Raw genomic sequence first — 144,179 nt, 5'->3', positions numbered from 1 at the left:
TTTAATTCTGTTCTCTTTAACATCCTCTTTTTTTTTAATTTCAAAAAAGACTTTTAATCTCAGATTTTTTTTTAAAAAAAGAGTTCTATATTGAGAACTCTATGTGACTTGACAGATTATGATAGGATTATTCTTGATAATAATAAGATGACCTATTCATCCCAGTTTGCCTGGTACTTTTCTGTTTTTAGCACTGAAGTCCTACATCCTAAGAAATCCCTCAGGTCTGGGCAAATGGGGTAGTTGATCAAGCTGACATAAATTGAGAATGTGGCTGAATAGGATTTTAGTTGGGTGTATATTTTCATAATCCCTATATTTAAATATTCTGAAATCTTAAACTTCAACCTAATGATCACAGCTAAAATGGGCAGAGATATCTCTGTTGCTCAAGCTGCCTCTTCATTAAATTATTTCTATAGTGAGCTGTCAAAAACACACAGCTTACTCATGTCACTGCATTGCATAACAAGGCTCCCCATTTACTGTAGGAAAAATTCAAGCTCTTGAAAGTGACTCATCTGACCTTGTTTGATTTAGTCCAGTGGTTCTCAAACTTTACTCCGGTAAAAACCACCTAGAAAATTTGTTAAAAACGTACATTCTTATGCCTATGATTCAAAAAGAATCAATCTGGAGAGTAGCTAAAATCATTAAAACACAAATAAACAAACAGTTATAGTGAGTGATTCTCTTTCAGGTGCTCCTTGGACCATGTTTTGAGGAAAACCCAACTAGTTCCTGTTTTCTTTTCTAGAATTATCTCTTGCATTCTCCCTTTATACCTTACTTTCTGGGGTTACTAATATTCATTTAAACTTTTCAGTGTTCCAGGCCTTCAGATAAATGCTGGGTTTTCTACCTGAAGCCCTCTCCTGCATCTTTGTTTGCCAGTCAGATGTCTACCTGTACATCCTCTTCCCCAGGAAGCCTCTTCTGAAGCTGTGTCAGGGTTGGTGTCTCTCTCATTGCCCTCCATTAGGACCCTGCCTCCTCCAGCCAAGTGCATATAGCATGAAATGTTGTAATTTGTCTCTTCCTTGTGGTTATCTCTCTTTAGTTCAAGCCCACAGGCACCTCTCATTTATCTTATTTATGATTGTGTCCTCAGTTTCTAACTCATTATTGAGCACATGTTAAGGACTCAAGTTTATTCCATGCAGTTTTGGTTGGGCCAGAAATGAGACTTAGAAGATAACATCTGGTATCGGGTTTTCCTCTTCCCCAGCCCTACTGGTACCTGTTGATACATTTGGGAGCTTTTGTTTGTTGGCTCCAGGAGTACTGAGATTTGGTTATGGGGAGGGTTGCATGGCCACCTGAAAGACAGTCAAGGGAATGAGAACTTATGGGTCAGAGAAACATCAGTGCCTTCTTCCCCAGCTGGGCCTGAGGGACTGGTCTAGAGTATGAGTAAAGAAAGGGGTAGAGGCAGTTTCATTCAAGTCTCAGAGGGTCAAAGAGCAGATGTAATGCTGCTAGGGGTCTTTGTGAGCAAGGAGATATATACATTCCCTGATACTGCAACACACACACACACACACACAAGCTTTCCCCAGTACCACCACCAATTACACAGCTTTGCCCCCTGAGGCCTCTAGGCTGCTGTCATCAAGGACTGGAAGTGCCTTCTCACAGGGAAACAGCAGTACAACCATTCTGAGTACTAGGGAGCCCCTGATCTCCCTGGAAATTCTATAAAAAATCTGAAAGAAATTTAGCACTGATGTTGAAGGGAAGATTATGAGTTGAGATCTTGCATTGAGAAATGGGGGCTGAGTGCTATTGTAATTTGGACTTAATTTGTGAAAATTGGACATTTGAATGAGAATAAATGAAATCCAGCATTTAGACAAGGCCCATCAGGAAACTTCAGCCTCAGATCGCCAAAACAAGACTTCCTCATCCGACTGGATTGAGAGATCTATGAAAAGAGCTAGTGGAATTTTAATGTTTTGTTGCTTTACAGACTTACAAGTCATTCAACACAAGAGGCACCACCATTCTTGACAACTGGTGTCACTGTGGGGTGCTCTTCCAGCCCTTGAGAAACTTTCACTGAGCCAGTGTACACCTGGTCTTATACCAAATCTGTTTTTGAACAACTAGAATTGACCTTTCTGGTTGTTATACTAGGGAAATACTGCTAAATTAGATGGAGCTGAGGCGCTCTTAGCAGCTTGGGAAATGGGGAGGTGTGAGCACAAAGCTGATCTCTGCCTGGCAGAGTTTCACAGTTGTGTGGATGATGGCTGGACAGAGATTCAGTATGAACACTACACATCTACACATTTACTTAAAGTGGTATTGATGTCCCCAGTGAATGGTCTGATTATGCTGTGTGGCAATACCCAGATGTACTCCCTGAGCAGTTCCTTGACTTAAGTGCCTCATTCTGTACTGGTAACAAGGAGAATTTAGTATTTCTGCGGTGGTGTCTTGAAATATGACTGAAGTCTAGAATAATGAAAATAAACTTATAAATAAGTAACCACAGTAGGCACGTGTAATGAAATAACAACTAGGAGTCTGAAATTTCTTTTCCTGTTAATGGATATTAGGTCAATTTATATACTTTTATAGCGAAGTTACATAATTGTAAATTGTTATTTTTATCCCTATTCAAAATACAAGAGCATTATTCTTGAGGGGGAATCAATGTAATTAGAAAGGTGGAATGGTCAACTGGTAACAAAGTAACACACACATTTATTTCAGAAACCACACATTTAAACTTTTTTTACAAAAACAGAAAGACAGAGGAGCATGTTAATGTAAATTTACTGCAATTTCATTGTTTTAACACCAATTAAATCGAATATTTGAAAGACATCAGAATTCCCATAAATATATATGTCTAGGAAAAGCTTTATGTTTGACTTTCATTGGGAAGCAGAAAAGGATACCAAGGGGGATGAATGGAGACTCCAGAAAACACAGAGAATTACATGGCTTCGAATGCTGGTTAGAAACTGGAGGAAGGATAACGGCTGGCCTGCCCTCTAGCAGAAAGGGCAAAAGAAAACAAAGTAGGTCCCAAGAGCACAGAGTAGGTGAGTTATAGGAGCAAGCTTGCTAAGATATCTGGGAGTGAGTGGTTTTAGGTAAGTCAGTCAGTGAAATGGATAATTCAAAGCTTCTGAGGTGGGTCAATTGGCTAATTTCTGCCTCTAAAGCTACCATTATGTAATCCAGTCTGATGGAAGAAAATATTTCCAAGCTCAAGCCCAAAACAGCATGTATGCAAGATTTGGAGGCAAAAATGGAGTACTTTATTAAGATCTGAATATAGGGAAATAACTCTGGCAATTGGATTGTAAACATATTTAATGATCACATCAGAATTATGTGAAATTACCTTAAACTGTAACTCTTAAAATGGTGGTGGTAGTGGCCTTACCTATTTACCACAACCATAATGTAATTATCTTGTTTTTTGTTTTTTCAAAATCACCTCTGCCTCTTCCCTTTCTACATTTATTACTATCATTTAGCCACAGTTAATGGTGAAAATGAGTCACTCCTCTCAGGTGTGCTAGGATGGAAAAAAACGTGAATCTCCCTGTCTTCAAGTGACTGAATGGCTGGAGAATTGTCAATACTATGAGGAAAGGTAACAGATGTAAAGAAAGAAATTAACGGAAGATGATCAGCCTTGGAAATATTGAAAATGTTGAGGGACAGAGGCGAGCTCTGGAGGTCTTCATCCAAGCACTGTTCAGGGCGACCTGAGCTAGGACTGAGCTGCTTGCCAGTGTAGCAGTTCTGTTTCTGAAAAGCATGCAGCACTGAGATCTTGATAACAGTCCAGCTAAATGCCCTTGCTGTACTTGATTTCAGGCTCAACAAATAATATCATTTCTTCTAGGAATACTTTTATTTCTCATGAAGATATGTCTACGGGGTGGACAACATGCAGCACATATAGTCTGTTACAGTTTGGGTTCTCACTTGAAATAAACAAATTGGCGTGTGGTTTTCTACACATTAGTCTTTGGGAGCTTGGATAATGTAAATGCACCCCTGTCTTGGTCCATTTGGGCTGCTATAACAGAACACCACTGACTGGGCTACTTATGAACAACAGAAACTTATTTCTCATAGTTCTGGGGGCTGGGAAGTCCAAGATCAAGGTGCTGACAGATTCTGTGTCTGATGACCCACTTCCTCGTTCACAGACAGATGTCTGTGTCTTCAAATGGCGGAAGGGGTAAGTGAGCTATCTAGGGTCTGTTTTATAAGGCACTAATCCCATTTATAAGGGCTTCACCCTTATGACCCAATGACCTCCTAAAAGCTCTACTTCTAAATACCAGCGCTTTGGGATTAAATTTCAACATATGAATTTTGGTGGAAGAACACAAGCATTCAATCTACAGCAACTCTTGAAATGTGAATTATTTTTTAATAGGCTGGCAAATTTAATATCTGTACCTGAAGGGCTAATGGTCAGCTCCCAGACTCTGCTGAATCCCCAAGTTGATGCCAACCTTTTGGCTCCTGGCTGAGTGACCAGTCTAGCCTATGACATACAGGTTTGTAGCCAGCCTCTCTTCAATCTGCTTCAGTATGGTTATGGGCAAAAAGTTCCTTTCCAGATACAAGGTTCCTAGGAGTTGTATATAGAAATTTGATTTTCTAATAGGTCTATTTATAAAATATAAATGTACAGTTAAAATTCAATTTAGGGCAAAGGCTTACTAAATTTTTTCTTTTGGGAAGGGATATGTGGTAAGCCAGCTTCCAGTGGTCATCAGTATTCATGCCTTTCTATAGTCCCTGCCAGGTAGATGAGGGCTGGCCTGTGTGACAAATAAAATATGGTGGAAATAACCATGTGTGATTTTCAAGACAGACTCATAAAATGCATGGTGGCTTCTATCATGCTGTCTTGGGTCACTCAGTCTGGTGAAAGCCAGCCCCAATATTGTGATACCCAAGCAGCCCTGGGCAGGAACCCAAGAGTCCACATGGAGAAGAATTAACTTGACAGCCATGTGACTAAACCACCTTAGAAACAGATCCTCTAGTTCTCTTCAAGCTTTCAGGTGTCTGTAACTCCAGCCAACATTAGACTGTAACCTTATGAGTGCCTCTGAGTTAGAAATGCTCAGTCAAGCTGCCCTGAAATCCATGGTCTAAGGAAACCATGAGAGAGAATAAATGATTACTGCTGTTTTAAGCCACTGATGTTTGAGATGATTTATTATGCAGCAATAAATAACTAATACAGAATCTGGTATCTTAAAATAGGGTGATGCTATAAAAACGACAACAAAAAATAACTGAGAACCCCAAGAAAGGAGCCAGCAACCATCAGAAACCCTTCCCAGGAAAAGTAGATTGAGCCCTAGTCAAGTCGGCACATATGCCCTGCTCTATGTCAGAACTGCTACGGATCACTGACTCCTGTGTGCCTTGTGTTCTAACCCCTTTGAAAAAGTGTGTCTACAGTGGCTACCTATATGGTATGTGTGGTGTGTTTGAGACAGATAATGTGTCTCTTTAGTTCACAGGTCTTTGGATCAAGAGGAACCCTGCAAGAGGGACTTTATTGAAAGAATCACACCTGAGGATCCTTAACTGTACCAGGACTTCATCTAGATAATGAGATTGTGGGCCTTGAGCCTTGGCTGATGCTGTGATGGGATGAGAATTTTAGTGTCCTTGGGATGGGATAAGTGAACTGTGTGTGTGTGTGTGTGGTGTGTGTGTGTGTGTGTGTGTGTTTGTGTAAATCACTGAGAGTCAGAGAGTAGACTAGGATAGCTTGCCTATGGACTATGATAGGGACCCCTAATGATATTCATCTCCTGATGTCCCCATACTTCTACAGTCCCCTCTGTCTTAGTTCATTTGAGATTCTATAACAGATTGTGTGGCTTATAAACAACAGCAATACATTTCTCATAGTTCAGGAGGCTGGGAAGTCCAAGATCAAGGTACCAGCAGATTCAGTGTCTGTTAAGAGCCTGCTTCTTATCCACAGACAGATGTCTTTTAACAGTCCTCAATGGTGGAAAGGGAAAGGGTGGTCTTTAGGGCCTTTTCCATAAAGGGGTTAATCCCACTCATAAGGGCTCCATCTCATGACCTAATCACCCTCAAAGATCCCACCTCCAAATACCATCACATTGGAAATTAGGTTTCAACATGTGAGTTTTGCAGGGACACAAGCATTTAGTCTACATGCCCTCCTATGCTAAATGAGGGTTGGCCTGTGTGGTCAATAAATTATGGCAGAAGTGGCAGTGTCCATCTTCTGAGATTAGATCTTAAAAGGCATTGAAGCTATTGAAAAGCTAGCTGGAATCATTATGTAAAGGCCCTGAAGCAGCCTGTGCAGAGGCCCATCTGGAGGGGACTTGACTTGCCAACACCAGCTTACCGACCATGTGAGTGAGCCATACTGAATATACTCCTCCATTTCTTTGGGATAACTGTGCCCCAGGTGACCTCTGTAACCTCAGGAGAGACCTTGATCCATACCTACCTGATGGAGCCACTCCTGAGCTCCTGACCCAGAGAAACCTTGGAAGATGAGTTGTTGTTTTAAGCCTTTTCCATAAGGGGGTTCTAAAAGCCATGAAGTATTGGGGTGATTTGTTATATACTTTAGGTAACTAATATGGGGTATAAAGATGGATAAATGATAGCTATACTTTTCTTCTTCATTTACTTAAATTCAGAGTAATATGTCAGACAAAGTTAGATCACAGCCTTATATGATGCCAAAAAACACCGCTATTGTTATGTAAAAAGGGAATGTCCTTTCTATTAAAGAACAGGTTATTTGACATTTACCAAAGGATAAGGGGTATTCATTCATCATCATCTTTCCAAAAAATGAATAATTATAACAAACATTTATTGAGGGCTTGTTATATTAGGTATTTTTCTCAGAACTTTATACATATTATAGCATTAATTCCTTATAACAACCCTATGATGCAGATAATAATTTTGTTCCCATTTTTAGATGAAGGAATTGAAGTTCAAAGAGTTAGATTAACCCAAGGCCACACAGTTATTAAAGGTCAGGTCTTTCTGACTATCAAACTTGTAAGCTGTGTTATCTCCTAACCAGTAAGTTGAGTTATCTTTTTATTTGAAAATTTTGCTTGGGGATGCCTTGAATTTAGCATAATAGAATACACGTTCTAGCTGTCCAGGGTATAGGGAGGTTGAAACTGACCATGTAAAAGCTGTTTCATTCTATGAGGTATTCTTATTTCAAAATTTCTGATGTTAGTTTATGTAATAGGAATCACATGGATCATACTCTGATACTTATACAGGAAGATGAATGAGATGACTACATGCTACAACTAATGACTTCTGGGTCTTGATTTCCTGCTTATATTTCCTAACTGAAGACACTTAGTGGGATTGCAGGCTGTCATTGAAGTTAAACAAAATAAATCATGGGTTGTAAAATTAAAAACAATAACCCAATTTTATGGCTGTTTTGCTCAGACTGTAAGAGTATTGAGAATAATGGTGATGGCTGAACCAAGCTTAAATATTGCTATGGCCAATTTTATGCCTTGTCATGCTTTTCATTTTCCTTTGCTTCAAGCAAATGGTAAAGCAATTGGAAGATTGCTTTGAATCAAACATACCACAGCAGAAACATTAAAGAAGAGAGTGTATTAGTTTAATAGCTCAATAAAGCAAAATTCAGAAGTTCCTTTTGGCAAAAGTTTCACTTAATTTTAGCTCAAATTTTCTAGAATATTCTTCTAAAGGTAATGAATTGGCAGGTTATTTGCCATTTCTAGTTGCATATTTAAGTGAAGATAAATCTTTATGGTTTTCATATTGAGAAGACATGGATGACTATACCCTTTCACTGAAAATTTAAAATTCCTCTATCATCTACAAGCAAAAATGGTATAGGTGTATATATGCATGACATGTTTGAAGGGTGGGGAGGTGGAGGAGTGGAGATGGGGTCAAGAGAAGCAGAATAGAATCAGATGTTTTAGTTCAAGTTATTGCTACAGTTGGAAGGAACTCAGATGGGGAAGGACAGTCGCATGTCTCTAAGTCAAATTAAATATCCCTCCAATTTGGCAAGAGATTTTATCTCGGTTCTTTTGTGACTCTAAGGTCCTCATAAAGCTAAAATGGTGCCTAAAAACTTGGGAAAGAGCTCCGTGGCTATTATTGAGACCCTCATTGTGTATGCCCTTCAGGTCCTTGAATGTGGATGGCTCTGCTTCCTAATGCAAATAGGTTGTGATGGTGTTTGCCTGAGCTGGGAGCCCCATTTTGTAGAACCCAGCCTTCTAGATACACCTGGCAGCCATTTCTTTGGGAAGTTTTGCTTCCTTTCAAAGTCTTGCCAGAAAGGGAAGTGTGTACCCTCAACCACCAAAGGAACCCTCCAGTCTATTCCTTTTCTAGGGCAATGTCCAGTTTCCCACTACTGCTTCCACACCTTACCTATCAAAAACACTCACCTCTCTTCCTACCTCTTTATGATTCTCAGCTTAATCTTTTTAAGGAATCCAGGCTGAATATAAAAGTTAGGAAGGGAACAGGGATGTTTTCAGGCAAATTCTGCAATAAAAATCTCCTCCAAGGTCAGCATCACAGAGAGCCTGGCTGCCTTTATGGAACAAGGGGTAGGTGAACGAAAAATTCAGGGATAAATAAAAACTCAAATTAATATATTATCCCACTTCACTGTAAGAGTAAAGATTCCTGGCAAAGAGATGCCAGATGAGTAAGAGCTCACTAGTCATATTCAGATGAGCTCTAGTATAGTGAACATTCACTAGTTAAACAGTATGTATAAATTCTTCATAAATACATCTGACCACACCATTTACTCCAGGGAAGACCAACTCATGCCATCTTTATATTAAGTCAGGGAGGATGAAAGTTGGTGGCCCTTTAGGGGGTTCCCCGACCTGTTTGGAGTGAGTCCCCAGAGGCAACTGCGTACTCTGATTTCCTTGGAGAAGAGCTTCCTGGGATAGATGTTAAATCTCCATCAGAACAGAGTATAGCTCTTAACTTGCCATTGTTTGGTTCCTGGGTCTATTGCTGGAAAATTCCTCTTGTTGAATGTTAGTCAAATGAGCTGGTTAAATTTTGGAGAAAGCTGCTCATAAAACTGATAAGAGTCCTCTTCTAAGCAACCCAATTTGAACTTTATCCTGGAGACCTTGAGAAACTGGATCTGTACTTTTACGGTCCAAGAGTTGAATGTGGTCCTGCACAGTTGGGTAACATTTGACCTTGAAATGTCATTCTGAAATTCATGTCTTCCCCTTGCTGGCTTTGACGTTATCTGTGCATCAGCGAACACTTTATCATGGTGATGCCTCAGGAATGTGCAGAATGGTTGAAGAGTTTGAATGCCAGGGCTGTTTCAGGTTTGCCGGACTCCTGTAATCAGTTTCCTGCGTCAGTCATTAGAAGATCGTTATAATACACATGAGGCAGGAGAAGTGACATTCATGATCAAGTCACTTTCAAGAGCAGTTCAAGGTGTTAGCTAACAAGGCTCTAGTCAGCTGATACATTCCTCTGAGTGTACTCTCTCATTGCTACTGAGATATGCCCCAGAAAATGCCTGTAATTTTATTTTGGTTTCAGGGAAGCTATTAAAAGTTGTTTGAAAATAAATACTTGAATCTGACTTTTAAAAATGGGGAGCTATATTGTATAGGTGAAGGGTAAGGGTTTTAGTATCAGAGGCCTAGGTCTGAATCCAGGCCTGTCACGTACTAGCTGTATGGACCTGGAATCATTATCTTCATCTCTCTGACCTTCAATTTCCTAATGTGCAAAATGAATAGAATAATACTTACCTTTCCCAACTGTTGCAGCCTATGGCAAAAGAGATAATGTAGGCTATGCCCTTGGCACTCTAAGAAGTAGGAAGAACTCAATGACTTCTATGATATTAGTCTCTGTTCTATCTGTCCAGTGGGACTGCAATTTATTGAAAGTAGAAATCATAGCTCATCTTGCTTTATATCTCTCATGCTAAGAATGCCAAGGACATAGCAGGTAGTCTAATAAACACTTGTTAATGCTTGCTCTTTCTTTTGGAATTATTCTGCTCTTTGCCCAACTGCACTGATTTTGTGTTTGAAGGCCTCCCTTTTCTTCACATTTGCTCAAAAGTCATAAAATGTAAAACAGTCCTAGTACTTTTTTTAGTTTCTGCAGCTGGTAGATTTTCTTAAAAATCAGATTCTATGTATCATAAGAACTTCTGACTGTCATCATTCAAAACAAAGAAGTACTCAGATGCATATAGGCATAGAGTTCTCTAATCAGTATGTTCTTTGTTGACGTCTTCCTTGTTAAAATGAGCAATTCATGTAACTCAATAATCTGCCTGAGGAACAAAGTGCACTTGCAGGCTACCTCTGTCCTTGCAACTTACTGGTAAAATCTTAAGTGAAATTGAGCCACGCAGTTAAACTATGAACCTTTGGGCAGTATTCATGGTGTGGGGTAGAAGCAAAAAGGAGGGGGGTGAAGAAAGGGTAATCTCCAGGGCAAATGATGTACAGTAGCTCTGTGGTTGCCGTGAAGCAGGTGTTCCTTTTTGTCATCTCTCTAACTGGATAGGAAAGACTTTATGAGATTCCAGATACTATTTTAGGCTGCTTGAAGGGACACAAGAAGCCTCCTTAATTAGATGGTTATGACTGGTTATTTTTTCAATTTTCTTAAATTTCTTATATATTAGGAGAAATAGCTGAGACACACCGCCCCCCAGTCTTAATGGGGAGGGGGCAATATGTGACACCTTTTTTTTTCTGTAGAGTTTAACTAACATATATAACACAGGTAGTGAAGTAAATCTAGCTCTTAAGGGATTGACGTTGAAAAGGAAAGGGCATGGTACTAGTTTTGTTTTGTTTTGTCTTTTACTTTTTACATAAGCTTTTTATTTTAGATTAGATTTAGATTTGTAGAAACATTACAAAGATAGTACAGAGAGTTCCTATAAACCCTACACACAGTTTCCCCGATTATTAATATCTTACATTAGTATGTATATTTGCTGTAGTTAATGAGCCTATATTGATATATTACTATTGACTAAAGTCCATGTTTTACTAAAATTTCCCTAGATTTTACCTAATTTCTCTTTTCTATTCCAGTACCCCATCCAGTCTATAGCATTGATAGTAGTGTTTGTGTGTTTATTGAAGTATAGTTGAAATGCAATAATTAGATTCATGTACAACATAGGGATTTGGCAATTATATATACATTAGAAGATGCTCACCTCATGTAAGTTTATTTACCATTCTATACTGCTTATTTCTGATAAGTGTGGATAGTAGCATTTTTAAAGAGCAAGTTCAGTACCAGATGCATTCATATCAGTATTTCATTCACGTTTCATACATAGTGTTTAGGTAGGCACTATTTTCTTGTTTTAAGGCTGACTGATTATCAGAGAGTGTAACTGACTTTCTCAGAGAAACTAAGGAAGTAGTGAAGCAATGATTCACACCCAAGCCATTTGGCCCAATACCATTTTTTCCTTCTCATACCATGCTATCTTTCTCACTTGCAATACAATAATCACATTTATATTTGAAAAATGTCCTGCTTGTATGCTGTTGCATCCACATTTTGGAAAAGAGTTACAAAGAAACTCCCTTACTTGCACTAACAAAAGTAGAATTGTTTGTGTGAATTTTCATCTGATTTCTCAAAACCAGAGAGGCTTATTTGAGCCACAAAAGTCTAAGTTAGATCTGCCAAAGTAAAATTGATCTTTGAATGATAGATGACTTATTGCTATGTTTAATGTCTTGTTTCCTTATTGAAGGTTCTATGTCACAGAAGATGCATTTCAACTTCTATTTTACTCAGAAGTGATAGAAAAGAATGTGAATAAGGTTTTGGGTTCACATTTGGTAGGAGGCTTATGTGTGGTAGGAAGTTTTCTATTTTTTTTCTGAGCTAGCAAGGTTACCCACAAACAATTAATCAGAAACAAAGCATGATAATAGGAAAGAGAATTCATGGGACTGTTCACAATCTTTAGTTATTCACATCATACTTCATTGCAATTTGGTCATATGAAATCCCGATTCTAAAGTTTCAGCTTCTCTCAGATATATAGTATCAGTTGCAATGTGGCTGATAAGAAAATGGTGCCTTCAAAAAATGTTTAATGTTTTGGAGAAAAAGATAAAAAATATCAAAGCAGTAAGATAAATGGTTAGCTTATTTTATCCAGATCCTTTTTCTCTCACAGCTGTATTTCACCTGGTTAACAGTAATCATTAAAAGACCTGGAAATAGTTTTACAGGAGCCAAAGGTTTCAATAACAGATTTCAATAGCAGAATTACCGGATGGCCATTTTTTGCTGTTAATAACAGGTCTACTGTATTGACTTAAAACCTAAAAGGGTGATCATTCTTAACAGATATTTTCTCCTTCACATAAAACAAGGAAGTATACAAAAAAGAAAGAAAAATACTGGCTGTTTATGGTAAGTAGATTTTAATTTGTATCTATCCTGTGGTCTTCTCACTTCATTAGGCTTAGAATTTGTGACTCAACAGCCTTGTCTGGGCAGCCTGCTGCCTAGTTGGCGACGTCAGAAGCAATTACTTTCACAGATTTAAGATTTTATTATCACCATTTCCTGTCTTTACCTATCTGAGAGGACAGCCCAATCAAGGACAGTATGTATTTCATCATCTCTTCCTTGTTGTGAAATTTTAGTAACGGCTCCGGTCGCATCCCACTTTGCACACAGAAAACGCAGCAGCTGGATGAACAGTTACATGTAACCATTCAAAGTTAGAGCATCTACTTCCTTTTCTAATTTCAGATTCTTTCTGCAGAGTAGAATCCATTTGACTTAGCGGTAAAGAATCTACAAATCAGCCATACCTTTTTTTCAATTATATTGAAAATTCCCCCAGAACGTATCTAGGGGAGGCTGTTGAATAACAAGTTCACTCAATATTAATAAAATGAGTCCCCACGTCTTCATAGTTTTGGGAGAGGCTTGACTTAACCTGGCTCCTTTACTTACAGGTTTACACTTCCCAGAAAGAGAGTGATACCTTCTCATTTTTTTTCTTTTTAATTTTATGACAAACCTAGAAATCATCATAGACCCTAGCCTGGCTTTCCTTTCAATCAGAGGCCAAGTCTTGTGGAGTTTCCTCTCTGACATGTATCTTTTCATTATTTCCTCTTTACCTCTACACCCAATTGCTTAGTGTTTTTTTGCTAGAGCTTTAATAGGATTTTAATTGTTTTGCCTGATTTTGTTGTTCACACAATCACCACAAAACTTTTGAAAAATGCAAACTTGATCACAGTTTCCCCCAATTTAAAGCCTTCAGATGCTTCTTCTTGCTCTCAGTCAAGATTGCAAATTCCCTAGCAAAGAGGCCCTTCATGATGTCACTTCTATAGTCTCACCTCGTCTGGTTCTACTCACTTAGGTAGCATAGGCTATTTCACACTGGCTTCTACTGAATCTGCCTTCTCTACTTAGACACTTTCTGGCCTTACTCTTCAGAAGAACAAATTAAAACAAATCTTTTAGGGTTTAGTATAATGGTACATGATCTCTGAAAACTCCTGACCCCACAGGATGACATAACCATTCTCTTCTGTGCACACATCTTTTATGCTCCCTGTAATACATTTTGGCACAAATCATTTACAGGTCTGTAGACTGTCTGCAAATTTAACTCAATATTTAATATATGAATCAGGTGTTTTTTTCTTTTTCTGCACATTAATGTTTGAGGGTCAATGGCAGTCTTGGAGACCAATAAATGTGTGCATTGCTCTTATTGTGGCTCATTACAAGGTTGTTTTAGAGCAGTGTTGCTCAAACTTAACTGAATGTAAGAATTGCACAGGTGTTGTGTAATGTTCAAATTCCTGGAACCTAAGGTAAATCAAGTTTCTGATTCAAAAGTAATGAGGAGGGATTGAAAAATCTGGCATTTCTAGAAGCACTCCAGGTCATTTTAATACAGAGGCATGAGGAGCAAACTTTAGGAAACTGACTCGTCCACTTCTCCATTGTTGAATAACCAACCGCCCTTTTTGGCATAAACAAATTACACAAGGCATAAAAAACAATTGCTTTACTATGCCCATGGACTCTGACAGTCAAGAGTTTGTGTAAGACCTGATCAGGAGAAATGGCTTGGCTCTGCTCCATGAGTCTGGGGTCCCAGCGAGGAAGACTGATATGTCTAGGGATGACCTGAATGGCTGAGGCCTGGAACAGCTAGGCTTCAGGATCTCTTGCACTGTAGTATTCTCACTCACATGCCTGGCTTCTGGGCCAGGATAACTCAAAGTTTGGATTCAGCTGAGACCGTTGACATATGACTTGGACTTCTGAAAGAATGGCACCTGGACTTCTAAGAGGAAGACTTCCAAGAGACTAGCATTCCGAAACAAGTAGACTGAGGCTGCATGGTATCTTATGATCCAGCTTCACTTCTCTTCATACTCACATAGCTGAGGCAGTGCAAGTTCGTGCTGATTCAAGGTGGGAGATGTAGGCCCCGCTTCTCAATGGGAGAAGTGTCAAAAAAGTGGAGGTCATGTTTTAAAACTGCCACACTGATTTGGACTTTGATTTATATATGTATTTTCTACTGGATCTGTGAGCTCTTTGAGGATAAAGATGGTGTCTTACTTAGTTTTGAACCCTCAAGGACCTCAGAGAAGGCTTGGTACTTAAGACAAACCTAGTAAATACTCGTTACTTTTAACTATCTAAAGGTCAACAGTTATAACCTTCAATTACTAAATATTATGGGGTATTGATATAGAGACACTTTTTCAGTAAGAACTTCTTTGTGCAAAACAAGGTACTTGCCTCATAAAAGTTGACTGATGTTTCATTGCTACTTTAATCCTGGTTCCACTGCTGCATGACTGTGTGATCAGGGACAAGTTACTTAAATCCTCCATACTTCTGTTTACTGTTATTCAACTATGATGTGGGGAAAATCATCAGAGGTTTGGTATAAGGATCACATGAAATAAATTCCTTTGGTAATGAGATAATGAGATAATGAGATAATTGTAATGGGATTCAATGGAGAAGTTCTCTCATTAAAAGATACTAGCTTTCTTACAATAGCCATTGACTACTTGGATTAGTCAAGCAACTATTAATGTGGATAAAGAGTTAAATTATTGCAAACCAGCTTAATAAGCTTTATTTATGTATATGTACGTATATCTAGATTTATAAGTGGTTTACAAAAGTCTAATATACTTTGGTAAAGCATAATATATAGTTAGCAAAATGAAAAAATTTTAAGTGAGCAATTCCATGAATTTTTACAGGGAATGTACCTTTGCAAATACCACATAGACCAAGAAAAAGAAGCTTCTGGGTCACAGAATAATAACTTTTGATGAATAGAAGTTTCTTAGTTTTCATAAAGTCCAGTTTTTCAGTCTCTTCCATTATAGTTAGTGTATTTGCATCATGTTTAAGGAATCTTTGTCTAAACTAAGATTATGGAAATATTCTATGTTTTCTTTTAAAACGTTTTTTTTTTCCATGAAAAGTTAGAATTTAGGTTCAAAATCCCTTTGAATTGATTTTTGTCTAGAGAATTGCAGAGGTTATTATTTTTGTCCCATATGGATAGACAATCCATCACCAATTTTTGAAAAGATTATGTATTCACTACTAATTCAGCAAGTCTAGTTTTACACTCTAGTCTGATTAATGGGTCGAATGCCTATCTTTGTCCCATTATCATGCTATTTGCTGTCTTAATTACAAGAGCTTTAGAATAAGTCTTAATATCTAGTAGCTTAAATTCTCCCAGTTTTTTTTCTTCAAAACTGTCTTGGTCATTCTTGGCTCTTTGTTTTTTCATATAAATTTTAGAATTAGCTTGTTGATTTCCACACAAAAAAAATTCCACAGGGATTTTGGTTGAATTTTTCTTAAATGTACAAGTTAACTTGGGGAAAATTGACATTTTTATAATATCAAATGGTATCCCAAACATGATATATCCCTCCATTTAGTTAGCATTTCTTAATTTTCCTCAGTGACATTTTGTTATTTTTAATGTAAAGACTTTCACATAAATCAATAGATTAAGTTCTAAACACTTGATATTTTTAATGCTATTATAATGTCAATTTAAAATTTCATTTTTGCGCATGTTATTTTTGGGTATATATATATATTTGTAGACATCACTTATATATATAAATAATATATTTGTATGTTTTTAACATTCAGCAAACTTGCCAAATACACGGAGTGATTTTGATAGTTTATAGTAGGTTCTATGGGATTTTCTAAATCTGCAAATCATATCATCATGAATAGCAAGTCTTTTCTTTGTTTCTTCCTTTTCCATCTCTATATATTTGATTCTTTATTCTCATTTTATCACAGTGGTTAGGAACCACAGTAACATAATTTATATAAGTTGGTAGCAGGCACCCTTGTTTTCGTACCTGGATGGAAAAATAACGTTTTCAATACTAAGTATGATCTTTGCAGTATGAGTTTCTAGATATATTTGATCAGGTTAAAAGATTTTCTTTCTATTCCTGATTTACTATACCTTTTTTGCCGTGACCATGTTGAAATTTATCAATTGGGTTGTATTAATTGAAACAGCAATATATTTTCTCCTTCGAACGTATGAACATTAAAGAATATTGCACTCCAGAATAAAAAAAAGTGATTTAAAATTCTTTTTCTATGTAGCTGGTTTTATTTTTCTGATATTCTGTGCGAGACTCTTTTCATCCATATTCATAAAGGAAATTGGCCTATAATTTCCTTCTTTAAATGTCTTTGCCAGGTGTTGATGTTATGGTCATGCCAGCCTAATAAAACAAGTTGGGAAATATTCTCCCTTTCTGTGTTCTCTTCATTAGTTTGTGCAAGACTGGTGTTTTCTTCCCTTTAAATGTGTTAGAAATAATTCAGTACTGGAGATACCTTCACATTGAATTTTTTTTGCAGGAAGGTTTTTATTATGGATTTAATTCATTTAATAGGGCAATCAGATTTTCTCTTGCTTTTCTGTGTCAGATTTGGAAAGCTGTGTTTTCTAAAGATCTTTTTTTTTTTTTGCCTTTTACCTATTTATACAGTTTTATTGTCATTAAATTGTTTATAATACCCTTCTTGTATTTTTAATATCCTTAAGGTATGTAGTAATGTTTCCCTCTTTTTCTCCCTGCAATTTGGTAATTTGTATTCTCTCTGTCCCTCTCTCTTCCTCTCTCTTTTTTTTTCAATCAGTCCTGCTAAAGTTTATCTTTTTAAAAAGTAACTTTTGGTTTTATTGATTTTCTTTATTGTGTATTTGTTTTCTGTTTTATTAATTTATGCTCTTATTATTATTTCTTTGCTTGTACATTCTTTAGATTTACTTTGCTGTTCTTTTTCTATTTGTTGAAATGAGCACCTGGATCACTGATTTTTTTGCCTTTCTTCTTTTCCAGTATATACATTTATTATCAGAAACTTCCCTGTAAACACTGTTAGCTGCATCCAACAAGTTTTAATATATTGCCATTTCGTTATTATTAAATGCAAAATATTTTCCAATTTCTTTTCCAATTTTATCTTTAGATTATTTAAGAAATACTGTGAATTTCCAAGCATTTGGGAATGATTTAATTCTGTTTTTGTTATTGATAACTAGCTTAATTTTACTCTGGTCAGTAAACATACTTAGTATAATTAATGTCTTCTGAAATGTTTAGAGAATTAAAAAAATTTTCCAGCATATGCTCTCCTTTGGCAAATGTGTCTTGTGGATTTGAAAATAAAATGCATTCTAGAGTTGTTGGGAATGGTTTTCTATATGGGTTAATCAGGCCAAGTTTGTATTCAAATCTATATCTCTATAAAAAGTTTTTTAAATTTATCGTCTTGTTCTATCATGTACTGAGAGAGATATACTAAATTGTTCAAATATTTGTCTAAGCTTTCTATTTTTTTCTGTAAGTGCTATTAATATTTGCATTATATTTTCAATCTGTATGCATACATTTTTAGATTGTTTTATCTTTCTGATGAATTTAATCTTTTATTTACGTGATATGCCCTATCTCTAGCAATTTTTGCATTTAAGTTTACTTTGGTTAATAGTAAGGTTATGTCAATTTTCTTTTGGTCAATGTGTTGTTCATTGTAGGTATTTTTTCATCTTTTTATATGCAACATTTTGTGTCCTTATACTTAAAGGTGTTTCTCATAAATACCATAAAGTTGGGTTTTTAAAGAAATCTAGTCTGATAATCTTTTCATTTTAACAGGAATTTTAGTTTATTTACACTTTATATAATTTGCTATATTTGGGTTTAAATTGAGCATGGTGCTATTTCATATTCATTTGTTCCATTTGTGTTTGTCCTTTTTTTCCAACTTTTCCTGACTTCCTTTATATTAATAGATTTTCTTTTTTATAATTACACTTCCCTCTCTTTTATATTTTAGTTGTGCTTCTTGAAAAACTATTTTAGGGGTTTTAGAGAGAACAGTATGCTTCCTTTATTTATTGTAGTCTACTATAATTGAGTACTTTTGCCATTTCATAGAAAATACAAGTTCTTAAATTGTTCTCATGTCATTCCTTCTTCCTTCTGTTCATTTTTTTAAATCATGCAATTCTATCTGCTGTAAACTTCACAAAGCATTGTTTCATACAATCAATATTTATTTATATTTATCCACTTATTTACTTTTTTTTTATTGGTCTTCATTTCTATTTACATTTTCCTACCTCTGAGATTATTTTTCTTTGTCCAGGAAAATTTTCTTTTTGTATAGGTCTCCTGGAGATGAATTTTCTCAAATTTTCTGTCTGAAAATATGGCCTTATTTTTATTGGTATAGAATTCTAGGTTGGCAGTTATCTTCTCTTAACATTTTTAAATGGCCAATTCTTCTTTTTTCCCCTTAGTTCATTTAGTTTCTTTTGAAAAATCAACTGTCAATTTTATTATTGCTTGTTTCAAGTAATATGTCTTTTCTCTGGCTTCTTTTAAGATAGTCCTTGTCCTCAGTGTTTGGTAGTTTGAATATTTTGTGCCTAATTACGAATTTTCTTTACCTATGTCCTGCTTGGGGTTTCACATATCTGTGACTTGGTGATACATTATCCATCTTGCTTCAGATTTTGTTTCTGCCCCATTCTCTCTCTGTAGTCTACTCTGGGATTCCAATCATAGACATGAATTCCCAAAATAATATGTGATTTTATGGGATCTTTTGGTCAAAGTTCTTGAGAGTTTTCAGAGAAATTTGTGTTTTAAAAAAAGAGGACCAGTCCTCACTGTTGGTAATACATTTTTCCTCCTTCCCAAGTGATGCAGAGAGCAAAACAAGTAAGAATGGTTTGGAGATATACCATGAGCTATAGCTGAGAGATCAGGCTTTATGGTTATGCTAACTGGGGGCTCAACCCTGGCCCTTTTTCCTAATGTGACTTTGGGAGAAACACAGTTGCTATGGCTTCTGTTTTCACAGTTGAGAAGTGGGTATCCTTCACAAGATTTTTGTGGGTATTAACGAGAGAACTGTAAAAAGAAATGAGCACAATGTATAGCACAGAGTAGGTACTTGATGAATGCTACTTCTCTCCTTCATTCCACAAGTGTAATTGTGATAGTGAAAAGTGAACCTTGTGAAAAGTACATATATCACTATAGGCTGTTTGATATCTGGTGGCCCAGTTGGTTAGAACTATGTTGTGATGAGGCCGGGGTCATGGGTTAAAATATACACAAGCCAGACAGTCTCTCTCTCTCTTCTTTCCCTCTCCACCTTTTGAAATGGCCTCTACATTGTGGTTATGAGGTAATAGGGAAAAAAATTGTTTGCAAGGACCATTGAATACCCACCAATATGTCAAGGACAAATAACTTAAAATCATGCATGAAAGGTGGGTAGTACCTTCACATATGAGGTGCGCTATAGGGCATAACACAAAGCTGTTTGAAATTTTCTTCAAGCCTGATTCTGTCCCATGACCCTAATGGAGAAGACAAAGAGCCATGGCACCTCTGAAAAGGAACAGAAGTGACCTTGTTCCAACCCACATTAACTATACAGTATTTCTAAAGCTTATTCTTAGAGCTAAAGGGCTGAGTAAGCAGTTAGTGGTTCTGTATTTGCCTCCCCAAATCTCTGTACTTCTGGTACATGACTCATTGCTTTCGGGTGCAATAACTTGAACTACATAAAACCAATTCTAATTCTAAATATAATTTTGACTCTTAGGGAAATAATATACAGCATGCATCACTTGAATTACAAAGTAGATAAAAATAGTTGGAATTAGGTTATCATCTGTACTTCAAACAGGGTGATTTCTCAGCTGCATTTTGAATTGTGACATGCAGTGATTTTACAAGTAAAGCTAATTTAAATATAGCACACAGGCACACAATCCTCTCTAAGGTATTCAGTTAATTGAAGAATGGTGCCAGTTTTGTTCTAAGAGTCCATTCTTATTCTTTTCATAAGGTTTTATACTTCATTTCTTGAGAGCAACTTTTTTTTCTATTCTCTGGTATCTTATGTGATTTAAGTTGTTACTTTACATCAACAGCATTCACAATGTTAAGAAGAAGAGTAAATATTGATGTCATCTTCAACTGGAAGTTTCAGAAAAGAAATTAGAGTGAGAAAGCTGGCTCCAACAGCCATCAGTTGTAAAACCAATTCCAGTCATATCTATCAAAATTAGCTACTTTTTCAGTACCTAAAATCCATTTATGCCAAAGGAAAATCGAATGAACTCTCATTAAAAAATCTGTATTGTTTTTCCATTTTCTATCATTCAAAAATGACTTCCCACCACTGCCAGTCGAATTATTGTATTATTCTAATAACTCATATGTGTAATCTATCAGTTTGTAAAATAAATAATCTTCCCATGAAATTGTTTAACTCTTTACTTCATTCATTTTGAACTTCTTTTAGTTTCAGAGTAACTTAGTTTAAAATAAGGTTATACCATAGCTTTGTTAACTAGACTGAGATTTGAAATATGTCTATTTAATAAAGAGGTACTTGATAGAGCCTTATAGAATGCTGCGTGGGAATAAAAACAGTTTTCCTGAGAGCTGAGCCCTCTGGGGCTTTGGTGCTCTATGCTGAATTGGTCAACACATATGCCTGAATGAGAAAAATTAGAAGGCAGTCACCTTCATCTGCCTAGAGTTCCCTGAATCCCCTGCCCTACAACCTGCTCTCTATCCTGCCTTGTTAAAAAGTTCTAGGAATACACTTTCTAATACAGTAGCCACACTGTTGGTTACTTTTTAAAATAGACTTTATTTTTTAGAGCAGTTTTAGGCTCACAGTCAAATTGAGAGGATGGTATAAAGACTTCCCAAAGATCCCTGCCCCCACACACAACCTTCCCCATTATCAACATCCTCCACAAGAGTGGGACAATTGCTACAATTAATGAACCACATTGATAGACACATCATTGTCCCCCAAAGTCCATAGTTTACATTAATGTTCACTATTTGTATTGTATATTTTATAGGCTTGGACAAATTTATAATGACATGGATACACCATTATACTATCATATGGAATCCTTACACTGTTTTACAAATCCTTTCTACTTGTCTATTCATCCCACCCTCATCCCTAACCTCTGGCAGTGACTGAAGTCTCCAACTCACCTAGTGGGTTCATCTATTTCTCCTTGCCATTCTATCAGATTTTGCCTCACATATTTTGATACTCTGTTGTTAGATGCATCCATGTTAAGGACTGTTATACTTTCTTGGAGAATTGATCCCTTTATCATTTTGTAATGCTCCTCTTTATCCCTGAAAGCTTTTCTTGCTGTGAAGTCTGCTTTTTCTGAAATTAATGTAGCTACTCTTATTTATTTTTTATAAGTGGTGTCATGGTATTTCTTTCTCCATTCATTTGCTTTAAATCCCTACAGGTCTTTATATTCAAAATGGGTTTCTTATAGACAAAATATAACGGGGTCTCGTTTTGTGAACCACTGCAACAATCTGTCTTTTAGTTGGTGCATTTAGGCCATTGATGTTCACAATGATTATTGATGTAATTGAATTAATAGCTACCATATTGTTACTGTATGCTTTCTGTATGTTGCCCTTGATTTTTGTTCCTATTTTTGTCTTCCACATGTTTTCTTAGCATAACAGTTGTACTTTTTTTTATTTTCCTTTTCTGTGGTTGTCCTAGATTTGGTAATACACATTCATAATTAACCCAAGTCCACTTTTAAGTAACACTGTATCACTTCATGGGTAAGGCAAGTACCTTATAATGACAAATAATCCTAATTGTTCCCTCCTGTTCCTAGAATCATTGCTATAAGTCATTTCACTTATATATAAACATATGTATATATTTAAACATAAATATAAAGTTGAATACATTTCTTGGATCTGTGGTTAGGTGTTGGACATTAATCTGGGGAAATTCACAGTCATTCTTGTCTCAAATATATCTTCTGTTTCTTTATTCTTCTTTTGGTATTATCATTATGCATATGTTTCACCTTTTCATAGCTATACCACAGTCCTTGGACATTTTGTTCTCTCAGTCTTTCTTTGTTTTTCAGTTTTGGAGGTTTCTGTTGAGATATGCTCAGGCAAAGAGTATCTTTCCTTAGCCATGCCTAGTCTTCTAATAAGCCCATCAAAGGCATTCTTCATTTCTTTTATAGTATTTTTAATCTCAATCATTTCTTTTAGGTTCTTTCATAGACTGTCCCTCTACCTGATTACATTGTCACCTCTTGTTTGTTGTTTACTCTTCCATTACAGCCTTTAAGATATTAATCATGATTGTTTTGAATTCCCTGTGTGATAATTCCAACATCTCCGCCATATTTATGTCTGGTTTTGATGCTTTCTATACCTCTTTAAATTGTGTTTTTTGCCTTTTAGTATATTTTGTAATTTTTTTTCATGATAGCTGATCATAGTGTAATGGGCAAAAAGAACTTGCTCTAAGTAGGCTGTAATATGGTGGTAAGGTGTGGGGAGAGGGGAAGTGATCTATACTAGTACTATTAAGTCTCCGTGTTTTGGTGAGCTTATGCCTATAGACTGAAAACTTCTGCAGTGTTTCTCAGCAGGATGGCTTCAGTGGGCTGAAGTGGGGTCTGTCCATTCCTCCAATGTAGAGACTAGAGACTGCTAAAACTGAGAATTTGCCTTCCTCTGTATTATCGGTTAGGTTCTGATAAAGTCCTAGCAGGTTAGGCCCTGATTAAATAGTTTCTCCTGAGGGCAGACCTTGTTAAGAAACAGAATGCTCTGGCATAATTCAAAATGGTTTTGTTTCCTGTCCACCTGCTGGAATCGTGATAGCTTTTTCTCAGTTATTCACTGTGACAACCTGGTAGAGCTCCAGACGGTAAAACGCACCAGTGCTTGCTGTTCATCACCCATCCCCACCCCACCAATGACTGGGTCCCTCTGGAGTTTTTCCCTCCCAGATTTGTTCACACTGAGCCTCTGGCAATTTGTCAATTACAGCTTTGGTTTTCCTACCCTGGTACAGAGTAACACAGAGGTTACACTCCTGGCTTTCTGCTCCAAGAAGTTGTGATTCTCTGTATCTGCCTATCAGTGTCTGCAATCTACGAAGCAGCAATTTACCCTGCAAACGTACTTCTCTGAGGGATCTAAGAAGAGTCAGTAATTTTTCAGTTTATTTGGATTTTTACTTGTTAGGACATGTGGTGACTTCCAGGCTTCTTTCATGTAGGTGTAGAAATGGGAAATCATCTGCATATTTAAATTTAAATAAAATGCAGAATTCAGTTTCTCAGTTAGGAATTGTACTCAGCCACATGACATGACATTAGCCACATTTCAAGGGCTCAGTGTCCACATGTGACTTGTGGCTACCATGTTGGATAGTAAAGATGTAGACCATTTCCATCCCCACTGAAGTTTCTGTTGTATTACTCTGCTCTATAATATCACATAACATAGAAATGCTTGTAGTCTCTGATTTGTTTAATGAATGACTGTTAACATTCTTTGGCTTGTCATTATGTTTTCTATCTGTGACATATTGTGACTTATCAGCACACCAGGATATTCACTCACAATTTTAGAGTGCTTTTCAACTACTGTGCTGTTGAAATTTCTTTTCTTTTGCTCAAAATTGAGAAGGGTGCCTTTTTAGCCCTGTTGATTATCAGTCTCCAGTTCAGTGTAAGATACACAATTGAGCTAGTTCTTGGAAGCAAGGACCATGATTCCCGAGGATAGTGATCCCTCTACAAACCTCTCAGGGGATGGCTCTTCTTTAGCATATCCCTGTACTGTGGGACTCGGTAGATGTGAGAGATGTTCCCCTTGCTCCTCCCTTCAACATCCAAGCCATTACTCCTCCCCCTCCTTACTAAAATCACATCATTGAATCTCAAGTTGTTTGACCATATTATCTGCTGCCCTTCCTTACTGCGATTATCCACAGAACCTGTGTTCACTTCCACATTTTCTTTGATGCTCCTTGATGTGAGGAGCTTCAGCTCACCCCTACATTCTCTCTAGCACTGCTTCCATCGTGATTCCTCGTGGCTTCAATACCGCATCGATGATCCTCCAATTCCTGACCTCTGGTTCCTTGCACACCTTTCAACTTCAATAACTGATTCCTATGATCATATTTTAGATCTTCTCATGTGGTATATATACACAGTGGAATATTATTCAGCCACAAAAAAGAAAGAAAGCCTGACATTTGCAACAATATGGATGGACCTATAGTGTGTTATGCTAAATGAAATAAGCCAGGCAGAGAAAGACAAATATGATTTCGCTTATATGTGGAATATAAAACAAAACAAAACAAAACAAACATAACAGAAATAGACTCATAGACACTGAGAAGTGACTGGTGGTTACCATGGGGGAAGGGTTGGGGTGAGTGGGTAAAACAGGTGAAGGGGATAAAGAGACATACAATCTCACTAGTAATATAAATAAGCCATGGGGATGAATGTACAGATTAGAGAGTATAGTTAATAGTTCTGTAACATCATTTTATGCTAACAGATAATAACTACACTATTTGGGGGGAGCATTTAATACTGTAGATAATTGTGAATCACTATGTTGTATACTTGAAACTAATATGATATTGTACATCAGCTATATTTCAATTAAAAACTAAATAAAAACAAAAACATGCTGTTATTTTTCCTATTCTTAGAAAAAAATCTTTCCTTTCCCTTCTATTATTCCCCGTAGGTAGTACTCTGTTGTTCTCCTTTTTAAAGGAAAATTATTCAAGAATAGAATCTGTCTTCATAACGGCAGTTAGTCTCTTTTCAGTCACTTTTGAATTCAGTTCAGTCAGGATTTTTGACCTCACTATTCCACTGAAAGGTGAAAATCATCAGTGATTGTCATGTTGTAAAATAAAAAAGGTAAACTCTCAGTCCCCATCTCATTGGACCTCTCAGTAGTATTTGACCCACTTGATCACTCATTCTTCTTGAAAAACTTGCTTCATTCATTTACCAGTAGAATTCACTCTCCTTCTTTTACTCTATTTCTCAGGTCTTTTGTTCATCTTTTATGCTGGTTTGCCTCATCTTGATATCTACATGATGATATCTGCAGGCTTCAGATGTTGATATCTCTTCTTCCCTAACTATACTCATTTTTGTGGAGATCTCATCCAGTTTAATGCTTTGAATATTCCTCAGATAATTTTACCACACTTATATATCCATTTGCTTTCTCAATGAAAAGCAATAATATTAAATTTACAAGTGCAAAACTCAACTCTTGATTGTTTTGCTCTCTTCTCTCCACTAGACCTCCATTTTATCTTTACTGCCTCAAGTAAAATTTCTCCAAAATGTGCTTTCATAGCACCAATGTCTATTTTTTTTTATAGAACCCATCACCTGTGTAATTCTGAATTTATTTGTGTGACTCTGATTAATGTCAGTTTCACAGATGAACTGTCATCTCCTTAAGGACAAGCATCTTGGCTACCATTTCTCTTCATTGTATCCCCAGTACATAGCACAGAGCATGAAAGAGATCAAAAAGAAATATTTAAGAAAATGATAAATAAGTATAAAAGTTTTAAGTGACAGGCATGATAGACATTATATAGGTCAAATCTTATTGTAGTAAACTAGCAATAGTTATTTGAAATAGTCTTTGTCTAGTTTTGGAAATGCCACTAATCTCTTCTAGGTGCCAAAATATCAGGCTTAAGAGCAGAAGAAGAATTAAGAGCCTATAGCATTGTTGTTTAAAAGCATAGCATTTGGAATCAAAATATTCAAACTCTCTTTGAGTATCAGTTCCTCATCTTTTAAGTGAGGGACAATGACAGTATCTGATTCATAGGGCTTTTGTAAAGATTTAGAAATACAGTGTATATATTAAATAATAAAACCTTAATAAATGTTTAATGTGTGCTGATGGATGATGATGCCCTGAATACACTGTACATCAAGAATACTCTGGAACACAGAGACAGAAGGGACTCATTCCATTTAGGAAGTTAAAAATTGCTTCACAGAGGAGATTATATGTCAGTTGGCCTTAAAGGATGAAGAGGGGGTTGCCATGAAGAGAATGTGCAGAAGAAAAGTATAGAAGACTAAATGAGCATGTTCAGAAGATACTCTGTAAGGAAAATGTGGTTAAAGTGTGAAGGGAAATTATCTGAATTTGGAAACTTAAACATATATATTCTTTATGCTAATTTAAAAATCCAAACAGTTGAATAGACATATGTCTTTAAAAGGTTATAGCTTCTTTTTTTATTATTATAAAAGAAAATAAAGCAATACTGTTTAGGGAAATGTCTGAAAAATACAGAAAATAATATACTTATATATACATATGTATATATGTGTGTGTGTGTGTGTGTGTGTGTATATACACATATATGTTTAATTCATAGGTGTTCTTTCCGGAGACAATCTCTATTGTCCTTTTGATATTTTCTCCCAGTTTTTTCCTATATCTATGTGCATTTTTATGGAAATAGATTATAATATGTAAATGGTTCACATCCTTCTCTTTCTCCCTTAATATTTCATAGTAAATACACTTTGCTCAGTGCTTGCAATGTGTCAGACTTTGGTGTGTATTTCTACATGAGTATGCCTTTGTAAGTATCATTATAAATTAGAAAGCTGAGATTAGTTCTGTAGAATTAAACAAAGTGTTGGAATCAGGATTCAAACTCCAGTCTGACTCCAGAGTACATCCTTAAAATTTTAAAAATTTCAAAATGGTATTTAAATGCTACATAATATTTTATTGTTATAAATATATCATAAATTACTCAAATACTTCTCTAATGTTGGGTGATTTGGCTATTTGCAACTTGTCACTGTAATAAATAATGCCAGTAATGAACATCTTTGGAGTCTGTGTTATTCCCTGTATTTAGGGCTAATGTATTAGCACAGATTTGTAGAATTCATTATTGGGTCAAGGGGTATGAACTCTTAGCATATTGGCATTTTGCTTTCCAGAAAAACCCATGGCATTTCTGTTATTCTACAAAGACTTTACTTCAATGAAAAGATTTCCTACCTTTGATTGACTGGCCACAGATATAGTGCTTTATTGATCTCCTTATAATGAATTCATTACTATAAATGATTCAGTGCAGAACATTCTTTATTCAGCCTGTAATGCACAAAACACTGACTATAATAAAGATACTCTTAAAAAATTCATCTAATTGTGGGTATAGGTAAAACCCCAGGATAATATAAATTGTTAAAAAAAAGAACCTCATAATAGCAAAAATTGTAACAGTGACAACAAAATCAACTAAAAATTCCCCTTCCCAATCCATCTAAATGTGTTTTAGTTTCTGAATAAAGAATATGTTATTTTCCAACAAAGCAAAGTTTACCCTTTTGTGTTTTATGAAGGATGGATGTTATTTGGAGGTGAGACTTTGAGCACCCTTTCTGTTTCTAGGACATGCTTTTATATTGGCAGTAGCTGAGATTTATCCAAATAGACTTTCAAAGCTCCCAAGTGTTCTAAATTTATCTTACTCAATTTCTTTGGTTTAGAAACTAGTTTGGAAATCTCACAAGGCCAACTTGTCTTCAGTAATTTCTAGTGCTTCTTGTTTGGGGCAGGCTAGAAAAAGCTCTGAGAAGCTGCTAAATTTGGTGCTTGGCAGAAGCCATAACACACAAGGAGACATACATGAAGTGTAAAACCTAAAATATCAAAACTCTTTGACACTTCAAACTAATTTCAAATGTATAGAGATTAAAAAATCATAACATCTGCATAAATCAGCTCTGTGGACAGCCTATGTATTAGTGAAAGCAAAAAAAGGAAGTATTAATGGGATAACAGATTTTCTTAATATACACCAATTATTTTATAAATCTCATGTTTGCATGTGAATTGGATGATTTAGCCTAAGAGAAAAAAAAATCTATATCTTTTTTTACTACTGATTAAAAACTGTTAGAATGTGCCAAAAATGATCATTTAATGCAGAGATAGATAATAAAGACTGGAATTGTGATAAGAGAAAATTGTTTCTGGAAGACCTGAGCTGAAGTCTTGGCTTCACACATGTTTACTGTATATTATGGTGGAAATTTATTCAAATAGTCTGCATCTTAATTGTTTCACATGTAAGATGGAAATAACAATATCCACCTCTCTAAATTGTACTGAAGATCAAAATGAGACAATGTCTTGAATGCACTGCAAAACTCTATAAATTCCTATGTAAGTAGGATGTGTTGTTTTTATTTTTGTTAATTGCAAATTAAAGTAAGAGTTTCTGGGATTAACTGAGTGTGGGGTTCTCATGAAATCAAAAAAGATACCTTTTAAATTTGGCAAAGAGAAATTAATTGTGATGTTGACAACAGTTATCTTTTAGGTGTAGAAGCTTGGGCGCCTGTTCATGAACTGTGCTTGTGGCTGCGTCCTGCACCCCCAGTTCCATTTCCCCTTCTCCCAGTCAGTCACAGAGCACAGAAGAAATATATTTTTATTATCCAAGTGGTCTTTTCAAGTGACAGGAAAGGGGGCAGTGAAAGATGAATTTTCATTAATAACATGGAACCTATCCATGGATTTAAGCACCAAAACGACCCATGGATTGGCTGAATTCTAGGGATATATTTAGACATTTTATTCCCTCCCCTACACTAACAAAATGATGTCACTGTGAATAGAGAGAGTTTGGCAGAGAGGATGCACTAAGAAAATGACTGTTCAGTGTTTGGGGAAATTCCAGGCAAATTGGACATCAAGGGAAAACCCATAGGTGGGTATTTGAATCCAGGCCCGTTTCTTGTCCTTAGCTTCCCAAGCCAAATTCCTTGGAAGGATAAGTCAGCAATGTCCTCTGATATGCAGATGTCCTTTCAGAGGCAATGTGTGCATGACCTAGAGGAGATTTTGACTCTGGTTCTGCTGCATTTGGCTTGAGAACTCATGTTACTATTAGTAATAGGCTTTTATTCAAATATCTGTCTGTGAGTAATTCTAGTCAATGGAAATTGCTAGTGAGTAACAGGGAGATGGATTTGGCATTGCATTTTGAAGAATGGAACAATTGCTTAGTATTTATTTTGCCTGTTAAGTCCGTAGTTCAAATATTTGTTGGTTATCCAGACAACTTCTCCTTAGTAAATATGTTTACAAAATCAGCTTTTTAAAAATTTAAATTCTTGCCTTCCAAGATTTTTGACCAGTCTTTTTTTAAGGTATTTATTTCAGCACTGAATTTTTCCATGTACATATGAATTAAATGTTATCTTCCTTTTTCCTGTGAATGCATGATTTCTGGTTTGTATTTTTTATGATTAAAATTTGTTCTAATTGTTAAAAATTCTAGCCCTGTAAGAGCCAATGGAGTAGCTGTTGTTTAGTGAGTTTATAGGTTCAGCTTTTCAAGATGAAAAGAATTTTGGAGATTGGCTGCACAATAATGTGAATGTGCTTAACCCTACTCAACTGTACACTGAAAAACATTAATATGGTAAATTCATTGCTATTATATTTTGTCAAAATGAGAAATAAAAAAATTAAATTAATGGATGAAAAGTGGAAGTCTCCCCTTTGTCCAGGTCTCAACCTTACTTTCTTTCCCAAGCTTGGTCGGTCTATATACAGAGTCTTCAGTAGAGTCAGGTGAGCCCTGTAAGATGGAAGGCAATTACAGATTTTGGGAGAAAGGCAGCCCCATCTTGATCCAAACAAAACTTCTTCACAAAGAATCTTAGTGATAGTGGTTAACAGTTCCATATTTTATGGCATAACCTCACAAGTTACTGCAAAATGAATACATTCTCATGTTCACATTACTTTGGTGTCTAAAATGGACACATTTTAAGATCATGTGAAAGAGCCACAGATGTCATCACCAGGCTTTTCGCCTCCTGTGACACCTCATGCAGGGACTCAGGGACACCAGCAAAGGAGGAGAAAACTTATTTTAGCTTGTCATCCAGTTAGTGCATATCTTCTTTTATATAGTGTTTTCATCCCCCTATACGCTTTTATTACACATTATTGACGAAAGACTAGCAACTTGGGTTCTCGTCTGCCTGCCTGGGGTGGATCTGCCTGAATAACTGTTGCATGTCCTGTTCCTTGTTCTCTGAGTCATGCCTTCCCCAACTGTATGTTTTTGCCAAGACGGTGCACAAACAAGTTCTTCATTGTTTAATCTGTCAATGGGGCCAGGACCTGAAGTTTCTACAAGGTTCAGGTCTTATTCAATTTTACTTTCTCACATCCTTTCTTTTAAAGTATTTTTGCCATCAGAGAGAATGTCTTCCACCTACTTTTCTAAAGGGAAAAATCTCTCTGTGCATAAGTTTCCTCTTGAAATAATCTGTGTATTTTCAGACCTCTTTATTGTTGGTAGAGTGAGTAAACATTAACTGGGAGTTGTGGTTCATACCTGTTTTGCAGCAGTGTGCTCATTAGAGGCTCCGTGTGAGTGAGAAATGTTATGTGGCTGCTTGAGATGTCATTTGAATTTAGAGGGCATGTTAGAGAACTGCATGAAGAAAGGATCGGGGGGAGGGGCGTGCTGTTCCTTCTGGCTAGACCACTGCTCAGAAATAACTAACATTTGTGTAAGTTTCCAGACTCTTGTTTTATGTGCATGCAAATATAAATTTTAAAAAAGTATTTTCTGTTATGTGGATGTTATTACATTGTTCTGTAACTTAACTCTTTCACTTACCAATATACCATGAATATTTCATTTAATAAAATATTATATAAGGCATAATTTTTTAAGTGATTTCATTGTTCTCTTATATATATGAACCATCATTTTTTACAACTGTTTTGTAGAGTTGAGCAATCAGGTAGTTTTCAGTTTTCTTTCTTTCTTCTTATTATAAATAACACTGCAAAGACCACACTGGAATATGCATCATGGTATATATCTCTGGAAATTTCCTTTAGATAGATTTTTAGGATGATCTGGTTGAAATGTCTGCACATTTTAAAGGTTCATGATTTACATTACTCGTTTGTACCAGTTTATAGTTCTACCAATTAATATGTTCCATTCCTTCCAGTTTCTAATTTGAAAAGGCTAAATATGGAATAAGCTCTATCAGGAGGAAGAGAAGGAAGGAATTTTAGTAGGTGAGGGAAAGTCGCTTGGATGGGATATTATCCAGGGAAATCTAGTTGACTACCTGAAAAGGTCAGTGATGTTTTAGAATTCTTTTCCAATTTAAGAATGGGGTAGAGGGAAAGGGGAGAGAGGAATGTTAAATAATTCTGTTGCTTGTGCTCTGTTCTGTATACATATGAATCAGATAGTTTTGGTAACACTTCACAGGAAGCAATAAAAAAGAAAAAGTAAAAACAGTGGGGTGCTTGCAAATGGTGTTCTACAACTGTTGGGGATTGGAATTAGCAAAAGCCAAGTAGGGTAACAATTTGGAGATATGCTTTAATTAATAAGTATTCATTTTAAAATAAATTGCGTATAGGTGAAGAAAAGTGAACTATTAGTTGTTCTTAGACTTTCCTATGTGTAAAATATATAACCCAAATACTAACTTCTCCATCATTTATTTAGTGATTTATTGATGTAATCATGAATTAATAAAAATTATTATCAAATATTCACTAATTCTAGGTAGTCTGCTGAATTCTGGGATACAACATCAAATAAAATGTGATTTCTACCCTCAGTGGACTTAACAGCCTACAGGGGGAGACAGGCAAGCAATTCAGTAATTTCAGGGTGATGAATGCTGGAGTCAATATTGCATATCACACACAGCACGTTATGGTAGACAGTAGAGTGGTATCACCATACAAAAAACTCAAGTCATGCCTAGTCACAGGAAAAAAAAAATCTCTAGACTGGACTGAGGATTGGGAGATCTAGGTTTATGTTCTGTATTAGGTTCTATCTGGATGGATGAGATTAGGTAAGTCATTTAACCACATCTAAAACAAATCAGAAAAAATATACATACCTATTATGGTTATTGTAAAAATAGAATAAAGCAGCATGTGAGAGCAAACAGCACAGTGAAAGGCATGCACAGAAGCTGGTAAATGTTAGTTGAATCACTGAGACATATGAATAGCTTGATAGAATAGATCTTTCCAAGAAGTAATTTCATGTGCAGCCCACCAGAAAAGCACAGAATGAGATGGTATTTATTAAACCTGGAAATAGACTCTGGCTATAACTAATGTATTTTCCTCAAGCAGTATATGCTACATAAATCTGAGATCAAAATCATGTATTGTGTATGAATTTTTATGAAGTTAAAATACAAACTAAGATATTTCACAATTGAAGAAAACTCAGGAAGTCAAATTAAAGTTTTCTATTCATAGCACACACTGGCAGGAGGAATTTCTCTTTGCTAATTATCTCATGTCCTGAGCAGCAGCACAGAGATGATTGCTTTATGCCTAATGATTAAGAAGGTCAAGTTACATTTACAGATAAATAGAGGTGAGCATTCAATGTGCCAAAAATACCTCTTCAAGGAAGGACAAAAGTGTTTCCAAGCAGTGATCCTTAATAGAAGTATTGTAAGGTCTGTTTATGGAGGAGGAGGAATTCAGGATGGTGGCCTCTGTCCTACTGAACACTGACTTCTTCAACATGACAGCAAGTCTAACGAACAGAGGAAGTTGGTGCTATCTCCCAGACTGTGCAGTGTGCCCTGGGGACACAGCAGGTTCTGAAGGATCCCAGCTTCTGGGCTTTATGGAGCATGAATCTAGCAGGAAATGCATATATTAAAAAGTAAGCACGAAGAGATGACACTTATGAAGGTGGAAGTCTAGGAAACAATGAAAGGTTCTAGTCCAAAAGGACCCAAGCCTGGGACATCTGATCCAGAATGGTTTCAAAACATGGTGTGAAGTCTGAGTGTTCTTATTAAAAGTTTGTAGTCAAAGAGATTATTTTAACTTCTACATGGAGCAGTGATGTAGGATCCCAGAAGCCTTCATGCTGTTCTGCATGTAGGTGAACTGAACGACTCATTCTCACCTAAATGCCAATTCAACCTTAGATCCTCATAATAAATACAACTAAATGACAAAGGGGAAAATGTTCATTTTCATTAGTAATCAAATATATGCAAATTCGAACAACTCTTTTTAAACTATCAAATTAAGTATTTAAGTGGTACTATTCAGTGCTGGTAAAATTTAAAAAATGAAACAAACTCTTATGGCAGGTAGGAGTGAAACTTGATATACCCTCTCTTTGAAAAGCAATTGGCAATATGCTTTAAGAGCCTTAAAATTTCAAACTCTTTGATCTAGTCAGTCTAACTTGAAGACTTAATCCTAAAAAAAAGAATCCAAAGTGTAGGTGAAAAAAATCAATGTATACAAACATGCTCATTGCAGAATTATTTGAAACACCTTGATCTTGGAAATTATTTAAACATCTAACAACAAAATGATTGATTAAATTATGTCCATTTTATGAAATCTCCATGGGATATGGAGACAATTAAACTGATAGTTATAATACTTCTTTCTTGTAATATAAAGATAAAGTTTATTTTTGGTTTCCAATGAGAGAAACAACTCCCCAAGGCAATAATAACTTACCTTTATATAACAATTCACATTGTACCATGTAACATCTAATACTCAGGGTTTTAGTTTTTAAATAGGTACTATTAATTAGTATGATTGAAACTGTGTCAAACAAAACAATAAACCAAAAACCTTGCAAAAAAAAAGACTGGAAAGAAATGTACCATTTTATTAACAATGGTAGACTCTCTATGGTGGGATGTGTGATTATTTTCTTCCTTTCATTTTTCTTCATTTTCCAAATATGCCAAAATTAGTGAATATTGGGCATATGGACACCAAGCCTGATGATGTCTTTTTTTTTTCCTTTCCTTTAAAAGCTGTCCTGTTTTCTGTTCTGTTGTCTTGAGTGAAAAGAAAGCCTGAACCACTGACATAATAAAAAGGCCTCTCATGGCTTAAAAAAGTCAGAGACCCATAGAATCTTAGGGTTGAGAGGTCACTAATTTCAAGTCAGAACAAGAAGACAATTACTTATGGAGTGCCTACTATGTGTAAAACCCCCTCTGCATCAATTGCCCACCTGTTTCCCATGGGCAAATTCCTACTCAGTTGTCCTAGAGGAGAATCAAGCATCACCTCCTTTACACAGATGTCCCCAGTTTTTACATCAGTCCTCCCATCTCTTGCTCCAGGTGATCTAAGCTAGGGACTCCCTGTCTGTTTCAGAGGACATTATTGAGAGCTTTCTGAGGGCAGGGACTATATCTCTAGCTGCTGGTACATGGTGTACACACAGAGCGTGGAATGAGTAAGTGAATGAATAATTATTGAAGGCATTTTTTCAGGTGCTCTGGCAAGACAGAAAGTAGTATGAGAAATGGTGTTTGCCCTTAAAGATCTTACAATAAAAGCTAATTAGCAATGCATATTTAAAAACTAAAAAAGACAGCAATGAATGTCAGATGGTTCAATGTGCTTGTTAAATAAATGGCAATGTGATTAATGCTTTAGGGGTTGCTTCTTTCATTGGAAATCAAAGGACACTGGGAAAATAAGATATCAAATGGCTTGGATGTAGTTTTTCATATGATTAAATTATGTTTTTAAAAATAATTTTTAAAATCAGTAAAACAATAAATTTCTTAATTATATTTTCTACATACAAGAATATAAGAAATTGACAAGAAGCATTTTTACTTTTTGGTCATAACTAATGTCCTAGTTGACTTTCTAATCTGAAGTCAGAAAATGTAATTTCTTCCCTCAAATACCTGTTTTTTTTTTTTTTTTGAGATTGTGTTAGTCTTTATTAGTCTTTGAGCTACCACATCAGTAAATAAGATCAGCTCTTCAGATGGCTCATGACTGATTGGAAAGAACTTTACTCAGATGAATAAGCATGAGTCTCCTTTTTCAAATCTGGGAATTCTATACACTCCTGGATAGGGGAAAATGGACATTCTGTTATTGCTTTCTCTGTTAGGGGTTTAGAACTGCAGCAAGAAACAAAGGGGATCTTCTCATGCACTATTCTCTTCATTGAATGGATGAGTTGGCCAATTTTCTAGCTTCTGTCCATTTAACTTCCTTTGTCCTGCACCACAAAGGCAGGGATGCTAAGGGTACACTTTTTAATCTTTGCATTGCTCCTCAAAGTAAATGATGTCAAAAATTTAAATTATGTTATTCTTTTTTAATTTATAGAAAATGTATTCCACTTACCTATGCCATTTAATCTATAAACATAGACCACAACCTCTTAGAGCCCTAAAGAAATTGTAGGATTGAGCCGTGTGTAATCTATAATACAGGCTTGTTACTAAAATGGATAGTTTATGACTTGGTCTGATTACATCTGTCTATAAATATCCCTGAGTAATATAGATGTAGACATTTTTCATTGTGCAGAAAGGATACTTACAACACTATCTATCAAAAACTTAGATGCTAACCCTAAAGGGATATAAAAACCATTTCAATGCTGCCTAGGAAAAAAATGTCATATGGTTCAAGCAATTAGGAAGAGATATCAACAAAGAGAGGTTCTATTAGTAAATTGTAAATAATGAATTTTATTCAAACAAACAAGACCTAGAATTACTATAGAGTAATTACCAATTGTACATGCAATTTAATACTTTGTCATAGCATTTACATTAGGATGGCAATAAGCTGGGCTCCAGGGAATTAATTCACAGGGCCTGCTGGGGTATGGAGTACCTAGTCGACCACCTCAGTGGCTTTTGAGGGTGATGCTGAGAGGGTGTCTCTTGTCAAACTTTGGGAAGATAGGGAGCTATAGCCCCATGTAAGAGTCCTTAGGAGAAGTCTATGGTATAGTGGGAATTGTTTTTAGTGGAAATCAGAGAGCATCAAGAATTCTGGGGACACTGACGAACTAGATTTCCCAGTGGAGGAAGACCATGTAGATGAGGAGCTTGGACAACAGGCTAGCTGGGTCAAGGTAAAGAAGATGCAGTTGAGTCCTTGATAGGCATTTTTCCAATCTCTGAGCAGGTGCTCCTTAGAAGGAGTAGCCTGTAAAGACAGTATTTTTTCAAAGACAGAACTCTGATCAGTGAGTAGAAAATTTAGGGAGGCAGATTTTGATTTATTCTGTAATAAATATTTCTGTAACCTATGCTTTTCTATGTTACTTCAGGACCCAGAATATAGTGACAAGTCAGACCTATTTTGAAATTCTGGTTTACATCTTCCCAGCCATGGATTTGGGGCATGTTATTTAGGTCTTCTGAGACTTAGTTTTCTTAACTGTAAACTAACATCTAATATTAGCTTTAAAACATAATCACAGCATTAGTGTTGTGATCAGCAGTCAGGGTGAGAACACATAAAAAGGCCTAATATAATTATCATAATTGCTTATATTTACCTGGCTATTGTTCTTATTATCATTTAGCCTCATGGAAAAATAGGACCACAGAGGCTGTAGTGAAACGTTTTCCTACTCAAGTTCCCTCCAGCTCTTGAGGATGTTTGGCTTCTCAAATTCTTCTCAGATAATTCTGAGAAGCCTCTGGACAGTGTCTCATGTGCGGAAGAGGCTTCTCAGCTCCCTGTGGATTCCACCGCTTGTGGTCCACCATACATCTCCTCTCCGGTTCTGATTCACTAAGGCAATATCTGCAGTTGAGGTCACTGGTGAGTCAGACACCTGGGGCAGCTTGATGATCGTATGTTCTTGTTTTCCATCTGAGCTGTAGTCTGGCCCTGCTCTTTCTCAAGAAAGAATCTAAGCCCTGATTGGCTGCCTGTGGTCAACTTGTGTCTTCATCTCAATGCAAGCTAGATTCAGTCACTGTTATCCTGTGATCGTAATGTCTTATACAAAGATTTGTTTTCTTTTTTTCTTTTTTCAGTGCACTGACAGCTTCAAAAGATTCAGTCTATTGAGCCCACTGGGGCTAGTGGGACCTATGGAAGACTGCCAATGGTCTACTTTCAAAATGGTCTCACCACCCAACACCAGCTGTTGTATTTGGGTCAAATTTATGTTCATTGAATCATTCTTCCATTTGTCAGGTTGGGCTAACTTCACTTCCTTCCCTGACTTGACAGATACAGCTGAATCATAGGGTTGCTATAGCTCAGGTTCTTAATTTTAGAATTCTGCTACATAAAATGTTTCAATAATTGGTGTTAGTCTCTCAAGTGGAATGAGGAAACTCAAGAAAGAATAACCTCCTTCCAACAGAAATGTGCAAACAGAGTCTCCAGCCTCCTGTGCGGGAAATAATTCTTCATCAAGGAAGGGCAGAAGTATGGGCTAACTATCCAGTAGGTTCTTCTTATCTATGTTTGATGGATCTCTGGGCAATCGATATGTTAGTATCTTGGCAGAATAAATAAGATAAATATGAGTGGCAGGAGTGAGAAGATGGAACATATGTACACAGGTGCATACACAGGCCCATGGAACCCTTATATCATGTTCCTTTGTCAAGAACTGGTTTGGTTATTTCTTTAGCTTTCTCTTAGGGATTATGTAACACTGTTAAAAAGATGTTTAGCACCTTTTAATATAACCAGAAACTTGAATATAGAAGGTACTCAATATGTGAATAAGTGAACCTGGAAAATTACAACTTCCCATTCATTTACTACCTTACGCTACAAGATATCTTTTTAAGATCTCATTTGCCTTTTTCTAAATTGGGGGAAGCTTGTTTTTCCTGTGGCTCTCAGGGATTCTAGCTTTTTGCCCATCCATAGAAGATGTTCAGTTAGTGATTAAAGTTCACTGTTTTATCTAGGATGGGTTGTAATACTCACTGTGCTAGATCTAAAATGACTCTGCTATCATCTCTAAGTCTTGGGAAGGCCATTATTAATGTGTAAAGGAAGGAATTTTGGGGTGTAGAATTTTGATTTTTTTTTCTTTACTGTGCAGCACAGAAGTAAAATGGTTTAGATTAAAATTAATTGAACAAGAAGAAAGAAGGCCCTATTTTCTAGTTTCAGTCCTACTAATTTCTAGCCATATGGTGTTGGGCCAATTAATTCACTTCTTTTGAACCTCAGTTTCTTCATCTGTACATACCATTCAAATTGAGCCGCAGTGGTACTATTTGCTTACTGAAGGACAAAGAGTTGTTTATGTACTATACTCAAAAGGTCAAACAGGTGGGATTATTTTAGATTGAAAGTGCATGTGTGGGAGTCATGCCTTTTGAGAGCTACATAAATTCCCACAGGGTCTGGTAACTTGCTGTGAACCCAGCAGGAACCCAAGAAGGCTTGTCATGGTGATAAATATGATATCATTAAATAAGACCACACTTAACACAAAGAAAACAAAGCAATAACCTAGACTTTGTTTCCAGGCACTTTGTGTGACTTTGGATAAGTCACTTCACCACTTGTGGCTCTTCCATAGATTCATTAAAAAAGAACTGAATGTTAACAAAGGGAGAGAAGACATATAATTGAAACAGTAGAAAAGATTATTGAGCCCAAGAGGAAGTATAGTACTGTGAAATGTACTGAAATTCCTGCATCTATTTCCCTCAAAGGGAGAGAATTCCCATAAAAGCTGGTTCTGAGCTGTACTAATCAAGGCATTTATGGAAATTGTTTAGGATACTTGATATGTTGAATGAATTGGGAAGAGTGTAGAGATATTTTAGGCTAACCTCTTAATTTTATAGATTAGAAAACTAGATGTCAAAGAAGCTATGTGAATTCTTTCAAATTATATAATTTATGAGAGAACTAGAACCAGATTCACAAGGCTGTGAGCCATTGAGGAATTCAGATCTTTCTCTTCTGACCTATTTTGCTTATTTTTTAGTGTAAGTGACAGAAGGTAGTCTTATTTTCTTAATGCCTTAGTTTTAGAAAGCCTTGTCAGTATCCTTTCACTTATTGTCTCTAGAAGAAAAAAAAGAATCTAAAAAGGAATTAATTTCACAACACATTGCTAACCAGGCAATGCCCACTGTTGGACACTGGTAATACAAACTTGACACAAGATGCTTGGCCCCTGATGAGATTTCTTTTTCATTTCCTCACATTGGCCATGTTTAGCAAGCTGCTTAGTCAGGAAAAGACAGCACATTTCAAAGACACATACTTCAATAAAAAAGAGCAGTTCAATTTGTGACTCATTCCTACAGTGGACTTGATGTAGCAAAGTCCAAAGAACAGTTTCCTCCACTAGACATTAACTGCTGTCAAGTTCTTCTCTTATGAAATAAACAGATTCTGTCTTAGAAATAGATCTTTTCTCTGCTAATGAGCTTTTTACTTCTTGGGAGTCTTCTGTTTAAATCTGAGGCTAATGGATAGAAAGAGAAGCTTCATAGGGAGGAGGAAATGGAAGTAACATTAGACCCTACTTCCCTGACCATCTGTGTGAATGTGGGAAAGGATTTAGGAAACAGGCAATACTTGTAATAGCACAGTCCAGGAAACTGGGTGTGAAAGTCAGTGCCCATGTCAGGAGGGCTGCTCAGGCTTCTAGTAATGTTTTGAAGGCTCTTAATCCTTTTGTAAATACTTTCTTGGTTGTAAGACAAGTCAAAGCAGAGCTGATGATGTCTCAGTGAGAAACAACCTGTGGTCACTTGGATAAAATATGGCAAAGAAAACTGCCTCTTAATAAAAATAAAAAAAAGAATTTTCACTTAGATCTGATCTAGGAAATATGCCCTCTTAAATCTTTTCTCTCTTTTTTTTTCAAAAAGCAAAGAATCCTGAACAAGATTGAATGAGCAAAGTGTTGGCTTTCTGGGTTTAAAACTACTGAATTTCTCTGATCTATGTTTATACTGAAATTTACACATAGATTCTACAAGAAAGGAAAGATTAACTGAATCCCCCCAGATGACAGAGGAAGACACAGGATAGGCAAATGACAGTTGTCCCAGGGGAACAAATAATCTCTCCAGCCCTGCAAATGATTTGCTTCTGCTCCATAGTCTGACTCTCTCAAGATCTGATTTCCAAAACAAATCAGTCCATCCCTGAAAAAGAATACCAGCTTCCCAATTGGCATTCACAGAAGCGCCTTAGTCTGTGTGATCTGAGGAGTGAGTGTCTAGGTTATAGAAACAGAGATACCCTCTTCCCTCTGTAATGTTGGTGTTGATAGGCTCTGTTTGGAAGATTAACTCTCAATGTCATTCTTCATGAGTTACGGGAATGAGAAACAGGAGGAAGGAAAGCAGTGAAGGATGGGCCAATGTTATGATGTTTTGGTAATATTTTCAAACCCTAAATTCGTCTACCAATCAGACCATGTCATTTAAATTTAAGACTGCAATAACACTGGCTTGCAGAAATGTTTTCGCTTGTGTGACTTCACCCATCCTTGATGCCAGAGTTCAAAAGGGTGTGTAAATAAGATGAGAGGAGGGACATGGTATCACTGACCAACAATAACAACAAAAGCTGTTCACAATTGTTAACAGGTCTAAGTTGAGAATGAACTGAAGCTTATGAAAACTACTAATAATACAAAAGTGACTTTTAAAGCAATATTTTTAATGGAGGCCGAGTCGTGGTAGAAATAGCGTAACTTTAACATATGCCACAGAGAAGGCAGAACTCCTGATTGGTTCTATTTATATCTTCTCCATCAAGGATCTTCACATTGGAAAGGAGTGAGGGAACATCACCATTATGAAGGAACTGAAGCCTTAAATTAGTGAAGACATGGAAAGGAAACATCTGATTTTTCAATCATGGTAAGTATCTACACTCAGAAAAGTGCATTTTTAGAACGTATTTTTTTTTGTATATTTGCTCATAAAATGTGTCTAATATGGAAAATGCGAAATGTTTTCCCCTTCGCTTGTAAAAAATAGATGTAGGCTAATATCACAATTTTTCTTTTTCTTTTTTTTTTAGGTGGATTTCAAGAAATAAAGAAAAACTGGTGACCTTAACATAATTTTCTAAAAAGCTCCTAGAAAATCATACTAAGCTTAGCTTGTTTTCTTGACCTGTAAAGTACTGAGAATAGGAAGTGCAATAATTAAAAATCAGTACTTATTAAAACAGTTCATGCCCAAATAAACTCATTGCATTAATACAGCCTTCAGTCTTCATTGAAGAACTTAATGGAATATTAGGTTATACATGCAGAAGTATGTGGAAATAAAGTCAGAGGAGAGCACATTTATGTGAATTCAAAACTGGCTGAAAGCTCCATAAAATAATTTATGCTCTGTGGGGAAGGTCTCTATTCCTGGGTAGCAAGAATCTGTACTAGGCTATTAATTAACAAGTTTAATGATTAAGTAGTAGTAAGTCAAGCTGATCAATTCTGCGTTAGTTATCCAACTGAGCAATATACAGAGGCCACACTGTGTGACTGAAAGGATACAAGCCTTGGGAATCAGGTGAGTTTGAATTTCAGCTCTCCTTCTTACTAGCTGTCTGGCCCTTGACAATTAATTTCTTTTCCTTCTTTGCAAAATAGTAACCACCTAGCTGTGAAGGTTACATGAGTTAATGTCTATAGAAGTGCTTAACTTGGTAACCAGCAGAAGGCTAATTCTTTTCCTTCTCTTTCTCCTACCCTGTTGCTTGGACTATACGTTTTTAGAATGAATTTAACTGAGTCAGCTTGTGGTTTGGTTCATACAAAATTAGAGTTTCAAACAATAATTGATCCCAGTGCCTAAGCATCTGCATCACTTACATGCCCAGTCAAAGAGGACCTTATTTTCTATGGAAGCTAAATTCCAACATCACTACTAGTAGTTTCTGCCTTAATTCTTTCAGTGTTTCTACTTAGCAGAAATATACACAAATACTTGTTATATGTCATTTTCCCTTCTTTCTACACAAAAGCTAACACAATAACTTCCTTTCACAAAAGGTGTCATATGTACTATTAGGTACTTTGCTTTTCTCACCTAACAATATATCCTAGAGATTGAAATGTTAATACGGAGAAAAGTTACTCATTCTCTGTCACGCCCCTGGTCACATGGTCCAGGTCTTGCAGGATCAGTAGGAGTCTGCCAGGCAGCTGGTGGACGACATGACTTTCCAGTGTGAGGAAATTGGATGTGTCAGGACCCACTTGCCTACTTACTCAATTTTTTCAATAAATTGGTACTTAATATGTGCCAGGCCATAAGCTAAATATTTTTTGTTCATTATGTCTTTTAATCCTCATCACAATATTATGAGGTAAATAATACTTTTATCCTCATTTTACAGATGAGGAAGCTGGGGTTAGAATGATTAAGTAGATCATACAAGGTCAAAAAGTCACTCAACAGAGAAAGTCAAATTCCGAGCCAACATGTCTTCCTCCAGAGTGATGTTCTTAATCATGCACTTGGCTCCCAGGTAAAGGGCAGGACTGGGTCAGAGAGGGTTCAAGCCATGAGACAGCAACAGAAATGCCTGGGGTGAAGGAGCAAGAAGTGTAGAGGATCGGAGACTCTCCTTCTGAAGGAACTAGGAGTAGTACTACTAGTTGCGTATCAGAAATGAAGTAGAAAAAATGGCAGAAGATGAGGCTGAAGATGTCAGCCAGTGAGGCATTGAGAGCCCAGGTGTGCTTAGGCCAGACAGCAGTGTGACGTCCTTCACCCTCAGCAATAAAGTCATGGAGGAACCTGCTTTGTCAGGCCCTGAGTCTGGACTGGAAAAGAACACTTAGGCTACAAGGCTGAGGACCGCATGGGGTAATTTGCCACAGGAAAGCTGTGGGTTTAAATGTGTTTCGTGGGTTACCCAAAGTGGGACCTGGGATTCTGTGGGCAGTTTGGGGGTGACTGGTGTTCCTGAAGCTGTTATAAGGCGTGGTTCTGGCTCTCGCCTGGGCCAGGGCATCATACCTTGTGTGGATCAATCCTTCTTGCACAATGCCAATTGTGATTGTAATGTAATCACTGAGCACCTTAATTTTTGGTCCTTGCTATCCCTTTGAATTGATTCAGTGGGAGATGCTCTTCCTTCTGCAGTGATTGCAAGTCTCCATGAAATCCTGCCGTCACGTTTAGATAATCAAGAGGTAGATTTTTACTCTAAGTCACCAAACACTGTCACATTGGAATCACGAAGAGGTCCCGTATAAAAGGCCTTCCTTGCTATTGGGCAAGGAGAGCAATGTTGCTTTCTTCACTCTTTTCTTACATGATTTCTAACTTCTCTTCCCTCATTAGGCTAACTTTGGGATTCTGAATCCTTCCCAAACTAGGGATGAGGGTAGATGGAGGCAAAAAGGAAACAGACAGTCCTCAAATCCTGGCGATCAGGCACCACCCTCTCTCTGGACATGGTAGGAGGGTGAAGCCAGCTCCTTCTATAACAAGCACCTTCATGGGCTTATAGAAGGCCTTGCTCCCCACCCCCAAATTAGTGAGTGTCTCCACATACACTTCCCCTTGAAAAGGGCAAATGCTGTCGCTTTAGCTGATCACTTACTCATCCCTTAGTCCCTGTGCGTCCAGCAGAAGCTTCAGCTACTGCCAAAGTGTGAGTGATCACCTAGACACTCCTACAGGGACCGACGAGAGCCCTTGCTCTGGGCCAGCTTTTCCTGCATCGTCTTCCCCAGGTTCTTGCTCCACACTCACATATTCTTGGTTCCACGACTCCAAGCCTGCTGCCCCATCTCAGCACAGCAGCTTCCCTTCACCTCGCTGTCAGAAAAACCGATCAGCTCATCTCTTGTCCTCTAGGTTTTTAGGCAGGAGACAGATACCATCTCAACTGCAGAGGACAAACATTAAGTTCTTGGAGTAGTTCTGTTGAACTTTTCTTCAGTGTGCATTGCGGGGCCAGCCACTCATACTGCTCTCTCCAGAAAACTCTCCCTTGAGTTATGATTACTTCGAAGGTTTCTGACTAGTTTTGAGGCTAGACTGTCTCCTGCTCTCCTAGACCAGAGATGGGGTGGTTGTGACTCAAAGAAAAGTCTGCTTCAAATAAATCTTCTCTCCTCCAAAAATTTTCTTCTCATCTCTGACTGTTGACCCTTTTATGCTTTTGATGAGGTTGAGGTATTTAAGAGTCATCCAAAGTAGATCTTAGCCACTTACTTTGAAATATTTCTGCTTTTTGGTCTGTCTTTCCACATTGCACTGTTTCTTGGCTGAAACTTGCATTTTAATACAGATACACCATAGATACACATGCATACACACAGATACATAGATATAACCAAAACAGAATCGTTTTCCTCTGCTTCAGAATGCTCTTTCCAGAGAAAAAATATGACCATGATTCTCCTGCTTAGAACCCCTTATTGAGAACACCATGCAATGCTTGCAGTATGATGAGGAAGACAACATACAAGTACCCAAATAAACAAGTAATTACAAAATTGGATGCACAGAAAGCTGAGCCAGAGAATAAACAAAGAAGAATTGAGTAGGGAGGAGGCAGGCTTTCTAGCCTCCAGGCTGAGAGAGCAGTGTATAACCAAGAGGGTTTGACGCATAAACTCTGACCCCTAAGTGTCTGGGTTCAAATACTAGCTCTGCTGCCTACTAACTATTTGACCTTGTGAAATTATTTGTCTTCTCTGTATTCCTCTGTATCTCTCTGTATAGGTGGTTTCCTCATCTGTAAAATGGGATGATAATATTTCTTTCATATGATTGTCCCTCCTCCTCTAGGAGTCACTGTTTTTAAAGTGCTTGGGAAAATGCTTGGCATATAATAACTGCCCCGTAAAATTTAACTAAATATAAAATTCTATTATCTTAGGCCTTTGCTGTGATTGACTCAGAATTAGTCATTATTTAGCTCTGTCGTTGTCTCTTCTGGAAACTTCAAGTGATCCTCAGCATTCATTCAGGTGTCCCTTTTATGTGCTATCAATATGTTGCATGCATATCAATATCACCACAATTATCCCACTCTATTGTAATTAACCTCTCTCCATTGACTAGAAACATTCTATTGAAAGCAAGAACCATCTTTTTTTTATTGAAGTACAGTTTGTATACAATATTATATTAGTTTCAGGTATACAGCACAGTGGTTCAACAATTACACTCATTATTAAATCCTCACCCCAACCAGTGCAATTATTATCTGCCAACATAGAAATCTGTTAGAGAATATCATTGGCTATATTCTCCATGCCATACTATCATCCTTATGAACAACTTATATTATGATTGAGAATTTTTGTGCCCCTTTATCCCCCTCTCCCTTCCTTCCTTCCCCCATGGTAACCATCAGTCACTTCTCAATTTCTGTGAGTCTACTGCTGTTTCGTTCATTTTGTTTGGTTTTGTTTTCAGATTCCACAAATAAGTGAAATCATATGGTATTTGTCTTTCTCCATCTGGCTTATTTCATTTGGCATAATACTCTCTAGATTCATCAGTGTTGTCACAAATGGAAGGACTTCTTTCTTTTTTTATGGCTGAATAATATTCCTTTGTGTACATGTATTATACCACATCTTCTTTATTCATTAATCTGTTGATGGATGCTTTGTTGCTTCCATATCTTGACTATTGTAGATAATGTTGCAGTAAACATACAGGTGCATATATCTTTTCGAATCAGAGATTTTGTTTTCTTTGGATAAATTCCTAGAAGTGGAGTTACTAGGTCATATAATATTTCTATTTTTAGTTTTTTGAAGTATTACCATATTTCTTTCCATTGTGGCTGCACCAATTTACATTCCTACCAACAGTGTAGAAGTGTTCCCTTTTGTCTATATCTTCACCAACATTTGTTATTTCTTTTCTTTTGGATAGTTAGGGAACCATACTTTATTTATAGTTATATAGCTGGAGTATCTGATACCTGTTAAATATATGATGAATGAATAAACAAGTGAGTGATAGAGAAATTCTAATAAGTAAAAGTAAAATTATGTGCTTATAATTTGTTATTTTTCTTTCTTTCAAGGTATTCTTACATTTTTCTGCAATTGACTAGATGTTTCACAGGTTTTAAATGAAATCATAGTTTCCAAGTCATTTACAAGAGAAGAAAAATTTCAGATTTACCTAAAATTTAGATTCATGAAAAATTAAGTTGAATTTTATTGATTACTCCATCTGAGGATTTGCCACATTATCCAATATGTTGAAAATAGTATTCAATTTAGTAAATATTGATTGAGGACTTTTCTGGGCAAATCAGCATGAATGATATAAACATGAATAAACTATGGTCCTGGCCATCCAGGAGCTTAGTCTAGTTGAGAAGATAGGCTCACAGGGATTTGTAAAATGAGGTGGAATATAATAGAAATAATAGACTAGGAGCCTTCATGAAGAGGGTTTTCACTTTTATTCAACATCTGAAAGTCCTAGTCATGGCAATCAAACAAGATAAAGAGATAAAAGGTATTCAAATTGTTAAGGAAGAAGTAAAAACTGTCACTATTTGCAGATGACCTGATTCTATATATAGAAAACCCTCAAGACTCCACCAAAAAACTATTAGAACTAACAATGGGATTCAGCAAACTTGCAGGATACAAAATTAATACACAGAAATCTGTTGCATTCGTATATACTAACAATGAACTAGCAGAAAGAGGAATCAGAAAAACAATTCCATTTATAATTGCATCAAAAAGAATGAAATACCTAGGAATAAACCTAACTAAGAAGGTAAAAGACCTGTACTCTGAAAACTATGAGACACTGATGAAAGGAATTAAAAAAGACACACGAAAATGGAAATCTATCACATGGTCATGGACAGAAAGAATTAATATTGTCAAAATGTCCATCTTGCCCAAAGCAACTTACAGATTCAGTGCAATCCCCATCAAAGCACCAATGGCATTTTTCAACGAACTAGAGCCAATAATCATAATATTCATATGGAACCATAAAAAAACCCAAATAGCCAAAGCAATATTGAGAAAGAACAAAGCTGGGGATATTACACTCTCTGACTTCAATCTATACTACAAAGCTACAATAATCAAAACAGTATGGCTCTATAACAAGAAAAGACCAATAGTTCAATGGAACAGAATACAGAGCTTGGAAATAAACCCATGCATATATGGCCAATTAATATATGATAAAGGAGCTATAAATATACAGTGGGGATAGATATTCTTTTCAATAAATGGTGTTGGGAAAGCTGGGCAGCTACATGCAAGAGAAAGAAACAGGATTACTGTCTAACTCCATATGCAAAAGTTAACTAAAAATGAATTAAAATCTAAATAGGAGATTGAACCCATAAACCTCTTAGAAGAAAACATAGGCAAAGATCTCTTGAGTATAAGTATGAGCACTTTCTTTCTGAATACATTTGCCTTGGCAAGGGAAACAAAATATAAAATGAACAAGTGGGATTACATCAAACTAAAAAGCTTCTGTACAGCAAAGGACACCATAAGCAAAACAAAAAGGAAGCCTACCATATGGGAGAATATATTTGTAAATGATTTATCCAAGAAGGGGTTAACATCCAAAATATATGAAGAACCTATACTCCTCAACACCAGAAAACAAATAACCTGATTAAAAATGGGCAGTGGACCTGAACAGACATTTTCCAAAGAAGAAATACATATGAGTGATAGGTACATGAAAAGATGCTCTGCATTGTGAATCATCAGGGAAATGCAAATCAAAACCACGAGATATCACTTCGCACCAGTCAGAATGACCACTGTTCAAAAGACAAGAAGAAACAAGTGTTGGTAAGGACGTGGAGAAAAGTGAAGACTCCTACACTACTGGTGGGATTGTAAACTGGTATAACCACTTGGAAAGCAGTATGAAGGTTCCTCAAAAAACTAAAAACAGAAATACCATATGACTCAGTAACTCCACTTCTAGGATTTACCTGAGGAACACAAAATCCGTGATTTGAAAAGATATATGCACTCCTATGTTTATTGCTACATTATTTACAATAGCCAAGATGTGGAAGCAACAAAGTGTCCATCAGTAGATGAATGCATAAAGAAGATGTGGTAATACATGTACATAAAGGAATAGTATTCAGCCATAAAAAGAAAGAAGTCTTTCCATTTGTGACAACATAGATGAATCTAGAGAGTATTATGCCAAGTGAAATAAGCTAGGTGGAGAAAGAAAATACTATATAATTTCACTTATTTGTGGAATCTGAAAACAAAACAAAACAAAAATGAACGAAACAGCAGCAGACTCATAGACATTGATAAACGATTGGTAGTTACCATGGGAGAGAGGTTGGGATGGATGGGTGGGGTGGGTGAGGGAAATAAAGAGGCACAAAATCTCAATCGTAATATAATTTGGTCATGAGGATCGAAGTGCAACATTGAGAATATAATCAATGATTCTATAACATTTTTCTATGTTGATAAATAATAACTACACTAGGTGGGGTGATGATTTAGTAATATGTGTAACTGTTCAATCACTGTGTTGTATACTTGAAACAATATAATATTGTATATCAACTGTATTTCAATACAAAATGAAGAGGGTTTTTTTATTACTATTTTTTTAAGAATTTGTTTTTAAAAATAAAGTCCTCATTTGTAATTACCTTGTCTCTTTTTGAGTTATTTATTTTTTTTGCCTTTTGAATTTACTGTACTAACTGCATCAGAAAAGTGATTTCTTGATTATATAATTCAGACAAATCAAAAGGCTAATTTACAACCATTCATTTCCTTTAGAAGTGCTCTGCTTCTAATCATTTGAATGAACCAGACTAATTCATATAGCATTTTCTTGGCAATGTTGTATATCAGTGTTATCCGTATGGAATTTTAGAGCTTGAAAGAAATTCAGAGGACATCTCATATAAACCGTCCCTCCCTCCCTCCCTCACTCTCTTTCTTTCCTCCCTTCCTCCCTTCCTCTCTCTCTCTCTCTCTCTCTTTCTTTCTTTCTTTCTTTCTTTCCTCTCTTTCTCTCCCTCCCACCTTCCTTCCTTCTCTCTCTTTCTTTCACAAAAATCAGGAGGTGGCATAACTTGATCACACACCTACTTAGTAGAATAAGCAAAAGGAAACCCTAACATCCAGATGCCCAGTACAATTCATTTCCCATTTTACTCTGCTGCTTCTAGAATAATTTTCGACTATTGGGAAATGCAGTCCAGGGGAAGATATTTTTAACAAGTCTCTGGCTTATTTAGCATGCCTTTGTTTGGGATATCCAGATGTACACTTTGTTCTTGTCAGTATTAATTATTTCCTGACAATTTAGTTGATAAACAGGATCCCGGCCTCAGTGATTTGCACACATCTTAAAAAAAAAAGATCAGGTTAACTGTTCTAAATAGCCTTTTTGTCCTTCATTTATCTTCTAGCATGAAGAGAAAGAAGACTCAAAATCTTCAATAAAAGCATTAATAACACATAGACAAAACCCTGTTTAAATTATCATTTAAGGTGAAGGTGCCCTTTGAAGAGCTTTTGTAATCCAGTGGAGATTCTCTGAAAGCCACAGAATCTCTCTTCTTCCCTGAAACTAAGTTTACTTTTCTGACTTTCCAGTGGGCTGGGATACCAAGTATGTGGACATTTCAAATGTTTGAAAAGCAAAACAGAATCAGGAGGTGGGGGTGGGGAGGGGAATGTAGGGGTGGCCAATAAGGATTCTTTTACAACTCATACTTCTCTTTTGAAAACTGAGATATCTGGTCATGTCAGGGCAAAATGATTGATAGCAGCTGCAGATGGGAAGGTTTGAGCATGTATCTCCCCAGGCAATATTTTCTTTGGTGTTTTCTGTGGTATGTTGTAGAGTAGAGCAGTTCAATGGTGAACCATAGTTTTTTTCATCAGCTAAGTGGACTAAAACAATTTATTAATTCATTTTTCTTTACATACCATACCTTGTTCTATTCTTCCTTAGCTCACACAACTGGTGGCCTTGACATTTGCTTGTCATCAATGTTGGGGATATTGGGAATACCCTGCTGCAGTGTGCAGTGGGGAGCTGAAAGTGAATGACTACACAGTGAAGACAGGTTGGCACCATGTTGGAGGCAAACTGGCCTCTTCAAGTCAAGAATTCTTGTCTGATTAGTGAGGAGAAATCAGACTTAAAGGAACTGCTTCTCTTCAGCTTCCATTAATAATAGCAAACCAGTGAATAACAGGTTGATCTTTGAGATATTTGAGGGTCTTAGTACAGGCAATGAAAGGTTGGAATTTAAGGGATAACAATAACTCAAAATGTTGAAAAAGAGTCCAATATATTTCCACATTGATGAGTTAAATGGGGCAATAGGTGAGTTTCTCCAATGTGGCTCCTCCTAAAAGGGCAGGTCTCCCTGACTTCTTTAATAAAATGTTTCTTTAGGAACTTTATATTCCTTTCCTTTAGTGAAGAGTTCTCATTTTAAGTGCTCCTATTATGATAAATAGAATGGAAAGGGTATGCAAAGGCTATTAAAATAATTATAGAAATGCAGGTCATAAATTAGCTGTTGATTCAACCAGTCATCAGGTAAGTCAATTGCTTCAATGTTAAGACTAAGTGGCTAGACTAGAGAATTGGCTGTAAATGGCTTCAGATATCTGAATCAGATGTAAGTCTTCAGTTTGGTGAGTGGGAATTCCCTCCTTTGAGTAACAGGAATTAGGTGTTACGGTGTTACTGGAATTTTGTGATAATCAATTTGCCACTGCCACAGTGCATGATGGGATAAACACATGTGTCATAACACGTGGAATAATGGTAATCAGCAGCCTGGGTGTCTCATCTGAGAGAATATGGCCAAATCAAACAGTTAGCTAGTGAATGTTTACCGTGGATTGGGTTCATTATCTAACTAAATTATATTTTCTGATTGCTACAGTCAAGAAAAGTCATATTTAACAAGAATATTTAACTAGTTTTGCATGCTTCTAAAATGCCTAGCCTACAATTGCCATCCTGCCCAACTGTTTCCCTCACTGCTCCTTGCAAAAACCTAAGACCAGGAATGGTTTATGTTTTCCTATTTGCATGTATGTATTTATGTGTGAGTGAATTGTCTGAAAAGAATAAATACGTTTTTTAAGTAAAGAATCTCTTGGGACCAGAAAAATGCGTAGTCTAGCCAAACCGGGAAATGAAGTCAGCAGCAAGGCACCATGGTCTGACTTAACCCCCATATCTTTTCCATTCACTCAGCTATTGTCCTCTCTCTGTAAACATTGCCAGTTGGTTAAAAAACAATAAAACCAGGACAGTCAACAAAATCCTGCCTTAGTCATTGCATTCATCTTGTGATCAGCAAAACATTTTCAATATGACAACAGGCTTATTCTCTTCTAGATAAAAGTTCTTCTAGTCTTTTACTTGTACTCCTGATAACTTTTAACTTCAACAAAATAATCATTTGGACTTTAAAATTCTATCAGTGCCAAATACCTCACTTAGTTCTGTGGTTGCCTGAAAATGAGGTGTTCCGCAAAGACAAATATCCTAGATATCTAAAACTGACACTTCTTAAACTTTAAAACTTAAAAAAAATCTGATTATGTTTATTGGAAAATTTTAAAAATTATATTTCAAACTGCTCTCTTAAACATATTAAAGAGCATATTAAACATAATTATTTTTGTGACTCAGGTATAAGTATAAATATACCAATGTACTTATGGCCCATTAAAGATATGGAGAAGTTGTGCTTTTCAATAAATCTCCATATTGTCTCAAATTTCAATATTTTATTTGCCTGCTTTTAGTAGTTTTTCTATTGGTTATTTAACCTTGTCATTTTTAGAGTGCTTGCACTGTTACTCAGTCTTATTCTTTTTCCATTTACAGCTTCTAATCTGCCATGGTCTAGGAAGTACATAGCTAGCATTCTTAAAATTTGTGAAAACAGAAGAAAAATGCCTTATAAAGTGCATGGGCTTTACCACCTGCATATCAGGAAAACTATTTCTGTTGCCCAGAGGCCTTATTTGCTTATGTAATTGAAGGACAAAAATTATTTGTTTTCAGATGACCCTAGACTCTTTTTGTAGGGAAATTCTTTGATATCCATGTAAATCCAACACTAATATTCCAGGTGCTTTGATACTCTGGTTAATGTAGAATGAATATATTCATAGTAATAGGGGCTTTTATAGACATGCAAAATGTACATCCTAGCATATATTCTCAGGTGACCACAGAGTGAAGAAAATGTATCTGTCAGGAAAATGAATTCTCAAAGGATTGACAAATAAATATTGCAGTGTATATGTTTTGATTTAATTTTAAATTAGCTATTTTTAGTTAGAATGGGTCCAATAGAATCATTTGCTTATGATTTGTTTACACATTCTAAAAGACAGCATGAAGCCAAAATGCACTGGCAAGGGAAAAATAAGTAAGTGAATTAGAGATGGATAACTTATTGCCCTATATATATAAAACCCCCCAAATCTTTATAAATGTGGGAGGATTCCATGAAATCTCTTGTTGAGTTATTTTAAAAAAATTTACTCAATTTAAATTTTTTCCTCCTTGGGGAACACATGAAACATTTAATGTGTGTTTCTTACTTATTCATACTTAATATAATAACACAGCCTTTTCATTGTAAGAGGGCTTTCCATACAAAAATCCTAGAATACATTAATGTCTAAGACATATTACAGGCTTCATAACAAGTGTTCTATTCTCTTATTTCTGTTTCAGGAAGCTTCTTTAGTAGGCAAAAACGTGAACTGTAGTTGCATTTTGAAACTAAGAACATGCTCAAATGGTTACTAAAGTTGAAAAACAATGTATGAAGTACATTGTTTCCATTTTTAAATAGAAATTTTGCAAAGCTCTTACTTAGAAAATTGCCCTGGAAAAAATATACATATATTTGTAGTCCATTCTAAAAAATAATTTTGTCTAAAGTGATTCCTCTTTAACCTTTTCTACATTTTTTTCTTTCTAAGTTGTATGGTTCCATCTGCCTCTGTGTGTGTGTGTGTGTGTGTGTGTGTGTGTGTGTGTGTGTGTGTAGTAGGTGGGATTGTTGGACTGTGAAGGGTGGGTTGTGGAAAAGAGAATTGAGATTTGGAGGTAAGTATGTGGTGATATGTTTGGGCAGCTGATGCCCAACTTGGGAGCTGATTGCTTTCGACTTGACTGACAATGATTCCACCCTTCTCCCCTCCCCTCCCCTCCCCTCTTCTCTTCTCTTCTCTTCTCTTCTCTTCTCTTCTCTTCTCTTCTCTTCTCTTCTCTTCTCTTCCCTTCTTCTCTTCTCTTCTCTTCTCTTCTCTTCTCTTCTCTTCTCTTCTCTTCTCTTCTCTTCTCTTCTCTTCTCTTCTCTTCCCCTTTCTCCTCTCTCTCCTCCCCTCCCTTCTCTTCCCCTCCCTTCCCCTTCTCTTTCTGCCCTTTCTTGTCTTTTCTTTTTCTCTTCTAAAAAAATCACTAACAAGACAAAGGGTTGCAGGATCAAACTAAATATACTGGTGGGAATTGCGTTCATGCTGCAATAGCTGTGAGAACAGTAGATTTAGCTAACTGTGGAGTTAGGCCCCAGTTTCTGCTTTGTTCACATACAGTTATTCTTTACCTCTTTCCCATGGCTTAAAATGAACAACAATAAATACAGAGACCATTTGCTTTGCCTTTTGCCATCTTCTGTGTGTTATGCAACAGTTTGGCTAATCAGGCAGAAAGTTACCTAGTTTGACTTCCAGGAGAGATGCCAATTATGTGTATCTTATTACAATGCACAACTAGATCAACTTCACTTTAAATATTAAATAAGTGCCCCTTTAAGGCACTTTTTCTGACCTCTGATGCAATTCATTTCACAGAACATGAAAAACAAATCATCAAAATAAACTTCCTGGATTGTATTTGTGAGCTAATTCTTAATCTACTTATAAATACTATAAATGCTACCACATGTTAGGGTAGAATTTGTAGAATCAAAATACCATACAGATCACAAAATAAGAGTTAGCTGCATCCATCACCCTTTGTTATTTCAACTTTAAACAAGTGGTGTGTTATGAAGGCTCTTCCCCTAAGGAACATGTGCTGTGTGTAAATTATTAACTCATTAATTCCTGAGGTCCTTATGCCCTAAGGACACAACAGTTTATTTTTCTCTAGTATGCTTTTTTCATAAATGTGGAAACTGAAAGACTTAAAGCTGGAAATCAGTGCTCCAGCCAAAAATAGAATTCAGGTCTTTTAGTTCTTAGCAGGATTGAAACGCTTTTACATAGAAATAAGTTATTGCTATTTGTGGCCATGACATCAATTAAGATTGAGAAAATTGTTTTTGACCTACCATTATTTTTAATTATTTTAAATTGCTTTAAAGCAAAAATATGACATTTTGGTTTAAGGGAAATATACTGCCCTTAAAGCAGTATCACTCAATTGGAATTCATTCAGCGAACCTAGTAATAGACTAAGAGAAAGCTGCAGTGTGATGGAGCTAACAAAACCAGTCACTTGTGCAAAAGTCCAGTGGGAACCTACTGTGTGATGCTTGCTGAAAGATGGGTCAGGGAGTTAGTCGCACCAAGAAGAATGAGTCTGGAAAGGAAAAGAGCAGATTTATGATGGCTTTTGGGTTATATCTTTCAGAATTCTCTGGAGTCCTCTCAAGCTATTAGGCATTTTCTGAAAGTAAATTCTGTACTGTATATACTATAATGATATGCTTAGTAACAGCTTGCTTTAGGATCATTTGTGAAGAATGCATTACACATACATTTGGAGGATATGACTACAGTAATAACAAACATGAGGTAGCAGAATCTAACAATAATGTGACAAATATTAATACACAGTTTATCAAAGCAACATTGGTTGAAAGGGTGTAGGTAAAACTAAGGAAATAATAGGAGAAAGAAAACCCAAATAGGGGCAATTTGTGTCTATAATAAATATCTTAACTTTTACATGGTGGAATACTTTAGGCAGTAGTTTGAATTTAAGAATTTTCAAGGAGTAAGTAATTCTTTCAGGAGTGCCTCAGCATTATGGTTTTTATTTCCTCAATAAGCTTAAATTCCTCAAAATTGCAGTGAGATCAGTGCCATTGTAACCATACTGTATAAATATGTTTACAGTCACATGAATTCAAAAATGAAAGGAACAATAAAAATGACCAATGGGCAAGGCAGGAAGAGAATTTAGGATTTTGCACTGGGAAGATAGAGATAAGGAAGAAACATAAGAAATTACACTTTTATTGAAGATGTTTTTCCTTTAGATATATGGATTCAGGATCTCTGGGCAAACTCAAGGGCCAGGGTGGTTCTTTCCATACTAGGATGCAACTATTGATTGTTTCCCAAAGAAGCTAGATTCAGTGAGTTACAGCCCATTTAGGGACGGGTGGCAGAGGCAGGGAGAGAGCAGCGTGAGGGCTGTCCAGAGGGATGAATGAGGCTGCTGTTGGTTCCAGTGCTTCCGTATTCTGTCTGTTCATGAGAATCATTTGAGGAGTTTAAAAAACCATAGATGTCTGCCACAATCCCTTCCCTACCTCTGCACCCTCAGCCCCCCATATTCTGATTGACCTGAGGGTGGAAGACAAAAATACTATCTTCGGGCAAGACTGGCAGAGCAGATTTTCAGTTTGCAAACTCTAGTTTGGTGTCCAATGATGAATATTGTGTAGAAATAGTAATGAGAAGAAAAACTCTGAAGACAATTATAATATAGAAGGGGCCAACATAGGAAAGACAGTGAATTGACAGAAACAATGGGAAAAGAGGCATACCATTCATAGACAAATATATCCAAGTCATTTAACTGAGATGAATTGAGTATAAGTGAATATTCTCAAGAGACATATTTTTTTTTCTATTTATGGATGTAAAGTAGATAATTGGTATTTCTGGGTTAATCTCCCCAAAGCCTGCTTTTTCACACTAAATTTCCAGCAACTGCTAACAACCTCCACTATGCATTCAGCCAAAAGTCTCTGAAATTGGTGCCAGACACAGAAAGCCCTCAGGCATTCTTGGTAGGCCACAATATTCTGGATCAATTAAGTAAGAAAGGAACAAAAGAACTAAACTGGTAAACCAATGGTAAAACTAAGACTATCTATGAGGTTTCTATCCTGAAACAAAAATAGTCCAAGAGTTATGCAATTTGTATGAGGTTTCTGAGGAATCTTTATTTTGCAAGATTTGTAATACTATGTTATTTTGGCTGAGGCGACCATAAAAACAAAGTCATTTCAAAGAGTGCAATGAAAATCTTTGCACTGTTACTGTGTAAGTATAGGGGACTACCCATCTTGCTACAAATAAGTCAGGCCAAACTACCTTTGCTCTTGTTTCTCTTCTTTGAATGCCTTTGCCCCTTCAGTAATCATTTTAAAAATCTCACTCCAAAATGTACATTGTCTGTAAAACTTCCTGAAGTTAATGAAAATGATAGCCAGGTATGTTCTCATGCAGAACGCACACATCATTAATATCACTTTCATGTTGTTATGTTTACTTATCTGTCTCTCCTTCTCCATACACTGGGAGTAATTCAAGGAAAATTTATAGTCAGTGCCTTGCAGAGTGTCTGTCTTTAATTTCACTGGAAAGCCAACACTTCTGTTGGGTCACTAAAACCCCTAATGAGAGCTCAACAAATGTTTGTTGCATTAAATTGACACCCTTCACCTATTTGGAAATTTTCCCTTTGGCCAGTCCTGTTAAGGCAACTTTAGTTATTTCAGTTGAGCCTGTCCTGTGGTGCGTTTTTGTGTGAGTGTATTCATCAGCCTCGAGGGGTGTGTGAATCAACTAAAAATATGTGAAAATGTTGTTTGTTTGTCCAGCACATGTATTTGAAGGGAGGAGAAAGAGGGTCTATAACTTTTGTTAGATTCTCAAAGTGGCCTAAGGCCCCAAACAAATGATAAAACACTATCATAAATAATGAAAAACTAAAGGTTTTCTCATTAAATTCTGAAATAAAATGAGGATGACCATTTTATTATTGCATACCTATTGGAAAAATAAAAGGCAAAATATATTACCTCTAGCTTTGTGATAGTTTAAGAACAAGATCAAACAACAACAAATGAAACTTTACTGAAATTGATAGAATTTAGGAAGGTGGCTAGAAATAAATCATAAGCTCAAATATCAATAGGCTTTATTTATATTAGTAAAATCACTTGGAAACATGAAAAAATCAGTTTATCAGCAACAAAAAAATGTACTACATTGAATAGGAAATTTGCAAGATATCAAGAAAACAATGTAACTTTATTGAAAGATGTAGATTAAGACAATAAATACAAATCTATGCTATGTTTTAGAGTGATGACAGTATTGCAAAGATTTCAAGTGAATATCTGTAAATAATGTCAGTGTCACTAAAAATTCAGATTTAAACAATAAAGAGGTATATTTTATATTCTAGATTTAGCAAAACTTAAAAATATGTGGAGTGACATTTTTTCATTCAGTGTCAATAGGAATGTAAATTACTACAATATTTGGAAATATATTTGGAAATAACTTGGAATTATGTAACTCCTTAATTCCGTTTTTAGAAATCTACCTCTAGAAATATTCACTTAAGTGATTGTGATATTGATATATCAGAAACATTGTAAACTTTTGTCCACAGGCATTGTTAAAAAATTATTTTCCATCCATTCAGTGAATACTGGACAGGCATATTGAAAGGATACGGCAATTCTATACATCAGACAAAAAATACTGTATGGGGTGGGTTGACAAGTACACAAAAACAAGTTAAAACACGGTTTAACACTACTCATTTTTGTTTTTAAATAAAAATTGTGTATGTGTAAAAATGCATGTGAAAAGTCCAATAGGGAATTAAAAAAAAGTGGCCATCTCTGGGAGTAAAATTTCAGGGTTTTTTCATTTTTTACTTTATCATTGCCACAAATCTTCAAGATTTTTACAATGATTAGGGACAGTTCTTTAATCAGAAGCAAATCTACTTATATATTTTTTTTACTTCTTTAGCTTTCATCTTACAATTGTTGTGGTTTCATCTCTATTTTCTCCATGCTTAAACTTCAGGCTCAAACACTTTAAAGGGAACTGCCTATAGTCCCTGGGGAAGACACAGATCACATTCCCTAGTTCAGAGCTGAGCAAAGTTAATGATGGAAATGACAGTGATGATGACAAGAGAGGGCCTGATACATCCCTGAGTTTTTCGTCAACTTTTACTGCACTTCCTTCGCCCCTCTTTTATCTTCTGCTCTACGTGGGAGTCTTACAATGTAGGTCGTTAGAATGCACTGAATTCAAAATACATATATGAAGAAGGGGAAAAAAAGTCACAAAGTTACTTCTTTTTCACTGAGAGAGTCATGTTCCTCAGAGGGTTGAATCTGGGTAGAGCTTCTTTTAGATCAGCATTCTGAAATCGCAGATTTCAAATTCTTCTTTCTTCGTAGGGAAGAAAACTTCCCAAATGGAGACAAAAATTACATTGGAAACATCAGAGATATTTAGAGAGCCTTAGTTGTTGGTTTTCAAAGTAGTTACTACCTCTTCAGACCTCTAGAATTTTCATTATTAAAATGTTTTTTTCAGAACTGTCTCCTCAGTGCATAACCTATTGGGCACAAAGAAAATGTTCTCATTGTTACAAAATACTGAAGAACCTTGAACAAACCTCATCGTTTCTTTAATTTTATTGCCATTTTGATTGCATGATTATTTATTTCAACATGAAAGGGTATTTCTGCTTTTAAATTCTCAACCGATCAGGCTCACAATGAGTTATTTTAAAACACATTCCAAATATTTTATTTCACCCAGCTTCATGTTGACAGGTACAATAGTCCCATCTTAGCTTCTGTTCACACAAGAACACATTCTGAAACCCAATTAATAAAAGGTAGAGCTATGCAAGCTCTGTGGAGCCCAGCACCTGCTGAGCCAACTGTCAAATGTTTGCCACGGTACTTAGGGCTGTATTATGGCAAAATGGAGGAAAAAAAATAGCATGGGAATGAAATTAAAAACTCACAATGAAATAGTTGATTAAGAAAATTAAGCCATTTAACACAGACCCATGCGTCTGCCTCCTGGAGGAAGCCTTGGGAGGCTGCTGTGGAGCAGAGCCAGTTAAAATGTTTGTCCTCTATGGCAATGACTGCTTAATTTTATTCACAAAGGATGCCTTTGGCATTCATCTACATTTTCAGACCCCCTTTCAAACTTATTCAAAGTTTCATCTTTCCCAGTGACCCCAACACACTTGGTGCTGGGAAAGGCTCTGTCAACAAATGGCAGATCTGCACCTACACCAGAATGAAGCCTTAGGGGTCCTGAGGCCCAATTTTAGACAGCCCCTTCCACAGGGGCTGAGTCCAAACTCTTAGTCTCTCTGGGCCAGACATTTTAATTGCTAGATTTCTTTTTATTTTTTTTATGCTTAAGGAAGGAGGGGAGGAGAGTGTGATAAGGGTAGCTTTGAAGGAATAGTGATGAATAGACCTGGCTCAACTTTTTCCTCCTCCCATTTATTTTATTCTTACACTACCATCCTTTCGTCCCAAGTTCCTCCAGCCCTTAGGCTCTTAGCTGGCCCAGAGTAGTTTTGTCTATCCTGAGTTGTTTTGTTTATTGCTTTAATCACTGAATCAAACTCCCCAGCTAGAATATGAAAACTTCAAGAAGTCTAGGAACATGCCTTCCATATCTTTATGTGATTTAATAGTGCTTGGTATTTTACTCAGTAAGAAGAGGAGCTCAATTAAGTAAGCGTATTAGACTAATTCATTCATTAATTAAGAGACTTACATTGTCCTTCTTGAACTCCCAAGCCTTTCTAGAAAAGGGAAAACAGAACAAAACAAAACTACTGAAGCAAATGCAATCAGTCAAAACTGTTCTCTTCAAAGAAGAACCTTTTCAATTTGACTTGGCTGTGAACTATTCAGGGCTCAGGGTCAAGGGATCATTTAATAAGTTAATTATTGATTTAGTGGGACTAAATTCTGATGTTTATTAGGAGTAATTTTGGTGACATGACCTAGATTCATGACATTCACATGTTTAGAAAGAATCAGTAACATGGCATTGATACTGTTCTATAATTTTTATTTATTTATACTATCACCTTGTTCTTTGAAAAGACTTGAAGAGGCCAAGAAGATTAAATAAAATACATCAAATAAAAATTATGAAAAAATAAAATAACAGAAGACTAGATGCATAAAATGGAGTTAAAATTAAGACTAAATAAAAAAAGTGGGTCCTGCAAAGACTTGCACGCTTACCACAAATTTTCCTCTAAGGTTCCTGGCAACCAAGCTAAAAAGATTAACTTGATCAAGTTTACAATACACAGTGTTCAAGAGATGGAAATAGTTCATTTTGCTCAGGAGCGTCACAACAATTCTTAACATGAAGCCCAGGCAGAGACTTCTTTTAAGGATGTTCATTGGGTTATGAAGACAGAATTTCCCTAATCTGCAACAACATCCTTAAGTGTGGACCAGGGTGGATCTTAGGCATGTTTTTGGTATCTTTCAATATGAATGATCTTCACATCAAGTACAGTTCACTAAAAGCAGCTCTACTGATATCTATACAGTGAGTTCCATGATGTAATTTCACTCAGTCTGGATAAATCTGGAAATAAATTTGAGAGTATCTTCCCAAATGAAAGGACTACTTTATCAATTAAGTTGGGCTAGTTAATGCTGTGATAAATAATCAGAAAATCTTAGTGACTTATTTTTTGTCCATTCTATATATTCACCATAGGTTGACAAAGGGGTTCTGATCATTGTAATGACACAGGAACCCAAGTGAATAGAGGTTCTATGTTTTCATGATCACAGAGAAAAAACGCATGCTGACTCTTAAAACTTCTGCTCAGAACACTTATCATATCTGCTGACATTTCACTCGTCAAAGCAAGTCGGTCTTCAAGTCAGGCCAGTCTTCTATAGGAGCTGTATAATCCTCCCATGGGAAGGTGCAGGAATATTGTGAACAATAAAACAAGTTATGACAACCACGTATCCTTAACAAAAAACTCTAAAGAATGATTTTAATTGACATTTCCCAAGATATTGGGTGACAAAACCCTCCAAATTGCATTATTTTCTATTGACTCCTTGAAATCCTGTGTTTTATGCTGGCAGCTGAAAATGAGAACTGTCTCAAGGACTGGCCAGCTTGGGGTAGGACTGATATTCTACCGTGAAAATGCAGCAGTCCCTCAGGAAACCAATCCAGAATATTCTCTAATAACTTAATACTTTTTATTGTTTTCACATTTGCCCTGTTTTTTTTTTTTCTTCTCTAATTATGGCATATTATTAACCAGACATGTATACAGCTACATAGAGATATAATGATGGTGTCTTTTATAAAGATTCATATTGACCGTTGTTTTAGGATTCCTCCCATCAAAAATATTCAGTGACTCCAAGTGACATTCCTAGCATAACTGACTGGATCGGTTTTGTAACACCTACCCCCACCCCACCACCGCCATGTGACAAAACTGTTTTCAAGTAGCAATTGGCAATCAACATAAGTTTTTCATCTTTTGTTTTAAAACAACAAATCAATGATTTCAATTTTAAAGATTACTCAAATCCGTAGACAATTTTATGTATGAACCTAAGTTTGTACTTTTCAAATACAGATAATACATTTGCATCTTGCGTTTAAATAAAAACAGAATATTCCAATGATCCTGTAGAATGTTAAAGAGAAGTAACTCAGGTTCTGATTTTTTGACTTAGAATCACAGCTATGTCTGGCCAAGACAAGGTCAGACATTTCCAATTTGTCTTGGATTCACGCATCTGAGTGTGGGTGAGCTGGAGGCCAACTATATAACGGAGTTTGCTGAATTAACTTTCATGTAGAACACAATGTTTAGTAAAGAATAAATAATAAACTGTGATAATTTGAACCTTATAATGTATTATTAAAACTCAATGGCAGCAACTGTTTAAAACTAAGATTTACAAGTTTCTTATGAGTATTTTATAACTTCATTGTGTAGAATTGTAGACATAACATGATGATTAAAATCAGAATGACTAGGTTTTATTATTGCTTTAAAAATCTCTCTCTGCATATAAATACATACAATACATATATATATATACAAGGTCCCCCCTTATTGCCTATACCTGAGACTACTACTAACACCCCCATATTTGGTCAGCCACTGGTAACTCCCCACGGAGTGCAAAGTGATAATCTTCAGCAGAATTCTCCATCAAAGACCTCAAATTTTTTTAGTCTACGCTCCACAATTCGCGTTTTGTGAAAATACCTCATTCTACCCCCTGAGCCTTACTCCTTCCTTAATATAGGTTTCCCTCGCTATCCAGAAGCAAAGTGTGTCTATCAAACCTTTCATAAGTCTGTCGTAAAGCGAAGAAGCAATTACCATTAATTTATATGGAAAAATTTTTGAGCATTCCCAGACCCCCAAAATAACCTCTCTTAGGCTTTTCTAATACCTTAGGACACATCTTGCTAATGGATGCACAAAATCAATTGCGATAAAGCACAGATGCTTACAGACATGGTTCAAAGTAGTTTCCTGGGGAAGGAGCTCGGCGGTGCCAATCGCTAAAGCACTCTGCCTCTATAATGGCTTGCTGCAAAAACAGACGCTGAAAACTATTTTCAATTTTTGCCTTTTTTTCATAAAAGCAAAAATCCTCTTTGGATTTCTTTCATTTAGCAAAAATAGGTACTAATGTAGGTTTTCCGTAAAAGTGGAGTGGCATAGATGAACTTTCGAAACTGTGGGATACTTGTACTTCTATCCATTTGTTCATATTTCTCCCTCCAATAATTTAAGTGTAAAGATTACAGGCTTTAGAGCCAGGATTTTCTGGGTTTGAGTTTTCTGTGTGTAGTTTATAAATTGCGTGACCTAGGGCAATTTATCGAACTTACCTGGGCCTTAGCTTCCTCACTTAGAAAACAGTGATAAAAGCCTTGTTTACAGATGCTACTGGATTAGATGCGAACATAAAATAAATGTGAGATTGTCACAATAAATATCTTTTTATCTTTTATCTCCTTTCCTAAATTTTATGTATCTAACACTTACAGAGCTTTGTTGGAAACAGATCCTCATAGAACTTGACACTGAATCAAACTGATTGAAGTTGATGGTATACAAGCTACAAAGATACATGGTATAAGCTCATGTTCCAGGCCCTCCTGTAATCGTCTCAGCTGTGAGCCTTGACGTCGTCATGAGAAGAAAATCTAGGATATTTCTCATTTGGCCTCAGTTCCTCTTCTTCAGCTGTCAAGATCTCTCTCATTTAGAACAAACACAGTGGCAAAACAACAAGGCAGCAGAAGCATTAACTGGGAATGGTAACCACACAGGAATCTGGATGAGGCGTCCATTCCACCTTCAGAACTGTCTTAGCCTTGTGAGAAGCTCAGAGGTCAGGAATGCTGCTGTCATCAGGGTTAGAGCTGCATCCTGAACAAATACCAAGTTAGGAGGAAGATGAATCAGCTCTCAGAGCTCCCTAAACCTCATACTCTTCTGCTATTTTAAGCCACAGAGAGTGGTAAGCAGCTGTTAGATATCCTTGTTTCTTTGTTCAAGCGAAGCTTAGCTTATTTCATTTGGAAAGAAAATGGTCATAATTTCCAGACCATTTTAAACTCTCTTTTTAGAATTGTTACTGCACACATTGCCTGGGCTGTACAACTTAATTTTATATAGTCTCATCTCATTTTTAAATTATTTCCTGATCCCAAGTGGGTATTAAGTTTGCTTTGGGAAGAGACCATACCTTGTATTACTCTTATATTCTCTACAGATCTAAAGACTGGTCTTGAGCCCATGGTTAGTGGAACATACAAACACTGATTTCATTTGTATAGGACTTTAAAATGAACAAGTTACTTCTACAGCCCTTCTTTCCTTTGAACTTCATTAGAACCCCACAAAGTAATTGTTACCATCTCTATTTTATGGGCCGGGAAACTGAGGTTCAGAGAGAAAGATCATAGAACTAGTGATAAGCAGAGCCTGAAATAAACAAACAAACAAATAAATTAAATATCCCACCTTAAGTTTCATTTTTTAATGAGAACTCAATTGAAAGACTTTAAAAAATATATTTAAATTCTTTCTAGGCATTGGATACCCATTGCCTCCCTTCTTACTGTGGCTCTGGAATTAGAACACTTTTTGTGATTTGTGAAGATGTGGATACAGAACATTATTATTTTATTTTTAGATAGAAAAGTTTATCTGTGCAAATGTGAGAAGAAATGACACAGGAAAGTTCCCAAGTAATAAGAAAACACAAATTCATAAATTCATTTAATTTGAGTAGTTGCACAGTATTTTGCAGTGTGATTATTAGTCTTAAAGATATGGGTGAAGAAGAGCCTGTGGTTAAGGAGATAAAAAATGGTATAAATAGCTTAAAGTGTTAGATTCATTTGATTCAGTCAACAAATATTTATGGAGCACATGCATTCTCTATCATGGACGCTGAGCTGTTTTGAACATGTATTCAAACTGGGGAAGGTCAGATACTCTGAGTTCAATCAAGATAACCCAGTTTATACACAAAAACGACTCAGGAGGAACTAGAGAGCTACCTAGCTTTTTCATTTTGGTCTCGTGCTGCAAATGGACAGCAACTCTGAGACTGATGGAAGACACTTGCTTAATTATTATGTTATGATTCATAGATTCCTTGTATAGAATGTCATTTGAGCATTTTGAAGTTTAAAGGCTTCCTCTTTCAGTTACTGCTGGGCTAGAGTAAATAAACATCCTATTTATATCAACAAAGTAATAATTTAAGCCAATTAAATGTTAAAGCCTATTAAAACTGTAAAAGAACTTGAGTTTCAGTAAGGGTGAGTGCAAGCACAACAATTCAGTCTTTATTTGAGAGCTTGAATATGATGGGCAAATATTTTGTGTTGCTTGTATAATTAATGTCCTTGGTAATTTACCACACCTTTTACTTCATTCATGAAAATTGTAAAGGGTAACTGTAAGTGGGTATTCGAGCAAGTTGGCTTAATGGATCACCAAAGTAGGCCAAGAGTGGTGGCAGTGGTGGGGGTGGGGGTGTGCAGGAGATGAATGAGAGAGGGGAGTGAGATATCATTATTGTAGCTACAGGGAAATCTCTATTTTGATCTCTCAGTATAATCTCTTCATCCCACTCACTGTACATTAACCTGGAATACATCAGTGGGCTTCTCTGTTAAAAATAATGCACAGACATTTAGATTGATGATTGCTGCTGCATTCAAGGTTCTGTAAATAATGATAACATTACTGTCTAGTACATTATATAAGATCACCTAAATTATAACTAGAAGATGTATCATGTCATGGCAAGTCCAATGTATATAATTTACAGGCTTAATTCTCACTGTCATAAGTGCCTTTTGAAGAGGGCAAGAAAAATCACCCTTATCCAGAAAAATAGGTGAAGCCTGTGTTTTTTTCTGAATCTGGAGTTTAAGAAATTGTGCAATCCAAAGGAAAATCCCTCTCAAGGGGAAAAAATGAAATCATTTATGATCATTCCCACCCCTACACTAGATTTCCTTAAGCACATTTTGTGAACTCAGTATGTGTCAGACATAATACAGAGTCTGATGGCAGTGGTGCTAGGAGGTGGGAAAACAAGTGTGGGGCATTTGCGCTCTTTTCACCATTCCCATGAGCTCACTGTGGAATGGGTGGCCGGCAGTCTTTCTCTTCTGGTTAGGAAGCATCCTGAAGTGTTATTAAAAATTCTTTTATTTAACTTTCATTTTGTCCTCTGAGTCTTATGCTTTGATTTTTTTTTTGTTTTCTGAAACCATATATAGCGATCCTAAATATGACTATTCATGTTTTAAATGTTTCTATCTCCCAAGATAGCTTTATCTCATCTTACTTTTGTATTTTTTCTGATTTTCTTCCCATAAAAACTTTGGACCCCAATCTTCTAATTTTTCCATCTGTCAGGATTTTGCAGGGCAGTACACACCTTCCACTATCATTACCTTTAGGTGTCCAGAACTGAATCATCCTTCCTTCCAGTTTATAGCTTCACACACATCCAGAAAAGAGACTCTTCTTTTGTTATATTGCATTCTTTAATTTATTCCTCTACATCAGTTCTCCTTTCATAGGTAACCTGTGATTATTTAGTGTATTAGGTTGAACTTGAGGAAACTGACATTTACGTAGGTCAAAAACTTCCAAAGATCAGCAATTTCACATGATTCAACCAAGTACATCTTTATAATCCATCTTTGTTATTAACTATATGGATATAATTGAAAATATACAATGTTTTATGTGTATGTCTGTGCATTTATTCCCTAACTAAACTAATAGTGCCACCAATGTAAAATACCAAGTCCATATAAACATGGGACTCCTTCTGAGCTCTATACTCTCTTCCACTGGTGTTTGCTGCTGCATAGTTACCATGAGATACAATGACTTTGCTTCTTCCCCTGATGCCCTGATATGTTTTATATAGCTTTATAGCCTTTTATAGAATTCAGCCAATATTGAGCTATTAATCTGAGTTTTATATAATTTATCACCTATACTCCGTCTCTTTGTCTGTTTGCTCTACTGTTTTTTAGATTTTCTCAGCAATGTCTTTCCAATCTTCTGTTGCATTTTCATGTTGACTAGTATAACTTTAATAGCCAAGATCTCTGTCATGCTTTCATCTGTGTGACAGCACCTTGCTCTTGATTCTTGGGTGCAACATCTTCTGTCTTTATCTGATAAGGGATTCACATCCAAATTATACAAAGAGCTCACACACCTCAACAAACAAAAAGCAAATAAGCCAATTAAAAAATGGGCAGAGGAGCTGAACAGACACTTCTCCAAAGAAGAAATTCAGATGGCCAACAGGCACTAGAAAAGATGCTCCACATCACTAGTCATCAGAGAAATGCAAATTAAAACCACAATGAGATATCACCTCATACCAGTTAGGATGGCCAACATCGAAAAGACAAACAACGACAAATGTTGGCGAGGATGTGGAGAAAGGGGAACCTTCCTACATTGCTGGTGGGAATATAAATAATTCAACCATTGTGGAAAGCAGTATGGAGGTTCCTCAAAAAACTAAAAATAGAAATACCATTTGACCCAGGAATTCCATTCCTAGGAATTTACCCTAAGAATGCAGGAGCCCAGTTTGAAAAAGACATATGACCCCTATGTTTATCGAAGCATTATTTACAATAGCCAAGAAATGGAAGCAACCTAAGTGTCCATCAGTAGATGAATGGATAAAGAAGATGTGGTACATATACACAATGGAATATTATTCAGCCATAAGAAGAAAACAAATCCTACCATTGGCAACAACATGGATGGAGCGAGAGGGTATTATGCTCAGTGAAATAAGCCAGGCAGAGAAAGACAAGTATCAAATGGTTTCACTCATCTGTGGAGTATAACAACAAAGAAAAAACTGAAGGAAAGAAACAGCAGCAGACTCACAGAACCCAAGAATGTACTAACAGTTACCAAAGGGAAAGGGACTGGGGAGGGTGAGTGGGAAGGGAGGGATAAGGGGGAAAAAGGGTCATTATCATTAGTACATATAATGGTGGGGGGGAGACACGGGGAAGGCAGTACAATACAGAGAAGACAAGTAGTGATTCTATAGCATCTTACTAGGCTGATGGACAGTGACTGTAACGGGGTATGTGGTGGGGACTTGATAATAGGGGGAGTCTAGTAACCATAATGTTGTTCATGTAATTATACATGAATGATAGCAAAATAAAAAAAAGAAAGATAAAAGAAAAGAAAATAGCTTTATTTGTTTCTACATTTAGTTTTCTTTTCCTGGCAAAGCCTCTTTTGCTCCAACTGGCTTCTCATCTCTCCCATCCCCAGTGCCTAGTGATATTTAAGAATAGTGTCTTGCAAAGCTGATTGGAAGCTGTGTGCTCGTGGTTGGAACTTGTCAACTGTGGGTTTCATAGCCGCCTGAACTGGCTAGGCTGTTGCGTAACCTGCTATACCGGTATCTTAATGCCTCTCCTCTTTGTTTTATCAGGTTTCCCAGACAATGATCTTCTGATTTCCAGCCTCAGTGTCATAACACTAGCTATTAGCATCCTCATAACTGAATGAGAAAAGGGAACGAAGAGCTCAAGTTCAATATGTAAACTTTCCCTTAATTCCACCATTTTCACTATGCATTTTTTTATTCTACTAGACTTGGTTTCCTCCCGAGTCAGGGAATGTTTGTTTTACTGTCTCTAGAGAATGAGCTTTCAGTTCTTCTGCTGAGTGCAGCAGGGATTTTTACAGAGAGGGGAGGAGGGTATCTGCACATACTCAGTCCTCTTTTGCTTTTGTTTGGTTCTATCTTCACCCCCCCCCCACCTCCTTTCAGAGGTGCATGGTGTTGAAAAAACCTGAGCAGTAGGGAGATTTTGTGGGACAAATGAAATAATTTCTCAGATTTCTCTGCTACCGGTTCAGTATTCTCTTTCTTAGTTTGCTAAGTCATTTAATACTCATTCTTCTGTTTTTCATTATCTGAAGTTTTATTGCCATTCTTTCATCCTCCAGTCTCTTTGTCTTTATAGATTTATGCCTTAAAAGATCCCTTCACCATTGTTTTATGGGGTTTATGGAGGGGGTATATTAAAATGCACACATACAATTCCCCATCTTTAACTGGAATTCCCTGCTGTTAACTTTTATCATTTCCTTCTTGTTTCTTTGGCTTACTTGGTCATTCTTTTACTGGTGCTTTGAGTAATTGCTTAACTTGGTATTTAAATCTTTCTCGGTTTCTGATAAATGTTTTTAAGATGAAAAATTTCCTCTCAGTACTATCTCACTTCCAAAATTTGACTTGTAAGTTTTCATTGTTATTTAACTATACATGTTTTACAATTTTTATGTCTTTCTCTTCACCAAAACCTTAGTAATATGTTCTCTGGTTTTCAGTAAACAGGGAATTTTGAAAGCTTTCACTCAATGATTTGTGTTTTATTGCTCTGTGATCAGATCAAAAGTCTATATGCTATTGATTCTCTGGGATTTATTGAAGCTATTCTGTCTCCTCTTGCATGGTAGTTTTTGGACAGCCCATGTACTAGAGGTGGAAAAAAAATCAATGTGTCTTCTCTGTCTGTTGGGTAAAAAGATCTCCAGATAGCTATAAATAAAGTTTAGTCATTCTCAAGTCTTTTTTATTCTTTACAACTTCTTGGTGCTCCTTCATTGTTCCTCTATCCTCCCTAAAATCTAACAGCCTCACTTCTGGAGGATTTACAGAAAGAGGCAGCTACTGCCAGAAATTCTGATAGTTGTCCGTTCTGTGAGTTCGTCTGATCCTTCTTTCATCTTTCTAATATAATGCAATTTTGGCTGAGTATTCTTATATTTCTGATACATTTTCACAGCAGCCTAAGTTTCATGCATAGTAGTACCTTACAATTCATCCTACCAGTATTTTTTATTTAAATTAGATTAAGAGAGGGTCCTGTCCAGGTGCTTCTTACATTCTGAAATCAAATAAATAATCCTAGAGAAGTAACAGGGGCTTTAAAGAGTCTCTCATCAAATATTTTTATTTACAAGTAGAAAACCTGAGGCTTAGAGAAGTTAAGTAAGTTTTCTAAAATTCTACAACTAGTTAATCTAGTTCGTTCATATGGCTAGTTAATCTCGTCTACTAACACTTTCCTCAAATTGAAATTGAAGATAGAAATAGCTTCACAGGCATATTGGTAAAATATGATAATATTTGTGAAACTGCATTCTCAGCAGTGAAGGGTTTTATAGATGTAAGGTATTTTTATTATTCAGTACAGGTTTTATAATAGGAAAATTCCTCTGAATATCTGATGCATATATTAACTATTACTGCTGCTAATATGTATCAGACACATGGTGAATGTTCCTACTTCAGAAATGATTAAATATCCTAGCTCTCTCAGAATTTCTGGTTTAATAGAGAAGGCACAAATGTAAGTGAGAAACCCAACTGAGTCAGGTAAGTGATTTAAGAGAAGAAAGCTATAGGTCAGGGGTTTTCTAGTGAGGGTATATCCACCTCTTCCAGGAGGTCAAGAGAAGCTTCACAGAGGACAGATCATACTCTCTGACACCTCTGAGTCAGCATTGCATCCTTTGTTTTTAATGACCATCTCCCCTTTGTTTTCTGGTGAACACGCCGAGGAAATTGTAAGTCCTTTGGTATTTCTACAGAATGTTGTGAGAGTAGAGGTGTGGCAGAAAATGAGGTTTCAGGGTTAACTACGTTTGATTTTTGGAGAGCCTATGGGTCATATATTGTGCAGAAAATGGGGAGCAACTGGAAGGAAATATTTATGTGTAGTAGTAACCATGCTTTAAGCATATTGAAGCATCATCAGTGCATTTCTGAATAGATGGGGTAATGTTTGTTGGACATTTACAAGGAAACATTTTATAATTGTTAGGCTTAGGACTACCATTTCTTTGTATTAGTGGTCACTTCTCATCTGTGCACTGTCACTTTCCTAGTGAAGCTAAAATAAGAGCAAGACACCAAGAATCCAGGTAGGGAAGTAAAGTGAGGAAGTTTGTGGAGTCCTTGGAAAAATTTAGGGGAGTCACTTATGTTCCTCAGACTTGTCAACTTCTCAACTTTCTTCCAGAAACTTTCCTTTTGCTTTTGTTCTTCTCTCTCTTCTTTGCTCTCTCTTTCTGTCTTTCCCTTTCCTCTCCCTCCCTCCATTCCCTCCCTCCCTCTTGTTTTCCTCTCTTTCCTTCCTTCTCTCAATGCAACATGGTTCTATTTCTTCCCTTCTAGTAGGTCCTTTGGATGAAGACGGGCTGATATACTGCAGTATATCCCTTGTTTACTGGTAAACCTGAACTATCCAGTGATCATTCCAAGCTGGGATAGAGACAAAATTCTAAGCATCTTGAGAGAACTTTTTATATTTCAGTAGTTTATACCTAGTTTATTCAGTGTAAAGAGAAGCTTCCATTTTCAAACAAAATTTTCAACCTAAATAATTGTTTTTCTCAATCACTAAATAAAGGGAATTCCATAAGCAGTAAAATGTTGCAAAGTGAGTGATTTTTCTTCTTTTTCTATCATTTGTACTTGCATTACTGTAATCACGTGTCCACCCTAAAAGGCAGCCCTTGGCTTGTTTTGTTATTACTACATGTGCTTTTGTACTTATATACACAGGGTAGTGATGACTTGGTTATTGTTCTGAGTTTGTATTACATTTATATTGTTTTTTTGTTTTGTATTGTTCCAAGTTTATATCACAGTTCTTTATTTCTAATTTAATTTTGTCTCTTTTCTTTGAATTAATCATATTAGCATTATAATATCAAAAGGACAGAACCTTTCATTTTCCTCCAAAATTATATGAAATAACTGTATTATTACAGTTTAAAGTTGGAATAAAGGTGCTAGTTATTTTCAATTTGCTTACTTTAACAATTTTAAGCCTATTCTTCTATTTTCTTCTTTAAAGTTTACAGAGTCCAGCAGCATGTCTTTATGTATGTATCTGTATGTGTGTGTATGTGAGGAGAACCTCCTAAGGATTTATAGATATTAAGTGGTTCATCCAACCTGTGCACAGGCGGACCCGAGAGTCCTCCTGAATGCTCAGATCTTGAGTCCTCAGACACTGATCTTCCCTCTCTACTCTTCTGCTTTTCTCATAATTAACACACCCAATCAAGTGCCCTGGTCTCTGAAGTTTAGGTAAGATAATTTCAGGGTGTGAGTCTTGTCCAACATGAAAGTTCTAAAGGCACAGACCAGGGCAGGCGGGGAATAATAAAAATTATGTAGTCACAAAATGCGTCTTACATGTCTGCTTGGATAATAATGCATGAATCATGAAATTTATGATAACATAATTTATTTACACAAATTTTCAAACAAAATTATGAAATGTTTTACTCAGTCAAAATAATTTTTGGATAATTTATGGTCAGCTGGTCTACCCAATTTCTCTCATGACTTAACTATAATAAAGAAGCTCATTTTTTTGTAACATAAAATGATGCAGATGGAAGTGCCTGAGAGTGCTCATGTATTCCACACAACCTTGAGACACGAGAGTGCAAAACTTTTCGAAGTAGATGGACATCTACCCTGTTTTTGAGAAGACTCCATAATCTTGTAAAATGACTTTTAATTCAATTCCAGTAGACAGATACTTAATTAAGGTCTTACAGAGATGGTAAGACATGGTTCTCTGAATTTTTACGGAGTTTCAAATCTAGAGAATGATGCTATCAATAGTTATGACTATTACAGGTAGATTATGATAATGTTCATAAAATAAACATATAAAAAAACCATGTTCTGTGTCATCAGAGTTATAAGGGCATCTGTAGCTTAGACACATCAGTAGAGCCTTCCTGGTGGGGGCATTAAGATGGACATTGGAAGATGTGTAAGAGTTCAAGAAGAATGTGAGGTGGAGGGCTTTGGGGGGTGCCAAGCTCATGTACAGAGCCAAGGCCTGGAGTCTCTGGAATGTGTTACTGATCAGGGAGGGGACACTCGTCACAGGTAGGGAAGTCCTACGAGGTACAGATGCAGAGATAGAATGCAGACAACCATAATGGTAAACTGAGAATTTATAAATAACTCTGTAGGACAATTCTGGGACATCAATGCATGCTTTTGAGCCAAAGACTGATCAGATGAGAGCAATATTTTAGAATGATGAATCTAGCGAGTTGTGTAACAGGAAATGAAAGGGGGATGTGACAGGAAGTAGGGAGGGAGGAGAGAGATGTAATGAAGGCAGTGATAGAAGAAGGATTTGGATGGAAGTAGTTGAGAGCAGAAAATTTCCTGGATTTGGCAATTGATTTGATAAAGGGGGCAAAGGGGATGGAGTTTAAAAAAAAAAAGGAAGGCTCCTCCCTTCAGTGTTTCTGTCTGGTTGACTGGTAACTTGGTGGTTCTACAAGAAAAAGAAGTTTGAGGAGGAGCATTTGGGGTCTGGGGTGAGGCTTGTGAATGGGGAATCAAAGATTGCTTTACCTCTCAACCAAATGCCTCAGACGTCAGCTTAAACCACTGGACAAATAAAAGATTTAACACCTGACCTTTTGTTTTTCACGGAGCCTATGTGATTTTTCATGCTGCTTTTTTTGCTCATGGTCTGTATTTTATGAGCATGCATTGACTGAAAAATAACTAGGCAGACCTGCGGTTGTAATAATATAATTTCCTGAGCTGGAAAACCTCGTCTCCAGCAACAATAGCAATGACATCCTCAGCAATCAGCAACTGCAAGGAGAACATCCAGCAAGGGCAGGGATTTTGCAGCCGTCTATTGCTCCCCCCACATGAAATGCTACTCATTATAGGGCCTCGCACTCAGTGACTCCACGCCAAACTTCAGCCTTCTCAGGCTCAGGGCCTGCTGGGGGTGCCGCCTGCTTCATTGTGCGAGCTGCTCTGGGATCAAAGCATTCTTTCTCCTTCCTCATCTACCTCTTCTCCCTACTGCTTGTCTGCCTTCTCCTGCAGGGGGCCAGGCTGGCCACATTCGCACGTCTCAGTGCATAGCCCTTTTATACAAAGTTTTCTTTGTTAATCAGGAGAAGTAAATGCAAATCCTCTCTATGTACAAGAACTGCTTTGAGAAGAAGGTGTGACAGTGATATAATGACCTGGTGAATTTTCAGACAAGGAGGATCAAAATATCTTGGTTTTATTTTCCAGATATTAGTATTTAAGAGATCTGTGTGTGTGTGTGTGTGTAGATGTGTGTCTTTTTGTCCACATTCTTCCTCTGGCAAACAACGTCACTAGGCAATAGAATTCTTGAATTCTCTCCTTTTCCATGCTCTTATTTGGATCACTCTTAATATTTGTGTCAGTGCAAGAGGGTTTTGTTGTTGAAACTGCCTAATATGTATCCTGTGTGCCTTTGACCGGTTAAATGAGCTTTAATAGTTAACTTTAGTGTGTCACTCTGACAGTCTGTGGCTAGTATCAAGAGGGGTCTGTGGGCTAACTCCTTGTCCTTAGTCATGAAACCAGATGGAAATGAAACATCCACGCTGCCCTCCATCATGTTCCTCTGCAAGATGTTAATAAATCACAGTGGCTGCTCATTCCGTTTTTCACTTTTACTTGTCAGTACTTCTTGCACCCATCAAGCAAACAGTTGGTAATCACATACTTGAAGTACAGGTAAGTTTCGGAGTGGTCTTTGAACAGCACAGCCATCTTTGGGTATGCCTTATGCTGGATGACCTTGGAGGACATACAAGGTAGTTATTAAACATTTAAGAAAAAGATATAAAATGAAGAGGTCTGTGTTGTGTTTTAATTTCTCCTTTTGTTAGAATTGTATAATCAAAAAGATGGTCGCTTGATTTGACCTCTTCTCCGTGGGATAGTAACTATAATGGGCTTAATTAACTATGTGGTATTGACGTAATTAGTTATCCTGGTGATTATGCTTCTTTAATAAAAGCACTTCATTTGAGATGCACTGGTGTTCTGCGGTGGGTGTGCGCTGCACCTATATTTCATAACTGTCTAGACATTGGAACCGTGTGCATATTTTACCAAGAGCCCTTGAGAGAGGTTATCTTGCTTGGCTTAAGGTAATTGGGAACTAATGATTTTGCCCCCTGGTTTCAGACTCGCTTGTGGCAGAGAGCAGAGAAACGGTGGGGGGAGGGGTGGCCGCTCATTTTGTGTAAACTGAAAAGGAGGGGGAAGGGCTGTGTTTTGGAAACCATATGCTCTTAGGAACTGTTTCTCTTTAAGCTAGCAATCAGGGAGACAGTAACACCAGAGAGAATTGGGGGTGTTTAATCTATGGGTGGACTGTATAAATACATTGAAATAAATGTACACAGGATATAGAGACATATGCTTATATTAACAGGAATCCTGGCTATACACACGTCTATTAACAAACACACAGTCTATTTTGGTATTAAAAGTAGATCACTGCTTAAATTTGGTCAGCAGGTGACTGGCCCACATCCCTTTCACACGGTGCGGTGGACAATGAAGTCAGACTGTATGGAAAAAATAGGGCAAATATAAAAGGAGAAATATATAATGCAAAAATTTCCATATGAACATGTCAATAATAATATCACAAGAAACCCCAAAGAAGAGGAGAACAAAAGCAAAAAGATTATCTGGCTGTGCCTGGACCCAGACACAATAAGACGTCGTGACTGAACCCCCTTAGTCTCCTCACTATTCAAACTTGGGTAATGGAGGGGGTGGGAAGAGATGGGGGTGGGATGCAAATGGTGTGGACGGAGAGGAGGTTTAGCAAACTAGTTGAAATCGGCTGTGCTGAGAAATAATAGGTTTTGCACACAATCTCTTTTGCAGCTAGAAGTGCAATTTCGTTTCCAGTCGGTTTTATTTGACTCTTCTTTTTTCAAATGTGCTTTCCCTGTCACCTCTTCCTGCAGCTCTTTATCCTGCAGTACTGCCGCCCCCACCTCCACGTCTCCCTGTCTACAGACACACACCAAAATCACCGCAGGCATTTGACTGCTTCACGCAGCACAAGAGGGAACACTGTGGGTCATCTTAACAGCCAAACCCATAAATGAGCGCCACTGCAAAACCAAACAAATGGAAAAGAAGTGCTTCAGTGGAGGTATCCGCCGGCAAGACTTGCTCCTCTGCCACGAGGGAGGCACCAGCAAAAGCCTCCACCCCTCATTAAATCAATAAAATCAAGTGTCCTTTATTTTAAGCCTCTGCACTGTAATCCAGTAGCCAGGAGAGGGGCCCAGGCTTTTCATCTCATTGTTTCAAAACAGATCGTTTGGATGAAATTGACAAAAGGTTCATTCCTTTACCTTTGTGGAAATGTCAGTAAAAAGGCAGGTGCTGGGCATTCAGACTCTTTTGCTCAGTAGAAGAAAAGAGAGAGAGAGAGAGAGAGAGAGAGAGAGAGAGAGAGAGAGAGAGAGAGAGAGAGAGAGAGAGAGTGTGGAAGGGGGATCTGTGACAGGCTAACTACATGTACTGAAGCTTTCTAAGACATTTTGTTTAGCTTGATATTGTGCAGCAGTGAGGAGAGAGGTGGAATCTATTGTGTGCCAGCTGCATGAATCACCGGATTGAAGTCGAACAGCCTCAGATCTTCTTTTATACAGTAGAAGGGGAGATTAAAGCAGGGAGCTCATATGTCACAAAATAGAGGTACAATGCAGTTCTGGCTTGCTTAGTGTACTCAGCCAGCATTTGATCCAAATTTAGCCAAAGGGAACGAACGAACGTGTGCTGCCATCAGCCAGGGAGGTGACAAATGTTGGGCTATAAAAATTCCTTTTCTGTTTCCAAAATGTCATCTCTCCTTTGTCAGCTTCATTATGATTGAATCTATGTATAGTCACAGACCAACTGGAAACAAACAAAAACACCCAAACCCTAGAGAAATTATTCCAAACCTGCCTCTTCCTAAGCTGTGTAATTGATATGGAGTGCAGAGAAGTTTGCTGTCTAGGACTTACGACCTCATTTATTTAAAAAGTATTTACTGAATGCTACAGTATATTCTAGAAGCTGAAAGGGATACACAAGAAATCTAACACATATGTTCTTAGTCTTCAAAAGCTTGCCGTTGGATTAAGGAAATAAGGTGGACGGACAGACACAAAAACGCACAGACATACACACATTTCTCTCATTAACAAAGGCAATGCATCATTTGTGGCTAATGACTAAATAAGGAAGCATGAACACAAAGTGCTCTAGGAATTCAGAAAAAGTGAATTCTGACCTAAAATGCTTTTGAAAATACAATAGAGAAAGGGAACAATTATTTTTGGAGTACTAAGCCCTTTCAGATATCTTACATGTGCCACATCATGCAACATAGAGTGTGTTTATAGTTGTATTATTTTCATCCCCATTTAATAGGCAAGGAAACTGAAGCCCAGAGAGACAAGTACGTTGCCCAGAGTCACAGTTAATAAGAGGCAGAGCGGGAATTTAAACACAGTTAAGTCACAAACTCTTAACCACATCCCCTACTTCCTTGGCAAAAGACGGAAGGGGAGGAGCCGCTCTGAGGGAGCAGTCAGCTTGACGTCTCCCCTTCCCGCTTTCTAAGTGAATTCTCCGACCGGCCTCACTCTCTCTTTCAGGCCCTTACCTATTTGTTTCAGCGGAATCATTAGTTGCTTTCTCGGTATTCAGATTTCCTTCCATGGACAGAGTGTTACGGTCAAATCAGAAATAAAACTTTTATTCTAGAAAAAAATCTATGTGGTGGCCTCTCTAAGGTCAAACAAGTTATTATTTGTAGACATGAGGCCACCATTTGTCTTGTGAAGTCCAGCCCAGGGTTTTTTCTGACAACCTCCACTCCTTGCTCACCTCCATGCTGATCTTCAACGTTGACCCCTAAGACTTACCAAACTTGTGTTGCATTTGCCACTTCCATCACACCCCTACTATCAGCTTTTCTTTTTGCTTTAAAGGGGAAACTTCAGGGAAGATGAAGACACACGCAGGTCTGGTCATCTGCAATATCAGGGTCTCCAATTATAACTGAGCAGTCACATCCGCTCCCCAACAGTGCTAGTCATCTCTCTCTGAGACTCTCAGGAGCCATGGCAGCCATTCTCTCTTTTCAAGTCCTCAATGCAATTGGTAAGTGATCTCATTAATGAGAACATTGACATCAACTGACATGCTATACCTTACTGTCAGCTCAATAATATCTTCTAACTCCCCACTCTGTAGGCCCTTCCTAACCTGCTCAGTGCCAGAGGAGCTACCCTTTGCTGGCTTTCCTATACTAAATGGTGGGGTTCCTGAGAGTTGGTATGGGGGCTCATGCCCTTAGTCTTCAAGGTTTCCCCCATTCTGTCTCAGAAATCCCAGGTCTGTACAGCACTGCTACATTCCTCAATCAAAATCTGAAATCAGACAAGAGCCTAAGAAACATGCAACTTTAAAAATCTCAAATTGTAAAAAAGCTCAATATGTTATTTCTGTCAGTACGTGAGTCTTAAATTATTTTAAATAGAGTAAAGAATCCACATGCAAAGGAAAACATTTATAACTATGGAATATCAGGCACCATTGAAAATGTCTAAGGAATTTTGGGGGCAACAGCCTTCAAATCACACAACTCCATGTAAGCAGGCCATCTTTTCTGTCTGTACATGGGTAGCCTGCCCTGCTTATCAGCTCAAAGCTAAACCTTCAAACTGAAGAACTTCTCCCATCCCCTTTCGTTCAGGATGAACCTTGTTCTCATGATTATCTGGCACTTTTTCTGTTTTTTTTTTTTCATTTCTCCTTCCTCATTTTCCATGGATAGCTTCCCCTTTTCCTTCAAGGATATACGAATTTACTCTACCTGATAATTCTTAATTTGATCCTGTTATATACTAAAACAATTCTGTTTATCTCCTTCCTTTTACTGCCCAAACTGTCAAATGTGTATTCTGTGTATTCCCTGACTCCATTTCTTAGTGTTTAAATTTTTTGATTAAGTTCAAATTGGCAAACTTTTTGTGGCAATCTACTAAGTCCTTATTCTTCTTTTTTATGTCTTCTTGAAATTCAACTCTCCTAACAATCCTGTCTTCTAGAATAATCATTCTCAATCCTGTCAGACTCTCAATTCCTTTTTAAAAGGAATACTTATAATGCTGCCCTGGATCCTGAAATGAAATACATTGACAATATAACTTTCCAACTCACATGATTTAATCAACATAATGTCTTAACTGTATATAAATGAGGATTAAGAGAAAGCAATTTATAGTAAAATAATATGCATCAATATATAGGATCACCACTAATATAACAGATACACATGCAGATTGGTAGAAATGTTCACAACTGTGATTCAACACTCATCAAAAATATGATTTTCAAACTAATAAATAGGATTAGTAAAGGTTCAAATAAAGCAAAATAAAGAACACAGTAGATGCATTTCTAAAAATTCATTTTATTTAAAAACATACAGAAACCTTGTTTTCATGAAACCTACGCTGAAATAATTTTAAACATCTTTTTTACGTATATGAATGTCATGTCATTAAAAAGTTTCTTGGATGCAAGACAGTTCTTTAGGTGGGATTGTCTCATACACTGAAAGATGTCTAGCATCCCTTCTCCGACTCCCACCACCACACACAATGTAAAAGTATCCTCCAGTATTGCTGTTACCCCAAATTTTTAAAAAATAGCCATTAGTGGGTAAAGGACTATGAATGTGATTCCAAAGAGTTCCAAGCCTTTCTCAGGCAGTTGTAATGACACTAATATGTCTATAACTGCCAAAAAACCTATTGTTAAACACTTTCTTCTTGGAAGCAGTATAGATTTAGGGACTAATAGCCCAAGTGTGCTCATGAGCTACTCTGGGTTCAGATCTCATCTCTGAAGCTTATAAGATGTGTAACTGTAAGCACTTTGTTCAGTATTCTTTGGCTTCTTTATGTCTAAGATGAGGATAATATTAATCCCGACCTCACAAAATTATGGTGTGGCTTAAATGAGATAATCTCTGTGTCAAGTGGGCTGATGGTAGGAAAGTTCTGTTTTGGTGACATTTTCAATCTGCTGTTATTTTACAAAATGAAAAGTCTTTGACTGAGATGGATAGAGGGTGGTTCTTTTGATTCAGAATACAGTCTAATTCTGGCCACCACTCCAAAGTTTTGACTGTTGAGAGCAGCAGCTGGGGTAGGCATCCGAAATTCCCTGTAAGTAAGAGGGAGTTCATGTAACTTACACTAGTCTTTGACTCAGCTTTGTCCATCTGTTCTTTTTCTTTCCCACATACTCTCCTTTAGCTTCTCTTGGGCTGATCTTATTACTTGTGCAGTCCCAGGAACTCCAGGAAATTTAAAGTTCATATAAACATATAATTTCAAGTTCAATTTGAAATTGACGTGAAATTTCAAATTGAAATGAACTTTCATATATATGTATATATATTCTATTCATCCAAGACAGAGATTGATTGTTTTGAATCTCACTCAGTGACATACAGAAATTTATCTGAAAATGAGAAAGAAAAAAATTAATCAACTAGTTATTTTGGCATATACAACAATTCTCCTATAATATTTTCCTCTTTTACTTTTAACTGCATTTGAGCAAACGTGTAGATGTAGTAATATACACCTTCCTTTGCAATCATGTATGGCTTCTTCAGACTCGCTTCTGCCTATCTGGTATGTAACATAATCTCCTATTTATGCCAGGGTTCTTGTTCACAGAGCTGAAGAATGAACTTCGCGAACAGTAAGGTAGGAGAGCAAGGCAGAGGCTTTTATTTACAGAGAAAGCGAGAGGATAGAGCTCCTGGCTTAGGCCAGGAGGGGACAAGAGAGTCCCAGGGTGGTGCGTTGTCTAGGGGTTTTACAGGCAGTTGAGAGAGACAAAGGGCTAGGGATGTGCACCTGCTAAGTGGTCCCAAATACCTTTGAAGAAACACTAAGTTTCTTATTAGTCTTCCTGGTTATTTGCAAGAACTTTACTGCTCTGATTTCCTCCCAGGATAGCAGTTTCCTGGTCTGGGAGTGTAGCACTCAAGGCTTGCTGCTTTGCTCCCAAAGTGGGCAGAGTTATTGTCTTACTTTTTAACTAATTGGGTTTTAAGATGGAATCCTTCCTGTTTTTACTATGCTGTTTTGGGCTTGCTTGCTACATTGTCCAAGTTGCAACAAACCATTTGTTTAGGGCTGGAGGAAGAAAAGCAACTCTTGAGTAAAGTTAGAAAAATAAGCTGGGCCCCCCAGCAGGTCAAAGCAAATCTCTCAATGGTTATCTTGCTTTGTTTTTCCCCAGAGGCCCTCACCCAACTCTGTCTAAGCCCATGGTCCCTGTCTCACTATCATGAAAATAAGTATTCAGCTAAGTAAGATCTGTTAGCAGCACCCTGATAACATAATCATAATTCTAACCAGGAAAATCTTAGTGGAGACTGTTTCAATCAAGATTTTAGAATTTAAAAGGAGCATAATGCTTACCAGAAAAGACATACAGGTCAGAATCCATCACCTTTAATTTTCAAGTTCCAAATTTTGTTCTCACCTAGCATTGTTCCATCAAACCATCATCAAGCAATACTGATTAAGTATTTCCCTTGCCTACAGCTGTGTAGGGATTTTGATGATGTAAATTAATTGCTTTTCTTTCTAGTCTTTGGAAATTCTCTGAAAGGTATTATTTCCAAGCTTTTCCATATTTTAATATTTGTCCATGTAAAATGTGGTGAACCCTCACTTAGTACTAACAAATCGATGTAGTCTGCAGATAAACTTCAGGGCACATTTTGATAATTCCACAGTTCTGTCCTCAGTCAGGAACTTAAAACTCGGGGACCAGTTACTGCTCATAGTGTATAAAATTGGTGTACAAAAGTTGACCAACTGGCACATTGAAAGTAATATTTTTAAATAATAAAGTACCACATTTGGGACTAACCTCATGAAGACTAAATCAGGGTGGCTTCAATGGTTTATAAAAAAAAATTGCTGCTCCCACTTTTCTTTCTTTCTTTTTATGTATTTAGTTATCTATTTGTGAGTAGGAGAGAACGGGTAGAGTGTGTGTTTGGAATTAAGGTAATAATATATCTATTGGTCATTACTATATTCTAGTAGTAATGTTAGGTTTTGCACACATTATTTCCTTTATTTCTCACCTAAACTTATGAATTCAGTATTATTATTTTCTCCAAGCTTTACATAGGAAATTAAAACTTGGAGAAGTTAAATTAATGGCAGAGAAAGGATTCTCATGCATTTCTGCCTAATCTTGAAGCCTGAGCAGTGGAGTGTTTTATATATGTGTGACAATCACCCATCTTAGTGGTGCAGCAAAAATAAGGTCAAGAATGGCTGTGTTGTAGTGTGGGGTAGTTAACACTGGCTCACATGCCTCAGGTACTTTTTAGAAGTTTACGTAGCATATTCACATTTTTCATTTCCTTCAAATCTCTCAATATTACTATGAGATGACGTTGCTATAATTACAGCCACTTTATAAATGAGGAAATTGAAAATCCGGTTTCACTTGTCTTAAGTTTTCAGAGCTGGTAGGAAATAGACCCAGATGAAACTCAGGCCCCTGACTCACATTCCCTTTACTCTTCCCATGGTGTTTCATTGCTTCCAAACATAAACATAAACATATCAAAACTTAGCATGTGTGCTTAGTATAAATTTAAATTGCTGTTGTTTAATTTCTCTTTTGTAAATAAATAGGCTCAAAATAAATTGTTGAAAATAAATAGGCAATCCTGGTAGGCTTTGGGCTACTTGGCACCTAAAATATTCCATGACAAGAGGAGAAACATCTCTGAATTATGATAATAAATTATTTGTATACATGAGTCCTGGCATTGAGAAGATCACCTGGCTCTTGGTCTGGCAAGGATGTTCTATTAGGAAAATTAAAACAGGGAGAGTTAATAATTAAAGAGAAATGTCACTGCAGACCCCTTGACATGTATCCCATAAAAGAGTTAGGTGGAAAATGTAACAGAAAGGCAAACTATCAGATTTCCCAGGCACAGGATTTAACTGTGACAGTTTTATCCAGAGGTGGACTAGATATTTTTTTCCTCTATCATGATTTATGAGGTACAAGAAATAACTTCCCTGTCCAGGTTATCTTTGCCATTTGTAGTGACAGCTATGCTCGTATTAGACTTATTTTCATAGAGTAGAGGTATTATCTCCATGAAACTTCAGAGAAGTACCCTCTTTCCTCAGAAATATACATTGTATATTAATCATTATCAGATTGTTTTTAATAACAGCTAGCAAGGGAGAAGAGCACATTGAACTAAAGTGGGGAAAGGCAGTGAGAAAGCCAGAGAACTGTACTATTTTATTGGGATGATAGGCCCAATTTTGGTGCTGGAGATGGTCGTTCCCTCACTTAGAGAACAAACATCAAGTGAGGGCCTGCTTTGTGCAAGGTGCTGTCCTAGGAGCTGAGACACGGCACCACCAGCTATGAGTTTGTATTCTTATAGCCAAGTGGAAATAGCAGGGGAGCAGCACAGGCCCAGTCTCCCTTATCCCACCCTCTACAGCTTTCTGAAAGGATGCTGTCAAGGCACGCAATGCTAAAGTACTTTGGATCAAATGTATTTCACCTGGGAAGAGGTGCAATGAGCAAAATGACCCTAAAGAGAAGAAATAGTTCCAAGAAGCCTTATGCTTCTTTTTCTCCTGGGCATAGTAGTTGTTTCCAGGATGGGAAGCAGCAAATAGTGATGGAGTAGACTCAAAGTATTAGAGCAGATAATATGTCTGAGAAAAGTATCAGACAGTCTGCCATATTTTTACAGGAGCTGGTGAGGGTTTAAGCTCAGCAATGTGAAAGGGTGCCTCCTCCCCTTGGGAGATTCTGCCTTGGTTATTTCTGACAAAATGTCTTCTGCCAGCACGATTCATTACACAATGAAAATGTCACCCTTTGGCTGTATTTCTCCTGCTTTCTTGATGTGTCCAAGGACAGAGGGAGAGCATGAGATGGGGAATCAGAATGAGGAGACACAGGCTTCCAGAATTTTGAGAATGAAATTTTATATAAAGGCTTGGAGAGAAGTATACTGTGTAATAAATATAGTTTAGAAGAACGGTTAACCAAGTGTGGCCTGGGAACTCCCAGGGGTCCTCAAGACCATTTTGGGAGTCAATGATATCAAAACGATTTCCACGACAATACTAAAATGTTATTTACTCTTTTCATTCTCTTGCTCATAAATGGTTTTTGGAATTTTCCACCGGGTCAACAAGATGTTTGATATTGCAACAGATGGCATATAGAAGCAGATGAAAATCCAGCTGTCTTCTATTATGCAAGACATACAGATATTTGTAGAAATGTAAAATAATGCCATTTTTCTCACTATTTTTTGTTTTTAAAAATATATTTTTATTTTTATATTTAGCATGTGTGCTTAGTATAAATTTAATTTGCTGTGATTTTTAAGATCACAAAGGGGCCCTGAGAACAAAAAATTTAAGAACTGATGCTTTAGAATATTAGGAAACAAAACAAAACAGTTCAGACATTTGTTGGATATGAGAGAAGAAAATTATAAATTATCTTTTACTCTCCCTAAAAGTCAGTTGAAAAATGACAAAGATTAGTATAGTCAGTGAAATTATGGAATACCTAACATTCTAATCTAAAACATTTGAAGAAGGATGGCTGATTATAGTGACATGTGCAAGAGAAAAGAAATTGATGCCATGAGATGTCTGCTGCTGAAGACCTTGGCCCAAGACGGCAGAATACACAATCCTTCTAATAGGCAGCACACCCTTGCTTTTTTTCTATTGTAATATAATTCATATACCATATAATTAACCTTTCTAAAGAGTACTGCAGTGGTTTTAGTACATTCACAAAATTATGTTATCATTACCATTTAATTTTAGAATATTTTTTGTCACCAAACAGAAAACTGTTCCCATTCACAGGCATTCCTCCTTCTACTCAACCTCAAATCTACTTTCTACCTCAATGGATTTGCCTATTCTGGACATTTTATATAATGACATCGTATACTATATGGCCTTTGTGTCTGGATTATTTCACTCAGCATAATGTCTTCAAAGTTCATCCACGTGTCAGGTTTTCATTCATTTTTATAGCCAAGTAATATTCCATTATGTATGTACCACATAAATACCATATTTTGTCTACTGGGTTGTTTCTACCTTTTTGCTATTATGAATAATGCTGCTATGCACACTTCGGTACAAGTTTTTGCATGGATGTATTTTCAGTTCTCTTTTGTATGCATGTAGGGTCATATGGTAACTCAATGTTTAAAACATTTTTCCCATCAGCAATGCACAAGAGTTCTAATTTCTTTGCATCCTCACCAACAGTTATTATTATCCATCTTTTAAATTATAGCCATCCTTGAGTGTTCAGCAGTACCTAATTGTGGTTTTATATCCCTCTTTTCATGGCTTAGTGACCGTATGTATATCTTCTTTTGAGAAATACCTATTCAAATCCTTTGCCCATTTGGAAAATTGTATTGTCTTTTTATTGCTGAGTTGTAAGAGTCCTTTGTATATTTTAGACACCACTCATTTATCAGATTATGATTTGCAAATATTTTCTACCATTCTGTGAGTTGTCTTCATTTGTTTGATGGCGTTCTTTGATGCACAAAGTTTTTGATTTTCATGAAGTGGAATTTATCAAAATTTTCTTTTATTACTTTTGCTTTTGGCATCATATCTAAGAAATCATTGCTTAAAGCAAGGTCACAAAAATTTAGGCCTTTGTTTTCTTCTAAGAATTATATACTTTCAACTATATATTGTCTCAAATTTATTATTTTGCATTTGGATATACATTATTGCCAGCACAATTTATTGAAAAGATTATTCTTTTTCCCATTGAATTGTCTTGGTACTATTGTCAAAAATCAATTCACCATAATATAAAAGGTTTTTTTCCTCTACACTCCCTCTTCTGTTCCTTTGACCCAATATCACACTGCCTTGGTTACTGATGCCTTATAAGTGAGTTTTGCAATCAGGAATTGTGAGTGCCCCAACTTTGTTCTTTTCAGGATTGTTTTGGCTATTCTGGGTCCCTTGCATTTCCAAATACACTTTAGGATCAGCTTATTTTTACAAAAAGGGCAGCACAGATTTTGAGAGGCATTGCATTGAATCCCTATTAGCGATAATTGGCATCTTATATGTCATGTGGGTTTTACTTTATCCTATTAATATGGCATATTACTTTGATTAATTTTCATATGCTGAACCAATCTTGCTTTTCTGGGATAAATTTCATTTCATAGTGTATAATCTTTTTATGTGTTTCTGGTTTCAATTTGTTAGTATTTTGCTGAGGATTTTTGTGATATGTTCAAAGTATATTGCTCTGTAGTTTACTCATGATGTTTTGGTTTTGAAATCAGGGTAATACTGGCTTATAGAATGAGTTGGAAAGTGTTCTTCCCCTTTCTTCTATTTTTTGGAAAGATTTCTTTTGTGTATGTGAAGAATTGGTATTAATGCTTCCTTAAATATTTGGTAGAATTCACTTCTGAAATCATCTGGTATTAGGATTTTGTGTGTGTGAAATTTTGGATTACTGATTCAATTAAATTTCTTTATTTATTATAGTTCTATTCAATATTTAAAATTTATTTTTGAGTCATTTTAAGCAATTCGTATCTTTCCAAGAATTTGGCTATTTCTTTTAGGTTATCCAATTTATTAGCATACAATTGTTCATAGTATTATCTTCTTATAGTCTTATTTCTATATGGTCATTAGTAATGTCCCTTCTTTCAAGCCTCATCTTTGTAATTTAAGTATGCTCTCTTCTTTGTTTGTCAGTTTACCTAAAACTTTTCAGTTTTGTTTGTTGATCTTTTCAAGGAATAAATTTTTGGTTTCATTGATTTTTTTCTCTCTGTTTTTCTATTCTATTTATTTTTCCTCTGATATTTATTACTTCATTTCTTCTGCTTTATTTGGGTCTAATTTGCTCTCCAAATTTACCACTAAGTAATTCTGTAAACACATCACACACATTTTGTTTTGTCTTTATTTTCACTCATCTCAAAGTATTTTCTAATTTCCTTGTGATTTCTTCTTTGACCAGTTGGTTATTCTGACATATTGTTTAATATCCACATATTTGTGAATTTCCAAAATTTCCTTCTGTTATTAATTTCTAATTTCATGCTCTTTTGATTGAAGATCTTTTTTATGATTTTAATCTTTGTGTATTAAGTCTCATTTTATGGCTTAAACTATGGTCTATATTCTGTTATTTTTAGGTGGAGTGCTGTGTAGACATCTATTGATTTTGTTTACAGGACTATAGATTTGTTTTATAGCATTTATAATTGATTTATAGCATTTTTCAAGTCTTACTTGTTGATTTTCTGTCTAGTTATATACACTATTGAGAGTGAGCTATTGAAGCTTTGCTTTGAAATATAACTGTTGAATTGTCTATTTCTCCCTTCAGTTTTGTCAATTTTTACTTCATATATTTTTGGGACTTTGCTGTTAAGTGAATGTATGTTTATGATTGTCACATCTTCTTGATGTATTGATCCTTTTATCATTGTAAAATGTTCTTGTTTCTAGTCATCATTTTTATCTTAAAAGTCTATGTTATCTGATATTCACATAGCCATTCCAGATAGTTTTTGGTTGTTGTTTGAATGACACATCTTTTTCTGCCTTTTTAATTTCAAGTTTTTTTTGTGTGTTTGAATTTAAAATGTGTCTTTGAATCTAAATTATGCCTTCTGTAGCCCTCATATAGTTGGATCATGTTTTTAGTCTATCCTGCCAATCTTTGCCTTTAGACTGGAGTATTTAATCCATTTACATTTTATTTAACTATTGATAAGTTACGACTTACATCTGCCTTTTTAAAAATTTACTATGTGTCTTATATCTTTTTTATTCCTGTTTTCCATCATTACTGGATTACAAATTCTACCTCTATCGATACTTTTTATCAAGACATCATTTTGATTCAATTCTTTAGTTCTTTAAACCTTTACTTTCCTTCATTTCCTTAGTTTTTGAACGTATTTAAAATGTTTGATTTTAAGTCTTGTTCTAATAGGCCAAACACTTGGACTTCCTCAGAGACAGTTTTTATTGACTGCTTTTCTTCTCTCCTGTTTGTGACTTACTTGCATGTTTCTTTGCACATCTCAATTTTGTTAAGACCTGGATATTTTGAGTAATATATTCAATTTTTCAAAGAAGATTCTCTTCTCTCTTTAGCATTTGTGAGTGCTGTTTGTTTTCTGACCTAACTCTGTAAAGTCGGTATTCTCTGCTGGGTGTGGCTACTGAAATCTCTGTTGGGTTACCTTAGTGATCATCATACAGCTGGACAGATATTTCCATATGTAGGAATAAATTTGAGAAATGTGAAAAATCTATAGAGAAAACTTGAACACATTCCATAATGATACAATGGCATAAACAAAGAGAACCTCATAATGTTTTTGCATAAGAAGAATTAATATAATATAAATGTCAATTTTCTTTGAGTATACATAGTTAATACAAAGCAATAAATGCCAAGATGATTAACAGGGATTTAGACAACCTGAATCTTGAGTGCATATGGAAAAAGTAAATAGGAAGAAAAAATTCTCAAAAAAAGAATAACATATAGTTACATAAATCAAAACAGTATGGTAATGGCAAAGAAAAATTCATGGATAGATCAATGAAACAGAAACAAAAGTCCAGAAACAATTAAATGTGCATGGGTAACATCTCAAATAAGTGGAAAAAAGATGCACAATTAAATTAAATAAATTGTTGAAGTCTTACTGTTGAATAAATTGTGTTTGAAAAAAAAGATAACCCTATGGAAAGAAATTATAATGTTGGAGTGCCAAGAACTTTAAAGTAAGATATAACTTTCAGTAATCATAAAAGGCAAAGAGTAAAAGATTATTTTGCATAAAAAGTATGTTTAGAAAAAAATTACCATTAGAAAATGAACAAGAAACTTGTAGGAAACTATTTGCCATTTATAAATTCTATAATATATATGGAAAGCAAAAGACCAATAATCTAATAAAAATGGGTTACAGATATAAAAAAGAGTTCAAGAAAAAGAGGAAATACAAGTGGCTCTTAAACATGTGACTAGTACTGAACTCACTCATACTAGGAAAAATGCAAATAAACACAATAATAACTACCATCTCTTACCTCTCAGACTGGCAAACAGCAAACATTTCATAACACACAGAGAGAGCACGGGTGTGAGAAAACTGGAATGTACTGGTAGGAGTGTGAATTAGGATAGCTCTTACCGATCACAACCTGGCAATGCTTATACAAATTACTTAAGCAAATACCTTTTAGTTCAGCAATTACACCTTTAAGAATGTATCCCACAAACACATGTGCATGTGTGTGAAATAACACACCTACCAATTTACTCAGTACAGGATTGTTTCTAATAACAAAAGAATAAAACAGCTTTAATATCTGCCTACAGAAGCCTGAATAAATTACATACAAAAGAATGCTGCTCACAGTAAAAGGAAAGAAATAACTAAAAAGGAGAAAAGAAAAAAAGTAAGAAAGAAAAGAGGAAAGAAAGGGAAAGGAAAGAAGCTCTTTAAATGTTAATAGGGAAAGATCTCCAAGATATTATTTAAAATATTAAAAATTCAAAATGCAGAATAGTATGTATTGGGTATATTGCCACTATTTGTATAAAAAAGGGAAGGTGATTAACATTTTTATTGTTTGCATATGTGGGAAGGTACAGAAAATGATTTTTTGTCCGTAGGAAGGGACACTAGAATTGGGGCACTAGGGTATAAATCTTATGCTGCCTAAATTTTAAGCACTAGTCATGCGCTATTGAAAATATAAACATAAAATCATAAACAATTACAACTATCACCAAAACAAAAGTGGAAGAGAAAAATCAACCCTCCTTAAAAACAAACTATATTTTGAAAACAGATAAAATTATAGACATAGCTTAAACCACAATCAGGGATATCTCACATTTAATAAAAAATGAGCAAAATTAAGTAGAAAAAAGGAATGTTTCAAAGAATTAGCAGGAAAAGGTGAAAAACCCTGCAGCATCAGCAGATGTAAAACTAGTATTCAGTAAAAAGAGAAAATTTCCACTAATACAAAGGACATTTTCCTGGAATAATGGAAAAGATTCTAACAACGGAGAGCAAAGTATGTCCCAGGAAAATCTGATGGTGATCGATCCATTACGGTTCTTTCCTGAGAAAAGTGATTGGATGTAACTATATCAGAACAGTCCTGTGAGCCCCTGGCACAGGAAGAAAAAGTAGAGCTGATATTTAAGGAGGTAAACAGGAAGTCTGGATTCAAACTTCTCTAGAAGCATATCCAATGCTAGCAACTGTGAAGCCATGTCTGCAAAGTTTTAATGGAAAGGAACATCATTGCATTTTATGTCCAGATATACCACTGTGCAATAATAAAAACCAAGGGAGAATATTTTCAAACATACAAGAAATAAAAAAATATTGCTTTCATAAACATTCTTGTGAAAACTACCAGAGAACAGACTTCAGCCAACCAAAATATGAAGTTAGAAGTCAAGATAAATGAAGTCATGGTGAGCAGTGAATCCATTTAAACGTTCAGCTAATGTTAACAACTGTGAGAATTATGCCTGTGGAACTGACTGAAAATTTTACACCATGAAATTGTAGAAATGTTATAACTAATAAAAGCAGAAGGGTGAGAAAAATGAGGGAAGTAGCATATATAGTTAAAAATGGCTTAAAGGAGGTCATATTTTATAATGTTTTTAAAAGTGGACTATGTAAATATGGTGAATTGGTGGAGGAAAACAAGCCCGGGACAGGACTTGTTCTAATATTAGATGCATTCTAATATTAACATATTGGGAAGACTTCTCCCTCTCTTTCATGCAGAGTTAAAAAAATTTTACATGTGAATCTCTAATAGTTTCCACAGTACCTGCTTACAAGGGAACCAGGCCTTAGCCAAATAGATTTCTCTTATGTAAGAAGTTCAGGGTTAGAATTACCACAGATTCCAGCAGTTCCGTGTCTGGGTAAATACTGAAAAGAACTGAAAGCAGAGACTCAAAGAGAAATTTTACACCTATGTTCATAGTAGAATTAATCACTATAGCCAAAATGTGGAAGAAACTCAAGTGTACATTGATGGATAGGCAAAATGTGATTGATACATACAATGGGATATTATTCCACCTTAAAAAAGACAAATACTATGTGATTCCTCATATCTTAAGAGTACTAAGAATAGTTTAAATCATAGAGACAGAAAGTAGAATGGTGATTGTCGGGGACTTGGTGGGTGAGAGTAATGGGGAATTATTGTTTAATGGATAAAGAAGTAAAGTTTTACAAGATGAATGAGTTATGGAGATGGATGGTCTTGATGCTTGTGCATTGTAAATATATTTAATATCACTGAACTGTACACTTGATATTGGCTCAAATGGTATATTTTATGTGTATTTTACCATGAAAAAAAAAATTGAAAACAAGTTCAGAGTTAGACTGTTTTACTTGGTAAGGTTTCTAGCAGGAAACAGTAGAATTATCTCTATGAGTTATATATGAAGAATTGCTCATGGAATCCTTGTAAAGATGAGAGTTATAAGATGTAGGCTAAGCCCTCAGGAAAAACAAACTCTTAAATCATCATCCCAATATTGGCCGTGTAAAGGAGTTGCTGCCACCATCCCAGATGGCTGTGCGACAGCGCTCCACAGCCCACTCAGCTCCTGGTTTGTAGCTGTGGGAAGGATGCACTTCTGGCTCAGATCATGGGTACTGCTTGGTTCAGGATATTGGTGTGTATACCCCAGTGCTCAAGGCAATTCCAGATGAAAAGCACAAATGTAACTCGGATAACTCTCAGGTACTACCCCTGACATTCAACAAGATGGATCATATCTCTGTGGGAAATCTCACTTATTTATATGTTCTTCTGGTCAGACCATTCAATAGTCTGCTTATAATTTGCTAATACCTCTAAACATCTTTTTAAGAAAACATGTTTTCTTCACTTACCCTTCCTTTTCTTGCATTAGTTTTATATACCATTTATCTAAGATGTAGGGTACAAAAGAGGCTTTTCTGAAGGTCTTGAAGACACTGGAGGGTAATTATAGCACAGAGCAGAAAATAGTTTACCACTAACACAGGACTAATTGTGTTGAGAATTTTTTTTACTAAAGGCTTGTGTTTGGTGAGACTATTTAATCAATAAAGCTGAATTAATTTCAAATATGATGACAGTGAAGTAGAAGTGAATTGAGCATCTCCTGTCTTAGGGATTTTCTCCCTGGTCAGGTCACTCCACCTGCTCCCTGCCTCCAGCAGTGGCTGGTATTCACCTCTTTCTACAGTTCCTTCTCTTTTCTTCTGATTGTCCATGTGCCACTTATTCTCTTGCCTATGTTGCTAATAAAAACTTGATTTATCATTTTGCTTTACAGTTTTCTTCCAGAGCATGTCTTGGCAGGGGGTGGGGGGTTATACCAAAGTAGATTCACTGAATTATTTTTCAAAATATTTTTTCCTTCCTCATACAAATTACACCTTCTACCTCTGTAAGCAAAAGTCCTATCTTCAAAACTCTTTGTCATATAACCACTTTCATACAGTCATAATAGTTAATTTAATGGTGCAGGTTGAAATGGGAAACTCAGAAAAGGGAGAAGGGATGAAATTCAGATTTGATTTTTTAAAAAATAATGAAAACAACTTTTGACCTGTATGCCCAATGCTGATACCAAGTTCACTGAAAATCACTGATGGCCTTCAATGTATATTTTATTCCTTGAATTCTGTAAATCAAAGCAAAAGTCATTCCTTTTGATCTTATTTTTACATAGGTCACCATTTTTCTTTGATCTGATATCATTACACCTTCAAATAAAGTCCCTGCTGCCTTTCTTGGTATATTGACAGATCACTGTAATCTATAAAATGAAATAAAAGAAGCATCACAATCAGCATCCACATTTTTTAGTTCCTTAAGATAACCATTAACTATGGTGCACTCAATAAACTGGCAGTGAAATGGGGCTTTTTCCCAAAAAATCAGCTATAGTCCATGATGACAGAAATGGAAGCTGATTTTTATTTACTGTGGGCTAGGAACCAGATAGGACATAGTTAATATATCTCAATTCTTTCACTGTTTCACTCAGACAGATCCTGTAGCAGACTAAAAAGCATTGCCCAAGTATCAGCAGATTATAGAGACCAAATTCATTCTTTGACTTATTGTTCATTTGTACATTCATTAGTAAGAAGAAAATTGGGATGCTCTGAAGGTTCCTCTTCTCCCCACTTATGATAGTTTGGGCTGACGGTTGGCTCAGTGGATTCAAGTTAGGTTTACCAAAAGATGAGATACCAGTCATAGGCTCAAAAGGCACTACTTTCTAACATGGCTATTGATCTAACCACTGCTACAAAAGTGCATTATGGGGTGGGGGGGCCTCTCTACTAGAACATTAGTCCATGGGATGTAAATACAGATTATGACTGTTCTAAGCACAGATCATAGAGGTCAGATCACTTGCACCCTACTATTTCTTTGCTTGTAATTCCTCCTCATCCCAATAAATCCTATGTCTATGTCATGTGATCCCAGTTATTTGTGTGTCTGTCACCCTTTTGGGAGTTTTGGGGAAGACAAAACAACAAATATGATAGGAAAATATATGTTAAAAGATAATAGTACTATGGAAAACAAAGCTGCAAACAGGTACACAGGTCAGGTGTTGATGTCAGAATTGGGAAACAGTGATTGGCATGTAGGTATGCTGTGGATAAATTATAATATATATAAATACTTTAAGACAATTTACATTTTGCCCATCCATGTATCCCTAGCACAGTGCCCAACATGTAGTAAGCGGCTGAAAACCTTTTGCTGCATTAACTTTTCTGATGCAATTTAGAATACAAGAAGTGAGTTGTCTGGTCTCATACGTAACTAACATTACCTCAGCATTTTTTTAACTCAAGGACATTCCTTTGCTGCTGCGAAAAAATATCTAGCACTTACTCATTTTAAGGAAACCTCATTAGTAAATAATGTTCTAGGCCATCACCTTCAATTTAGTTAATATCTCCATTGAAGACTGGGTCACTGTGCTGTTTCTAGCATCTGGCAAAACACAGCATTTATCCTAAGAACACTTGGCCATACTCATATAGAAAGAGCACACAAAAATTCATCAGATGTGTGTTTCAAAGTGGACATAGTTCTTTTGGGCAGAAAGAAAAGAAACACAAATTTTCCAAAGAATCAGGGTGCCTCTTTATATACTAGTTTTAGAGACTGAATTGTTTGAATTCTGACAATAAGGAGATAATACTCCTGTTTCTAATCTTCATCTTCATGTCACCTGGTACATTTTCCTTTATGAGGATGTTAACAGATTGCTGATAAGTGTTCAGTCAGCTTCTGTTTTAATTGGGGTAGAGATTCTGCTGCCGTATCAGAATGGTCCCGAAAACAGTGGTTTAAAAGAGATAAAAGTCTATTTTGCTTTCACGTAAAATTTAAGCTGGAAGGATACGTTTGCCATCATCTGGGTATTTTTCATGCCGGCAGTCAAATCCGAGGTTCTTCCACATCCTGAGTTCCAGCCAGCAGGGAGGAGAAAGAGAGCATGGGAAAGTCAACCCAGTGTTTTAAGATTCAGAATTGGAAATGGCAGACATCACTTCCTCTAAAACAGCCCATTTGTGAGAAATATATGGCATGCCCATATCTAAGTGCAAGGGAGGCTGGGAAACAGAATGTAGCAGTGCAGTCATGGGCTTATTATGGAAGAAGAGGGAAATATATTTTGGTGTACAATTTTCAGTTTTCTCTTTAATCTCTAAATCAATACAGTGTAAGAATGAGTGTTTTGTGTTTGCTTGTAATACATTCATGTACATGGAAAGGCCATTGTAGGATTATGCCAAGATAAAGCCATATCCCTCACGCCCATCCCCAGTGTCCTCTAGAAGCTCTTGTAAAGCAAATTAATACTTTCAATGCCCCAGTACTAACAGTGCAAGATGGCTTGGTAAGTACTAATGATTCTCAAATGACTCTATGTGAAGACCACGAGAAAGTGCCTCCCCTGACAGAATAAACTCAGAAAACCACAACACATAAAAAAGTCTTTCTGATTTGACTCCATTCATCTCATCTTGAAAGGACACTATAGTCTCTCAAAATCCTCAATGCCAGGCTTCTTTGTCAATGTGCAGGCCAATGACTCCATGTATTTTTTCCCTTGCAAAGTAACAGGTAGAAATTACTGTCAATTTATCCTGCTTATATTGCTGTTTATGTTGGTATATGCAAGGTATTTTAGGGATATAAGAAAATCTTTAAAAAAATATTGCATCAACTTGGTGAATCATATTGCTGGCAGACAAATTATTTCTTGGCTGTAAAATCAGTCCAACTATCTTTTTGCTCCCTAAAGCTGATCTTGCCAAAAACAAAAAAAAATCTGTGACTTTTGTTAGCCTCAGTGTGGAATACTTCAGATGACTTGGTTCAATAGCGAAAATCAAAACCAGTAAAGATTGGTTTTGCAGCCTAGAAAGAGGTAGATCATCTTGCAATGAGTAGGTCCACAGCCTAACCAGAGGATAACCACCAGTTCCTTTCAATTTTTTTTCATTATGGAGTCCATAAGATGTTAATCTGGGATCACCAAATGGAAGTATTCATGCAGAATAATCATACTCAGAGAAAAGAAACATCAACTCAAAAGCAAATAAATATGATATTAAAAAATGGAGATGGCACCTAGGTCCTTTTATTAACCTCTTTTGGCTCAAAGTTTCTATCAGAGTCAAAACTCTATTTTTACATGCTACTTCATGTCAAGCAGACAGAATGATCTTCAAAGGAACAAATGATGTATTTGTGGAATAAAAAGAATGTAGTAAAAAAGAAATATCACTGCACTACTCCCAATTTATAGACACTGGGAAGTCATTCATATCTTTGAAGCCCAATTACTTCTTTGGCAAAATGGGGATAATTATGCTTACATTCCACAAACATTGTGGCAATCCAATGAGGTAACTTAAATGAACATGTCTTGTAAAGCATAAAGTGCTCACACATATGAAGCTTGATGTTATTTATTATTTTGCAGTGATTCTAGGACAACTGATTCCTTAACCAAATAATTGCTGGTCCCTGAATTGCCATCAGTGTGAATGTGACTTTGAAACACATCCCTGGTTTCAACTACCTCCCTCCTCACTTTCCTCTTGTCTCACCTAATAATCCTGTACTGTCTATATTATCCCCAAAACTCCTATTTCCCCTTTTCCCCAAATGCTAGTGCTGACCCCATCTCTTTGCCTTCCAGATAAGGAACACTATCTTTCTGTGTTCCTTGTTAATCTGTTGACCTTTAAGCATAGTTGTTTCATTAAGAGGGTATGTACTTCAAGCCAAAGATTTTCCACTGGTTTAATTTTAGCTGTAAGAGAGAGAATGGAGATGTAGCACCAAAAGAGGCCACATACATAGAGGGGGAGAGAAAGACACCTTACAGCACATTCCTCTGCTATCATCTGGTATTTAGTTTTCTGCAGCAGAGAGCTATGCTGTACTGATTTTATGGAAAATGCAGAGAAAGGTATAACAACAGAGCATTTCAGCAATCCTCCCAGGAGGGTACAGTGCTGAGGAATTAGAAACACAACATAAAAATCAACTTGAGTAGATTGGTTTCACAGGGTATTTATTAGGGTCCCAGTTCTATCAGTTTTTATCTGAGTAACTTTGGGCACATAAAAAGCTTTCTGAACCTCATTTTCCTTCCCTGTTAGGATGGGATAACAGTGACTTTCTTATGTTAGTTTTGTGAGGATTAAATGTAGTACTACATGTGAAAAGCTCTGGTATAAAATGGGTGTTTAATAAATGTTATTTATGTGGACACTCATGAACAATAAATATTATTTATGAGTCTATACCTCTAAGTGGATATAGGCTATATGCTCTTATTGAGAGACAGGAAGCTCAAAAAAAGACACATGCTATTAATTTGCTGAAGACTGAAGCTATGGATCCATAGAGCCTTACGAGCAACAGTCCAGACTCCCAGGAAAGCAAGATTTCCTTCTGTATCATCCATGACTGGCAGACATCCAGACTCTGATTCAACTCAACAAGAGACAGGATGCTCATTAGCTATCAAAGCAGTTCATTCCTTTTAAGAACCGTTCTAAGTATTAGAAAGAGCTTGCTTACATCCATTGAAATCTACCTTTCCATAAATTCTATCCACTGACTCTTCCTATCACAACGGGAAAGATGAAGTTGAAGCCTCATCATTATTTCATGAAACCCTATTAAAAAAATAATGACAATACCGTGTCAGTTTTAAGTCTTCTCTTATTTTAGTTCTTAAATTCATTTTCTTATTATATAATTCGTAGTCTTTTATTAGCCTAGGTTATTCTAGTCAATTAGTCTTTGTTTAATGTATAACACCATGTTTGAAACACAGTATGTGTGGTTCAAATACAGTGAGCTTCTTTTCTTTTTTAATTGGCATTTTATGCATTTATAAATGTAATTTAAGTTTGAAGTCTGTCTTTACCTTCCACTAGGAGCACCACATTGCTTTTTATTCAAACCAGTACACTTTCGAGAATGGAAGATGTGCTATTAGCAATTACACTTGGTGAACAGATATAAACTGGGATTATTAAGGCTAACAAGGACACGTTGTTATCCTAATTAAGTGTCTTTGCATTCTATTATATTCTCTCTTTCTCTCTTTTAATTCTCACCTAAATGACTTCTTCTCTAGTTTACTTTGGCAGTTCATGGAATTTTATGTAACTACATAAGTCTTGTTCTATTATACTATACTCTAGCCACTTCTAATAGATATGCTTTTGGTAAACACAAATTCATTGCTCTACTTAAAAGCTCACACAAACACATCAAGTTTGTGTACTCTCTTTTCTAAAAATTTCTAGCTTGCCTACTATAGCAATTTCTGGACATGAGAAAATAATCATCTTAAAGTGTTAATATTACCCTGGTACATTTTTTTCTTGAATTGGTGCTTCCCATGTATGTTTGCTTCTTTTTTTTTTTTATTTTCTATTTTCTTTAAATTAAAGTATCATTGATATACAATCTTATGTTAGTTTCAAACATAAAACATAGTGGTTCAACAGTTACCCATATTGTGAAATCCTCCCCCCCTCTAGTGCAGTCACAATCAATGTAGTAAGATGTTACAGAATCATTAACTGTATTCTCCTTGCTGTACTATCAGCCCTGTGCTATGTCTGCTGCTTTTGATTATTCCCAGCTTTATCAATTTATTGGAGTAATTATCTCTCTTTTTCAGATTTCAGATTAATGTTTTTCAGATCAGGTCATCAAGTCTACAAATAATTATGTCAAATTGCATTTGTTTAATACTTCATACATTGTAAAATTGCTTTCATATTTGCATTTGAGTGTTCCAGCAACTCTTGAGAAGGCTGAATAAGTGTAATTATCTTTTCCTTACAGAGGAAGAAATGGATAAATAAATAAAATAAAAACTCCAAGTTTTTAATATCTATTCTAATGTCCCTCCAATTAGGTCATAATGATTTTCTCTTTACTAACATTCAATAAATGATATTATGTATTACCTATCATTTAGCTTTACATACTGGGTGATATGATTCTGAAAAAAAAAACATCATCTAAATTCTTCTACTAAGCAATGAGACCCAATTTAAAGAAAATTTGCAAACAGTATGTGGGTCTCCATAATTTTATCCTTCTACCCATGGAATCAAAATTATTAGATACAGGTTCTGTCTCTCCCTATGTATACATTTTTTGCCTTTTATTTGTTACCCTTCTTATTTGCTTCACATGAATAAGCAAAATTGATAGAGGTTTGTGGGCTCAAGAAGTACAATCAAGTTTTCAATCATGTATCACACATTATTATACTTCTACATCAGTGTTTAATTGAACTGACACATGAACAACTCTAAACTTTTCTGAGGGTTATCAATCACTGCTGGACAATGGACACACCTCGTCTCATTTCAAAGGTATCCTGAGCTTGTGAAGCATCCTTAATATTCTGTAAGAAAGCAGTTTATTTCTTGAGAAGTTCCTGATTTACCTTATTTGGACAGCTCCTTATGCCCAGTATGTAGATCCAATGATGTAACTTTTCTCCTCTTCTCTGTTACATTATTCTAGTCTCTGGAGTCTAGAGGTTAGCTTCACTCCTATCAGCCCACTTTTTTTTTTGTCTTTATTTCTGCTTTCTCAGTAGCAACCTTCATATTTTCTAATACATCAAAATGGACAGTTTCCCTTTATCTTTCTTTAAATTTTTTCTAACAGACATTTTATCTATAATACAAGTTATAATGTAACTCCTCCCTTTCCTTCCTGCTGGCCTTTAAGACTAGTTGTTTGTCATGAGGATGAGTAGTGGAGATAATTCTGGCTTCCGCAGAAGAGACCTTTAATCTGAATGTCCCAAGTCTTTCTCTTATTCTTACTTTTCCATTCCTCTCTGCCACTGCTCAGTTTTGGTCTTCTGGCAAGATTGTAATTCCAGAGAAAGACATAATACCACTTTATACTATCACAGGCATAATGCATCTCTGGTTACTCTTCATAGGGCACCAAGACCAATTCTGATCCACAAAAAGTGATCAGTGTGCCCCTGGACTAAGAGTCCAAATTCTAGCCTCATGAATTAGCCAAGTGACCTTAGGCTTGCCACATAAGCCTTTGAGCCTCAGAGTCTTTTCCCATTTAAAGTGAAGGGGTGTAACTAGCTGTTCCCTAATATTTTTTTCCTATTTTGACATGAGCTTATTCCTACCATGAATAAGGTATTTCCTGTGGCTTTTATTATCACACAGTTGTCCTCTCCTTGGTTGAGAATGATGTGCTTGATAACCAAGAGATGGTAATTGATTTTCAGTGTTGTTGGTTATAAGAGAATGATTTACTTCTTCTCACCTCCTAACAACTGCTCATGAATATCCTCATTTTGCCTTAATATTCATTTCACATATTCCTTTCTAGTATATTAAATGTATCAGAAAATCACTTAGCTTGAGGAGTTTTTTAAAATTTTTTTAAAGGATTTCACATTCATAACTCATCAGAGATTCCGGAACTTTAGAAGATTTGTGGACTTTAATATTCTAAACTGTTCAGAGTTTGTGGGTGTGAATATATTTGTCCATGATGGAGTCTGGGTACCTGCAGGGTAAGAAATATGCAGCTTTCAAAGGTAAAAGTCTATATCTAATATTAGGTGGTTTCTGTCTCCTATTTATTACAAGTTTTTTTTTTCCCCCAAATGCCCAATATTTCCTAGGGTCTAATATTCCACAGACCCTGCAGCATTGCTGTGAGATGGGTAACAAACCAATTTATGTTTTACAGATACTAAAACTGAGGCACAGAGAAAGTATGTGATCTTCTCTCCAGCAGCTCAGCAAGGGACAGCAGAATAAAAATTGGGAAAAGAAATAACTTGATTCTGCTGTTATTCTCTTTTGCTGAGGATCAAAGCACCATAGGGCTGAAGGATTCTTAGAGAAACTAACAGCCTACTCTCTTCTTTGTAAAGAAGCCTGCATCCAATAGAGATGTCAAGCTTCTTACTATAATTCATACCAATGTTTAACATTGTTCATTCTTAGAACATTCTTCTTCAGACTTCTCCTTCATCCACAGCTGTATCCTAGCACTCATGTCATACCTCGCTGCCTGTAACAGCCTTCTTCCTAGGCTGATAAAATAATTCTTCTCCGTCACTGCCCCTCACCCCCAATCCCTACCCAGTGCATTCCACAGTCTGTGCCCAGGGATCTTCCTTACTGCACAGTTTCTTGGTGCCATTGGATTGTGTAAAGTGTGTAAAGACTTTCTGTCTCCCAGTTTCCCCACACATCAGGTTTATGCTTCTCTGCCTGGCTTTCAAGACTACCCATAATTAGACCCTGCTCCGTTACTCAACTGTTATTTCCCAATCATACCCTCAGCCCTGTTCGGGCTTGGCAGATCTCCTTTCTACCTTCAACAAGATACCACTTTGCATTTACAATTTCTGCTTTCCATCCAAAGTTTGCTCTCTACTTCTTCACCCATATGTCTAAGTCCCACTCTTTTCATGTCCCCACTGCAGCCTTCACTGACTGCGCTAGTGGTAGCGATCTCTCTACTGTGTTACCACTGATAGTCTTGTTAGTCAGTATTACTACCGTCAGTCTCTCATTGTATTTTGTGTCACTTTAGTCCATCTATTCCGTTAAGCTTCTTAGTGTGCAGGAGTTGTCTTCTTTTTGTCTTACCAATAGCACAGAGCGCCATAAAGATAATAAATAAAACAAAGTTTTCAATAAGTATTAGTTCATTCTTCGAAATTCAGTGAATTGGATTTGTAAATTGTGTGTGTTTGTGTATTGATCAGTAGACTTTTACTTTGGTGATAAAAGGGCATAGATAAGGAGAGGAATATATATGTATATTTTTTTCAGGATAATTTATCCTCAATTATCACCTGAATTTTAAATGCCTCCCAGAGGAGGCTGAAACAACTGGAAGTTGTTTCAGTACATATAAGAGCAACAGTTTTCTGCTGAGTTGGCGTCGCATTTGATTTCCACTCTGATTGCCCTCTTCTGCTCCCAGCATCCCAAGCTCTTCTCTTTCATGTCCCACAGTACAGGATTGAACCTCGAATCTGGATATTGTATGAACTAAAATGGCGTGTGACAGAAGTTCATATTTTACAAGGGTTAGAAATTCACTTGAAAATACTGACAGTTATACAAACTCAAAAACATTTTTTGAAGGCAGATAGGGTGTGAACAGCCCTTACCACAGAGGAAAATTAAGCTATTATGTTAATGTTGTTTTGCTCCAGAAGTTATATAATATTTGAAATGTCTCAATTTTAAAATATGAATATTTCTTTTGATTCCAGGAGATTGTGTTTAGAAATTATGAAAACTTTATTACATAAAACAATTCTAAAAACTCTTACATAGGCCCTTTTGGGTTTGAGTGAGAGGATTCTGTTCATCCAGTGGAGTAGTCTGGCCGGCAAAAATGTTTTCTTGGCACCTCTTCAAACCTGTTCATGCTCTTTGGAAGATAACTGTTACAAAGCTCTAATTTGTAAGTTTTTTTGTACTTAAACTGAAACTTATCTCACAGGTATTTCCACCCACTGCCTCTGCACTCTAAGCAGCATGGTCCAGTAGAATTTTTTTCCATAATGGAAACATTCTCTATCTGTACTATCTGATATGGTAGCCACTTGCTAGCTTTGAGCACCAGTGGCTTAAGGAACTGAATTCTAAATTTAATTTTACTTCATTTAATTGAAACTTTAGTCATCACATGTGACTAATGGCTAGTGTACCAGACAGTGCACCTCTAATATTTTGCATAATAAGCCAGCAGCCATTTTCACCTACTTACTTTTCAAATATTTTAAAAGCAGTTGATCTTTGTATTTTCTTTTTCAGTCATTCTTTGTTTCCTCATTAATAGGTTTGTACTTCAGAATGTATTTTGTTGTTTTAACTGCTGCTATTGTTATAATCCTCTAATTTTTCTAAGGTCTCTTCCAGTTCATGATTCTATGATTGTTTCTAGATGTTCCTTGAAGTTGTTTAGCAGTTGCAGTCTTGATGTATATATAGTATTCTGAACTCATGGAAAGAAACGAATTACTGAATTTGGAGGCTTTTGAAAACATAGGACAAACAAGACTTAAGCAAATGTTTCTCAACTGGCAGTGATTTTCCCCACAAGGGACACAGAGGATGTCTGGAGATGAGTTTTGATTCTCCTGACTGGGTGAGGGCAGGTGCTCTGGTATCTGGTGGATAAAAGGCAGGGCAGCTGCTGAGCATGCATAGGATGGAACTCCTGACAAAGAATTATCCAGCTCAAAATGTCGATAGTGCTGAGGTTGAGAAAGGCTAATTTACACAATTATTTAAGGAAGAAGTATCATTTATTTAGGCACATAAAGACTTCATTCATTTGAAAAGAATGAAAAATAATTATACAAAATTGCTTATCTAGATAGACTAAGTTTGTAAAGTTTTATAAGCTGCATGTTTCCCTTTGAATTCCCTCTTCCACATCAAGAACTCTATGGGGTCCATGAAAACACTGATAAGTCTATTATCCCAGAACATCTTATGAAATTCTTTACTCTTTCCTTCTTTCCCTCTGAAACTATCATTGTGTGTCGTGTTGTTATTATCATTATTAGACAGTCACAGTTTTAATCCCCATCTGTGCTTTCGTTTTCACAGAGCACTGTCTGTGTTGTAATAAAGCCACCGTCAAGTAATGAATCCAGATGAAAATGACATGATATTGTAATGTCAACTTCTTCCAGTGATATTTAATGGGACTCCTTTTTCCTTGGAAATATTTTATTTCGTAGTGTGAGGCCAGTTAATCTTTCTCCCTCATCTTGAGGCAGGAAATAATTAATACAACCTGAGGGGAGAGCCTGGCTAGTTGGTCAGAATGAAATCTGACACCCAGTGAAATGTGCTCTGTTTCCGGTTTCAGCCCTAGCGTGAAATTTCTCGAGGTTCATAGAAAGGTTCATCAAATCTTGGCAAGTCTCTTAGTAAAGTGGGCAGTGTCAGATTCCAAAAGAAATGTGTAAGTTTTAACCTGGCTTCAAATTTCAAGTGTTAAAAGTTTCAGCAGTCCAAGCAAGATCACTCCTTGCAATATTGAGAAAAATTCCACGTTCTTATTTTGGATAACTTATTGGAAGGGACAAGTGACTGAGAATAAAACCTCCAGGGAGATACATTTCATTGCAACCCATCCAGTCTTGTTCAGAACATGCAGGCGTTTTCAGTGAACCTGGATGCTATCACTGCGCCAGTTTCACATTATTTACTACTGCACCATCTCATAAGGTTCCCACCTTCAAAGCCAAGCTGGGTGGGGATTACTCTCCCAGAGGGTTTTGCAAAGTTCCCACAAGAGAGAATGAATGCATGGGACATTTCCTATCAAGTTCCAAAGAATGGAAGAGAAAATATAATGATAATAATCAAGAGAAAAATCCCTAAAGTACTGTTGACAAAATGAGTTCTAACAGGCTATGCAGACGAAGAGAGAAGTCACATTTCCAAGTTCTAATAGTAGTTCTGGACTTTGAAATAAGGAAGGTAGAAAACCCTGATTAGAGCTAATTCAAGGTCTGATACACTGCACACGTTTTAAAAAATCTCCTTGCAAAACCTTCATGCAGTGACGTAGGACCAAAGGGATGTTTTGCCCAGTTCCCAGGGGTTCTGGCAGGCAGGCCGATTGTAGCCCTGCTCAGTCAGTGAAGGGAAGCTGCCTTTCTAGAGGGTTGCTCCTTTTAAAGGAGCTACATCCTGCCAGGGCCTTGGAATCATTACAGCCTCATGATACAAATTTCTGGCAATTCTATTAACACAAAGGCATTTGAATAGTTTCTAGGGTTTGTAATCTCCTTCTGTCTGAGCACCATATAATCAAGGACATTCAACTGGAACAGAATTAGCCTACTTTAAGGACACCCCAAACAAATTCATACATGCTGAAGATACTTAATCATCAGAGCTGAGAAATGGATGTGGTTAAGATGAACAGTTTCTCTACAGTGTTTTTGATTGAAGGGAGTGCTCCCATAGAGATATTGATCTCTGGGATAAATAAAAACACTGGGGGTTAAAATCACATTGATTATTACTAACTACTGCTCCTTCTTCATTGAAAGCAATACAAGGGCCATCAAATAAGTTCCATAGCCACAAATCAAAGGCCATTTTTCTATGTCCGAAACATGGGAAAAAAACGTTGTTACCAAATCTATCTTTTAAATCACCCCATAACATAGGTAGTAAGTTCTGTCATCAGTGACTGCTGCTAACATGAAGAGTGATGGTAAGTTATCATCTGTTAGTCTTTTTGGTAATCAAGCACTTCAAAATTGTGATTGATTTCTGGCTCTGGTTTTTTTTGAAATTGATATTTCTAAAGATTTCCTAAGGCCAAATCTGAAGTAGCACAGTGAAAAAAAAAAATTATAAATTTTCCCTGACAATTGATGCTAGAAATTAATTTTCAAAATATTCCCAGGGAAATCCTATCTTCGATACAAATCACTACAATTTTGTTTTAATTGTTTCACTAAGAGTACTGATCTTAAAAAGAATCTGGAGTATTCTGTTTTGGTTAGTGGTGAATGGGGCTTAATACCTGGGAAAATGAAAAATCCGTTCTACAATGCACTACTGACCTCAATATCTTTCTTAAGAATGAAGGGAAGCCATGAGTCAGGGCTTGAATTGATTTGTAACACAAATCAAGTAGGATCGGTTCCCAGAAAACAATGATGGCTCCCTTTGGTCACTTGTAGATAGTTGGTGGCCCATCTGCGTGAACTGACTCTTTGACTTGGGAGAAGAGAGAATGCTTGTAAGGGCCCGGGCAGAACTGAGCCATTTTAGCACAGGAATGAGTGATGAGACCGAGTCTCAATCACAACAGCATTTTCTCTAACTCCAAGTCTCTGGCCCAGTACGAGGAAGGATGCTCTCTCCAGAAAGCTGGAGACTAGCAAAACGCAGTATTTTCTCAGAGGTCTAAGTTTAGTATCCTGCTAAGCTGAGAGTGAAATAAAACTGCCAATGCCTCCTGCTCAAACCATCCACTGACATGAGACTAAAGTATTGCTCAAAGAAATTAATGGCAGACACTTTAAAAAACTAAGTGGAAAGAAAATTCTGCATGGAGGGAATGTCTGAAATTTATGGCAGTAGGAAGTACTTTAATCAAATGCTGTAGCTATATTTTAAAAAGATTGGATAATTTTATGGTCAATAACAATATTTGTAAGCCTGTATGCTAAAATGGGGAATGCAAATCTCATGCTTCAAAGCCTAAGCTAGTTGCTGCAGGTGTCTAGAAGGAATGTTTCCATTACCTACACATTAAAACCAGCCCAGGCAAATTCCCATCTATTTCAGCTTTTATGAGAAGTATAAGGAATCGGTCATTGCAAGTGGCCTAAGACTAAGTTAAATATCTGACATGGAGATGGTCTGGGCCCTTTTCCCATTAGCTAGTAAAGAATAGAGGTGCTAGGTCTGTGTGGGGCTGGATAGGGCTCAAATGGGGAAGGCAGAATGTTATGAGAAGTTAGTTTCCTCACATTGCATAATTTGAAGCTGACAACTGTATTTCCATTACCCATTTGTAAAAGAGTGAGAGAAGAGAGGCAAATGCCAGAGAATGAGGTCAGCTAAATGCCTGTATTTCCAATACAGATTGGTATGAGTAGACAAATCACTAAAATGCCCATCATCTCAGCCTGTAGTGCCAGTTTTCTGCAATGGAATTATGGATTTTATTTTAAAAGTCACTTATAAAAATGTTGGAGAAAATATAATGTAAAAGTTGCAATATAACAACTAACAAGGGAAGTGACCCTTGAGGAGCAGTCTGATCAAGTCCATTTGCAGCCCAATTCCAAGAGACTTCATTACTGAAGAGCCCAAAGAGCATTAGCATAAGGGAGTTGAACTCATCAGGGTATATCATGCCAGGTATCAAGGACAGTACAATGCTGAGGCTAGCCATCGTATCATTATTGCTTCCCAATTCGGGCTAATGAAGGAAAGGACTGTCTGATTTACAGAACGGTTTCCAGAAGTGTAGTTAAATTGCTTTTAAACAGGCTGATGCTATAATCATATAACTAAAGGCTTAAGCTTCCTCATCCTTCAAATGATGAGGCTTTAGGCAAATACTCTCTGATACCCAGCCAATGATTTCTTATCTATTAAAAAGCCTCTTATAATTTGGAATATTTTAACTAACAGATGGTATCCATTAAACAACAAGATATCAGCAGTTCTAAATTAATGAATAACCTATAGAACAATGAATAGAGGCATCTCATTCATTCAGCTGAGATCACCATAGGAAAAAAAAAAAAGGAGAGATAGGACTCTTTCTTTAGCTACCCAAATGATAAATAAAAATACATGATCACCGTTAGGCTTCTTAACATATGAATGTGGCTTGATTCTGTTGTCACTCTCTTGAGACACTTGAAGAATACCAACCTGGAACCCATTTTTCCCGGCAGCATGACGCATTGTCTTGCCTCGGTGGAGAAACAGTGAAATGGGTTGTGTCTCTTGCATGGGGAATGTTGGTGAGTGCTTACATTCCAGGTGAGCTGCGTGTAAATGCCAGAATGTTGCCCGAGTTTTACATTAATAAGGTATTGCCTTGAAGTTCTCTGAGGTTTCAGGGAGAAGGGCACACTGGGAGAAGTGTTGTTATTGTTTCCGAGACCTCCTATCTCGAGCCCGCTTCAAGACTGAGGGTCCCAGCGTGATGCTCTATCAGCACCACTAGTAATGTGCAGTTATAGCACATCTCACATGAGGCGCTTGAAGATATTACACACATTGACTCACTAAACCTGAACACACCCTGGAGATAGGTTAACTGCTATGATACCCCTTTATGCAAATGTAAATGAGAACAAAGCAAGTTAGATGAACCTGTGGTAAACCTGGAGCGGAGATGGTGTCCTGTCCTAAGGATTCAGTGAAAAGCCTGGCCTCATGTGGCATGAGCATATGCCTGTATGACATGTTTATTTAATTTCACACCATCTTGTTCTAGAAACAACTGAAGTACATTTATAATTAATACAGAAGTACAATTATAATTATAATTAATACAACAATTAATACGTACATTGAAAATAAGTGGTTGGAGGAAAAGACCCAAGGAAAATAAGCATATAAAAATGAGATGAAGCTGAGAAGTATAATCTGTGTTTTATGTGAACAATGTTTGGCAAGTGCTTCCATCACATTGAAAACTGTGTATAAATGGTAATGCATAGCCTCAGTTTCCCTATCTATCTGATAAAAGGTTTTTTGGAAGAAACCTTTTTTGTGTGTCCTGGGAAAGGAAGGGTTACAGGGAATATTCAAAATTTTAATACTAGACTTCAAGCCAGATCGCTGAGTGGTAAATCAGAACAGTACCTCTTCTAAGAGCAAGCATGAGGTAAGTATGATATTTCCCCACCATCTAGAGGGGTGAATATCAGAGACAATGAGATAACTAAAAAGGAACATTGGTCAGGAACTGCAAAGACTTAATGCTCTGTTCCCCATAGAAAGGTTGGAGATCCTGGCTGAATTAGTGTCATAAATGGGCAGTGACTCATGGTCTTGGCAAAGTTTGTAGGTGCCTGCTGGGCAGAGGCACTTGGTTACAGCATGGACAGCAGTTTGCGGGCAAACATAAAGCCAGCGCCATCGTTTTGCCTACATGTGAGCATAGCATCAACGCTAATCAAAGTGTCAGCCTGAGGGGCAATGCAGAGCTGAAGAATCTGTGAGCTGGCTCTCCCTGCACCCTGTCCATCAGCCTCAACCCCAGCTCCACCTTGGGAATCCCAAAGACACAAAGAAAGGCAAGGATGATGAGGATCTCTGTTTTTGGTTAAGTGTGGCAGTTGTTCCAGCAGAGGCAGATGGAATTGACTTATCTGAGTATAATGGAACATCCAGTTAGAGAGAAAACTCTTGTGTCTAAGGCATTAAAAAGACAAAATATATTTTCTTTGAACTAGCATGGCTTAAATATAATGCTTTCTTGGGGTAATCAACTTCTCAACCTTTCCTTTAGTAAGTACACTAAATATCACAGTTTTTTGTTGCAGTGTGTGTTTATGTTTACTTGTTCTTTCTTGATGTTGTATCTGATACATGGAGGCAGTTTTGCATGTGGTGGGACATCCATAGATGGAACTTGGATATCAGGTGGGAACTTACGGTTCCTAAATTTTTACCTCTCGAAGCCTCATTCTATGCCCTATGGACGTTCCAAACTGTTCTCACTTTTCTGCACATGAATTAGAGTTTTATTTCCCACAGTTATCTCAGTCCCACAGTTCCTGCCTTCACTGGATTAGTTTGGTTAAGATATCAACATGTTCTCCTATACATAGTTTCTATTCTGCACCATTTCACAAGATGTGAAATTCAACCTCAATTTCAGAAAATTCTTTAACTTAGGAAGAATGTTGGAATATAGTAAATTTGAGACTTTTTTTTTTAATTGGGGAAGAGTTTACATTCCAACAACACCAACTATTTCAAGTTGAACATTAAAAATTCCTACTCACCATTCATTCATTCATTCATTCATTTCTACAACAAACATTAAGGGCCAGACACAGTTTAAGGTGCTTGGGGTTTATCAGTGGAGAAAACTGACAAAAATCCTACCCTCAAGGAGATTAAATTATAGCAGAGTTTTTTTGTTTTTTTTTTTTGAGAGGGCATCTCTCATATTTATTGATCAAATGGTTGTTAACAACAATAAAATTCTGTATAGGGGACTCAATGCTTAATGCACAATCATTAATCCACCCCAAGCCTAATTCTTGTCAGTCTCCAATCTTCTGAAGCATAACGAACAAGTTCTTACATGGAGAACAAATTCTTACATAGTGAATAAGTTCTTACATGGTGAACAGTACAAGGGCAGTCATCACAGAAACTTTCGGCTTTGATCACGCATTATGAACTATAAACAATCAGGTTAAATATGAATATTCGTTTGATTTTTATACTTGATTTATATGTGAATCCCACATTTCTCCCTTATTATTATTATTATTATTATTTTTAATAAAATGCTGAAGTGGTAGGTAGATGCAAGATAAAGGTAGAAAACATAGTTTAGTGTTGTAAAAGAGCAAATGTAGATGATCAGGTGTGTGCCTGTAGACTAAGTGTTAATCCAAGCTAGACAAGGGCAATAAAACATCCACGGATGCAGAAGATTTCTCTCAAAACAGGGGGGGTGAGGTTCTAAGCCTCACCTCTGTTGATCCCCAATTTCTCACCTGATGGCCCCCCTGCGACTGTGCCTGTCTTAGGTTGTTCCTCCCTTGAGGAATCTTACCCGTCTCTGGCTAACCAGTCATCTTCCGGGGCCATACAGGGAAATGTAAAGTTGGTAAGTGGGAGAGTAGCAATATTGTTTGAAAAGGTTAGCTTTTTACTTCTTTGCAGATTTATGCCCTGTGGCTTCTATGCCCAGCATATGTCTTGAGGTATCTTTACCACTTGGAAGAATTATGATATTCGGTAAATTCGATATGAGGCACGAATTCTATTTAAGGGTTGTAATTAGGAAGGAAGAAGAAAAGCTATAGAAGTAGCAGGCGGCAGAAAACATGGGAAGATTGATTATTTCTTTGACATATCTTCTTGTAGAGTAACTTCAGCATGTATAGGTTTTAAACTACTAATTAAATTGCGTACACACATTAACATAATAGGAATACAGTTACAAAACCAAAGCAGACCTATAATTACCAGCCATCTCCAGTGAAACCAAGAAAACCAGTTAGGCACCCTAGGCATTTGTGAAAACTTATCTATGATATGGTGGATATTGTCCAACTGAACTTGAACAGTCTGAGAGAAATCAGTCAAATTAAAACAACCCATTCCTGGGGACTGTTCACATCCCATATGTTCTTTTAACAGTAGATAGTCTGTAGTTGTAAGATTTTGGAGCGCTACAATTTGCACTTCTCCTAATTCTTGGTTGAGTTCCAACAGTATAGATCCAGTCAAATTTGTTGTTTTACTGTATGCGCAGGCCAGCTTAGATGTCTCCTTCATTCCCATGGCAAGTCCAGGAACCGGTGGGATGAATGCAGCTACAACTGCAGCATCACCTGGATCTTTGTTGAGGTTTTTTGATGATCATCTTCTGGTATGACTCTTCCAGAGAGTGCTGATGTTGGAAGTTCTTCTTCATATCGTATCTTAGTTCATTTTCTGGTTAGACAAATTAGGCTTTGATCCTCTGTATAAACACAAACAGACCCTTTGCCCACACTTTGATATGCCCTTTGTACCATTGTGTAGAACTCATTGGAGGTCACCACACAGGAACAGCTTTTTTTTTTTTTTTTTTAAGAGAAAGGAATATTATCAGAAAAATGCACCTCCATAGCTGATCATCTGACACCCTTTAAGTGATCAAAATTAAGGATATTTAAAGCATGGATTAATCATTGATTTACAGTTAGTTTTATCCTATCAGGGAGTAATTCCCCCTTTTCTTTCTTTGTTTTTTTTTTTTTTTGTTATCGTTAATCCACACTTACATGAAGAATATTATGTTTACTAGGCTCTCCCCTGTACCAGGTCCCCCCTATAAACCCCTTTATAGTCACTGTCCATCAGCATAGCAAAATGTTGTAGAATCACTACTTGTCTTCTCTGTGTTGTACAGCCCTCCCCTTTCTCTCACCCCCACCATTATGCATGGTAATCATAATACCCCCTTTCTTCTTCCCCCCCTAATCCCTCCCTACCCACCTATCCTCCTCAGTCCCTTTCCCTTTGGTACCTGTTAGTCCATTCTTGGGTTCTGTGATTCTGCTGCTGTTTTGTTCCTTCAGTTTTTCCTTTGTTCTTATACTCCACAGATAAGTGAAATCATTTGGTATTTCTCTTTCTCCGCTTGGCTTATTTCATTGAGCATAATACCCTCCAGCTCAATCCATGTTGCTGCAAATGGTAGGATTTGTCCTCTTCTTATGGCTGAGTAGTATTCCATTGTGTATATGTACCACATCTTCTTTATCCATTCATCTTCTGATGGACATTTAGGTTGCTTCCAATTCTTGGTTATTGTAAATAGTGCTGCAATAAACATAGGGGTGCATCTGTCTTTCTCAAACTTGATTGCTACGTTCTTAGGGTAAATTCCTAGGAGTGGAATTCCTGGGTCAAATGGTAAGTCTGTTTTGAGCATTTTGATGTACCTCCATACTGCTTTCCACAATGGTTGAACTAATTTACATTCCCACCAGCAGTGTAGGAGGGTTCCCCTTTCTCCACAGCCTCGCCAACATTTGTTGTTGTTTGTCTTTTGGATGGCAGCCATCCTTACTGGTGTGAGGTGATACCTCATTGTAGTTTTAATTTGCATTTTTCTGATGATTAGCGATGTGGAGCATCTTTTCATGTGTCTGTTGGCCATCTGTATTTCTTTTTTGGAGAACTGTCTGTTCAGTTCCTCTGCCCATTTTTTAATTGGGTTATTTGTTTTTTGTTTGTTGAGGCGTGTGAGCTCTTTATATATTCTGGACGTCAAGCCTTTATCGGATGTGTCATTTTCAAATATATTCTCCCATACTGTAGGGTTCCTTTTGCTCTATTGATGGTGTCTTTTGCTGTACAGAAGCTTTTCAGCTTAATATAGTCCCACTTATTCATTTTTGCTGTTGTTTTCCTTGCTCGAGGAGATATGTTCAAGAAGAGGTCACTCATGTTTATGTCTAAGAGGTTTTTGCCTATGATTTTTTCCAAGAGTTTAATGGTTTCATGACTTACATTCAGGTCTTTGATCCATTTTGAATTTACTTTTGTATATGGGGTTAGACAATGGTCCAGTTTTGTTCTCCTACATGTAGCTGTCCAGTTTTGCCAGCACCATCTGTTGAAGAGACTGTCATTTCACCATTGTATGTCCATGGCTCCTTTATCAAATATTAATTGGCCATATATGTTTGGGTTAATGTCTGGAGTCCCTAGTCTGTTCCACTGGTCTGTGGCTCTGTTCTTGTGCCAGTACCAAATTGTCTTGATTACTATGGCTTTATAGTAGAGCTTGAAGTTGGGGAGTGAGATCCCCCCTACTTTATTCTTCTTTCTCAGGATTGCTTTGGCTATTCGGGGTCTTTGGTGTTTCCAGATGAATTTTTGAATTATTTGTTCCAGTTCATTGAAGAATGTTGCTGGTAGTTTGATAGGGATTGCATCAAATCTGTATATTGTTTTGGGCAGGATGGTCATTTTGACGATATTAATTCTTCCTAGCCACGAGCATGGGATGAGTTTCCATTTGTTAGTGTCCCCTTTAATTTGTCTTAAGAGTGACTTGTAGTTTTCAGAGTATAGGTCTTTCACTTCTTTGGTTAGGTTTATTCCTAGGTATTTTATTCTGTTTGATGGAATTGTGAATGGAACTGTTTTCCTGATTTCTCTTTCTATTGGTTCATTGTTAGTGTATAGGGAAGCTACAGATTTCTGTGTGTTAATTTTGTATCCTGCAACCTTGCTGTATTCCGATATCAGTTCTAGTAGTTTTGGGGTGGAGTCTCTAGGGTTTTTTATGTACAATATCATGTCATCTGCAAATAGTGACAGTTTAACTTCTTCTTTACCTATCTGGATTCCTTGTATTTCTTTGTTTTGTCTGATTGCCATGGCTAGGACCTCCAGTACTATGTTAAATAACAGTGGGGAGAGTGGGCATCCCTGTCTGGATCCCGATCTCAGAGGAAATGGCCCTGCACTGGGACTGAGGTTCCATATTCTAGCTTGGCCTCTGCCTGGTCTGTGATGTCAGGCACAACTAACTTCTCTGGGTGTGTTTTTGTAATACACAAAAGTGCTCTATGGACCAGCACCTGATGTGGCCCCTATTTCCTCACCTGTGATACAGGTTAGGCCCTTCAGTCCATTCTAGCTTTAAAATTCGGCATATCAATATTCCTGTGAATCTTCTAACTATCCATGTATGTTTGTTGCCAACTAAGTCCTGAGCCACTGATAATAGAAATGGATGGTCAATAAAATATAACACCTAGTTAAATTTTAATTTCAGATAAACAACAAATACTCTTTTAGAACAAATAGCCACATATGGTACAAATTTTTAGGACATTCACTGAAACTGACAATTTCAACTGTTTGCCTTCTACCCTCCAAAGACTTCAATCTTGTGGAGAGACAGGAACTGGACAGTACTCATCTCTGGAATTCCTTACAAAAGTGTCTGCCAGATTTTTGAATTTCACAAACTAAACATTATTGGATTTGGGGGAGGGGAAAACAACTTTTTACTTTGGTGTACAAAGGTATTTGTAACTATCATCACATTACTAAAGAAAAGCCGCCTTTATTATGTTGAGGTACTTGCCCTCTATTCCCATTTTGCTGAGAGTTTTTATCATGAATGGATGTTGAATTTTGTCAAATGCTTTTTCAGCATCTATGGAGATGATCATGTGGTTTTTGTCTTTCTTTTTGTTGATGTGGTGGATGATGTTGATGGATTTTCGAATGTTGTACCATCCTTGCATCCCTGGGATTAATCCTTCTTGGTCATGGTGTATGAACCTTTTGATATACTTTTGAATTCGGTTTGCTAATATTTTGTTGAGTATTTTTGCATCTATATTCATCAGGGATATTGGTCTGTAATTTTCTTTTTTGGTGGGGTCTTTGCCTGGTTTTGGTATTAGGGTGATGTTGGCTTCATAGAATGAGTTTGGGAGTATTCCCTCCTTTTCTATTTTTTGGAAAACTTTAAGGAGAATGGGTATTATGTCTTCTCTGTGTGTCTGATAAAATTCTGAGGTAAATCTGTCCAGCCTGGGGGTTTTGTTCTTGGGTAGTTTTTTGATTACTGTTTCAATTTCTTTGCTTGTAATTGGTTTGTTTAACTTTTGTGTTTCTTCCTTGGTCAGTCTTGGAATGTTGTATTTTTCTAAGAAGTTGTCCATTTCTTCTAGGTTTTCCAGCTTGTTTGCATGTAGGTTTTCATAGTAGTCTTTAATAATTCTTTGTATTTCTGTGGAGTCTGTCGTGATTTTTCCGTTCTCATTTCTGATTCTGTTGATTTGTGTTGATTCTCTTTTTCTCTTAATAAGTCTGGCTAGAGGCTTATCTATTTTGTTTATTTTTCTCAAAGAACCAGCTCTTGGTTTCATTGATTTTTGCTATTGTTTTATTCTTCTCAATTTTGTTTATTTCTTCTCTGATCTTTATTATGTCCCTCCTTCTGCTGACTTCAGGCCTCATTTGTTCTTCTTTTTCCAATTTTGACAATTGTGATGTTAGACTATTCATTTGGGATTGTTCTTCCTTCTTCATATATGCCTGGATCGCTATGTACTTTCCTCTTAAGACTGCTTTCGCTGAGTCCCACAGAAGTTGGGGCTTTGTGTTGCTGTTGTCATTTGTTTCTATATATTCCTTGGTCTCTATTTTAATTTGGTCGTTGATCCATTGATTATTTAGGAGCATGTTGTTAAGCCTCCATGTGTTTGTGAGCCTTTTTGTTTTCTTTGTAGAATTTATTTCTAGTTTTATACCTTTGTGGTCTGAAAAATTGGTTGGTAGAATTTCAATATTTTGGAATTTACTGAGGCTCTTTTTGTGGGCTAGTATGTGGTCTATTCTGGGGAATGTTCCATGTGCACTTCAGAAGAATGTTATCCTTTTGCTTTTGGATGTAGAGTTCTATAGATGTCTATTAGGTCCATCTGTTCTACTGTGTTGTTCAGTGCTTCTGTGTCCTTACTTATTTTCTCCCTGGTGGATCTACCCTTTGGGGTGAGTGGTGTGTTGAAGTCTCCTAAAATGAATGCATTGCAGTCTATTTCCCCCTTTAGTTCTCTTAGTATTTGTTTCACACATGCTGGTGCTCCTGTGTTGGGTTCATATATATTTAGAATGGTTATATCCTCTTGTTGGACTGAGCCCTTTATCATTATGTAGTGTCCTTCTTTATCTCTTGTTACTTTCTTTGTTTTGAAGTCTATTTTGTCTGATATTAGTACTGCAACCCCTGCTTTCTTCTCGCTGTTGTTTGCCTGAAATATGTTTTTCCATCCCTTGACTTTTAGTCTGTACATGTCTTTGGATTTGAGGTGAGTTTCTTGTAAGCTGCATATAGATGGGTCTTGCTTTTTTATCCATTTTATTACTCTGTGTCTTTTGATTGGTGCATTAAGTCTATTTACATTTAAGGTGACTGTTGAAAGATATGTACTTATTGCCATTGCAGTCTTTAAATTCGTGGTTACCAAAGGTTCAAGGTTAGCCTCTTTAGTATCTTACTGCCTAACTTAGCTCGCTTATTGAGCTGTTATATACACTGTCTGGAGATTCTTTTCTTCTCTCCCTTCTTATTCCTCCTCCTCCATTCTTCATATGTTGGGTGTTTTGTTCTGTGTTCTTTTTAGGAGTGCTCCCATCTAGAGCAGTCACTGTAAGATGCCCTGTAGAGGTGGTTTGTGGGAAGCAAATTCCCTCAGCTTTTGCTTGTCTGGGAATTGTTTAATCTCACCATCATATTTAAATGATAGTCGTGCTGGATACAGCATCCTTGGTTCAAGGCTCTTCTGTTTCATTGCATTAAATATATCATGCCATTATCTTCTGGCCTGTAGGGTTTCTGTCAAGAAGTCTGATGTTAGCCTGATGGGTTCTCCTTTATAGGTGACCTTTTTCTCTCTAGCTGCCTTTAAAACTCTTTCTTTGTCCTTGATCTTTGCCATTTTAATTATTATGTTTCTTGGTCTTGTCCTTCTTGGGTCCTTTCTGTTGGGGGTTCTGTGTATTTCCGTGGTCTGTTTGATTTTTTCCTCCCCCAGTTTGGGTAAGTTTTCTGCAATTATTTCTTCAAAGATACTTCCCATCCCTTTTCCTCTCTCTTCTTCTTCTGGTACCCCTATAATACGGATATTGTTCCTTTTGGATTGGTCACACAGTTCTCTTAATATTGTTTCATTCCTGGAGATCCTTTTATCTCTCTCTATGTCAGCTTCTATGCGTTCCTGTTCTCTGGTTTCTATTCCATCAATGGCCTCTTGCATCTTATCCATTCTGCTTATAAATCCTTCCAGAATTTGTTTCATTTCTGTAATCTCCTTCCTGGCATCTGTGATCTCCCTCTAGACTTCATTCCATTTCTCTTGCATATTTCTCTGCATCTCTGTCAGCATGTTTATGATTTTTATTTTGAATTCTTTGTCAGGAAGACTGGTTAGGTCTGTCTCCTTCTCTGGTGTTGCCTCTGTGATCTTGGTTTGCCTGTAATTTTGTCTTTTCATGGTAATAGGAATAGTTTGTAGAGCTGGGATGAGTGACGGCTGGAAGAACTTCCCTTCTTGTTGGTTTTGGCCCACCTCTCCTGGGAGAACAGCGACCTCTAGTGGCTTTTGCTGGGTAACTTCCCGCAGACAGGGCTTCTGCTTCCTGCCCGGCTGCTATGGAGTTAATCTCCGCTGTTGCTGTGGGCGTGGCCTAGCTCGGGCAGCTGCTCCAAAATGGTGGAGTCGTGTTGGAGGGGGAGCGTCCGGGAGGCTTTTTATCTCTGTAAGGGGCCTCCCTGCTCCCTGCTGCCCAGGGGGTTAGAGTGCCCAGAGATCCCTGGATTCCCTAACTCTGGACTAAGTGTCCCGCCTTGCCCCTTTAAGACTTCCAGAAAGCACTCACCAAAACAAAACAACGACAACAAAAAATTAAAAATAAATTAAAAAAGAAATTAAAAAAAAAAAAGGCCGCTTGCTTTTCTTTTGTTCTCCGGCTCTGGCATCAGGCACCCGCTCACTGGTCTTGCTGCCCTGGTTCCCTAGTATTGGGGTCCCTGTCCCTTTAAGACTTCCAAAAAGCACTTGCCAAAACAAAACAACAACAACAACAAAAAAATGGCCACTCACTTTTCTTTTGTTCCCCAGTGCTGACCTCCGGTAGCTGCTCACCGGTCTTGTTGCCCTGTTTCCCTAGTATCCAGGACCCCACGCATGCACTGTGTCTGTGCTCTGGTCCGGATGGCGGGGGCTGGGTGCTCAGCAGTCCTGGGCTCCCTCTCCCTCCCACTCCGACTCCTCTCCTCCCACAGGGAGCTGGGGGGAGGGGTGCACGGGTCCCCCTGGGCCAGAGCTTGTATCTTACCCCCTTCATGAGGCGCTGGGTTCTCCCAGGTGTGGATGTGGTCTGGATGTTGTCCTGTGTCCTCAGGTCTTTATTCTAGGAAGAGTTGTCTTTGTTATATTTTCATAGATATATGTGGTTTTGGGAGGAGATTTCCGCTGCTCTACTCACACCGCCATCTTGGTTCCGCCCCTGTATAGCAGAGTTTTGATCCAAACCACTGTATATGCCCAAGGGTTTTTCCTGGCTGCTCCTTCTGTGACAGGCTCCAATCTCCCCAAATATTTTTGGCTTTTCCCTTCCACACTTCTCCAGAACAAAAATAAAATCCTCTAATCTTCTCAAGCAGTGTAGTTAACTGTTAATGTGGTGTCTTTATTCTTCTAACCCTAGTTGTCACATCCCCTAAATGATGTCCTGAATGATATAATAAAATATTTTCTTAATTAAAAACATTTACTTCCTTATGTGTAATTATGCTAAAGGAAGAAAAAGATATTTTTTTTTCACCTCTGTTATTTGGCTGTAAACAGTTAAAGTTATCAGATATTCATTAATAGGAGAAGAAATCTCTTCCTTATGGTACCAATGCACAGTGTTAAACACTGATTAGAGAGCAAGTTATCTGTGAAGTTTTCACTTTTTAGTCTCCTTATTTCCTACCATTCAATCTGGATGGCAAACACACTGTATTAAGAGTCATTTCAGGGGTTAAAATCTGGAGAAATAAAAAAGCTCTGGTTTTATTCCATATGTTACCACTTAGCACTAGTATTCTGTTCATAAATAATTTTAGTGATTTAAAAAATATTTCCACAAACACATTGGTCTTTAAAAGGTGGCCCATGGAGAATCAATCCACCCCCTTTCCAATGACCCTGGTAGTTCACCAGATGAGCCACCAACAATCTTGGTGTTCATATCCAAGAATGACTATAACTCTGTCACAGTTATGTAGGATAAATTGTTAAACAACAATCCTACATCTACAAGAGTGAGCCTTGACTAGGGGATGTATGTATGAAAATAAACATAAGTATTAAGAGAAATCCACCAGAAAAATTAATGATCCAGAAACTATGGATATGGGTTGATGGATGCTTTAAAATTCAGTTCTCTTTCAAAGAAAGTTTCACGATAATACAGAAATCTCTAAGATTCCTGGCACTGAGTCCCAGGAAGGAAAAAAAAAATCAGAACTACAACAAAAAAGTCAATTTGCTTTTCAGAGCCAAACTCAAGGGAAATTTACTAACTCTAATTTTTAAAAAAATGTTAACTAACAATATTTGGAGGTAGATTATCACCATTTAAAACTACTGTTCTAGGTGGAGGTGGATCATCTAGACCTGACATTCCAAATATACAAGGTAAAGTTTTTAAGAGCAGATTATCTGTGTTGAGGTGGAGTTTACAGGTGAATAAGCCAAGGCAGGGTTATTTGCTGTCTGAGAGTACTAGCCAATGGTTGAGGAGGATCTGAGGGTCCAATTTTCATGCTGAGAAAGATAGAAATGCCAGTTTTAAAGGCTGGGGTGGGGGCCATTTCATAATACTGTGACAAATAACCTTGTAGGGAGGGAATTCCTTCCAGATATGGCATTGCAAGGATACCCAACTGGAGCTCTGACGAGAGAAAATTTCATGTAGCAATATAATTGGCATGATCTTAGAGGTCATCATCCCTATAAAGCACATATACAGTCATTAATTCTTTCCTCAAATTGTCTACCTTACCTTATTAGTTACTGGCCTTCCATTTGCTGTAAAGAGATGGAAAAATCCTTAAAGAAGGCCAGCCTCAAGAGACTGAAGATGGAAAAGACAGAAATGTCCAAACTGAACAATATGGGTTCTGAAAGCTATGAAGGCTGTCCAGAGAAGTCAGGTGACCTATTACAGAAACAAAACAAATAACAACAACAAACATCTTGAGCAACTCTTGTTTTGCTCGGCTTTTCCTTAATCCCCACAGTGAAGAAATGGAGCTTGGGTTCCCTGGCCTGCAAGAGGATTTGTCTGTGATACCAATACATGCGAGAGATCAACTTAGAAATGGATGCATTTGAAATCTAATTAGCATATAGTAGTTACTATATACCAGGCGTATTTCTAAAGTTCAATGAACATCAACTCACTCAATCTTCATAAAAGACTATGAGTTATACACTAGTATTTCTAAGGGCAGGTTGTTGTTCAAGCAGATGCAGAAACTCTGTGGAGCTATGGATTATCCACTTGTGTCTTTCCATGTGTAACTATAAGAGAGTTCAGCACTAGCCAAATGTTTATAACAAACTTAGGCTAGAGTTAATGCAAAGTGGATGTCCCAGGTGAGATGTCTTATCAACCATTCTTTGCTGCCTGCCAATGCCTTCAAATTGCCAAAACCAACATGGTGTGAGATGTCAGGAAGTGAAAATATCTTAATAAATAAGTCATTCATTCTATGTAGAAAAATTCATAGGGATGTGTATTTGGGGGCAAAAAGGGCTATTGATTAAGGATTTTCCTCTAAATTTTTATGTGTGTTGGGGAAAGGCCAACCTTGAAAGGGACTTAGGGATTCACTTGGGAGAGAAGGTAGATGCTCAAAGAATCAAGTAAAGAAAGAAAGGCTTCAATCTCTCTCCTCTGCTATTATTATTATTGTCAATTTCATCACCATAATCATTATAGTCCTTTGGCACTTTTCTTGTCAGACATTATAAAAATATACTTTGAAGAGATATAAAGAAGGTAGAAGAAAAAAAATATTAAGGCAGTAGAGGTTTACATAAGAAAATTCAACATAAAAATTGAGAGTAAGAGAAAAGAGAATTAAGTTAGAATATATACAAGAGAGAATTAACATTCCGGTAGAATAAAATGTTGAGTTGGAAAATAAGATTAAACAAATGAGATTTTAAATAAAAGATAAAAGGATGAATCTTAAAAATTGTAAAACTATAGATGATTAAAGAATAAGATAAACTACTTAACCCATAAGATAAAAAGTTTAAATGTAAAAATAGATAAGATAGGATTAGTAGGAATTAATCACTAAGTAGAAAAAAATTAAGGCATTGAAACTAAAAATAAAGAGGCTTAGATGAAAATATCTTAAGAAATTAGCTATTGAAAAAAATAAGAAAAAAAGGTCTCTGAGCAGTTAAGAAATGAGTCTTGCTTAAAATGTTCATATTTTGGGTTCTTCTTAGGCTGACAAAAGGGCACATCCTTCATGAATTAGAGCTGAAGGAGGAAGACAATATAATGAATGAGTTGTGCTTTGGCCAAAAGCTCAAACCCCTCAGAGATCCTTCTAAGTTGTTCCTATACATGCCAAAAAGCAGGGCGCCTTAACACACATAGAGAGCTGGAGCACTCCTGAGCCTTCCCTGACTGATTCTAAGACATTTCATTTTAGTTTTTGGTCATCCACTAATATGCTCTAGTCCTTATTTAGGACAGGGGTCCTTAGTTCTCATGAACAGAGCTCACAGACTACTAAAGTACCCATTGATCAACACCAGGAAATCTGAACCATGAACAACCACAACAAGTTCAAATTGTTTTTCTATTAAATCTTTCTATAATTTGTAAATTCATCTTAATGGAAAATATGTTTTTAAAGGTTATATGATTAGGGTTTTTTCCCTACCTCAAACAAGATTAGAGTAGCATAGTTGATCACTATACACAGATTTTTTTATACTTGCCATTTGGACCACAATATCAGCGATGAAGTTTCTTGTCATCATAAATTTAAAAAATATCCTGTTGTTATGAACATGGGCATTAACCTTCTTTTACATCAGATGATGTCTGCATTTCCTTCCCTTTTGGAGGGAGCATTCTTCTTTCCTCAGCTGATCCTCACTTTGACATGCATGGGATCCAGACAGGAGTTACACCATCCCGTCTGCCTAGCAACACTTAATGGTTTAAGAGTTATGACCCTTTGCAGGGTCAGGCTGAGAGCCTCTCTTTTTAATCTGTTGATTGGTCCCAGAAGTGAGAATGAGACCTACAGCAGCCAATCAGAGGCTTCCCCTAAGATTTCCTAATCTCAGCCAGAGGGGAAAAGTACCTAGAAGCCTAGAAGGCAATTCAAACCTTGAGGTGAGAAAAGTGAAGAAATGAAATCAGTCATAAAGAGCTATACCTTGGGGTGTCCTGCAAAGCATCCTCTTTTTTTCTGCTTTCCCTGTTCTTGTTATAATTTGGTCAAGTGAGCTAATAAAATCACCTTGTTCTTAAAAGATTTCTCTCACGTGCAATCTGAAGAGTCCTATGAAAATCCTTTGACGTTCGTTTGCTTTTTTTTTCTTGTGCATTTTTAAAAGTTTGCTCCTAGGCACGGATTCTTACCTATGGCCCAGTCTCTGAGCTCTCCATCACAAGGCTGTACCCACTCTGCTGCCTTTTACAGTTACTAAAAACAAATACTGCTTGCCCCTGGTGTTACATTCAGAGATATTGTCCAATAGGTGGCTTGGACCTTCATTTAATGAGAACATTTTTTTAGTTTACTTTTTATTATTTTGGTGAACTAGGGTAAACTAGCCTGGATTGATATAGATTCAGCTGACACACTAATCTTGTAATTTACACTATTCTCCAAACTCCAGACCCATTGCAAAAATAAGTTTCTTATGCCATATTTCCTTCCCAAGAAATATTTTTCCTCAGGGGCTCCATTATCACCATTAAGTCACTGAAAATCTGAGAGATTTTCCTATGTATGTGTTGAACTCCAGTTGCTAACTCAAACTTTTGTTCCCAGAATTTATAAAGACTACTCTTCAACCCCTAAATAAGCAGACAAGTTGTTACCTTCACCCTCAGAAGTCTAGCTTTCAGACCAACTACAAACTGTGTTTAATATGCCCAGATGCTCTGTAGTGAGTTATTGCCTCACCAGAATTGAATTCCTCCTATTTACTAGTAAATGTTTTTGAATAATATAAAGCTCTAACAATATGGAAATAGTTAGATTAGCTATAATACATTTATTTGATGGCATATTATGAGTTCATTAAAATGGGTCACAATAGGCCAAAATGAATTTTTTTTGGGGGGCGGGGTCAAGGTAGGTAGAGAACAAATATAATTCGAACTTCAAATATGAAGCAGGTACTCTGCTAGGCAATTTCCTAGATATTACCCTACTTATCTCACTTCATCTCTCAGCAGTCATGTGAGGTATATAATAAAATATTAGTTCCGTGTGATAAAGAAAGGGCAAGAGGCTCAGAAAACTCAGAGTGAACTCATCAGTAACTCTTCAGGAACTTAGCTTGTCAGGGGCAAAGCTAGGATCCAAGTAAACATTTCTCTGATTATAATTTTCTACTTGAACATGTGGGAAAATATACACATTTGAATAAGATTTCTAAGGAACTGGAACAAATGAAATCAGCTGTTGTGCCTTGGTGTTGTCTAGGAAAGGAATTTTCTTAATTTTACTATACTAACTCAGGCTACGAAGGGTAGAGGGCTTAAAGTCAGTCAAGCCCAGTCATTTTGTTTATTGCCTCGGATGAGTATATCATCTAGAGCTCTTGCCTGAGTAAAAGAAAAGTTAACTTTAAAATAAAGCTACTAGCATTGAGGATGTACCACATTTCACTGACTAGAAGAGGCCCTCAGTTATAAAATACACCATTATTGTATTATTCCTGTATTAGCTAATTTTATGTATGAACTTGACTGGATTATGGGGTGCCTAGATATTTGGCTAAATATTGCTTTCTGTGAGGGTGTTTGTGGATGAGATTAGCATTTAAATGGGTGGGCATCATCCAATGATATAGGTGGGCATCCTCCAATCTACCCAGGGCTGGAATAGAACAAAAGACAGAGGAGGGGAGAATTCTCCCCTTCTGCCTTACTGCTTGAGCTGGAATTTTAGTCTTTTCCTGCCCTCAAAGTGAAACTTACATGACTGACTCTCTTGGTTCTCAGGCCTTTGGACTGGAATGAGACTATCCCACCAGCTTTTTGGGGCCCTAGTCTGCAAATAGCAGATTGTGGGGCTTCTTAGCTTCCATAATATGTGAACCAATTTCTTATAATAAATTCCCCTCTCACTCTCTCATTCTCAATAAATGATAGGTAGATAGATGGCAGATTAGATAGACTGGTGATAGGTGGATAGATAGATAGGTAGATAGATTGATAGATAGAGATAGATGGAGGGTTATAGATCTTTCTATATCTCCTAATGGTTTTGTTTCAGTAATGACCCTTGACCAATACAACCATTAAGAAAGATAAAATGTCATCAATTAAAGTATGACAGGAGTTGGCAGATTTTTTTCTATAAATGGTGAATATCTTAGGCTTTGATTTCTATAAGGTCTCTATTGCAATGACTAAATAATTCTGGTAGCAAGAAAGCAGCCATAAAAATACATGAACAAATGGGTACGTCTGTGTTCCAATAAAACTTTATTGGTGCTGAAATTTAAATTTCATGAAACTTTCATATGTCATTAAACATTTTTCTTTGTATTTTTTCAACTATTTAAAAATGAAAAAAAAAATTTCTAGAACCATACAAAAGCAGGTGGTGGCCTAGATTTGATCTGAAGGGCATTATAGTTTCTTATCACATTAATAACAAGATGCTTCTAGATCTCAGAGATGTTAGAATGTAGAAATTTGTGCATCATAGACTGAAATGTGATAGCTACTATTGTAGAGTTCTAGGTCTTTGGGACATCCTTGATTTTTAACATTGATAATGTATCTCTATAATGCCTTGCCATTTTGTCTTTGCCAACCAACAGCAATCACTGGTGAGCACAGAGTTTGACCCTTCTGGGAAATGTGAGAGCCAGATGTGAATGAAGAAAGTTGAGAAGTTTAGCGAAACACAAGGAATACGGGGCAGTGTCTCAGAATCTGAATGTTTGAGGGGATAATAACACATGGCATTTGTATATCATCTTATAGTCTATTAGTATGCATGTGATGCTTTACTGAATTTTCTTCATGAATCTATGAGATAGCATGTTAGAAAGTAGCTGCAAATAACACATAAATTTAAGTGAATTAAAGTTACATATCTAGTTGGAAGTAGACTCTTACTTTGTCTTTTAACTATTCAATTGTTCTTCCTTATGCAAAAAGCACATATTCAGTGAGTGTTTTTGAGACTGAATTGAAAGCTAAGTGGACACACTTCAATGCACTGGGAAAGAGGTGAGAAAAAGATAAAATTCAGTGCTCCCAGTGCTTGGAATAATCACTACAATGTAAGCAAACTGAAAGAGAGTTTTCTCACTCAAGATCGGGTTATAGGGTCACAGCTTTTCTTTTTCCTTGCAATATTGACTCGAGTAGGCCTCACTACTACTTAGCCAATTTCAGTCAAAGAGATTTTCAGGACACTGTATGTGCATATCTCAGCCAAAATGTAGATGGTTCATAAATTAAATTTAAACATTTTGACAGTTATCTCTGATTTCACTTCCTAGTTCTGTTTTGCTTCTCTTCCTCCTTTAAGCCAAGTAATCTGATATGGTGAAAACAGAATGGACTTTGGACTTAGAAATTGAATCCCAGATGTGCTGTTTATTAGTTTGTGACTCTCAGCAAATTACTTAACTGAACTCTTTCATCATTCTCATTTTAAAAAGGGAGTAATATTATCAACATTGTAGAAAAGTTATCAATGAGTTAACACATATGAGGCTCATAGAAACATTCCTGATGCATAGTAACATGTATTAGCTATAATTGTAAACATAAAATGTAAACATTAAACATCCAATAAAAAACACCTGGTATGTGACAGATAATTCCTTAATCACCAGAAAAACAAGATCTCTTCTATATGGATTCTCCAGTTTCTCCTTTTTATCCAGTTCAAAATGTTGCATCTTTCTCTACCTAAGAAAGAAAACATGATAGATAACGTATCATAAAATATGAAAATGTAATATGATAAATAACGGTCCTGATCACTCCAGTCATTCTTTGTTGAGTTTTTTCACCCTCATTTCCTCATATTTCTACTAAGAGCTGTGCAGTAGAGAAATTACCCAGCTCGTTTCTACTGTTTATAAAATTAATCAGTGACTTACTTCCCTCCACTCCTATAAAGCCTTTCAAAAAGTATTTTTACTTTTATTAACCTCCTTCTTAAAGATGGAGTATTTGATTGATTAATTCCTTCCCTCTCACACATATTTTGATGTGTGTAAACCCAGAGCATGGTACTCTGTCCCTCATCTTGGACAGTAGTGTTGGATATTGCTGACATCTTTTTGCTCCTCAAAATATTTTTTTCTTGCCTTCCACATCACCTCCATTTCTCTGGCTCTTGTCCGTGTTTCTCTGGCTGGCTCCTCCTTCTCTATCAAACAATTAAATATTAGATTACCCAAGGTCCCTCCTTTTCTCATCAAAGTTCTTTTTGCAGGTAATGTGTTTTACTTTCTCACTTATAATATTTCTGTTATTGTCTTTTCTACTCTCCCATTCATCCAAGTTAAAAAAAAATTTCAACCCAGTCTGTCTCCTTCTTTCCCCTCATTCTGTCTTTGCAGTGTTCCCTTTTTACATATTTGATAAATTATCCAACGTCTTACAAAACAGAGTCCACTGAATACTTACAAAATCTGTGTAATTTAGTTCCTACCAACCTCTCCTCTTCCTAGGAATGCTATATTCCAAAGATAGTGTTCTGCTCATTATTCTCAGAAAAGCCTATAAGAATAGAGCATCCTCTTTTCTTTAAGTGAAGACTTGAATTCTTGGGGAGAATTTTAAACAGTCATTACTTAGAATGAGCATTTGACAGACTTTTATGTCAGTAGTATCTATTAAGTGATGAAGTGGTTCTATTCTTTGTCTGGTTTACTCTAAGAAGCGAAAAAGAAAAAGACTGAAAAAACAAAAACAAAAACACCTCTTCTCTATCACTTAGTTATTTGCTGTATTAACAACCAATCACTAACCCCCCTGAGATGCACCAATAATAATACTACTTATTTCTCCTATACCTGTAGGTCTGCCGTGGGTTAGCTGAAGTCCACAGAGGACTCTGCACCAAGCTAGGCTTGGCTCCTTGTCATGGGCTGGCTTTCGACTGGCTCCATCTGGGCTTATTTTGGGGCTCAGGCTTAATGAGCAGTAGCTACTCAGGAAAAAACTCCCCTCATGGCATTGACCTTAGTGCTGGGAGCTAGCGGAAACTCATAGGCATCTTATATTTGAAGCTTGAAACTGGCTCATTGCTGTGTGAGCCCATATTCTGTGGGCCAAAGCGAGTCACACAGAGGAGCCCACAGTCAAAGGATAGGCAAATGCTTACCCCTTTTTAGTTAGGGACTGTGAAGTTCCACAGCAGAAGGCAGGGCACCCTGGAAGAGGGAGTTGTTGATTCAGTCTACTGGACGTGGTCCACAATAACGGGACACCACATTCATCTTCTCTGGGGGACTCACTGTGAGTTTCCCTTTCCCCTTTTCCCTCCCACCTCCGTGTGTATCCTTCAGAGATGCTTTTCATGTGTGAGGAGGCAGACAAGGAACAGATTGGCTTGCTTTCAGCATACGTTCCTGGAAATAGCACTCAACCAGTTAAGACAGAAAGGGGTAATTGTGTGGTCCCAGATACCCAATATCCTCATCCTGCTGCACTCTTGGGATGGAACTCAGATGGAGTGATGGACTTAGATGGGAAGAAAGATGAATTGAGAAGGGGGCTTGAAGTACTGAAATGGGCAGGGGTGAGGCTTCCTGAGAAGCAGGTGGACTTTACCTAGCATTTCTGAAGAGGTGTCTAGAGGAGTGTGAGGCCAATCTTGATGATAATGAGCTGTAAGGGGAGGCATCTTTTGTCCCCATAGCATCAGACATGTTATTTCACACATAGTTGGCTTTTAATATATGGTAGAATATGAATTAGGATAATATAGATCTCTGTTTTACTACAGTTACTCTAAGGATGAATGCAATTTGCTGAAAGTAAATTATGACAATGAGGGTCTAATATACATAAATTCTATTTGGTGAACAGATTTTTTAGGAGAAATGCCAATTCAAGAAAACATTTTCTTTTGCCATTGGCAAACATAGACTTTACTGAGAGTTTTATAAGTCATTTAACAAGCTATTTTTCATCACTGTCAGTTTTGAAAATCGTACTGGGGGGTGGGGACTGTGGTTTAGGGCAGAGAGAACCTGACTAGGATCCAGAAGCCTTCCTTTTCTTTCCGGACCTGCCCCTGACTTTCTGTGTGACCTTGAGTAGGGCGTTGAACCACTCTAAGCTTCAATATTTCCATCTGTAAATAGAGTGCTTGGAAACACATGGTTGTCCTAATTTTTAGATTTTAAATAGATTTCACAATTGGTTATTATAAGATAAACTTCTCATGTGAAAGCAAGTTGACTAAGTTTAGACAGAAATGGAGGGGCAGGAATTTTTCTGAGGCAATGGCATATGTTTAACAACTTTATCTTTTAGCTTTTATGATTCACTCTTGGACACAGGCTTTTACGACTTGTAACAGCTTAAATTGGTCCTGCTGGGTTAACGCCTCCTGCAGGTTAAGTTCCTCTTCCCTGAAACACATACCAAACCTTCAGGGTAGTGAGAAGGTCAGATGAAAAAGTAATGCCTGTGAGAGTAGATAGTCATGTAAGATGTACAAGTCACTGGGGAAAGCCTTGCCTATCCAGTACCTGCCCTCTCTGTCCAACCTTGCTGCCTGCTGAGAAATGGAAAACAATTATGTCCCTTATGCCATGGAGACAGAAGTGCAGAAAATAAACAGTGACTGGATAAGCAAAGTGGCTTTACTGCAGGGTAAACAAAAAAAACCCACCAACAATAGCAAGATGGAGAAAAAAATGATAATGAATAATTAAGCACAATAATGCATTCATGATAACAATAAAAACCAGTGAATAATGCAATTTTGTGTGTAATAATGTGACTGTTTATCTTGATGAAGTATCCCCATTTTGACTATTTCTGGCAGAGGTGTAAGCACAGTGTGGCTTTTCATTTATTTCCCCCAAGAACATGTCTGAGAGTGCTGTAGCTCTCTCCTCTTCCGCTTCCAGAGAATTCTGTCTTCACTCCTTTCCTTTCCGATTATATGAAACGCACACTCACTTTGAATTTCCTCTGATGTGTCTAGCCTGGGATTAGCACCGACAATGCAGCTGAATCCTCAGGAATGTTCCTGTTGTGAGAGAAAGTCCAAGCTGTCAGGTGATTTCAGGCCAGTTGGCAATCCCCTGGGTGTGCAGGTACCTCACCATCCCCCTTCCTCTGCAGAAATTTCCTGGTGCAATAAATCTAGGCAACTCGTGGAGGAAAAGTAGGGCAGATGATCTTAAATAGAGAGATTAACAAGGTTTTAGAAACACCAACACAACAACCCCCATGAATAATAGTAAGGCTTATTCACTAGGCTGTTGTCTTCAGTATTTTTTGAAGGAGTTAGTGTACAGTCTCCGACACTGAACCATTCACTTCAGGTTGGCAAATCAGTGCCAAAGAATTACAGCATCTTTGGAGGGTCCAGATGGCTCAACTGGTTAGAAAGCATAAGTAGGTTATCTGAATCTTAAAGAGCGACAAAGGTGGCAGAGCGAATGATACCTTTTCCCGGGGCTAACAGTGAGGCACAGATAATCTAACTGCCAGCAGAGCCCCTCCTGCTCCTCCCTCCAGACGATGTGTGTCACACTGAAACAGAAATAAACAAGAAACTCAGAGACCTCTGAGCATATCAAAGATAAGACTTTGGTATTTTTGTTTCCGACAGATTTTGTGCGCTTGAGTATTATTAATCCAACTCACAAGTGCAAATGATTACTAAAAATTAACCTTTGTCTTTGTGTTTCAGTCTGTCCTTACTGGTAAGGAGAGAAAGGGTGTTTCACTCTTGCATAGTAATTCAGAGTTTGGAAGAGGACCTTAAAGTCAAAGGGTCAGTATATATTTAAATAGACAAAACAAAAATGTATTGGATACACTCCATGTGAAGAGTCGTCTAAAAGTACCGCCTGTTTTTGGGGGGGGATTTAGATTAGTTTGAAATAAATGGGCCATTTTCCAGGAAGACAGGTTTGCATCACTTATATACAAGTGCATAAAAGCAAAGCTTTTGTAAAAATCAAATAAATAAATACAATTTATCAAGTCTTAGTATAAGAGCACTGAAGTGAGTGGATATGATGAATAAAGAGGTTTGGGGATGGTTGGATCTCAGGTGAAATTAACAGCCAACATTATGGAACCTTTTTGGGTTAAAAAACAAATTTATGCGTGTTTTCTTTCTCTCCTTCCAACAATCATATGAGTCAGGTCCTATTATGATGCCCATTGTATATATGAAGTGTACATTTGCCTAAAACATGATAGAGATTTCTATTCAGAGGGACTTAGGTTTAATCCTGATTTTACCATTTACTAGTTAGCTGACATGTGGCAGTGGTCTCCCCCTAAGTGGGGACAATGATAAATGTCCCATGGGGTGACTGAAAAGGTTCCCTGCTTCTCTTTTGCACCAGTTTCCCAGTTGGTAGTCTCCACTGTGCTCCTCCTTCTATACCCACATCACCATTCCCTTGGCTCAGTCACTTGTTGTTTTCTGCTTGGACTTTTATAAGAGCCCCTTAAGTGGTCTCCTTGCCTCCTGTCTCAGGCCTCTGCATTCAATCTTTGTAACACTGTCATAGATACAAGATTCCAAAATGGAAATCTTTTATGTTCTTTCCCTGCCTTAAATCTGCTGACAGCTCCCTACTGTCTACATAAAAAAGTCTAAACTCTTTGGTGTGGATTGCAGGACTCCAACATCCATTTGGACATAATCCCACCTACCACACTCTAGGTCACTGCCCTTGTGTGGTAAACTATGAGCATTTCACATTACCTGTAGTTTCCTGAACGTTCTTGCCCTTTCCTGCCTCTGTATCTTTGTGCAGGTTGTGCTCTCTGCCAGGAATGCCTACCTTAATTACTTCTTCTTGGTAAACTACTTCTCCATAAAAATTCAACAATAATCTCCCCAGTTCATTATTAGCTGCATGTACCAAACTGTACTACAGCCCTTTATTCTTTAACTCTTCTTTCTTTTCAGTTAAAACGAAAAGTTATTTTTATCTGTCATACATGCACAAAGGTTTCAAAAATCAACTGGTTCTTTAAGACTAAATAAAAAAACAAGTTCCTTGCCTAATTTTTCCCTACCTTCAGTTCCCACTTCTCAGAAGCTGCCACTCTCAACTTTTTAAAATTATTTTATTAGTAGTTTCATCTAGTTACCTCCATATTTCTAAATAATATGCTTATGGTACTATTTTTTAGATTTTCAGTTTTAGATCCTAACTTCTTATTCTGAAATTTTCCTACAACTCCCTCCCCTTGGTAGCATCCCACCTCCCTGGTTCTTCCCATCCTCAGTACAATCAATATTTGGGGCAAAGCAATTTCAGCATTTGCATTGTCATGCCTATGTTCTTTATGAGTCACAGGCAAACTATATAGTATATACTATGACTATATTTATTTTTCATACAGATTTTTGTTTACCTAGAAACTAATTGAAAATTTCTGTGTACCTACCACTAATTTCTTCCAAATTTCTTTGCTAGGGTGTCATTCAAACCCATCAGGTGAACTTTCATTTTTCCTTTTCTCTGGGAAACATCCTCTGTGGAATCCTCGATCCAGCTTCCCAATCTGGAGCAGTGTTTTCCCTACGTCGTACACCTCGCCTGTTGTCCTGGGAGGTCCCTTCACCTCATGAAAGGAGTGTCCCGAGTCTTTCTTTTTGGGTTGGTCCCCTGTTTGTTGAATCCAAAATCCCCCTTTTTTCTTGGTTCCTTTTACAATAGGTCACTAAGAAAGGATACGTGAGAGTTACATTTTTTGAGACTTTACAGGTTTTAAAATACCATCATTCTGCTCTCGCACTTATTTCATAGTTGTCCGAGTATAGAATTCTATGTTAGAAATAATTTCCATTCAGAATTTTGAAGGCATTTTGATTTCCAGTGGTGCATTTGAGAAAACTGATGGCAATCTGTTGTTTTTCTGCTGTCTATAATTGTTTCTTGTTGTTTGTTTAAAATTAAACAATTTTTTTAAAATGTTGAAGTTTTTAGGATTTTCACTGTATTGCTGATGATCCAAAATGTAACAGTGGGCCTTGATATAGTTCATTTCATTTATTGTCTTGGACCTGTGGTGAAATCTTTTAAACTGGAAATCCACATATCCTTTAGTTCTGAGAACTTTACTGAATAATTTCTTACATCATTTTCCACTCCATTTTGTCTTTTAAGAACTCCTGTTATCTAAATGTTGGACCTCTTTGGTCCTCTATTTTTCTTTTCTTTTCTCTCCTGTTCTCTATCTCTTTCTCTTTTCTCTTCTGTTTATGAAATTTTCTCACATTTATCTTCTAGCAATTCTACCAAATTTTTATTTCTTGTATCATATTTTTATTTTGAATAACTGTTCTCTGATTTTTTAAAAAGCATTACCTTCTTATTACATTCATGCAATGGGCTCTTACTATAAATATTCTGATAACTGGTTGTATAGATTTCTTTCTTCCTTGTCCTTATGTCTTCCAAGTTTCTTTATTTTTGTCTGTCTTTCATCAAATACCTTTGAATATTTAGTGGACTATCCATATTTATTACTGAAGCATTAAGAAGTCTACTAGAAGCTCTGAATTCATGAATGGAATTTGTTAAATGCTAGACTTCCCAGTAGGGTGACAAAGCTGAAATTCTTCACTGGGGTCCTTAAATGGCAGCATTTGGAGGGCTTTACTCCCCAGAGTAATTCCATCCTATTTTGCATGGCAGGTATAAGCTTGAGTGTCATTCTTTCTAGAACCTTGCCAAGGAAGGAGGCTTCAGTAGTGTTCAGAATATAGACTTTTACTTAATCTTCCTCTTTTAAGAATTGAATACCAGCTTTCATCTGGACCTAATTTTTTTTTTCATCCAGGGCTTCTGTCATTCACAGTCCCTAAAAATACAGTGCTAGTATCTTCTCTGAGGGGTGAAGAGGGGCTATCTCTGTCCAGCTCAGGTGTAGTCTCTGCATACTTCTTACATAGGCTTTAGCTAATGCCTGCAGACTGTTAGCTGTGTGCTTTCTTTCACACGTACTTGACGTGTCCATATTCTAAGGCTCTCTAGAACCTAATCTTATTTTGTTTTTCTCCCAGGGTTACCTTAAAATGAGCTGGGGTTTCTGCAATGTCAGTTATTACTTATCTGTCCTTTCTGGCTTTCTTCTTTTAAAACAAAAACAAAAACAAAAACAAAAACAAAAACAAAAAAACTGTTTCTTGTTATCTCCTCTCCCTTTTCTGTTTACCTCCAGAGTATGTGCATTTTTGCTATTTTAATTTTTTTACTGTGATTTTGGGAGGAGAACATGGTAAATAATATGGGTTCAATCCACCATGTCTATCTGGAACTACCTTTCTGTCTTATTTTGATTCAGCCTGTAACCACATATACTGAGAATAGGCCTAAAGATAAAATCAATTACTTCCATCAGTTTTGGGCAACAATTTTGTTTCTGTGTTTTCTTGACTTAAGCAGGTATCACACAAGTCAAGGTGGCTGAGTATTCTAACTACTGTTGCTATGATTTTGTATCCTATCACTGTGTAAGAAAAACTGGTTATGAGCCTGGCATTTGTCTGTATGGTTTTACAGAGAAAAACAACTCCACACTTTCACAAAATGGTATTAAAAACAATGATATGAACTTTATCATCTCCTCTCCTTACTTGCCTGTAGGCTACTAAAAGTCACACTCAGGGATACACATTCCTCTGCATTTACAACCTTTTCACCGGCAGAAACCTGGCTACTAAACAGAGGCAGCCTGACCAGACCGCAGTTTTATGATGGGCTTGTGAGAGACTTTGTTTCACACTCTGGTTATACTTAATTTCAATGGAGCTCATTCTTGATGATTTCATGATTCGGGGAGACACGTTGCTGAATTTATTGTTCAGTGCCTTTCCTCTCCTTTTCCTTGTGGACTGAGTGATGTTCCACATGGAGGATTAAGATATATAATAACAAAACAGAAACTCTCACGTTTAGCTGTAGCCAGATTTATGGCTAAATTTATGGAGATTACTTAGAGCTGGGAACACATGTCTGAGAACGTCTCCGCAGTTACAGCTCTGCATGGAATGAGATGCTATTACAGACCATGGACAGTAAACGCCTCTGAGGTTGTATGTCACTTCCTGCAGGCCCATGAGTCTTTCTGATTTAGGTAGAAAGGTGTCTTTTAGTAAAGCAAACAAAACCTAGTTTAACCTCTGCTTCCCTACATCTGGAACACTCATCCCTGTGGCAACTGTGTGGTTTGCCAAATGTTCACTATTCCAATGGTCTACCGAAGCACAGTTTTGGATTAAAAGGAGATAGCCTTGGAAAAAAATCCAATTCAGAATACTTATCACTGAAAATGCAGAAAGGATCTGTGATAACAGTGTCACCACCGACTCTACAGCTGTCCTACATGGATTGTGTTCTGATGAGAGCCTGCATTCTGCATGTCATGAGAAAAGATGCAGAGAGAGCCTTCCTTTGGACTTGTTGCAAACACAAGACTTTTTTTGTTCCCTTGAAGGACCCCTTAATCCATTTACTTAGATTCACATTTTGATTTCTCTGAATACCTCTGAATGGAATCCAAATAATTCTGTTTTGGTTCTTTTCAGGAATGGTTGAGTGACTCAGGTATACTTTTTTGATACCCATACCTTATATTTGCATTTTATATGCTTTAGTTAGACATGAAACAAAAAACCTCTAGGATAGACAGATAAGTCATTAACAGCAACAGACACATGGATCTTTTCTCACAGTTTCTGGGGCACACTATTTCTCAAGTGCTAAAGTACAATACAGGGTCTGGTGACTGCAGATTTGCGAATGGGAGAGTGGAGCAATCTCACAGTAGCACCAAGGACAATGGTTGGGGAAGTAGCAAGACCTTTACCCAACAGAGTTAACTATAAGCCATAAAAATATCTAGGAACAAGCTTGAGTGAAACATGTGTTCAGTTAGTTATTGAAACCAAAGTATGTGGCTTGCCTCAAGTTCCTGGTAATGACTTCAGGGCTGATTGACTTGGTATTTCTTGGTATTTCTCTGTGTGTGTGATTGTTTTTGTCCATTTAAGGATAAATTACAAGGAACAGATACTGTACAGCCTCTGGAGATTTATTCCTTCTAGCCAGTGGCAACTTTGGCTTTTATAGTTGAAGCCTTGGGCAAGTTTCAAAATATTGCCTTGTGAAAATGTTATGAGCATGTTCTTGAGTTTTTAGTGCCCTAACTCAGCTTTTTGCAGCCGAATAATCCTTTCACATGCACCTCCCTATTAACTAGGCATCCCTGAAATTTCTTTTCTTCCAAGCTTAGTATTGGATTATAGTAACTATCAGTTGTATAACAGATATCAAATATTATCAAATATATGACCTCATCAGTCCTTAAATCCACAAAGCCAGTGTAATTATTGCTGCTTTACAAGTCACAAAAGAGATGCTGAGAAAAGTTGATTTAGCCAAGGTCACATAGCAAATGAATAATAGAGGGGAATTCAAAATTCAAGCCTTTTCTCCAAAACACATTTTTTTTTAGTGTAGTGTTAAGATCTTTTAGTTCCTCATCATCAGAGAGTGGGAGGAAAAAATAGCTTATTTATAGTTGCAGAGCAAAAAAATTGCAGATGACTAAGAGAATTAATTACTGAGCATTTATTGCTACCTGTATTATGCCCATCATAGTGTTAAGAGCTACACAGCAGTGGTTTGCAAAGAGCCTTTCTTATGTCAGTTTATAAGGAAGTTTTCAGCTGCCTTCAGCAAAATAAGATAAAGAAGAACTCTATTCACACATATATACCACTCCCCATACACATGTCTTCATTACAAGATTTCTAATCTCCTTTCTCTGCTTCACATTTTCTTGGTGCTATCTTGGCATTGTATATTTAACTTATTTATATTGCCTATTGTCTGTGATTCCCAGTAAGATGTAAGCTCCAATTATAAAGGGCTTTTTGTCTGTTATGTTTACTCCTGTATATCCAGCAGCTAGAACTGTACCTGGCTCATAGTAGGCACTCAATAAATATTTGCTAAATGAATGCAAGAATGACAGGGATAACATACAGAACACAAAATAATCAGGTCTTACGTATGGCAGTGTAAAATCTAGCTGCAAAAAGGAATGGAAGAGGACTTAAAGCTTCATTTTCAAAGAAGATTTCTGAAGGGAAAAAAGGTGTCACTAACACAGTTTCTGCACTGGTTTGAACAGTTGGAGCAGATAAGGGAGTTATTAAGGATGGAGAAGACAAAGAAGCAATAGCAAGAAGATGTAAGTGGAAAGCAGTGAAGACCCAGTCATTCGTAAATGAAGTTTCTCTGTCTGCTAGTTTCTAAATCACTTCTGAGATGTTTAACTAATAATTTCTTTTTTAAAGTGGAATTTAAAAGTGCAAATGTTTCCACATTTAGGGAGGCAAATTTATTTCAGTGTATTTCTCTTTGGTTCTGAACACAATGGTCAAAATGCAGAGCAGAAATCAATGATTTAGTAAGGTAGGAAGAAAAATGCCTTTTGAGAGTGGTCAAAGAAACAGACCTAAAGGAAAGAAGAGAACTGGAAGTGAATTACTTGTTTCAGTATTTACTGCTCTGCTGATTGACAAGTGAACAAATGCCTTCATAAATTAATAGCTTCTAATTGTAGCTCAAAAGACAAATAAATGGATGGTTTAGATTTTTGTCTTTTTTTCATCTTAGTGTTATGAAATATGACCCTTGTTGAGTTTTTCTCGCTTGGAAACACTGAGCTAAAATTCAGTTGTTTTTCCCATTTCTTTGGCCAGGTTAGTTCTTTGCTTCTATCTCCTCATGATATAATAGAAATAGCATTTCATGTTCATTAATAATTGGTGTGTGTGTGTTTTACATTAGATATGGTGACCTAATTTTAAAGATAAGTCATGATACTTTTTGGTATGTGACGTGCCACTGGATTGCAAAAAGTATCCTAGGTGACTTCTCTCCGCATTTTGTAGACTGATGCTTACATTTCTAAGGCTGTTACTAGAACTTCTTTTTTAACTCTGAGGCATTTTGAGCATTACTTATTTTTAGATTTTACATAGCATCTCTCCTCCAAGGCGCTCAAAGTAAATATTGCAAATGTGAACAATCTGCTTTTATCAGAATGTTTGGTTTGGAGAAGGAAAAAAAATATAATCCTAATTTCCTGCCTCTGTATGTCCCACCAGAAATCACACTGAATACCCTTCTCACCTCTCCTTTTCTCTGGGTTAAGGAGTTTTATTTTATACAGAAGCTTAACAGAAAGAGATCAGATTTTGAATCACCAGTGAGGAGGCTGAACCGTTCAAGTGCAGCAGAGAGAGGGCCTCTGGGAAGGTGGTGGTAAGCGCAGGGAGATTGTCAAGAAATGCTGTAGGTGGTTGTGAAAAGCCTCTGTGAGGCCCCTTGGCCAACACAAGTGGGTCACTTACTTTTTCCAAGTGAATGTCCTTAATAAGGGACTTCAGTTGTGTCTCACTAGCCGGAGTTGCCTCATTATAGAAGATGTGGCCCCGTCTATGAAATGTTTATTTTGTAACTAACCCCTTAGGCAGTGGAGGGAACTGTTTACTATTCCTCCTTGTTCTCTGGTGTTTTTTTCTTCTTAATTAAAGAAATCACTGTTGAACTTCAGAAACCTCTCAACTAAAAAAAAAAAAAAAAGGGAAAGGGATGAAAAGAAGGGAGGAATGGGGGAAGATGGAAAGATGGAAGGGGAGGAGAAAGGAAGGTGAAAAGGAGAGAAACATAAGCTTGACAAACTATGTCTTTTGCTCATTCATTCTTAAGGATTATTTCTGGAGAACAACTGTGATCTTCAGTGACTGGCTTAGGGGTATGTTTGTGTGAGTGTGTGGGGTAGAAAACAGGACTGCACACACAAATATCCTTGTGCAAGCAATACCAATTTATCTCACCTGCTCACTTTCTTGACTTATTCCTCAGGACAGCGCTGTGAAGAAAACTGAAGGACAATAAAACATAAAATCTAATGGAATCACCCACACTAAATTAAATCCTTTATAAGCTATGCAAAAATTCTAAATGCTGAATTCGGTTTGGATTCCTTTCAGTTTGCAAAATCATTGGCCAATGAAACTATACTATTTGAAGGGATTGTTGTATTTTCATTCTAGTAGGCAACAAATTACTGCAAAGGAGATAAATACCTCAAAGAAAGAAATCTACATGGGGCAACTATGAGTAGTCTGTGACCTTAAAACACATATGCAAGACACATTTAAAACATATAACTCATACACCTATCCCAGAGCTACTTTTTTTAAAAAATATTTCAAGTGGATGGCTGGTGAAAACATATTCTTAATTTTTCAGAGTTTAGAATGATTGGCATGTGAAATGCACCCAAAATTTGAAGTTTTGATTTAGAAAACACAAGTTATTAGATCCATAGATAGAGGATAGGAGCAATTGTAACCCTTGCTTTATGCTATAATTGTGTTTTGGATAAGTTCTCCCAAAATGAATTTAGCAGTCTTCTATTTAGAGGTGTGTAGATAAGAAACATTTACAATCAGAAACTCTGTGTCCTCTTAGATTCAGAATAAAGATTTGTAATTTGACATATATTTTAACATTTTTGATAATTTGTCCTAGAATCATTTATTTGGTTCCAATATACTAGAAACAGGCTCATGGTTCCTGGAGCAGGGCTGACTTGTATGGCTGTGCAGGATGGATGGGGTACAATGCTATCAGTCACCATTCTCACAGCCAACAGTGCACATGGTGGCCTCTGGGATGGTCCAGGGTTTGGGACACAGTGATCACTCTGACAGGGCCCTCAGATATTTTCGTGGTAGAATACAGTGGTATAAATTTCGCATTGGTTACAAATTGGGACCTATTTGCAAATATAATATGAATAATTCAAAGAAAGACTTCTACTAAGCATTTTATGCCTGGAACCAAGAGCTTGAGTAATAATTTATCCCCAGAGATAGAATTTTCTGGCTTTCCCTTTCTCCTCTTCATACTTCCTTCCCTTAAATGAAAATACCAATCCCATGATAAACTTGTTTATAAAGCAAATAATCATTTTGAAATACCAATAACAAGGTCCAAATTTAGAATCATGTATACAAATTGTCAAAAAAAATCAATGAATCTTTTAAATCTTACCTTTCTTCCCCCAAATCAGTGGATAACAGTAATAGAGATTGGGTTACTGGTAACATTCACTTGTTAACAGATTTTCCTAATTACCAAATACATAGAGGTTTTGTAACATATAAAAACCTTAAAAGTCTTGTCTCTACTCAGTGACTGAATTATAGCCACACCGACTGAATCATTCTATCATCTTTATGTCTGATATTGGCCTCCGTAAGTTAAAACTGCTTGTGTTGGTAATAAGTGCTCTTTAGGATTAGTCAAAATGAACTGTTGCCAGTATCAGAACCAGTTACTCAGGCTCTGCAGGACTGACCTACATTGCTTCTTAATGCATCTCTTTGTAAAGGTAATTCTAATATTACCACTGACCTACCTATTACTTAACCTTGTTTATTAAATACCTTCCATGTGCAGGATATTTTACTAGATAAGGAAGTTAAGAGGACTATGAGCATTGAGTTAAAAGGAGAAAAGACTACTTTATATGACCATTGAACTTTATATTGCAGAACTAACCCACTAATTTATGGCTCAATGTATATTACCTGCTTTTTAGAATCACAGTACCTTTATTAAGTAAACACAATAAATGCACGTTATAATGAAAATGTTGCTAGGTAACATACAAATGACTTCCAAAAGCCTATTCTAAACATACACGAGAACAACTTAGTTTATGGAGGTAAGTAGAGATGAGCGATCCCATAACATTTACATCACTCAAGATTTTAGGCATTTATTTATAGAATATTTGTATGTTATGAGTTAGCATAAAATTTAAAAAAAAACTATACACAAATATTATTTATCTCAGAATAATTAATGGTTATTTGAAAGTGGTAAATTTTAATTTCATTATGCCAGTAATAAGGATTGTGTAGTGATATACTATATTTTTTCTCCAGATTTTATTCATTAGTGTCTTGCCATAGGAGCCCTCACGAATAAAGACTGAATCTCAAAAATCAGGCACGTTGGACTTGGAATACTGTCTACATTCTTATTCCAATCTGTGCTTCAATCTGAAGCACTCTGCTCTGTGTGTTTGCTGGAATCCTCCTAAGACTGGAATTTCCTGGGAGATATCCAGAACTTTTCGGGCTATAAACAGCAAAACAAACTGCTTTTCTTGTAATATGTTGTTAGGTCTAGTGCTAACTGAATTCAAGAAGTTTATAGGTATGGGGAAAGCAACTCAATTCTTTTTGCAAACTTACACATTTGATTCACTTCGAATTTTGGCCAAAGATTCATCTCAGTAATATAATTTTTTTAGAATCATTTATTTTTGATACTAGTTCGAAGTACAGCAAAGAAAATATAATTCTATACAACAATTTATGGCAAACAAATTCCCTACAGTGGTAGAATTTTCATTATGGGGAAGCTTATTTCATCATAGGGGCTCCAGGTCAATTATATGTATATATCTGTATGTATATACATATATATTCAGTTTAATCTCCAAAAAGGTCTGAATGTACAGATGGTTCCCTGGTGTGTATAACTGAAAAGCATAAGGCAAATAGGAATAGATCATTTATTAATGTTTTGACACATAAATGCATTTGATGGCAAATGTAGGCATATACAATCAACTTAATACCCTGTGAGAAATGTCTAAAACATCTGTAAGAAATAATATATAAGAAATATCTTGTAACTTTGATTTTCTTCTTTTTCCTGAACAAAAAATTCTGATGTTTGTGGGTTGGCACAAACTACTTAGCAAAAAGGTGACATTTCTCAACCACACCCAAGCATGTCCATGTGACTAGGTTATGCCCAATGAGAATTAAGTAGAAGTGTTATGTATGATGCTTCTGAGAAGCTTCCTTATAAAAATAAGAGTGTTCCTCTTCCTCCATTTCTTTTTCTTGCTACTTAGAATAGGGCATTATGCCTGTAGCTTGAGAAGCCGTCTTGGGTCAGCACATGCTGGTCCTGAGAAGGCAAGCCCTGTGCTAAAGATGGCAAAATGATCGCTAAAATCAAGACACTGGGTATTTCATTGAACCATCAAGCTGCTGTACCCTCCTTAGATGCTCTCCTTTTGTACTTCTTTCATATGCAAGAGATATAAAGTATGTTGTTCAAATCACTGTTATTTGTGGGATATTTGTTACACCAGCTGAACCAAGTAATAATGAACTTGGTACAGGAATTGGGTCCTGCAAAACAGAACATAAAATCTGACATTGGCTAAGTGAAATAAGTGGGAGGAAGATATTAAAGATATTTATTACTCAGATACTGGAAGCTGGAAAACTGGTTATCATGATATATAGCTGTAAACACTGGGTCAAGTTGTTGCCTGTTATATCTTAGAGACTATGTGCTATCATAAGGTTTAGTCACTGGAGGAGTGGTGGGAAAATCGAAAATATTAGCTTGTTTTGATTGCTTCTTGATGTTTTCATCAAGAGATATAAACTAAGGCAAGAACCAAGCTTTCAGAAAGCTGAAATGAAGGGGATGAAGGGAGGCACATTTTACCTTCAGCCTGCAATCTAATTTTGATTTGAAGTCCTGCAATTTGTAGGGTTGACAAAACAAAACCACACTCATCTACCAAATCGAATTACTTTCCTTTAAGGTTTTCCTTTCTGAAGACAGGTTCCACTCCACTGGCAAAAATCCCATTAAGAGTGTTGAATTCTACTTAAATCATTTCAAAGGGTCTCACAGTGAATATCATTATCAGTGCAGGTGCCAGTAAGTTATGGGTAAGAATCTTCAGGTTAAAAGCAATGTTTAGATAAGATCTCTATCTACGGTTACTCCAACATGGAATTGGCCATACATATACAAAGTCCAGAAACTCTTTTGGGTGGGTCATAATGGCACCTAACAAGATCTGGAGGCAGAAATGGATACCAGGGTTCTCCAAAAAGGGTTCTCATTCAAAGGTAAGAGAGAATGGGCACTAGTTTTTGCCCTACAAAAACTACATAAAATCAAAGAAAGCTAGTTGTAGCCAGCCACAGTGGCATGGTATATATGGTACTTAGGTCAACAATGGCTAAACATGTGAGTGTGAAACTAGATCCCTGACATCTTTGATGTCCTGGTAGAATTTACTACTCTGGTTCATGCAGGGCCTGTCATAACTGTGACAATCACAGGTTTATGAGATCATGCAGAGTCAGTTTTTCCTATAGATACATTGTAGTAACAAAAAGCACCAGCAATAGCAGTCTGATATCTGATTCATTTCCCTCTGCACTGAAGATTTGGGAAAAAGAGAGAAGCCAATTTGGACTATGATCTGGCATTCACAGAAGAAGTATAGTTGGGGAGAGATACTGGACCTTCTATTAATAAAGACATAGTAGTTCAAGAAATTATTTGAAGTCATTTTTGAAAAGTGATTCTATTTCCATCTCATGTTGATGAAGTTAGTTATTCTGAGTACATTAAAAATCAACTTTTACCAGTAAAGACATTTGAAAATCATTAGTTATACAAATAGGTTTTTAAGTGGGTTATGCTATATGGGTACCTGTGCAAGAAAAATACATTGCAAAACTGGTATTTTAAATAAAACCATCTGATACATAATGGGGGTTAAAACAGTGCTTCTGCAAATTTAAGGATCACAGTTCAAACAGAAAAAAAAAAAGTTACAGGCTACTGTGTGAACAGATGAAGGGACTATGGTTGTTCAAGTTGTGGCTGACCAGTCTGAGACCTGAGACAGTCAATATTGTGAGTCTATCTGAAAACTTCCTGGAGTGTGGACCCAGGGCATGCTAAATGGAAACACCTGTTTTAAAGGTTGACCTCATATGGGGACAGATTTGGTGAGAAACGATATGGAAGAGACATGGAAAAAGATTTCCAGGTATTGCCCTTAGAACTCTGGTGAGGTGATTTTAGTACAAGATGGGTACTCTGTTCTAGATAAGTTACTTTGAAGGTGACTGGAGAACATATAAGAAGAAAAGACTTGAAGGCAGTTAGAAGAAGTAAATAACCTTCATACGTAGCATGTGTGTCATGCAAAGAACACTGCCAGCATTGTCTTTAATAATCTGGCCTTGATGGTCTGAAGGACCAGCGTTTGAATCCCAGGCTCTGCACTTGTTGCCCGCATGACCTGCAGCATGTAGCAATACTACAGTGTCCTTTAAAAGAAATTGACAATAGTAGTCCTGACGTTCTAAGGCTGTTGGCAGGGAGAGGCTAATTTGATCATTTATGTAAAGAGTTTGGCAGAGAACTTGGCACTAAGAAGTCTCTCAGCAGATGTTAGTTACCTCTAACTACAAAGTCTCTCAAGAAGTTTTCAATAAATTCAACCTGTAATGACCAAACAATGGAACTGTCACAGAGTAGCTCTAAAATGAGAGATTGCAAGAAAAAAATACCTGTGTAATAATCAAGTCTTTCTCCATTAGCCTCTTTTCATTTTGTTCCATCTCTTCCTACTCGCTCTCTTCTGCTTCCACCCTCTCTCTCACACCTTATTCAGAATTAATAATTCTGGAAATTATTAAGTAGCCAGAATAAAATAATCCTGGTGATTCTAAAGTGCTTGTTTTTGTTTTGTAATCTGCTTCCTTCTTATACGCTTTTTTTTACTTCTTTCTTTTCTCTTCATCATCTTCTTCTTCTTCTTATCCCAAATGGGAGCATGAATCTCGTCTTTTATCCCCCTGGTTGACCAAGTAGTCCCATTTATAGTTTAAATCTTTATCTGGTTCCTAGAGAAAAGGATTATAACTCAACCAGCTTCATCAAGACAGATGACTCCAGTCATTCAAACAAAACTCACACAGATACACACATTTACTTTGACAAAGATTGTTTTTTCTAGTAATTTCTGACCAAACACTCCTATTTAAGGCAAATGTGCACGTATCTTAATTTTGGTGTAATCTGAAATCGGTGATATCTCTAAGCTAATTTCTCCCTACAAAGCTCATTCCAAAACTCATAGCTTGATGCCATTCTACCCATATGTCTTTTCCTCTTTCAGTTTTACTGAAATTAACTCATTTTTCTAAGTGCTATGCACATTTGCTGAGAAGCATTTTTCAAGTTCAAGGACTTCCTGTTTTACTTTTCAAATACATTACATATGTTTTAGAGTTTCTCCTGTAGAATTTTCTTCAGTCATTTTACTTTAAATTTCTCTTAACTGAAGAGTTGTAGTCTTCTTTCAGATAA

The sequence above is a fragment of the Manis pentadactyla genome, chromosome 12, assembly GCF_030020395.1.
Source record: "Manis pentadactyla isolate mManPen7 chromosome 12, mManPen7.hap1, whole genome shotgun sequence".
Lineage (NCBI taxonomy): Eukaryota > Metazoa > Chordata > Mammalia > Pholidota > Manidae > Manis > Manis pentadactyla.
The sequence above is the reverse complement of the archived record's forward strand: the minus strand, read 5'-3'. Positions refer to the sequence as shown.